Here is a 132,309-nt window from a genome sequence, read left to right as displayed (position 1 = left end):
ATTCCAGTGTCTGAAAACGTTGTCTTAACTTTTTTTTCAATATTTATTTTTCATTGACTGAAATTCTTATCTATGTACTGTCAATTATTCAAAGTTATTTTAAAATTCATCCTTTTTAGCACAAAAGCACATTAAACGTTTAATGAAAACACATTGAACGAATTATTAAACGCTTGATGACAACATATTAAACGTAATCAATATTATTCCTTCTTATTGATGCAATTGCTAAGTAACAAACTTTGATAAACCAAAAAGATTTCTTCGCTATTGGTATTTTATCCACTATTTTATCGATAATTTCATAAATTATTCGCATGCATATAAAACCATTTTAAGTAATTGGCTATTATTTAATAATTTCTAATACTTTATCGTAATGATAATAATCATATAATGATTAATCGTCATTATATAATACTATATAAAAATACCCACTGTATATTAAATTAGGTGGGGGAAAAAATCATCGATCTGACAGTCGGTACCCTTGAAATTTCAAACCCACGCCAAAACTAAGCGTTGGTCGCCAAAGAATGAACGAATGCTTTTCCCGTTTCTCTCTCACTGTGTGATGATGTTGATGCTTCTGTGACGTCACGCGTCCTTACTCTCCATCAAAGGAGAGTCCACTCCAGTAGAGGGGTTTTGGGGTGATTTAGGGATCAATGATCTTATTCTATGGGTTATATAAATGGGGAGGAGCTACTACGCTTGCGCTGAATTTGTTTATATTGTTCGAAAGTATTTCGAAAGCGGTCTATTGATTGATTTTTAAGATATTTAAATACAGTTCATTCGCGTGTACTTTTTTTTATAGCAAATTGAAAGAATTACTTTCAAATTTGAAAATTAAAAATTTCCGAACATACAGTGATAATTAAAGATATGAGTAGCTGAGAGAAAAAAAATGAGTACTAGGGTACAAAAATTCTCAAAATTTTTACATGTCCTGTCTGGCATGTAAGGCTATAAAATACATGCCCTATCATTTTTTTTTCCGATTGTCTTTTAATAAGAACATATGAATGAACCTATAATTAATCTACTAAAAAAATTATATCAACAACATTGTAATTTCTTAAGTATTCTAACTTAAAGAATGAATTAGAAGTAGTAATTAGAATTATATATTCTTAACAAGGAAGTATTAAGCACGAATAGGCACTTATGTTGTAAATATATATTCATATTAACATAAAATTAGGATTCCTATGTACTATAGGCTAGTACACGCCCTTCAACATATAAACGATGTTACAAACTTTCATATTAATCATTTTCTCACGTAGAGCAAACTTTATAAGCATGATGTATAAAATATTATAGAGTATTATAGAGTAAACTTTTTAAGCACGAAAAAGGAAATGGAAAAGAATTAAATATCTTTGTTTTATACCCGAGGCAAAATTCTTGATTTTCCCATCAAAACATTTGGATGGTTTATGTTGGTGTCAATGTGATTCATGATGGTCCAACGTCATTTAATGAAAACCATCATCCATCATTTTCCATTATGCGTTCAAAGTTTTTGATATGCCAACAAACTTCCATTATTCCATGATGGAAAATGCTACTTTAATGCTATAAGAGTTAACCATCAAGAAAAGTTTGATTCTCATGGACTAACAATCCATGATGGTTCCAGCTATATATTTCCATGATGGTTTAATGGTAAATCTTGATGGTTCTCAGGAATATACCCTCAAAACAATTTGGTATTTTTTTTATGTTGGATCATCATAAATAAGTTCGAAATCCTACATTCGGATGATGGTTGCTCATGATTGTTCCAACAATCAATCATGATTGTTTCATGATTGATTGTGCTCATGTTGTGATTTGATTTTCAGAAAGTATGATGGAAATTTCTGATGGTTCAACATAAACAAACCCTCAAAACAAGTCGCTATTCTTATGTTCGACCATCAAACATTAGTCCATATATCTAATTTGGGGTGATGATTACTTATGTTGGTTACCATCAAATATATAATGGTTCATGATGGATACCATTAAGATTATGTTGGTCCATCAATGGAAAACCATCAAAAATTTCGACTTAGGAAAATACTTAATTAAATAATAAATTTTGTTTTTCTTTCACCTCTATTGAGTTTGCTTCTCTTCGTAAATTTCAAAAAATTTAAAGGGTTCGAATATTTACCTGCCCCTTTTGAATATTTACATGTCACGTGTGAATATTTATATTTCCGACTAGGTAAGTAAATTTAAAAAATACATGCTCAATCAATATTATTTCACGTCTAAGCATGTCGGGTGATGTAGTTTTTTGATCTTTAGTGAGTATAGTGCAAAACATAAAAATAAAAAATTAAACACCCTGAATAACTTTTGATCTAATCATTGGATTTTTACATACTAACACTCACTCTTATTAGTTCGAGGGCCTGGTCTCAAATGTGCTAATTTTGATTTTGATTAAATGTACAAAATTCCTTAATACAAAAGATATGATAAGAAATATGATAGTTATTTGCCCATCTCTATAAAATTAATGTTCATTTTATATCAAATGAAGCGTTACGGAAATACATTTTACTAAAGTAAATGCATTGAAATCAAATCTTGAACTGTTTTGAATATTATACAATTTATAAAATCAGTAATTGAGAAATGATACAAAAAGGAATGAATAAAACTTTTTGAAAATTTAAACTTTTGAAGCTATTATTTTAAATCAAACAACAATAAAAACCTGTACTTTACGAATCCTTTATTTTTTTTAACTTTCCAAACTTTATTTCATAATCGTCACTGAACAGCTGATCCAATTTTGGGTTTACGACTACCATAGTTCATATCCGTAGCCTTTAATTTTCAAATTTCTATCCCCTGAGGCACCACGTTCTCTTTCAAACGTCATTAGCAATTTTTAATAAAAGCTGGTTAATGTGATTAATATACATAATTTGTAACGTTTTCCAAAGAAACATAGTTATTTTTAACAATCTTCTGTTATTATTACTAATAACCAAATTTATAAAAAGGGTTCTACAAAAATATAGAAGCACTTCTATACTCACACTTTTTTCCTTATTTCACGAGAAATTCCTGGAGATTTAATTTTATAGTTTAAGAAGTGTTTAGATCATGCAATTTTTCATACGTATTAATAAAGTTTGAAACTTCCAGAGGTTTTAGGGCCCTGCTATAAATTACGAGAGAGAAAGCTCTTGATCACCGTGTGCCAAAAATGATAGCAATAAGTTTGTAACTTTTATCATTTACTTTAATTGTCATATGCAATAACTGCATGAAATTTTGTAAAATGAGCTCAATCTTTTACGGAAATATGTATATTGATATGAAAAGAAACTAATTATTTTTCCATACGTTTTCTTACTATAATCGTAGAGATATTAAATAAAATTTAGCAAATTTTTCGGGGTAATTTTTAATTAATAACAAAAATATCGATTTAGAATTTGAAAAAAATTCATCAAGATTCAATTCAATAGATATGAGCATTTAAAGTACTCTTTTGAAACTGAGCATGAGCAGAAAAGTTATAGATTTTTTTTTCTTTTTTTTTTTTTTTACATAATTTTGCTTTGCATCGTATTCGGCAACTTATGACAAAAAGTCCAATTTGAAGGCAGAGAAAATTTAAAAAATAGCAATTCAATTTTCCGAGGAGTTTTGCAAATTTTGAAAGAAAAGGCAGTTAATGATGAGGGGTTTTCCACAAATTTATTTTTGTACTATACGACAATATTGATTGAAAATGACAACTGCATTACATTGGACCATTCCCTATTGAAATATGTTTTATTTCCCATGCTTCTTTTCTAATACTATCGCATTTTGTTTTCAGGATAATCATTGTAGGGTATAATTATTTGTTATTAAATTTTGTTACATGATACAAAATGATATTCGTGGAAAACCCCTTATTGTTTTAAACTTTCTTTTAAAAAATATTAAAGCTACTAAGGAAATTGCTCGAAACTTTTTACATTCTTAAGATGATCAAATCGGACTTTTTTCATAAGTTACCAAATACGATACGAATACGGCTCAAAACAAAATTATGAAGAAAAATAAATAAATGAGTCCCGAGCATGCGCAGTGTGAAAGGACTACTTTAAATTATCATATCTTGCGCAATAGGATATCCGCAGGTAACGTAGTTTGGGTATCTCGATTTTGATTGGTTGTTGAAACGTGGTATTTGCTTGCGTTAGCAACTTTTCTTTCCATTCTATTTCGAGTAAGCCAAACCCATCAAGTTTCAATTCTTAAGTGACTCATTCTGTATTCTTTCACAAATATTTCAATTCTATCACTAAATATTTCCTACTTAACACAAAGATGGACAAGAAATCCTGTAGAACATAAGCAAACTAATTATGCATGGAAGTTGCCAGGTACACAAAACAAAAATATCTCAAGCTTACTATAAAATACATAATTAAATGATAGATGTAAGTTAAGTAAAAGAGGTAGACGAGGAAGAATTATATTTCAACGAATTTGATGTTCGATTCAATTTAATTAAGTTCACGTTAATTAACATTCTATTTTGTCTGGAGAAACTTAGCACAACTTTGACACGAAATTTTGCTTATAAATGATCAGTTGGCGCTGACATCATAGGTCACATGTGTGGATATTTGTGATCTTCTTCTTCTTGAAGTGCAAGTACCCAATTCTCAATGAATTTTTTCAAATTCTAAAATAATATTTTTGTTATTAATTAAAAATTATTTCGAAAATTTTTCTTAATTTTACAGAATATTTCTACCGCTATAGTAACATAATGTAAGGCGAAAGAATTGTTTTTTACATAAATATCCATATCCTTATAAATATTGGAGCTAAGTTAACCAAATTTTGTACAGTTATTGCAGATGACAACCAAAGTATATGATAAAAATTACAAGCTTGTTGTAATACTTTTTGCTATAGAGTGATCAAAAATACTCTTTTTCGTTGGTAAATTATTGCCAGTTCCTCAAACCGCTGAAAGTTTCAAACTTTATTCATATATATATGAGAAATCGCAGGGCCTGAAACTATAAACTAAAACTATCACTTCTAAAATTATTAAATTAAATCTTTAAGTATTTCTTGAGAAATATGAAAAAAATGTTTTAGTATAGAAGTGTTTCCATATTTTTATCTAACCCCTGTATACAACGCCATTTTTATTTCCTATTTTGAAGTAAAAGCGTTATTTGTATTCACTTAGTTGCGACACTCAATCAATACTCTCTCTTGATGTGTAAGAATAGGATATTGACTTTCTATCCTATTCATATCTTTTTTACTTCATAGATACTAGAGTTGATACCATATATGCTTTGTATCCCGTTTTAGATATTTTATGGAGCAGAAATTAATCGACAGGCCTTTCGAATTCGGTATTATTGGTCATTCTGTCACAATTTCTTTATTTGTGCGGAAAAAAAAATTTCGATTTGATTTTTGGTAGTTTGCTTCTTGCTGATAAAATTGAAAACTACGAGTCTTAAAAATAAATTTTTCATAGGATCTCAATAAACTTATTTTTAACATTGACTTCATGCGAAGCAAGAAAGAAAAGTTCCAAACGTCGTTAAAATTATAAACAAATATGGCAACGAAAGTGAAGTTGAAGGAAGAACAAACTTATTATAATTTGACTATTGTTACAAATCGTTTGTGACTTTTTAAGTATGGACTCAGCAAAAAACGCTTGTTTACGAAAAACTGCCCGATTCGAAATGCGTGTTTACGAAAATGGACAAAGCTCAAATTTGGGAACACCATTTGGGAATACCATTTGGGAAACAATAAAGTGAGTTTTAAAATTCTAAACAGCTACAGCGTAAATTTACTACCATTGTTATAATTTTTTAGCACTCGTGTCTTTTTAAGAACAACTGTATGCTTTTGAAGATTTTTAAGAAATGGACTGTAATAAAATGTACCGTCCGTTAGTGGACTGATGGTTAAGACACAATTCCCAGCAGATCACAGAAGTAAGGCATCACTGGCTACGGATAGTGTGCGGTTAGATGACCACTTTAATCAGCTTGCGAAGGGACCGAGAGTGTGCAGTACAGGTCCTCGTTAAACTTTTCTACCGTAAAGTACTAGACTTCGCATGCAGGTCGTTGCGCTACCGAAGCAGGTGTTCTATCCCCTCTGCAAGGATCAAAATTACGATGGCGTGTCTTCGGGTCATTCTCGGGGATGTTCCCCAAGCCGTTGCCAATAACCGATTGCGAAACTCTAGCACGACGTAAATAAACTACTATTACTAAAACGTACCAAGAGATTTATGCAAATGAACGATATCAGATTACGAATTTATTAAGCATTTTAATAATTTATTACGCAGCTCAACAAAATCAAATAAAAAAAGCAGACGATAATTTTGGAACTTCTAAGAGTTGATTGTTTTCTAAACTGAATTTTTTCTTCTTATTTTCACTAGCGAGTATTTTTAATGTTTTTGCATAGTATTAATTCAAAGTATTTTTACGTTCTTTCTACACAACTTAAATTATTTATTCTTAGTGTCTGGGCGGTGATTTTAAAATAGATATGAATACTGAAGAAGGAAAATAATTTTGCGACTTCTTAAAAAAAACGTATATTGGCGCAAATTGAAATAAAGTCCATCCTGTTGTAAGATAAGAAGACAAACATCAATTTGTGCAGTTTTTGCAATTCCTAATCTGAAATGCTGTGGCGTTTATGTAAGTTCATCCAGAAAAAAAATGCTTTACTTGTGAGAAACTAGTTCTCAGTTTCGTATATTTTTTTGTTTGATTTTTTTAAGAAAACAAAAGGCAATGTTGGATTAACTTTTGAAATATGTATCACCAACTACTACTTTCATTTTCTCGAAATTGCAGCTTCTATCTGGATTGACATTTTTAATCATTTTCATTATCAAATGTAGGTTAAAAATAAAAGTAAATAAAAAAATAACTTATCCTAATAATCACGAATAACTGTTATAAAACACAACAGTTATAAAAATATCATATTTTCCTTAAAGAAAACGCTATTTTATATGATGATACAGAGTTTTTGAAGAAGGCCTGAGGGGAAATTACTCTGAAGTCTTAAAAATTTTATGGTTTTTCTTTCCTCTTTTTTTGGGCGTTTCCTTAAGACGTATAGTAAGTAAAATAGTGTATTAAGATTTTTTTTTCTGAAATTCCAGTTTATTGAATAGCACCAACCAATTTAGTGTGGTGTAAAACACACATAGAGCATTTTTTTTTTTTTTATTAGGGTTAAATATTTTTTATTCTGTAGGTCAGATTTTCATTTTCTTTTTTAAGATTTTCTATATTCAATTTCCTACAGAAACAAATGAGGTACCAAATAAGAATATTCGAATGTACAATGCGCAAAAATAGTGAATAAATAAATAAAAATAAGCACACCAGACCAACTTTTGGTTTATTTTTTAGATTTTTATGAAAGAGAACTCAATTTATTACAGTTTAGAGACTTAACCTTAAATATTCTAATTAAGTGATTAGTGAAGGTAATTCAGAAAATCAGAAAAATAAACATACTTTTTTACGTCGAATTTGAATTTTTGACTCTCAAAATATAATGAATATCTTAAAAATAGGGCCCCAATGGCTTCAGTAAGAGAGCAATCGAAAATTTGGAAAATTAATTTTTTTTTCTTTCTCTTTTCGTATTTCGTCATAACTAGAGACTAAACAAGCGAATAAAAAACATTTGCACATAAATATAAAGCCCGTTTATCCAAAAATAATTTAAGGTGAAAAATATTTTTAACACTAGAAGGACGAAAAATTAGTTACCTATATTGCCCAAAAGCAGTCAAAATTACTGGATTTTGAATGCGTAAATAAATTTGCTTAAAATTAATTTTTAACATTTTCAATATTATTTTCAGTTATATAACAAGTTATTAGTAAATATTAACAATAGAAGAAATTATGTTTTGTACAAAAAGTCACAAAATTCTAAGAAATCGTGTCATTATGTACATTATTGTTTTCTAATTGAAATTAAAAGCAGTCAAAATTACTTCCTTAGGCAATCTAGTGTTAAAGCAATCCATTATATCTTTATTATTCAATCTACTAAAGGTGATTTGAGTTGCATGGTATATAAAAAATTTTACATCAATTCAATCCACGTAGTTTTAAAGTATCTGACTAGTGCAAAAACATTATTTTAAGCAAAAATTTCGGAATTGAGTTTGCTATAAATTCAAAATCCCTGTACTCTTACAAAGACAAGGGCGGAAATTTTTGAAAATTTGCTTCCTAATAATTCCTGAGTTAGTGATAATGCAGTTGCATTGATCCCTAACTCAGCAAACTCAGTAGTTTATGCACTTGCTTTTAAAATAATTGTTCAAGACGTAGTTGAAAGCTTTGCAAATTATATTCTCAAGAGTTTTTTTTTTTTTTTACTTAATAGAAATTTTTTTCGGTTTTTATCATACATGCAAAAAAAAATTATTTCTTTTGCCGAAAATTGGCCATACAGAAATAAAATGTTAATAATCTTTGTTAGTTGGTAGCTCAGGAGAAAGAGCACTCGCCTTCCAATGAGGTGACAAGGGTTCGAAACCAGCGATAGCTAGTAGATAAAAATTCCGCAATCGTCTGGCACTTATCACAGTGCTGACGTAAAATATCTTCAGTGGTAGACAGATCATGGGGTAAAGTCCCCTTGCCACCCGGTTAACAGTGGGAGGTTTTCATGGTTTTCCTCTTCATGCACTGCAAGTGCGGATTAGTCCCCTCAAAGTCTTCCTCGAAGGCTAGTTTGTCCCAATGCTTAATTCGAGAGTTCCCTTGTCTTTTGAGATGGGTTAAAATTTGCAAGGCTAGCTACGGAGTTGAATATTGATAGTCGTAAGCTCAGCAGTGGGTCGGCTGTTCAACGGCAGAAAAATAAAAATAAAAAATGTTTATTCCAGGCTAGTTTGCTTCAATGATGCTTGATCCTGAAATTCCCTTGTCTTCCGGGTTGAGTGTGCCTTTGCGGGTCTTGTTTCCTAACTTAAAATAACATCCGCGATAATTAATTCGCATATTTAAGGTTAGATCCTCAAAGCGTACAGATTGAATTCTAGTCGGCGAAAAAAAGTTCATTAAATCAAAAAATATTCAAGGTGTTCACTTTTTAATTTTTAGCGCACTGTATACATAAATATTCACAGTAAAAACATTCCTTACGAATTCAAAATCTCATTTAAAAGGGTTTAAAAAGCTTTAAAAAATCTGAACAAAGAAAGTTGCAACCGTTTATTGATTCTTCCAGAACAGGCCTTTTAATAAGCTGTATATCAGAGATAGAAGGATAGTAATCAGTGGTTGGAGAGGCTTTTGTATGAAACTCTGGCCACGTGGCGGCCTTATTGGCAGGATTTGGAACAGTACATTTTGAGAACAATTGAGAAATCGTGCGTTATCATTGTATGTGATTTATGGTAGCGGACTTTGGATTGTTCCCACAATCCAGATAGGGGAAAAATTCGCTGAAAGGAAGTCTCTCTACGCTTAAATAATTATTTTCCCCCCTTTTCAATGAAGCCTCCGCAAATTGGAAACATACCGAGGTAATTTAATTTAGCTTTGAATTTTTCCTTTAAATAATTAAATCAAAACACCGCTTTTAAATAGAGTTTTTGTAACCTAATTATCAAAGTAAATTCAGTGTTGAAAATAAACGTAAACTATTTAAAAGAAAGAATGAGAAAAAAAAACAGCTTTTTGCGAACTGTTTATAGAGCAACCGTTAACCGGTTAAGTAAACTTTTAAATAGTTTTTCAATTAACCTGTAAGCATGTGGGCTGACGGTATTTAACCTAAAATACAACAGGCTGAATGTAAAGTACTGAAGATTTTAAAATAAAGGCTATGTTTGCAAACAGCAAGATTTTCTAACCAGCCTACAAAATACCGATCAAATAAAAATTCAAACTTGTTGCGGCGCTCTTTCAATGGATACGTACATTATTAAAACTTCTACTTCTTTATTAAAAGATCATTTTTTTAAAAATTTGAACACATCAAAATTATATAATAAATAAAAAAATATAATTGGGACTATATTAGCATTATTAACTGTGTTGATATAAGTTTCAATTTTGCACATGATTCCGTGGTGTAGTTCAGTACTAATTTTTTCTTTATTTATAATTTCTTTGTCGCCCTTTTAAATGACTGCATATTCAGCAAGTATAATATACTTTTTTCTAAACATCATATAGTATAGTTTTATCATTCTATTCACTTTTTTAAAACTTTATATTATTTTTATTTAGTCCATATGTATATATGTATATATATATATATATATATATATATATATATATATATATATATATATATATATATATATATATATATATATATATATTAGTGAGTTTTATTTACTGCTCATAAGCTGCATATAGAACTCATAATATAAGTTCAAAATATAGAGAAAGCATGAAAAAAATTACAAAATAATGAAAAGAAGAAAAGAAAATTATTAAAATAAAATTTAAGAAAAATTCAATACAAAACCGGGAGGATAAGGATATAATCTCTTCAGCAGCTCGCACGATTTTATCAGCAAAAAGAAGTGCTTTCTTATATCGTATCAATATACCCAAGGCAAAATATATCAATACAATAGATTTAAAAAATTGCAAAAAAAAATTTTTTTTTCAATTTTAGTTAATAACAGCTCAATTTGCGCTTTTGTTTTCATATTTTGTAATCTGCCAATCTTATTACGAAAGTATTTTAAATCATTCTTGAAAATTTTCCCATACATGTAAGTTTATTTGAATTGGCGACTCACTTTATAAATTTCGTTTTATGTTTTGTTCTGCGTTTTCTTTACATTTTACACTCTGTTTTTTACGTGATATTTATTACTTAATGTGTTCTATCTTGTTTCAAAATTTCTTGAGTGCTCCTCACACTATTGCATTGATATATTTTGCTTTGGCTATATTGATACAATATTAAAAAGCACTCCTTTTTGCTGATATGATCGTGTAAGATGAAGAAGAGATTGTATCTTCTTTTTTTCCCCGAATTTTTATTTAAAAAATTTTTAATTTTTTTTTTTTTTGTAAATGATTTTCTTTTTTTCTTTTTATTATTTTGTAATTTTTTCCATGTTTTCTCTATATTTTGAACGTACATATATGTATAGATAGATCTTAAGAGACAAAATGATACGCCCCATAAACTCAACTGAACAGGAAAATTTACTTATTCGCTGAGAATCATTCGAATGTAGAGTGATTCGGTTCCTTAAAATGCTTCGGGCGTACTTTCTACGCTCTACTTTTTCATAACTCAGCTCAAAGTCAGATTATTCGGCTACAAAATATATATTCTAAAATTGATTTCTACAAATATCAAATTTAAACTATATTTCACCTACATATAAATAACAACGCTTCCCTCCCAACACTTTCAATGTTACGCTCAAGATCCGAAGCCAAAATTTGATTAAAGAAATGGAAAAATAGGGCACACGCAAATAGAATAAAAAATATCAAAATACTTTTTACTCATCAACTACACATAGCATGAAGTTTAAAGCAAAAGCCTGTGAAAGTCTAATAGTTCAATGGATTAAAACACATTGTTTTATTTTTTTGCGTTTTTGATATTCATCCATTTTTTATCATCACATAAAAATAAAAGACATTAAATGTAAGACTTTTTTACAATTCGGTTCCTCAGGAACTATTTGACCGATATAGCTCAAATTTTGTATTCTGCTATTTAAAATTACATACTTTAAAATGATGTAAGAAAACTTATACCTTATTATTCAAAATTTCTTCGACTATTATGAAATGAAATAATAAATATTTATTAAAAACTTTTTTTGCATCGATCTTTGGACAAACGAACTTTATAACTGTGTGCAAAAATTTTTCGATTCGTTTAAGAAGTTCTCGAAATATGGCGAAATACGCCAAAAGTCAAATTATATTAAGGGATCCAAACTTTGAATCGAACTTCTGACCAAACAATGGGGACCCTATTTCGCTGATTGCGGCTACCACCTACATCTTGGGGGTCAAAAATTCGATTCTATTGAAAGAAAAAGGTATGTTTATTTAAATAAAATACATTTTTATGTCTCATTTATAACTTAAAATATCGTTTGCATTAATTAATTAACATATTTGAAATCATCCCCTCCAATGATTAAGTCCTAGAATATGAAGAACTTTGGATTAGCAAAGAGAAAAGGAAAAATTTAATTAAAATTATTTTTAAAACGTTTTTAATTTTTCGTTTCAGTGTAGAATTAAAATTTAAATCTTCATGAAAAATTTATTTATTCCTTTTCATATTAAATTTAAAATCATTCATGATATTTTCTCTTCATTCATAAAAACCTTCGATTGGAAAATCATATTTGTACTATAATTTTAAAATGAGTTTAGTAAGATTTTTAATAAAAATGGAAATAACCTTGTTCTTAGAAGTAGGAAAATATGGTCTTAATTTAGATCCTAAATACATAGGTTTTTATAAGTTAATCATGTAGCTACCAGAGATTTAGATATTATTAATAATGATAAAGGAAGATATCGAAAACTGAAGTGCTTTTATATTCATCCCCTTTATTATTTGTACCTAAATGCCTATAATTACAAATTGAATTTTCTTTAAATTTTTGTATACCTAAAAGTAGGTTTGTAATTTGGCTGAATAGGGAAAAGGTTTAATTTTTATAAAAGAATAATGTTCAAGTCAAGCTTATCAGAATTTTTATTTGTAAAATCTAAAACTATTCCGATTTAAGTGAATCTTTGCAACTATAATTATTTTATATCGATATTTTGCTAGTTGTTCAACTAAGTTTAAAAGTTTTGAGACATCCTGTTAGGAATTAAGCTTTAGTTTATCTAATTTCAAAAAATTTAAAAGCCTGTTACGAAATTTAAGTTTAATCCCTAAAATCTAGGTTTTAAGAGCTCAACTCGCATCGGGTTCATTATATCTATTGAAGCTTTCATTAGCAAAATCTTTTAAATCATAATTAATTTTATCTTTGCTTTTCCTCGGTCTCCCCCATTTTTATTGTTCTTTCTAAAAAAATTCAATATATCATACAAACATTCAAGGATAATTTACTACAATAATTATTCATGATTTAGTTTGTAAGGAATAAAAAAATAACGGAAAGTATATTTAAAAAAATTGAAAACTTAAACAAAAACATATCAATAATTTAAAAGAAAAATATTTCTAAAATACTTCTTTTTTAATACATTTCAATTGTAAAATTAAAATTTTCAGCTATATTCCGTCTACTACTGGATATATTGTGCACAGTGGTCAATGAAAACCAGGATTACGTATAGATCAGCCATCGATGGGCTTCGAACTTAGGTCACCTCATTGGGAAGCGAATGCTTTGTTCTATGTGCCACCTCAGCCCTAAAAGAAGCTATTTAATATTTTATAACTGATGTTGAACATTCATCCCATTTCTATGTGTCAATATTCAACTCCTTACCCTTGTGATTTTAAACCCAACTAAAAAAAAAAAAAATAGACTACGTTGACGACGTTTTGATGGAATTCATCCGCATTTGAAAACCACAAAAACCTGCCAAAGTTTGCTCGACAGTGAGGGAATTCTAACTTATGCACCGTCTACCACTTAAAACCATTTACGTAAGCACTGCGGTTGACGCAAACCGGAAGAAAAAAATTTAACAGCCAGCTATTGCCGGGATTCAAACTTGGGTCACTTCAATAGGAGGCATGCAGGAGAGGTTGACCGTATGACCGTATAAAAGATGGTGGTTAGATATCGCTGAGAAAGCTTTCAGAGATGTGGAAGTAGGGAGATGGCGATCTTGCTTTGAACTACTCTGCTTAGAGGAAACAAATTGAGAAAGTCTTTGGCCTGCACAAGGCTGTAGTGTGAACAAAGAAGAAGAAACAAGTCTCATGCCTTGTTACTTAAGCATCGGGACCATTTTATTTCGCAACAAGACAATCCCCTATATTCTAAGGTTGATAAAACCACATTCATCAAAAATAAAGTATATTTTTTTCTATAAAAGTAAATTTTGTGTCTTACTACATGTCTTAAGCATTAAGTAATGCAAGCACTTAACCTTTAAATTTTAAAACTTCCGAATTGAAAATAGAATTTCCATTACATTAGAATACTTCATTCGTAAAGTCCATAAAAACAATTTTAAAAAATCATAATAAATTAAAAATTAATTGGGAAAAAAAATGGTTAACTCCTTTTTCTTAATACTATGGACATTGACAAACCACCAATTTTCGTATAACTACAACATTATAAAAAAATTGGCATGAAGATTTAAATGTTTAAAAATTTCATTTCTATCAATTCATTTCATACACCTGAGATACACCTGAACTAAACATGTGTAACTTTATAAGCAACACATTGAACTTGTAATTCTAAAAATCACCTCAGCATCGGCATGTAGTAGAAAAAGAAGTTAAACAGTTAAGTATTAAGAGAATACATACCTTTACAAAAAAGTAAGGTGTTTTTGAGGTTTATGTGAAATTGGCTTCAAATACAACGTTACAAGATTAACCCCTCAAGGTTGCTTTATTTGAGGGAGTTTGAAGGTGTATGGAAATCTGCTTTAGAGCAACAAGCTTAGGGAGGTTGATTGTTAGGTGTACAGGTTATTTTTTCAACACTTCAAGCAATTATTTGCTCGAGGATTGAACAATTCACTCGAACAATTTCACTCGTGTAAATAGTTTCACTCGATCTCAACTAAAAGTATCGTTGAGCTATATATGAGGTCGAAATAGAGGTTTATTAATGAGGTTATTTTTTGGATCAAAACATAACCTCATTTTCTACCTCATGCTTGTTTTTACATCTGTCAACCTCAAAAAATACATTGGATATGCTCTTTGTGTTTATTGCAGGTATGTATTACACATCATCTTCACTTGAGTCTTTGTCCTGTACTCATCTGTTTGATCCCTTTGGGAGGCTAGATACAAATTAGATTCTACGGAATATACTGCAGGCTGACTTTGTTGTATTCATTCACTATTGTTTTGTTATTGCCTTTTCCCTTGCTTTGCCAACAGTTATCTTTGAAATAAGCCATTAAAAATACAAAAAACATTACAAATAAAAATTTCGTGCAAATAAGTCTTCAGACTATTCTAATAACTTAGATATTTGTTTTTAAACATTGTTTCACGTCTCATGACTTATATATATGTATATATTTGTTTGTTTTTTCCCCAAGTATCAAATAATCAATAAGCGATCAACTTTTCTTTTTTGTCTTAAAAATTTTTAAATATTTTCTAACTTTATGTTTTTATTGCTACTTCCTAAAAAGTAATTCTTACACGAACTGGCATTGTTTTGAAGGTAGAAAATCTCAAAAATCATATAAAATTTAGATTTATAGAACACAATGCCAATTCTATATACTACATGATGGCTTCTAGCTTTTGATAAGAATGATAGTGTAATTTAGAAGAAACCACAAAATAATAAAGAAGTAAGGGTGGAAAAAGGAAATTTCCTCGTTTTCCTTCTAACGGAAATTTTTGCAAAATAGGAAAAGTGAAACATCTTTTATTCTCCAGCTCACATTTCAAGAGGAGTTTCTTATTTTCAAGGATTCTCTGGCAATTTTCCAGAATTTTCCTCCCCAACTTTAGAAACGTTACTAAAGCAATAAAAAAAGATATGATCAGTTTTACGACTTATAAGTAATTCGATTTATTTCTACTTGCTTAAAATGGTCCGTTTTCATGACCCCAAATATGCATCGTCATTAAATATTATTTCGACTTGAGGCTGTAGCATTTAAATGTGCCATAAAAGTGTCAAATAATCTGTTGACGAAAACTGAAATTAATGTAACCCATTTTCTATACATTATAAACATTCTATCACTTGCAATCAATGTATTATAACCAGTGTCAAATATGCATAATATACACAATCGCGGAAAAGCTGTTACAGGGTTACCACAGAAAAAAATTAACAAAATAGTTACTTTTAGCAGCCTAAAGCGGGAAAATAGTTGCCGAAAACTATGAAAATAGTTACCTAAATAAGAACAAAAATATGTCATATGCCATGATCCATTTAGTCAAGCCGGTGGCAAATATGATAATTTTTACATAAACGTTTGTCTGCTAGCACTAAATTTCTATAACTTTTTCATAAAAAACACACTTTTTTTAAAAAATTTTCATTTTATGAATAATTGATTTAGCATATATATATATATATATATATATATATATATATATATATATATATATATATATATATATATATATATATATATATATATATATATATACATATATATATATATACATATATATATATATATACATATATATATATACATATATATATATACATATATATATATATATATATATATATATGTATATATATATATATGTATATATATATATCTATATATATATATCTATATATATATATCTATATATATATATATATATATATATATATATATGTATATATATATATGTATATATATATATGTATATATATATATGTATATATATATATGTATATATATATATGTATATATGTATATGTATATATGTATATCTATATATGTATATCTATATATGTATATATATATATGTATATATATATATATGTATATATATATATGTATATATATATATGTATATATATATATGTATATATATATATGTATATATATATATGTATATATATATATATATATATATATATATATATATATATATATATATATATATATATATATATATATATATATATATATATATATATATATATATATATATACTATATACAGACGCCCGGTGGCTGAGCGGTAAATAGACTTACTATGAAATCTGTGCAAATTGAGAGCATTAAAAAGTGATGACTCAAATTTGCAATTCAAAATGTTCCATATTTTTTATTTTTTAAGAAAAGAATTCATTGTGTTCAGGGTTTTCAACCAATTCCTGTTAAAAACAGTTGCATTTTAGTCGCCTGTGGCAACCCTGTGTTGTCATCAAATATTCTTCAGATTAAACGTAACGGAATAAACTGAAAAATGCGTTTTTCATAGCCATATATGTTAATTTTAATAATTCTTAAATATGATTTAATGCTGTATATAATGGTCCTTGTGATCTAGGCCAAAAATGCGAGGATGCTACTTCGTCAGAGCACAAAAATACCTTAAATATTAGCTAAAACAATACTTGAACCGAAACATGGTCATACTAAACGTTAATTAGAATTTGTTAACTAACGGAAAAGTTAATAATAATGTAACTTTTTTTTAATAATTCCATAATTCATGAAAATAACATTGCGTCTATGGAATAATAAGTAAACATAATGCTAACATAATTTATGATGGAAGGGTCGATGAAGAGTCGTGCTAAAGAGCTGTATTTAGCAACCAACTTCCGAAAGCAGGTGAATTGATAAGAAAATATAATTTGTGAATGAAAACCCTTTAACTCCAAACAACAATGTAGTAATTTTGAGTCTCTTGAGTTGTAGTCTCTTTTTAATGCTGAGAATACTTTTCAATTTGTCTAAAATCTCCACCAAAAAATATATATTTATCTTCAAATGCACGGTTGCAGTATTAAAAGTAGGGAGAAAAAATAAAAGTAGAATATTTAAGCAACTTCAGAAATCATAGATGCTTTATACCAGAATATAAGGTCAACATTTATTAAAATCTTGTTGGATATTTTATCTAAATGAAGTGTAGGTTCGATCTCTCCGTCCGTGCTCTGTGTGTTCACTTAACTACAGGGATGAGAGTAGTCAGAAAGTAAAAAAGAGGAAATCCAAGAATATATATATATAAACAAAAATTTGACAAAAAAAGTGCGATTTTTAAACTTGTAAACCATGTGATTATAAATCCCGATATGAGGCTTTTAAATCACGTGAATATGAAACTCTACATCGAATTTAAAAAATGCGAACATACAAATCATGATGTGTAATTTTTAGATCAAGATGCATAATTTTAAAATCGCGAGATATTACAACGGCAAAAACGAATCACGATATTGGATTTTAAGCTCGCGTAGCTACATAGGGTTTTAAAAGCTCGTAAATACAAATCGCGATATTGGTTTTTTAAATCTCGTAAATAAGAATCGCAACGTTCAACTTTTAAATCAGGTAAATACGAAAATCGATGATTGATAATAAAATCGCGATTTTAAAAATTCAAAAATACAAAACACGATATTAGATTTTTAAATCTCGTAAATACGAGTCATAATGTACGATATTTAAAAAGCGTAAGTCAGAATTGCAATGCGCAAATTTTAAATCAGGTAAATACGAAAATCGATGATTGATATTAAAATCGCGTGAATAAAAATCGAGATATTTGCAGAGTCTGGACTTGGAATTTCTGAAAAGCTTGTTTGAATTATTTTTTGTTTACACAATAAATAAAAATTTACAAGATTAATTGAATGAGCAAATAAATATTTTCACCGCAATTTCACCTCTATTTTTTTCGCTTTTTTTGTTTGCTTTCACTCCAGAACACAAGAAGCAGCGACGTCTAAATTACGAAAATACGAGCTATCCCGCTGACGGATAAAAAATACGGAAAATCTTATTTTCTGTGCGTGAAATCGGAGAAAATAGCTAATATAAGTAAACATTGCGGAAGGGTTAGCAGCTAGGACGTAGTTTGAATTTTCTGTTTTTCGTTGAAAATCGTAAATAAATATAATTATTTGACTTCAACGACTGAATTTTTTTTTAAAAAAAAAGGGGATATTTATAAATAAATAAAAAAAAAGAAACTTTTAGATAATCTGAGTTTTTGATAAAAAGGCTGAAATTCGAGAGACAAAAGCGAAAAAAATCTCATCCCTGTATAAAGGTCAACCAGTTTTATCCCAAGGAAATGATTTTTAGAGAAACTTCAGATGAAGGAATGAGGACTTCAATAATTTCGCTCCGCGGAAAATTAAATTCCTTATAAAATATTTTAACTTGTGCAAATAACAATTTCAGCGGAAATTAGCGGAAAAAATGGAAAAATCTGAGAAAAAGCGGAAACCCGCGAATCCGCGGAAGAATCTCATCCCTGTAACTATCTTGTAGGCAGCATGCCCGTTTGTTAACAGTATCGCAGTAATTCTAGTCCAAGCTACACATATAGTTTGTCTACGGTAAGAACTCCTCCCTTCACTAAGTCTGAGGCGGTTTCAAAAACATTTTAAGTCTGGTAATGAGATTATAAAAATTTATCTTTAAAACTTGTAACAACATCTTTAGCAATCGAGAAGTATTTATAGGATGAGAAGTCACCATTAGACAAAGAGAAAAAATTTGGTAAATTAAAGCAGACCTTGTCTAATAAAGTTTTATCCTCACTGCAAAGGCGCTGCTCAATATTCCCAAATGGTGCTGCGATGAACCTTAGGGTTCCACGGATAAACCACAAGGGTTCCGAAAGTTGAGACTTCTTTTAATGTGTTATGATTTTCGAAACCTTTAATAAAATTTTTATCAAACAAATTGTCCAATATTTTCGTTATTTTTATGAAATTATGTAAATAAAATGCTTGCGAAGAAAAACAGAATTTTAAAAAAAATTCTAATTACAATATAAAAAAATTAATTAAGAAAAGGGTATACAATTATTAAAAAATGCATTAGTATTATCACATCAAAAAAATAACCAACTTCAACAATGTAGAAGTGTTTCAATGTTCGTTTACTCAATGCTCATCAATTATTTTCATGATTTTTCGTTTTTTCATCAACGAAAACTATATTTTAGCCTATTAATTTTCAGTTTATGCATAGATTAAAATCAAATTAAGAGTTAAACTAGATGTCATTCCAAAGCTGTAAATTCAACTATCTGATGTAAAACCCTTTTTATTAAAACGGTAAGAGGAAAACAGTTTTCTTCATTCACTCCTTAATAATTAACGCAACTTCAATCATTAAATATTCTCAAAATAATTAATAGTCTTTCGTTGGTCAATATGTTCACAATTGCCAATGCAATTTCTCCAGGTCTCATAATTCCGATAAAGAAGGTTGATCATTCCATAACGAAAAAAAAGGGGGCATTAATTATAAAGTAATCCAGTAATATCACCTTATTATGCAAACATTTTATAAAAAAAAAAAAAAAAAAACATTGAATTAAATTTTATGAAACGGCATGTAACTTAATCATTTTGAACTTATTATCTTACAACAAAAGCGTTATATTTACTTTTTATAAAATTATTTCTGGTCAAACCTGTTATAAGGAATTATCTTTATACTATATTAAACAATGTGGCGAAAAACATTACCTAATTTCAAAGTAAACAAAAGTTAAATAAAATTCATAAAACAAAACAATATATTAAATTGCAATGTTAACTGATTAAAATAATTTAATAATAAAGTTCAAGTTTAAATGTCATTCTACTAAACTAGATTTTAAAAAAAAACAATTTGGGATCTTTTAATGGAGTAAATTAAATTTTTTATGTAACAATTTAACTGTCCTTAAGAAATAAAAATAATAGTTTAACAATCTAAACCTCCCAAAGAATTGTTACATTGCAACAAAACAAGTTATAAATAATTACCAAATATTTAACTTTTTTGTTAGAAGTAAATGTTGCTTTTTATTACATTGCTTCACATTGAAATAAACCGCCCAAAACAATTAAAGAAAATTGAGTTTGTCGGTTGATCGTGCACCTGGAGAATTGTTTGAATGATTGATACATTATCGACAGACATAGTAGGCTATATGAGATAATAATGACATTTGCTTGGCAGAAAAATAAATACGTTTTATTGAGCTTTTGGGTACAAAAAGAAACAAACACAATTTGAGCACATGAGAAAACAAATAAAAAAAGGTGTTTCCTTAAGAGAAAATCATTTTATGGTTTCCTCAGACGGACAGCAACATTGAACATCTTTGAGGCATTGAGTCAATGAGGTTATTAATAAGGTGTGCTGGGGTATTCTGTCCCACTCCTCCAGAAGAGCTCTTTCTAGTTCTTGGAGAGTTTGCGGTGTAGGTAAGCGTGTAGCAATTAGTCTACCTAGAATGTCTTAAACATGCTCGATAGGGTTAATGTCCGGAGAACACACTGGCCAAATCCATTCATATAATTTCTTCCTCAAAAATGAAATCATTCACCAAGTTAGCACGATGTGGTCTGCATTTGTCATCCATTAACATGAAGTCTTCTCCATTTGCTGCAGTATTGTTGTTGAGAACAATCCTAACAAAGTAAATATTTATAATAGTAATCAGAATTAAACCTATAAACACAGATAATCTCACTAGTGAATAACCATTATTTAAACCGTGAATACATTTTTTTAGAAATGAAATATGGATAAAAAGGCAATACTTTTAAGGGATCAATGCTTATTTGTACAAAAAGAGCAAGCAAGGCGAACCACCCTTCAAAAAACGCTTAGAGAGAACACTGATACTTTCTGAGTCTTTGAAACCTTTTGATCTTAAAACTTTAATAATAAAAAAACTTACAATTTTAATACATACAGTATTTTCTCGATATCATGAACTTCAACAGCTCGAAAACCTTGTTATGCCGAATTTTTTTTACGAAACAGAAAATGAATTTTTTCAGAAAAATCACAATTTAAGTTTATTGTAAACCAATTCTTTCCTATTTAATGCATAATTATTTCTGTCTTACTTTTAAAAATAAAATTATCATTGCTGTATTTACACTTATATTCAACTGTCATTACATACATATTAATTAGTAGTTATTCTTATGTTTCATGACTCAACTTTTTGGAGTAATATTTCAGCTATATTTTAGGTTTTTCTACTTTTTAGAACACATTTAGTTCTGCACTTCTTATCACAAAAACTCGCTATCTCGAAATTCTTTTAGGGTCCCTTCACCTTTGAGATTTTGAGAGTATACTCTGTGTGTGTGTGTGTGTATATATATATATATATATATATATACAGTCAAACCCCTCTATAGTGAACCTTCAAGGGACCGAAGTTTCGGTTCACTATAACCGGAAGTTCACTATATCCGTTACGTAGACAATTTAACTAATGGTTCCCAAACTCCTCCCTTTTATTACACATAATTCAAATAAATGACTGGAAAATATTATGTAGTAGCAAAAAATGTGTTATTTTTCATTACTCTTCGTCTTGCGTACAAAAAAAAATCAGTAACCTTTAGCTGATGAGCAATCTTCAACATCAGGTACGGAAACACTTCCCAACCCTCAGACAATTTTTCCTGAATTTCTGTTATTCCGCTTTTTAAACCTGTTTAACCTGCCATTCGAGCACATAAAAGTAGTCTCATAAAATCGCTTAGAAAATTCATCGACATTTGTCCAGATACTGGAAGATTGCGGCTTCTTCGATTGGTATAATGCTTCAGTAATGCTTGTTCAACATCCTTGTGATCTGCTTTTCTCAACTTCCTTCCGCCATCTAAATTTTTTTCATCAGCAGAAATTATTAATTGCCTGTTTTTCCATATGTTACAAACTGCAGATTTGGATAGTTTATATTCCCTGCAAATATCAGCCTGATTGCATCCATTTTCAATTTTTCGGATTATGCCTATTTTATCATCAATGGAGAACGTTTTGCGTTTACTGTTAGTCATAGTTAAATTTGAGACACTTGTTTGCAGAATTTTTTTAATTGAACTGACAGCAAAAAGGAGTTGAAATGAGGGGCCTTATCAACACAGATTAGCGTCCAACCCTTTGACCAATAATGAATAATTACTCATTCCCTCTGACAGAAAATGCATATTGATCCCACTGACACCTTAAAGGTGCATCATCTGCCAGAGTTGGAAACATCTGCTTGGTTTGTTTAGGGATGGAAAAGTGAGATAAAGGAAGCAAACAAGAAAAAATGCTTATCGCTACATTGCCCTCTATAGATGGTTTTGAAAATCGGTATATGTATTTAATTTGAAGTAGAAATTTCAAAATTATTTTTTAAAAAAATTTTTAAAAATCAATCGAAGACAGAAGAAAGTTCATTATATCCAACTTCCTCACTTTTTTGGTTCACTATATCCACAAAAAATAACATTATCCGTGTATAGCAAGGCACGGGACCGAACATTTCGTTCACTATATCCGGGAGTTCACTATAAACCGTGTTCACTATAGCGGGGTTTGACTGTATATATAAAGCTTTTATTTATAAAAATATTACTTAAAATTTTAACTTATAAAAATATTTCCTCACAAGAGGAGTTTATGGGAGATCGTAGAGTTCTATATAATTTCAGGGCTATAGATAAAATGTGTGAAGTTGCTGTGTTTTGTCATAATTTAGTATACAAGTAACCTTCTAGTTATTGCCGATAAAAATGTATGAAAGATACAAAGAATAATTTTTGAAAAGAAAAAAAATTTTGAAACTAAGAAAGAAGCCTTAAACATTTTAGAATATTAATTCCTACATTGGATTCTAAAAACGCAAGAATAAAATTCATATCGTATTTTAAAAATGAAAAAATAAAAATTGCAATGCTGAATCTGTAAATCGCATGAATACAAATTGGGTTGCATGATCTTTAGATACTGCGAATGCCGATCACGATATAAAATTTTAAAAAGGTGAAAGAGAAAAACGTGATGTTGGATTTTTAAATTGTGCGAAAAAGAATCAAGATAAGAGATTTTAAAATGCTAAGACAAAAATTGCACTGTTGGAGTTTTAAGTAACTCTAATACAAACCACTCTACTTGATATTATAGATAGCATTAAAATAAATATGTTTCATAATACTTAGGAAAAAAATGTTTTTCTTCATTTCAAAAGCAAAAAGCATAGTAAGAATTAAGAGTAATAATTTTTATACATTGTATGGCATTTGAAGATTTCATACAGTATTAAAAATTCAAATGAACATACCATGCGCTAAGCTACAAAAAGATGAGGGCATTTCATTTGATGAATATATACTATGCGTCTAGAAATTCCATTCTTTAACTTTAAAGCAAATTAGTGTTTATAAGTTAAAACTAATTGTGTAACATATTATTCTTCGCATTTTACAAAAAATCATTTCAGTAACTTCATTATCAATCAATTCATTGTATTTTTAGAAGGTAGAAAAATGAAATAGTTATGCTCAGTATTTTATTCTGATATTTACACATAAACATGTAAGTAGAACATATTTTATTTTATAACCACCGTTCAACAGTCGACCCAATTCTTGGGTTTACAACTACTAATGTTCAACACCATAGCCTTGAAAATTTGAACACAATCCAGAAAAGGGAACTCCCGGATCAAGTATTGGGAGACATTTGCCGTCGTGGAAAATTTTTTGATGGGACTAACCCACAATTGCATTACATGGAGAGGAGAGTCACGAAAACCTCTATGAATGGAGACTATTATTATCTTAGAGCCCTGATACATAAACATACATTGAAATAACAAAATTATATCTAAACTGTTTTATGCTCTACATAATAAAATATTAAGCCATAAAAAAGGAAATAACAGTGAATGAATAAGCAGATTTGACACGCTTAAAATATTGACAACTTGGATGCAAAAGTTCTAAATTAAATTAACAAAATGAATAATAGCACAAACAAATCTGTTGAAATTTAATTTTGTCAAGTGTTTTTATTTTAATTCAAATTTAAAATTTTACATTCATTAAACTAACTACAAGATTTCACAAACTTTCATTTTCTTCCAAAAATGTGATAAAAATTAGTTATATTTACAAAACATAGTACACAATTTCAAAAAAACAATATTTTTTTCGACTTTTCCCGAGGTTTCCTCCAGAAAATATTACAAAAATGGCATTAAGTGGAGGCATAATTGACAACTTGACTAAGTAACTCAGGGGAAAAGAAAATGTCTCCTAACAGCAATTAAAAAATTTAAATTATTAGAAACTGTCCAAATAACTGTAAAGAAACGTGTCATTTAGAGGTAAAAAGAAAAACAATACTTAAAAAGTTTTGATGTTATAATTACTTTTAAACTTTTGGTCATTTTTTGTTGCACATAGATCAAAACACATGAAGCTAACAGAATTTATTAATTAGATGAGATTATTAAACAAATCAATGTATTTGCATCAAAAATAATCATGTGGAAACTTTATCAACAATTTTCAAAAAAGTAATATAGTACAGTGAAAGCTCTCGAGAATGACCACTCTCCGTTCCACAATAAAGTAGTCATTAATGGATGTTGGTATAGAAGTAAATAAGAAATAAATAAAAAGCAAATAACAAGCATTAAAAAATTTAATATGATTTCAGTTATTTATTGCCGACTAAAAAATCATTTCTGGGTGTCAGACTAGTTACAGCTACACACAATTTTCAATATTTCAATATTTTACTTTAACATAAAATGTTGTTTAACACAAATAAGCACTATCTTCAGATTTTAATATGAATAGATAGCATTGATCTATACTTTTGTAACTATCTGTAAACTAAGTACTTTTGTGGTAATAAGATTCAGAGTTCATCCGAGGCGGGATTTGCAGATCAGGCTGCATGGCTTCCCCTTTGACCTATGAAGCTGATTATGCGGCCCGCCATATCAAAGGGAGGGATATGGTCAGGCCGATTTTTGGTAAATTAAGGTGGTTTTTTATCCTTTCTTTTGGGTAGTAATAATGTTTTGGCAATTATAAATCGTTTTTTCAACCGTTTCCCTGTGATCTTTCAAATTCTGATATCTTTAGCATATTATTACGACATGCACATTTCACACTTAATCTATCACTTCCTTGAATTGTTCGACTCGTAACAATTCCATCGCAATTTCACATTGTTTGATTATTATTTTTTCAGCCTTTGTTTTAACACACATTGTTTTAACACATGTTATTTTGATGAGCAAATTTCGAAGTTGCGTTATCACTTCTTAACGAGTGTGACTCATGACAATTCTATCACAGTCTTTGCTGATTGCTTTTTCAGAAGTTATTAATCACTTTCACGGCCCTTTTTTGTAGTTTTCTAAATATCTATATTTCTAATAGAATGTTTGGTATTCAAATTTCAGTTATCACTATTTGATGCGTTCGATTCGTGACAATTCTACTAGTCTGTGTTTTATGACAGATTTTTCGGAAGTTATTTATCACTTTATCAGGTATCCATAATTAAATCCATATAGCTTCCACTTGCTTTTTATAATAATTAATCGAATAATTTTTATACAATGTTATTACAACAAGCGAGTTTTTACATTTACAGAGTTACTATTTGACATCCTCAATTTAGATTGATTTTTTTTTTTAAATCCTGATATTTTTAATAAGTTATTATTATGGCATCCAAAATTTCAAGAATTACACTCATTTTAAAATTTATTTATAGAATGAGTGAATTTAACTAAGGAATTATTTTTTATTTAAACTAATTCTCTTAAAAAAGATTTTTTAACGATAAAATTAAATATTTTGAACGTCTTAAAAGTCATGCAAATATTTGTGATAGGTGCCCTTTTCAGTTTCTGGCACCCTGCCCTTTTTAAGGTCCAGAATGAACACTACACATACATCCTCTTTTAGACAATAATATTGATCAAAAGCCAAAGCAAATTCATTTAAGTGCTCCAAGAAGTATACTACAAAATTTCATATAAATGTAATTATTTATAAAATCGTAAGAAGAAAAAAAATTTCCAGGTTTTACACTTCTACACATTTGCACCATAACTTTAACTTGAAAGCATCGATCTGCTTGCATAAGTTGAAAACTATATTATTCTGGCCGAAGTTCATTCATAAGTGAAAATATGTCTGACAAGTTAGAAAGCTTGGTAATTCATTCCTTTTTACAAAAAGATCTACCTAATATAGATCCTTTCTGTGGGCCCATAAATAAGAATTTTCGGATCGGTGGTTGAGAAACAATGCGTTGAAAATATGACTGATAAAAATCTACGCTCTATATTTATCATAGATTAATTCACAGGATGGCGTCAGAAAAAATCGATGTTGGTTGCTCATCGGGAGTTGTAATGAACCACGCTCGTAAGACAATGTTTTTCTCACAGGAGAAACCAGTTACTACTCAACTCTTCACCTGCTTGTAGGATAAATTATACAAGATGCTCAGTAGCTGGTAAATGATTATAACTAGTAAGATACTTTGGAGGTAGAGTCTGGGTTATGCCACGGGACTAGATGTGTAGAATGTACCTTCCTTTTCATTTAATCATTTGTAAACATGCCTACATGTCAGGATCCTCCTCAAATAAATTTATATTTCTGGGGCTGCATGTTTTTTTTTCTCTTGAGTGTTCTCCCACTAAGCTAAAATCTACGCTGTTTTCTTAAATCGCATATTTTTTAATTATTTTACAAAATTTATAAAAAAATTGGTGAGTTTAAATTCCATTCAACACTTTGGCAGTTGCAGTTGGCAAACAGATCATGATACGTAAATACTCCCAACAAATCTAATTTTTCTTCATGCTTTACACTTGAAAAAAGAATGTTTTCTTATATAACTTTACTCATACTCACAAAGAAGCGAATTCGGAATATTTCTTTTTCTGTGCACCAATTTGCCACATAATAATGTAAGTTAAAAATATTCACATTAATAGCAAAAATATTTAATGAATAAGCTGAGCTCTACATGCAGGTTAATGTACAAATTTTAACACATAAAAAAAGTTATAAATGTTAAGTTATATTTGATAAGCTTAGTGGAAGAACCGGTTAAGCAAAACTTTAGTAAATTTGAGTAACTAGAGCAGCACAATGGGCTATTGGCAATAGCCTGGGAAACATCCCTGAGGATGATTCGAAGACATGCCATATAACAATTTTGATCCTCTGCAGAGGGGATGGCCCCCCTGCTTTGGTAGCTTCCGTGAACTGGGGAAAATGTGCACGAAGTCGAGCGCTAGGTTAACGAGTAACAATATCGCACATCCTCGGTCCATACACAGGCTAATCAAAGTGGTCACCCACCCGCTTGCTGACTGCAACCAGTGATGCTGGGAACCGTGTCTTGACAATCAGTCCAATACCAGACAAACCAGAAATAAAAAACTGTAGGATGAAGCTGTTTAAGGGGTTTTTTTTATGTCTTTTTCAATTACAGGAGTAATTGTCAGCCCAACTCAAAAATCCTGAAAATTTCGTGAGTAAAAAATATATGTCTTTATAAATTTGAATCACTGATATTTTCAAAACATGAAATTCTAAATCAATTAAATGCAGCATAATTTTAACGAATAATTATTTATAAGTTTACTTTTATCTCTAATAACATTTATTATGGAAACTTCCGTATCACGGTTTGCGAAAAATCCAAAAATCTGGATTTTTTGCGGAGCACAATCATCTCTGCAATTATTAATTCCTAAATAAACATGAATTCCTCCCGAATAAATGGAATCTGCTGCTTCAAGTTTTTCCTTTTAACCAATTTCTTTTCCCCTGTGCTTTAGCATTCGGTGCCTAACCAGAGATTTTCTAGGGTTTATTGACTATTTGTCGCCAAGATACCAAGCCAGCTCCTTCATCAGTTGAATACTCAAAAAATTTCGAATAGAAAGGTTCTTCCTCTAAAGTATCTTCGGAATGAATAGATTTAGCATTATAAATGAACGTTATACATTTAAATAAAGCTCAAATAAGAACTTTCCCTGAAAAATTTCTCTTTTTTTTAAAAAATGTCACTTAGCCGCAGTTCTTCCACTAAGCTGTTCATTTCTGAGGAAAAAAAGAAAAGGCATTTCTCACTTTTAGTAGATTCAAAGAACATGCAAGCACCACTTTGTAAATTTAGATGTCCACTAAATTCAACTGAAAGAAGAAAAAAAGGACATTTTAGATAAAGTAAAGTACTTATAGCAGGTTTGCAACAGCTACCCTTAATATTACATATTTTTAAAATGCTTGGCAAATATGAAGTTAAGAAAAATTTACACATTATAGGTTGCAAATTAATATTTAAGTCAGGTAAAAACTAAAATTCTCTGGCAATTAATGCTTAGCAATTAACTTGTTTAACACCTGAAGGAAACAAAGAGGAATTTATCAGAGCTTATTTAATAAAAAAAAACATCCAAGTTTTTTTTCTCCAGCAATTAAACAGATTTAATACTTTTGTGCTCCACTTTTGTCTAAGATAATTTGTAACATTAAAGAAGGTTTTTTATTTTTTCTTCTATTAAATAATAATTTGTGGCCATTAATAGGTACGCTTTTATAAACAAGGTTTCTAAATGTACACAGTGGGACACCCTAAATTTTTTTAAAAACTTATTTAAAAAATATAATTACATAAATATAATTATATGGTTTTAAAAAATATAATTATATGGTTTTTGGTATAATGTATGTTTAAGTTATAATTGTAAAGCTAGATTTGGAGAAAAATGATGAGTTTCTTACACAATATGATAATTACATAATTATCTATTAATTCACAAAAACATTCAAAGATTATATTGAATTAGGTCTCTTATTCATATAGGTTGAAAGCAGCAGTTAAGCAAATGACCACTGATTGCTCAGCTAAAAATAAAGCAAGATCATTTAGTGATAGCTTATCCGTATTTGTTAAATTGCTTATGTGTAATTAGGGGGGGGGGTTTACCAGGTAACCATGGGAATAACCTGGCAAATACTTTTAACTCATGATTATTTATTTACAAATATATAAGAGTTTGTTATTTATAACTGATAGTAATATATATTATTTTCATATTATAGGTAATAAGTATTATTAGATGATATATGTTTTATCAGCAAGTAACAAGCTATTGGACAATTGATATGATGTAAGGCAGTGGTCCCCAACACCCGGGACATGGACCAGTCCATAAATCAAATGGTACCGGGCTGCCCAGGGAGCATTAAATTATTTTCATTTTATTTACTGTGGTGTATTTCTCTCAGGTTTGTGAGACTTTCTATGAACCACAATCCTAATACCACAAATCCCTAATACCACAAATGTTATTGTATTTTGTTTAGAAGAGATGTTTAAATACAATTACATTAAAATAATTAAATCAAAACCATTAATTATTAAATCAACATCTGCCTCTCAATCATTAGGTCGCAGAAAAATTATCAAACATTGACCGTTCCGCATTTGTAAAATGGATGGGGAGGTAAGGTATCTCCTAAATTCTAACTCTTTTCACATAACCAAGTGAAACAAATCTTCTCACTTTTAAAAACTGACCAACTTGTAAGATTTTCAATATGAGCCAATAATGATTAATTAAAATCATAATTATAAATTACAATATTAAATATTATAACTTTATTACAGCTGCATTTATACCCAGAAAATAACCAAAAAGCTGAAATAAACAGGAATTTTGGAATTTTATAAAAAAAAAAAAAAAAAAAAAGAATCAAATGATAAAAACTTTTCTTTTTTTAAAAAGAATCGTTGGAACATTTAAAAATCTACAGTAGTAAAACAAGGAATTAGCTTATCAATCTTTTGTCATTTATTTTTATAAAATTAGATTGTGGAAAAAATTATTTTACTTATTTCACTTTGCATGTGCAATTTAAAAATCAAAATTTTCCAAAATTATCATATGTACATATGAGTTAAAAGAGAGAAAAAAAAAATTATGTATGAAGATTTCAAAAATCAGGGCCACAACAAAAAGGTATATGTATTCATTAGAAATTGAGATAAAAAAATTTTACTATGAAGTCATAAGACCAGACCACTGACAACATATTAATACATAAATGTTTCACTTTGTACAAAAGTTAGGTAAATTTATAAATCAATATATGATAAACATAATGCGAAAAACAGACCTCGTAATGGTTCAAATAGAAAATCAGAAGAAAATAATACCAAAAAAAAAAAAGACTAGATAAAATCAAGACAACAACTTTAGCGCAGAATATTCTTTTAAGAGAAAAATAGAGCAAGAAGAAAAAAAACAACTACGAAGTTATAATTTACAAAACTAAACACCTATCTGAAAAGTTATAATTTATAGTCTGCTATAAAGAAGCATTTTTTTTTCAACATTATCGTAACTGATAAACTAAAATTTTAGTTCAAAAATTTAATAAACTTATCATTTCAGGATGTCCTTATTCTATAAAAATATCTATGATAGTTCCTATAATAATTCTAATATTTAGAGAACTAATAAACTTAAATTATTTTGTAGTCACCAAACTTAAAATAATTTTTATAGAACTCAAAATGATTTTTATAATAAGAATTAATCCTTTAAATAGTTTAACTTGATATAATTTTAACATCTCATATTTAGGAATAAAAAATAAATAAAAATATATTTAGCTTTCTATTATTTTAGATCATAATATATTCATCAAGCATAAACACAATTTATTAATAAGTTTTAAGAGCTTGCCACATATACAATACAAGATTGAATTATGAAGAAAAAAAACAAGTCATAATATGCAAATACACATATTTAATGCTAAATGTTATTGTTTTTCATTAGTACTATACCCTATTCCACACTACATTTCAACTAGTATTAAATATCAATCACGCTAATTAACAACAAAAAGTTTTTGCAAGATGCGAGGAAGCTGAAGTACAATTACTTCACTGATAAAACTGAATGTTAAAGAACGTATGAATGTTTATGATGGAACATAGGTGGCATGATAGAGAGTGATCATCAAAAATTATGATGCATTATTTTGAAGAATGCAGCAGAAGTTCCAAAGTATTTTTCTTTTAGGAATTAGGACAACTTAGTTGGTGACTGCCAATAAGTTTGCAACATAAACATTTCAGCTTAAGATTGCAAGGGAAAACAAAGTGAAATTAAGTTTGTTTTTCACTTTTCTATATTGACACCAAAAATTAAAAATCTCGATGTATATCTCGATTTCGAGTATACATTGTTCACTTTAACATAACAAATACACATTGCTCACATTGTATATATTGCTCACTTAAGCATACAAAAAAAGAAATTGTTGCAAAAGCAGAAGGCTAGTAGTATTTAACCTGTTACAAGCATACCTTTTTGTAGATTTAATACTAGGTATTGTTCATAATAAATAATAATGTAATTTTTAAGATATGAGAACAAGGACAATTCTTTAGGGAGAGAAAATTTTAAAATCTAGAAAAAGCACTGAAAGACTTTCTAAAAATTGTGCATAATATTAAAGAATTTCATTTGAAAAAAAAATTATGCATTTTTAACATTTAATATATTTTACTAGTACTTGCACTTCATTGATAAAAAAAAAAATTGTGTTAATGTCAATCATTCTTTCAGCTTTATAATTATTTTCAATGTATGCCATGTTTTTTCCCAAGATAAGCTCAGTACATCTGAATTATAAGTAGGTTTGTGTCTTCACAATATAGCGACCAACATTTTAAGAACCATTTTTGTTTGGAAAACAGAAGTCATTATATTCAGATTCAACTGTAAAAATATATATGATATTTAGTATTTTTGGATTCTAAGTGACAACCATTCTAGAGAAAAAATTATCCTACTTACAAAGAAAAATTATAAATAATAATCTTAAAACAGGATTTAAATAAATCAAAAATAAGTTAAAAAGAATTATATAAGAATTATTAACATTTATTTGAGACAAAAATATTAAATTAAAAAGAATAAGTCTAAAATAAAATAATTACCTTGATTTCATCACCATCAACATTAAAAACGTTCTTGAAACTTCTAACAATGTTTTACAAATAGGAAGAAATTGAACACTGAAAAAGAACTAATTTTTAAAAAAAATTATGACTCAAAAATAAATCTTTTTTTAGCAAAACTGAACTTTTTAAGTCGCACTTTTTCAAAGTATACAATATTCGTAAACAGGAAACTGCTTACAATATATCTAAACAAGAAACTGCTTATAAATAACAAATAATATTGAATATCTGCAATAATTAACAAACAAAATTTATATATACATTACTGCTGGTATATAAACTTTAAAATCACATTTACAAATTAAAACCAGAACTTTGATTGGGCTAAATACAAACTTAATTTCAATCCATTAATACAGAGCAAAATTTGTTGATATTGAAATAGATAAATACATTTATTACTATAGAGATTACTAAATACACTTTAGTCAAAAATCTTAAAATACCGTATCATGCAACAAAACAATTTTGTCAAATATAAACTTGATTTCAAAATACGTCAAAAATAAACTTCATTAGTTTTATTCGGAGTGTAAACTTACTGACTTTAATTACAGTTACAGTTATTTTGTGATAAACTTGTCGTGATATTAATATTAATTGATCGTATAGTGCTGCTATCTTGTGACTAAAATAATAGAAATATGAAACTAATTTTTGTTTTTCAAATATAAAATCCTATATAGTATTAATCACTTCTAAAAATAATATCACTTAACATAATATCATTTAAAAATAACGAAATGCGCTTAATGAACCAGTTTTAATTTAATAAAAGAACGTATGAAAAAAAAAATGTTTGACCATTGGCGATAATGTTTGAAATCGAGCGAAATTGTTCCTCAATGCTAAATCAATGTGTAGCTGTCACTTAAAAAGTTTTATTATAGATAGTTATATCGGCAGAAGAGCTCTTATAATTTTTTAACTCTCTCCAAATAATAAATATTTTGTTATAGTTAGTATTTGAATAGATATTTTTAATGACACATTCCAAAGAACTATTAAGAATTTAAAGAGCAGTAATTTAAACATTGGTAAATGGCTTACTAATTTTGGCTACAGTGCTGCTATCTGATATCGAAAAATATAACAAAAGTATTAATCACTTTAATATTTATTTTTACGAAGAGATAAAGTACAAATATTTGTATGTTTTCGTTCTTACATAACAGAAAAAACTAAAACAATGTTAATTATTATATAAAGCGCAATGCTAAAAAAATCTATTATTTCTCTTTTTTCCATTCATTTAAAAGAATAACATGCGTTACAATTTTTTTTAGGATTAATTGCGCTGTCTTAAAATTTACATGTCAAATTTAAAATTTATAATTTATATATATATATATATATATATATATATATATATATATATATATATATATATATATATATATATATATATATATATATATATATATATATATATATATATATATATATATATATATATATATATATATATATATATATATATATATATATATATATATATATATATATATATATATATATATATATATATATATATATATATATATATATATATATATATATATATATATATATATATATATATATATATATATATATATATATATACCCTTTTTTGCAGATATAATCGTATGAGATGATGACGAAATTATATAGTATTTATATATAGATATTCTTTTTTTTCTTTTTTTTTTCAAAAAGTTTCGAGTCATTTTCTATGTAGATTTTGTACTTTTTAAGATAAAGTTCAAAATGATCAGGGGTCTTCCAAAAATTTTATATTGTTCTTGCAGTCTGGTTAATGGTTATAGGGCAGTAACATTTGCATCACTACAAAATAAAATTTGTGCAAACAACCCCTGATCATTTTGAGCTTTATTTTAAAAAGTACAAAAACTACATAGCCCGAAACTTTTTACTTTTTTAAGATATTCAAATAAGACTTTTTTCATTAGGTGCCAAATACAATTCAATACAAAATTATGAAAAAAATATAATTAATATTTTTCGAGTATACGCATTACAAAGGAACTGCTTTAAATACTCGTATCTTGCGAAGTTAGCAAACGAACTTTTTTCTAATTTTAAAACATAATTTTTGTATTTAATTTTAAGTTGTTCCAAAAAAGGTTGCTTGATTTCACAGGAAAATTTTTAAAATTACAGCATTAAAAAACATAAGACAAAAAAAATTTGTTTCGTAAAAAATTTTTAGTACATCTAGAAATATTTAAGCTATGTTTTCGAAATTTTATGCAGCATTTGCAAGTAAAATCCGAAATAATCGATACAAGTTACAAGCTTAATCATCTGCATTTCTACCATAGGGTATTTAAAAAAAACTTGTTTTCATTAATTACATATTGTCTGTCCCTCAAACCTCTGAAAGCTTTACATCTTATTGCTATGTTTGAAAAATCGCATAAACTAAACAACTCTAAAGTTACAAAATAATCATCTGAGTATTACTTCAGAAATTTTAAAAAAAAAAATCAAAAATTGAAAGTGTGTCTTCCATTATTGTAGGTTGAGGTACGTTTGAGGCATTTATCAGGTGTTGGTACCTAACCTCTCTTAAACTTATCGGTTACATATTTTATTTTATAACCGTCGTTGAGAAGCCAACCCAACTTTTTGGGTATACGACTACTAATGTTCAATTCTGTAACCTAGTAATTTTGAACACAACAGAAGACAATGGAACTCCTGTATCAAGTATTGGGAGAAGTTTGCCTTCGTGGAAGACTTTTTGATGGAACTAATCCGCATTTGCGTTACATGAAAACCAGAAGAAAACCACAAAACCTCCCTCGGTTAACCCGATGTCAAGGGGACTCTAACCTATGATCCGCCTACTACCGAGGATGCTTTACTTCAGCACTGTGGTTGGTGCAAGCCGGATGCGGAATTCGTATCGACGAGTCATCACCGGGATTCGAACCCTGTCGGTTATATAGTCCATGGGTTGGCGACTGCTTTTTCGAGTTGACACCCTCACAATCATTTACCCCCATGACTAAAGAATGCAAAATTTAATCTCGCTGGGCATGATCAAAAATATATCAAATTATCAAAAGTATATCGCCTTATCAAAAATCTATCGCAATATTTTCCCAATTAATCTGATTTCTACATTATGGTGTCTAAATTCTTTACCCATATAAAATTTAACAGCATTCACTTTAACATCGTATTCGAAAAATATTTCTTTATATAATATTCATGATATAATATAACATGATACCTATTTTTAAGACTTGCCAGACGTGACGTATTCACGACTAGTAAGTCTTAAAAATGGGAATCTGTTTTTGAGCGCTTGAAACATGTCGACTGTTATTTTCAATTTGCATATATTTGAAGCGAGTGAAGTTTTTAATCAAGTAATATCACGCCGCTTCAGTTTCTTATTAATAATCAGTTTCTTATTATCTTAATTAAAGAGTTTTAGTATCAGACAGTAACTTAATATTCAATTTCTTATTATCTTAAAAAAACACGTATTTTATTAAGAAAATGTGTGTTTATTAAGAAAAATAATATTAGTTTTTTTTTGTTTTCTTTCCTGCTTTTGCAATTTAGCTAACAGTTAGTACCAAAAATTAGCATATTAGTTGTTAATCCTTTAAACCATTAGGATCGGTTTTCAAAGCATTTAAAGATTCAGCACTGAAAGAAAAGTTATTTAAGCTTTCGTTAGTTTCCATCAAGTTACTCAGTTTTCAGTTAAAAGTTATTTAAAAATTTCATTGTTTTCCGAACTAAATCTAATTCCGAATACAATGTAATCGTTAAGAGTGTGTGATAGTTAAATTATTACATTAACTTTAAAAACCACGTGTAGGATAAAATTAAGAGTTCATCGCATAATAAATCCAGAGATACTAAAAAAAGGGAAAACAACTCTGAGCCCATTTTTCAAAAAAGCCTACTTTTCTTTGGTAATGACGAAACAATAATTAAAATGAAAAAATAAACATTTGTATATATTTATTTACTCGGTAATTTTTATATTAAAATAAAATCATATGTAAACTAAAATTTAAGTAGTTAAAAAATTTTGTTTTAAGAAATGCCATCTAAAATAGCAGTGTTATTATCCGTATTGGGCTAAAGAAAAAAACAGGACAATATTTAGCAAAAAAGAAAAATAAACATAAAAATCAGGACAATTTCTTGGGCGTGACAGCTTTCCTCCCAGTAAGAGGACCCAGGTTTGAATTTCAACGATGGCTGGTCGATATGAATTCTGCACCCGGCTCACACCGACCACAGTAATTGCATAAAATATCCTCATTGGTGGACGGATCATGAACTAAAGTTTCCTTACAGTCAATGCTTTTTGATGAAACTAACCCGCATTTGCGTCGCATTGAGAGGAAAACCAAGAGCACCTCCCATGGTTAGCATGACAGCAAGAAGATTCTAACCAAGTCAAGTGCTGACTGTGATGATGTTCAATTTGAGACTACGGAATCTGCGGTGTCCTTCGGGATTTAGATCGGGGATTAAGAACACCAGTCCAGTTTTGGAACATTCATTTTGTCAAACCACGGCTGCTCAAGTCTCAACGTATGAATGGAACAGTTATCCTGCTACACAATAAATGAGTCTTCCTCGAAATATTGTCAAGCGTTTGAGATGTCCACACCACTGTTAGAAATTTTTTGGAAAAAATTGTTAAATGACAATTTATTTAATTGTTATTTTACCATATTCAAATAAAACGGTCAAGTAACCATGAATAAGACTCAAAAGTTAAAATGTTAGCTTTAAAGAAAATCGTTTATTAACTACTTTCACTTAATACGGTTAAACAACCAAAATTTCATATCAACTAGGCCCACTTATTGAAGCCACTTTGTTCCTTGCAGTTGGCCTACAGAACAGGAGTTCGAATGCCAGCATCGTCATCGTAATATTTCCTCCATTTCCCTCAACACATGCAGATTTTCCAGTGCTCTGTAATCCCCAGATTTGTGACCCTGGGCTATTAGAATACGATACGCTTATCTCATTCAGGCATAGATGGCAACACCAAAGATTTCTGAATTATCTCTAATGTCCAGTAAAATTTCTTTTTTACGGTTTTAAAACCATGCTAGTCGTAAGTGGTTAAAAAAACGTAAATGGAAAAAAAAAATTTACCACAAATTTTACGGTTAATTGGATGGACAGACTGCTGCCGGTTATTTTACCATAATTTTAGAAGGAAAATTCGAACAGTGTATAGGTGCTCATGTTTCCAGCCTCAGGAACTTATAGATTCCAGCCGAACTATGAAAAACACCCCCATCCAACCAAACACCATGATGCTGCCACTTCTTTAGGTGGGTGTCCAGATACCTTTGTCCCGATGTTGAACATGTATAAATGTACGTAACAAAGACATGAAAAAAATTAATCTCAAAAAGTTTTTTTATTTTTATTTATAATAGGTCTGATATAAAACTATTACATTTTTAAAGACACATTCTACATTCTTTGATCATTTGTGATCAGTTCTGTTTTAAATAATTATTGAAAGATAAAATCAGATGATAAAATCGTAACATTGAAAACAAAATCAATAAACATTTCTATAAATAAATGCCGGCATTTTCGGTACATTCCGTTTTGTTAAAATAAATACATAGATACAATAAGAGTTGCATTGAAAAAATAAATAATGTAGACAGTTGCTAAAAATATTGCACTTTGCTTGTAATTTGGCATCAATTGATTATTGTTTTTATTTTGACATTTTTTATTGATTTTTCATACTAAATTTGACAAAAATCAATTTCAAATTAAAGAGACAATTGCAGCAGTTTTTTGCATTGGTGCACAACATGATCCTTCTGGGGTATAAATATTTTTCTTCAAATTATATAATTCATAAGCAATGTCAAACTCATGCTTTTTTTGTCATCTAAAATAAAGCAATCAACAAAATATTTTTGAAAAATCAAAAATTTCATTATCCAATCAACTGTCACATTGTTGATCTTCTGAGAAACTAAAAGAATCCTTAAGATTTGAGAAGTATTTGTAAAGAAATAATTTTCATTATTAGACATTTTATGACTTCATATTTTTACATAAATCTACGCAGTTTCTTTGGTAAAAAGTTTTTTAAATGTTCATAATTTTATTTATCCATAATCAAGTGGGTCTGTTATCTGTTGCCATGGAAACGGTTGTTATAAGATTATTTGCATTGGAGGTTATGCTTTCTACAATTAAAGATAGACAGTCCAAGCTTGAAACTGGTGACGAACCTTGTGTTTCGTTTGTTCCTGAAAGAAAAAATAAAGAAAATAATAATGAGAAAGAGAATGTATTCGAAAATAAAATTCAAAATTACAGAATATAAAAATTGTATAAAATATTTTTAGATTCTTAAAATCATTACTTTGGAAAACTAAATGATTTATATTGGCTATATAAATTCCAGTTGGCTATATAAATAGACACATAGAACAAATTCATACAAGATATAACACAATGAGGACAAAAACAACAAAAAAGAGAGATTAAGGAAGAAAATTTAAAAAAAATGTTATTTACTGCTCATAAGCTGCAAGTATAACTCATAAAATTATAAAATAAGTTGGGATCAAAATTACAAGGATAAGCACTTTGGTAGTCATAAGCCCAGAATTGAGTCGGCTGTTCAACGACGGTTATAAAATATAAATTTTATAAGGCTGAATTTAAATTATAAAATTTTAATATTAAAGAGGCTGAAATTTAATTATAATTTTTTTTCGTATATTGATGATTTTAGAAAAATTATAAGCATTTAAAAAAATTAAAAAATATTTATTAAATACGAGAAGATTTTTAACCATGTATTTGCACATGTAAAATATTAAAATTTAGTTAACAAAGAAAATTTTAATTATAACTATCAACTCTACTATTTTATATAGAATTTAACTACATTAATTGTATATCCATCGTTTTTTTTTTTTTTTTTTTTTTTTTTTTTATCAGCTTTGGAATAGCTTGTCTATTTGTTTTTTCGATAAATAAACATTGCTACAAGTTCTTTTAATTCTATCCACTTGATTAAAATTGTACTTAAATAAATGTTTTTAGAAACATTAGAATTCCATGTAGTTAGTTTATATATATATTAAGTTTAAAATCATTTCAATTATAGTATAAATCAGTAATGCAGATATTTTCTTCTTTTTTAATACTTAAATCCAAAAAATTTAAATGAATGTTGAGTCATAATTACGAAGCAAGACTTATTCCTCGGGATGATTATTATTTAACAAAATCATATAATTTTGAAAATTAAAGATAATTAAATCATCAATAATTATAAAAATAAATTTAATATTAAGAGAATAGTTTCTTTCAATAAAGTGTAAAAATAACTTAGTGAGGAATAATTAGACTCTAGTGGTATTCCATCAATTTGAACAAAAATATTTTTCCATTGTAGAGATAAATGTTAAAAAGACAAAAATTAATTAGAATTTTCCAATAATCACAATCGTAATCAGGGATATTTTAATAATCACAGTAATAACGTAAAGAACATCTTTTTGTTTAGAAAGGGGAATGCTATTTAAGCGATCTTGGAAATCAGAAGTCGCAATAGAATTAATTTTATTTTGCTTAATAAATTCCAAAATAAGTTGATTATTAGTGATAATGGAAGAAAAAACTTCTTTAATAATATTGCTAATAATTTTGCGTTAATAGTTAGATAATAGTTAGTTTAATAGTTAGAGAAAATAGTGCCAGGTTTAATTAGGTAAGTATAAGACCCACAAGTGATTGTTCTAAATTTAATAGGAATTTTATGAAATTTTGGACGGATTATTAAGAATAGAAATCGTATATTATTAGTTTTAATTTTTAACCACTTAAATAAAGATTAAACAAATTTTAATGATAATATTATTATTTAAATTACAAAGCATAAAATTGTTATAATTATTTAACTCCTTATTTAAAAATTCAACATAGAATTTTTTACAGAAAGAATGCATAATTATTGTTAACTTTGTCGATGGGGGGTAAATACACAATTTCCTCGCAACCCATGTTTTCTGAATTTTCTTAACTTCTAAAATTTTCTTTAAAAAATATTATTAAAAAAATTAAAAATATGTAATAAAAAGCGGGAAAACAAAAAATTAAAAGATATAACCTTTTCATCTGCTCACACGATTATATCCGGAAAATCAGTGCTTTCTAATCTTGTATCAATATAGCCAAAGCGTGAAATAATGTCAGGAGTACTCAAAGAAATTGAAATAGAAATTAAAATCGAACACATTAAGTAAAAAATATATCACTCAAAAAACAGAATATAAAATTTAAAGAAAATGCAGAAACAAAACATGTGTTGAACACTCTATTCGGGGAAATATAAAAATAAACTTATAACTTGCATGCAGTCCTTTTTGCGGATTTAATCGAATGAACTGATCATGAAATTATATCTTTTCATTATTTTGTTTTCTGGAATTTTAATAATATAATTTAATATTTTTATTTTTCATGTTTTCTCTCTCTCTCTCTGTATATATGTATAATATATATATATATATATATATATATATATATATATATATATATATATATATATATATATATATATATATATATATATATATATATATATATATATATATATATATATATATATATATATATATATATATATATATATATATATATATATATATATATATATATATTGTCCGTCACAAAAATAAATTTAAAGAAAATAAATATAAAATAATAAATTCTTTTTTTACATTTTTGTAAATTTAAATTTTGTTTGCATCAATTGATTGGCCTATTTAAAGTTAGGTCTTTGAAAATTAAGATATCATTTACATTAATTAGTTTATTTAAAGCTAAGTCCTCGAAAATTAAAATTTTGAAAAACATATCATGAGACCAAATGTTTAATTCTTGACTTAATGATCAAAATCTTTTATGTTTGCCATCTTAGTTTGCAAACTGTACGTAGCTTTACAAAATAATATTAACTTTATTTATTTACTGTTATTTGTGGGAAAATTTTGACTTCGGGTAACTATTAATACTCAGAAACATCCAGAAAAACTTTTTTAAAGTAACCATGTGCATTTTATCCTCGTGAATCTTATTAAAAAGTGACACAATTTTTGCAGCTATTGAAGTTGACGCGGAACTCGACATCATACTTTTTTAATTTATATCAACAATAACTTTCACGCCACAATGGAATGATTCTGAAACTCTTTCAGAAACTCAAAAAAAAAAAAAAAAAAAAAAAAACGGTTGCCCACAATTCAGCCCAACTTAATTCCCTGTGTGTCTCTCGACAGAAATAAACAAGGTTTAAGTTGTAAGGAATGCAAAAAATATCTTTTCTTCGCGAGACTTTGTAAATAACGCGACCGAATTTATGTCGCAGCGGTCGTTTTTGGCGACATCACCAACTAATCGCGCGATGAAAACTTCCACAATTAATGACGTACACCCCCCTCTCCCTCAAAATGGGGGTTTCGAAAGAATTAGGAGTTAATCGCTATTTCTGGGGAGGAGAAGGTCCATTAGTGTAATTTAGTGAGGTGACATTTTTCACACGCTGGAAATAAAATGTCCGTGAAAATGGTGTGCGGTTGAAACGTGAAATGTTCTAGAAAAAAAAAAGTTGAAAAAAAATTTTTTTTTTCCTCTCTCCTACTTCCTTTTCGTTTTGGTTTGTAACTCAAAACGTAAGATATCTTTTATGTAAAATTATTTCTTGCCACACAAAATGATAGTTTGGCTCACTAAAGAAACCTCCGCCCGTAATATGTGAGTACAGTAAAAAAGAAACCTGGCAATAAAATGACGGATATGACCGCTCATGAATCTTCACGCCAATTTGGCTTAATTCCACTGCATTTGCATGCCAAAGTGACATCAAGAAGTAATTAATGTAATACTATTTAAGTTGTGCATTCTTTTTTTTTTAAATGATAAGTAAGAAAGCCTTTTAAACGCATGTTTAATTGTATTATAAAAGATGTATAGTAATTAAGAAAAAGACATCAACCTGAATAACTTTTGGTCTAACGGTATAACTTTTGGAACGGTCTAAGGATAGGATTCCTTGTGTTAATAATTTAACGTTTTGGGTACGTCGCCATATCTCGACAGCTTTTTAAGTGAAACGAAAACCCTTTGTATGTAATTTTAAAAATCGAATAGAATCGAATTCGAAGATCCAAAGATACTTCCATGTAAAAAATAATTTTCATTTTTTTGTAACATCATTTTTACTGTTTTTTTTTAACAATAGTCGAAAAAATTTTGAATCGTAAGGCATAAAATGCTTTACGTCATTTTAAACTATGTAATTTTGAATAACAAAGTAAAAATTTAAATGAAATCAATCGAATAGTCTCTGAGTTATGAAAGTTTTAAAAAAAGTTGTATACTATAATTTTTACCTAAAATTAAAATAATTTTTAATTAAAAACATGTAATATCTTTAAAAAACAAAAAAATTATTATCCTCTGAAACCAAATTACCAATTAGTGTATCATGAAACAGTAAATTTTAGAATGTATTTTTATTATATTGAGTTTATAAACCAGTGTAACTAAAATTAACTAAAATTTCTTAAACTAAACTAAACTTAAAACTAAAACTAAAACGTTAAACTAAAATTTCACTACATGATAAATATACAGTGCACCAAAATAAAACGGGTCATCCTGAATAACTTATGATCTAATGATCGGATCTTCACGTTCTTGGATTCAATCTTAATGATTTGAGGGGGTAATCTTACATATGCTGATCAATAGGATCTGACAATATTTTGAGTTTCGAAATTAGATACAAAAACGTTCTTCCTCTAAATAAACATATCTAATTAATAGCTGTAGGCGATTATAGCTGAGATAGCTATTACTTAAGCTAATTAATGGCAGTAGACGATGTTTCTAGTTTCGAAATCGGCTACAAAAATGCTAATTCTCTGACGAGATATTTTTTTTTTTTTTTTGCAATGTAGAAAATAGAGTTTCAACAGATAAGAAGGAAATTAGAAACTATTAATGTTAATTTCCCTTTTTGCATATTTCATTACATCCAGAGGTTTTTTTTTTTTTTTTTTTTTTTTTTTTTTTTTGTTATGTGATTCAACATATTTTTGACCACAGTTATGAAATTCGATTATCCAAAAATAATTTCAGGTAAAAATTTGTTTTAAATATTTAAATGCTATGCTTTAGAACATGTAAATTAAAATAAATGTATTGTATAATTCACATCTTATAATGTGTTAGCATTCGTTTCGTATTTTGCAAGTGATAATTATCTCAATGTAATCCCTCCACTCTGACTTTTAATTTGAATGCAATGACAAATTTTCTGTGCTGTTAAAGCGATTAAATGATTATCTTTCCTAAATAATTATATATGAAATGCGATATAAATCTAAAAACACTAGAAAAGATTTAAAAGCAATTTTTACTATGATTTCAGTTTTCGATAATTGATAATGTATACATAAATATTATAACTGTACAACTTTAACACCCATAACCGCAGCTGTTTTGGGTGTTCAAGTTTACGTTGCTTTCTGTTTTGTTGCACAAAAACTTTAAGACTTATAAATTTGAAAATACTAAGTAACGTAAAAAAAACGCCATGAATACAGTAGAGTAAAAAAAATTAACATTCGATAATTAATTCGCGATTTATTAACTGTTTGGTTACAAAAATCATCATGTGCACTGCTCTCATTCAAAAAAATAAACTACAAACTCGAAATTCAGGTTGCAGAGAAAACTATTTTTTTATTTAAGAGCTTGACGTGCATTCGTTTTGAAATTTCAATTTGTTTGAACATTATTAGAATTTTATATGATTTTTTCCTCAAATTTTTTTTCTCTTTTATTTATTTCTTTTCCTGTTTATTTACTTATTTATTACTCATTGGCAAAATGGGTGTTGGTTTGGATTTGATGGCGTCCACACACTTTTCAACAGTGCTCAAGAGTAATAGTAAACAGTGCGCATGCGTCGTCATTGCATGCGTTGCTATGGCGACCGCTGCTGTTTTTCTTTTCATTTTCACTCTATCAGGCATTTTTACATAATAATAATTTAAAATATTTTTATATTCCTTTATTATTGACGTATAATGACTGGCTTGTCGGTGATTTCAATATAAATATGAATGCTGAAGAAGGAAAAGTATTTTGTGACGTCAAGAAACACGTGCATAGACAGGATACGAAAATCTGTCTGACGACAAATATCAATTGAGACAGTTTTTGCAACCCATGATTTGAAATGCTGTGGCGTTTAACGGAGTCAATCCAGAGAGAAAAAGCGTTTGACCAATGGGCAACCAGTGATCGTAATTAGGCGATCACAGCTTTTTTTATTTTTGTTTTATTTGATGTAAAAATAAATTAGGAAAATAGAGAAAAATACTGCCTATTTTTACTTATTTTATTTTTTTATTTATGTACTTATTTATGTATTTCTTATTTTATTTTGTTAAATTATTTAATTATTTATTTTTTGCTTTACGTTATAGTTTGTTTCGATGCATAGAAACTATAAGTCTAACAGACTTGAAATCGTGGAGATAAGTAGACAAATGTAGTAGGAGCACAAATGAAAAAGAAATATTTGGAATCCAATTATAAGTTCCTGAATTATCAACTGCCAAACTTGAAAGTGAAAAATACCATGCAACCCAATCTCCTCCCAGAGCGAGCAGGGATACTATGGAATGATACAATGGGAGTGATACCATGGAATAAATAAATACGATGGAATAAGTAAAGAAAAACTTTCGATACTTAATTCAAGAGTTACTAACTATTTACTTATTAAAAATCATCGAGCAGGCCGCTCTGCAGCATTCAAAAAAGCAACTATAAAGTCGAAATTCTGCATGCAGAGAAGACAATTATTATTTAAGAACTTAACGTGAGTTTGTTTTAAAATTTTAATTTGTTTGAAAATTAAAAGAATTTTATATTGAGTTTTTTTCACAATTTTGATTCATCTTTTTTTTATTTATTTACTTATTTATTGCTTTACGTTACAGTTTGTTTTGATCCGCTGAAACTATAAGACTTGCAAAGTTAAAATCGCACAGATAAGTAGACAAATGTACCAGGAATACTATGAAAAAAGAAATATTTGAAATCCAATTATTATGAGAATTATCAACTGTTAAACTTGTAAGTTAAAAATACCATACAGCCCAATCTCCACGCAGAGCGAGCAGGGGCGGAGCCTCCTAGTAACTCATAAAAATGATATGTTAGGAGTAAACTTTATTTCTGTTGTGACAAAATATGATTTTTCTCATAAATCTGTCCACAAATGTTTATGTTCACCTTTCCTCCACAAGTGTAAACAAAACAGTCGCATATCACCACACATTCAAGTAAAACAAGCGCGTCAGGCGACATAAAGCATTTAAAAACTGGCCATTTTGTGAAGTTAACGGTGTGGTAAACAGTGGCAATTCACCTAAAGACGGCACAAGTCAAACACGCTGAAAAATATGACGTTTCTTAGTTTTCTTCGCCAAGATGTCTTTTGATGTTTCCTCGCCAAGAAGTTTCTTTTATTAGTTTGTAGCCGATTCAGGCAAAAGACGTGTTGAGGATAAAGAATGTAGTTAATGCTCGAATCTAAGCCCCTTAAACCACAATCGTTAATTATTGCTATTGTTTCACGGTGTTCGTAAATCTGTCAAATGTGTTCTAAAAATTTAAGTATTTGATGCTCCAGATTCTTGTAGATTCAGAAAAAAACAGTTCTTAACTGCGTTTAGCAAGAATTTTAGAACCACAGAAATAGAAAAGTAATTGAGACTTATAGCTATTTTCGATGCTTGAAATCTTTACAGGCTTTTTACGAAATAAAATGTGTTTACCATAAATTATGCCTGAAAAGTCTATTGTGAGAAGTGTTTTCTTCAATTATTTTATTTGTATTATTATTACACAGCTCTAGTTTAAGAAATGAGCTATTTTTACTCAACATTAATAAAGAGATATTAGGGAGGAATTTTTTTCGAAATATCTTCTGGAGGAATAAAACACACAACAATATGACGCCTTTTTTATTATTTTGTCGTTTTTTAAAAACTGTACTATACGGGGAAAAAAACTAATAATACAGGAAAAAAAGTTCCGGTTACATATTTGTATATATATATATATATATTTATATATATATTATACTTTCTTTTGGAGACCTAGCTTGAAAGTCTGTTTACTACAGGAGTTTTTTGTTATTTTTCGATACTTTTTTTTTTCAATGGTAACATCTTTCAAAAAATATTCTGCATGAAAGCGAAATAGTTTTTTGGAATACGTTCGTTTTTGTAATGAGTACTTTCCGTTTCTGAACAGAAATTTATTAAATTGATAATCAGACGGCTAAGTTTTTCTTTTAAAAATGAGAAAAATTCAAAGGATTTAACAAAAAGCTTACTAACTGATTTTTAAAAATTTAACTGATTCTCTTAGATGAGGCTTAGATAGATATTATCCCCCTCATCTAACGAATGATGAGGATGTTAGACGGATGATGAGGTGGGTTTCGATAGGTAAGAGTTAGATCACCGCTAAAATACTAATAAAAAAATAGACAGTTTTTACAATATATGCTTAATTGTTTTTGAAAAACTTAACAAGAACTGGGTGAAAAACATTTATTTGAATCATTCAAAATCTTGTAATTTTTCTGATAAATAAATAAAATTAAAAAAATTCAAATCCATTTTTTTAAAATTAATCTTGCGTCCTTTAACGGAAATGCATAAGAGAGAGGTAGATATCCTAAATTACTTTCCATCTAAAGAGAGTATTCTTGGATACAATAATTTACATAAAAGAAATTTCTGTAAAATATATACCTCTACTTAAAATTCATTTCGAAAACAGTCTTGAAAAGCATTTTTTTAAAGTTTTAATGTCTCACACGTTTCTTAAAATAATACAAATTTATCGAAGAAGAAAATTATTATGTTTAGACCTACGAATGATCAAATTCTATAAAACATTACTTAACATTTAAATCACATTTTAAACGATTATCTTTAAGCCTTATTTATTAAACATTTATCTTTGATTATTTCAATTTAAGTACAAACAAGAATATTTATATGTATGGGAAGCTAACTTGTCCCCTGTAAAAATACTGAATACGTTGGCATGGACAATGAATTAATTGCACTAAAAAACGAAAATTTGAGTAAGTCATAAAATAAAAGTATTATATTACACGGCAACTGCTAAATGACGGAAGTTAAAAGATTAGGTCACGACATAGGCGTATAATCCAGTTTTAGTTGTTTTTTACCCCATTGAACAAAGAGACAAAATAGGTAGACGAATTTTTCAAACTTAAATATGTGCTTAATTATAAAACTTTTTTTTTCATTTAAAAACAACGATTCAAAATAAAGATGACCGTAATAAATGCCGATGACTGGCAATATTGATTTAAAACATTCGATATTTGAGTTTAAAAATTAAACAAAGAAACATATGCAGGTAATAAGGAATAGGGATGGTAATTCCCTTCGTAATTAATAGTTAAATTTATTAAATAACTGAAGTATTGTAAAAAAAAAAATTATTCAATTTAAGTTGATTTTTTTTCTTCCAAAAGTGGATTGTCGTATTTTTATTATTTTATTCATTCAAAAATAAATTTGAGAATGAAAGTTTTTGAAAATAAAAAGACTATGAGAATGGAAGAAAAGTTTTTACAAAATTCTTATGGGGAAATTTGGGCTATACTGATTTTCATGTAATTCTGTTTAAGGTATCTTCAGCCTTAGCTTACTTTTAGCAAAAGAAGATTTATTTTTACTTTTACAGTTCAAAACCTGTTATTTTAAATGTCTATCAAACTGCTCATTTATAGATAAATCTCTTTCAGATATTATTCAATATTTGTAGTTAAATGTTTAAAAATAAAAAATAAAAATATATAAAAATTGTTAGACGAACAAATTTTAAAAATTTCTATCTTAATTATATTATTTTTATTTCAGTCGCAATTTCCGTTAGCCGAATAAAATTAATCATCGATCACAATCATGCTGTATTTCATAACATTCGCGATATCTGTTGATCCGACGATTAACTGATGCCGTGAAATAAAAGGGGCGATAAAAGCGAATTCAGCTTCCTAAGTACAACATGTTGGTGAGGCGATAATCAGCTACTCGACTTTCCAATGAAAGCACGAAATAAAAGTTTTAATTGAAATAATATATTAGTATTTCTTCCCCTTAAGAGTTAGACTTACTAAAATAATGTTTAGTAAAAATAAACAGCGATATAACTCTTTCAGTTTCACAATCCAGCGTCACACTGTCTGTATCACAGTAATGAAATTGTATCTGAAACACTCATTACAAGTGATCTTAAAATACACACTTAACTGATGCCGCAAATGCTTTACGACGAGATAACTCGTCCAGTGCTATTTTTTGAAAGTACTTATCCGGTGATTAATTCTCCGAAAAAAAATTTCACAGCTACAAGAAGGAAAGATCGTAATGTCTGTTCCTTTCGCATTCTTTTTGTAGAACACAAAGCGAGGCTTGTAGAATCGAGTCCAAGTTATGGCTGAGATGATCATAATCTTTCCAACGATGAGCCCCGTGCTGCCCGTCACAGGGTTAATGAGGCGGTCGCGAAGGACAATCTCTCGGAATTAGAGATGTTGACAAGGCAGATTGGGTTGCGTTTTACTACCTGGCATAATGGCCGATGATGGAGGAGTTACGCCTGATACCGTCTGTCATAAGTTTCTTTTTTACTTCTTTTTAAATATTTTGAAACAGAAAAAATAATTGTGCATGCCTACATTGATCCTTTTCAGACTCATTTAAAAATAAACATTAATGCAGAAAACTATTTATTGGTACACTGTAAAAAATAAAAAAAACTTAAAAAATTCAGAATTTCTCCGTATATTTAACTGCTTAAAGCTTTGTGTTGACAGAATGGTTTTTCTCCGTTTTTCAGCCTCATCCCAAACGGATCAAAATCGTCAGTTAAAATTCTAGTTTTTGCCATGCAGTTTTTCGCGTTCTGTAATATAACTTATTAAGCTTTTTTTTTTCCAATTATTTGACGTTTTTTTTTCAATACATTTTCACTTACTTTTTAGCAATAGCTTTCTTTCAATAACTTTATAAATAAAACTACGATTTCACTTGTCAAATTAATATAATATTAAAGCGAAATTCTCACTACTATAATTTCTTCTTAATAAAGCTTTTGAGTCTCAGTGGCTGAGGGAGCGAGCCTTTCAATAAAGTGGCCCCTGGATCGAATCGCAGCAATAATATTTTACTTTTCCTTAAAGTCTTCTGAGACAACAGATTTATTTGTTAATTTTTCCATGTGCAAATCCATTTCGGACAAATCCGTGGTTAAAATTATTTGCAAAATAGGCAATTTATGTTTCGATTTTATATTTTTTCTTAAATAAACATCCATTTTCTAAAACTATTTATGGTCAACTTTTTTAAATTATCCAGTATAATATTACCTTGCTCACATCCATTTCGGGCCCATCCTTGGTAACTAACAAATCAATGCACAGAATAACAAATCACTTCAGCAATGCAGTATGAACGGCACTTTAAAACTTTCTAGTTACACTCAATTTGCGCTTTTGTTTTCATATTTTGTAATCTGGCAATCTTGTTGCGAAAACATTTTTAAATCATTCTTGAAAAATTTCCCGTTCATGTAGGTACATCTGATTTCGCTACTCGCTTTATAGTTTATGTTTTATACTGTTTTTTTCTTTTTATTTTATATGCGCAGGTCGTCGGGCTACCGAAGCGGGGGTGCCATCCCCTCCGCAGAGGATCAAAATTGTGATGGCATGTCTTCGAATCATCCTCCGGGATGTTTCCCAGACCGTCGCCAACAGCCCATTGTGCAGCTCTAGTGCGACTTAAATTAACAACAACAACAACAACAATCTTTTTATTTTATCTTATTTTCTGTTTTTACGCGTTATTTTTACTTATTGTGTTCTATTTTATTTGTTGTAATTTTTCTAAAAAAATTTTTTGAGTGCTCCTCACACTATTGTATTAATATATTTTGCTTTGGCTATATTGATACAATATCAGAAAGCACTCTTTTTTGCGGATATAATCGTGTGGGCTGATGAAAAGATTATCTATTTTTTAATTATTATTCCCCCCTTTTTTTCTTATGTCTATAATTTTTCTATTAAGACTACTTTTTTTTAATATGGCATTTTCATACTAAGCTGTGTGACGCAAATGTTTCATTACAGGAAATAATCACACAGGACAATTAGAGCTACAATTACAGGATTTTTATCAACAGAACTCCTTCATAGAAAATTTTAAAAATGTGGCTTAGCGCTGTATCCATAACCTTTGAGTTGTTAAAGAAAGTCTTTATCAATAATAGAGAAGCTTTTTAAAGCTTATAATGAATGTATTTAAAGCGTTCCTCGTCTGCCATATTGATTTTTTTTTTTTTCTTTTGCTTTCTCGCATACATAAATTTTTTGAGGTATATAATACGGGCGGGGAAAAAACACTTTAAGAAAATACGCGGAAAAATACACCTCATTCATTGTTATATAAAAAAAAATAACCGATTCTATTCGGGTCATTGAACCAGAATTTTATTTAATTTAATAATTATTCGAATATAATTAAATATTTAACTTCAATGAATAAGTATTAGTTTAAACTTTACGATAAAAGAACCTTCGCCACTTCATTCTATTTAACAAATTTATTAACTCTTCAATGACTTAGTGAGTACTCTTTTTATTTTAAGAATTACAAATAATACTTTTTCTAGGAATTATTTTGTAAAAACTCATCAAAACTCATCAATCATTCTTGAACTCATCAAAAGATTAATTCCCCGAAACCTGAGAGACTACTGTTACTTGATACACATTATTTATAACAATACTTTTACATATTATATAGTTACAATTAATAACATATAAACTACTAAAAGTTCTGTTCAGTTAAGTTTAAAATTAAACTTATTGCCTCATGAATATTTTCTTTTTAAAAGTATCTAATTATGATCAAATAATTGTTTTTTACATTAAATTTTGGTTCTATAGCCCGAATCAAATCGGACTTTTAATCAATAATAGTTTTTGAAGTGCTTTTTTCCGGTGCTCTTTTTTCGGGGCCTTTTATCCTGTGCTCTTTTTTTCCTGCTTTAATACCTAAGTTTGAGAGGGGTTTGCGAGGTATTTGAGAAAGTCTATACTTTTTTTTGCACAAATTTGTAGCATATTTTGTTTTGTTTAAATCGGTAACAATAGTTTTTCAAAGTAACGTCACAAAATCGGCTGCTTATATAGAATTTTTTTTTTTTTTTGAGTTCTTAGATCACAAAAAAAACAAAATAAATAAAAGATAAATTTACGTATGCATAGGTACTAAATTAAAAATTAAATTAAGAAATAACTAAATAAAATAATGAGTAAAGAAAAATAAAATAAAACATGAATAAAAAGAGTAAATGAATAAATTTGAATTTTATCATGATAATACAAGGTAGACAATTTAAATAACTTCTTTAAAAATTAAGTGCAACATCAATTTAAAACGATACAACTGATATACCGGAAATAAGTATGAACTAATAAATTAAAAAATAACTGAAAAAAATGGGTAACTAATAAGAAAATTGAGTAAAAACTCAAACAAATTAATAATGAATAAATATTTCAATTTTATTATGTTAAAACAAGGTAGAAAATATAATTAACATTCTTAAAAATAAAATGTGACACTAATTATAAACTCCCCATTATAAAACCGGGAATAAGTATGAACTAGTAAAATAAAAAAAGAAGGAAAGAAAAGGTGAATAATTAAAAAATTGAATAAAAGCAAGCACAAATTTATACTTGTAATATTGAATAAATATTTCAATTTTATTACATTAAAACAAGGAAGAAAATTTAAATATCCTCTTTAAAAATAAAATGTGTCAATAATTTTAAACTCTCCACCATAAAACCGGGAATAAATATATACTAATAAAAGAATAAAGAAAGAAAAAGGTAAATAATAAAAATAATTGAATAAAAACACAAACAAATTTATATTTATAATATTGAATAAATATTTCAATTTTATTGTGTTAAAACTAAGAAGAAAATTTAAATAACTTCGTTCAAAATGAAATGTAACATCAATTTTAAACTTTACCCTATTATACAGGGTATAAATATGAACTAATAAAATAAAGTAAGAAATTCTAAATGAAGATAAAAAGGTTAATAATCAAAAAAATGTCATAAAAACACGAACAAATAAATAGGTTTCAATTTTGTTTTGTTAAAGCAAGGAGGAAAATTTAAAGAATTCATTTTTTTAAAAATAAGTTGTGATAATTTTAAATTCACTATTAATATATCACGAATAAATGTGAACTAAATATATGTTATTTGAAAATGATGTTGAATTTTACATTTAATTGTAGGATTACACCAAATTAGACCAATGCACCTAACGTATTCTTTCAATAATTATAATTTTATTGCGAAAAATACGAATTTTTACGAATTTTATTACGAATTTTTTAATTCATTTTATTTTTGTCCCTAATTTTTTTTTTCTAATTTTATGCACTCTTTTTTTTATTACATATTTTGTTATATGTTTCATTTGTTTTTAATCGATTTTTTTATTTTGTTTCTTAATTTTTATTTATATATATTTTTGCTTTTCATATTTTTATTTTAATTATTTCTTAACTATATTGCTTTCAAATTTTTATTTTTTTCTTTATTTTCAATGTATTTTAATTATGTTTAGATTTATGCTTTTATTCTGTCTTTAATTATTTTTATCTTAAATAGATTTCTTCACTTTTTATTTTATTTTATTTCCGATTTGTTTTTTCTTATTTACTTTTTATTGATTTGTTTTATTTGCTTAGCTATTTATTTATTTAGCAATTCATTTTTTATTTATTTATCTTTTATAATTCTTAATCTCTTTTCCCTTTTTTAAGGTACCGAATTCTTTTGAAAGGCGACAAGCACAAATTCGTTTAATTCCATCTAAATTATCGCTGCTTTGGGAGAAAAAAAGGAATTTTAATTTCTAAAAATGTAAGGCTTTCAATATAGTAAAGCTTATAATAAGAAGAAACAAACATAAGCCTTCAACCATATTTGGCATACCATACTTAAAAACTCGATAACAAACTAATAAATACGGAAATTATTCTCTTTGGCGGTGACATAATAAGTGACAGAACGTTTCCACCTCCATTTGAAGAAGGGGTCTGAATCCCCCAAACGGCCCATACACCCCCACTCAATAAATCAGTCTTCTTTTTTTTTTATATGGTGTCCCAAGACAAATGTAAGGATTGAGAATAAGGTATTGAGTTACAAAGATCTTCCGGATTTTTTTTCGCAGCTTTTTCCCCAAAACGTTCAGAATTTTTGGGGTCACAGAGAATTAGTAGGAGACTAGTGAGGAAAGCCCCCTTTGGGTATAAAAAATAAGGGGGGAGTTATTAAGATTGGGGGGACTGTTAGGTAACTTCCTGTGAGCTGAAATCCCTCGGTGTCTTTGGAATAGACAATGTGATTGTTTATAAGAGAGATGAGATAGCATCAATTTAAAAAGAAAAAGAAGAAAACCACTCTCTAGGGGTGCATGTACTTTTTTTTTATTTGGGAATTATATTTCATTTTTTACTATTTTTTTTTTCTTTTTTTAGACTCCGTAAAAAAATTTGCTGCATAAAAATTTAAGGATTAGAAAATTCTAATTTCTATTCAGAGTCAAATTCGCAGAAAGAAAAAATCATGAAAATGAAGTAAAAAAAAAGTTTTGAATGAAATTTGAAAAATGGAACAACATTCAGTATTTTCTGCATATTTCCTTTAATTGTACCCAAAAATGAAAAATACAATCGGGGTCTCACGATAAACGAATACCCAAGAAGGAAGATATAATCTGCGTACACTGCGAAAATTTCGATCAAATTAAGGTAAAAAATACCGTTATTCATTTTACCGGTACATGTTACGCAACCAAAAATCTGATACACCGTAATTATTTTTACAGTAATAATTACTATAAAATCATTGAATTGCTCTCATTAAATAAATATTGCTGAAAAAAGTATTTAATATTTTGCTGTAAAAATGGATTTTACGGACGATGCACCAAAAAGTCAGGGTTTTATGCCGGAATTTTATCCAAATTTTTTTACAGTATACCCAGAAATGGTGATATTAGTCTGGATCTCGCATATTAGTGTACTCCACATATGTCTGCCTTAGTGACCCATTAAGAAAAATACAATCTGAATTTAGTGAATCTGCATTAGTGTACCCAGGAATAAGATTACTAATATTATGTTTCGCTATTGTTCAGATACTGATTATAAGAAATATTTGTGTTCATTAAAGTAATTTTAAGTTTTAACTTTAGGTTAACTTTTGTATTTTATTTTATAGCTCATCTAACAACTGAAAGATTACGTAAATCTTTTGAAATAGGACCATGAAAAGTTCAGGTAAAATTAAAAAAAACTTTTTAGTTTTATATTTCTGTCGCTTTGTGTGGAAAAAAAATATGAAGAATTTAAACTGAAAAATTAGTATCTGCATTAGTGTACCCAGGAAGGAAATTACTGCTTATTTTTCTGAATTTTTCACTAGCTAATTATAAGATATCTATGTGTTTATAAAAGTGATTTCAAGTCTTAACTTTTGGTTAACTTTTATATTTTATTTCATAGCACATTTAACGACTATAAAAATTACGTAGATCTTTAGAAAAGGGATCATGAAATTTTCAGGTAGAATTGAGACGAAAATTTTCATTTTTTTATTTCCATCGCTTTGAGGGAAAACATTTTATCAAAGTCTTTGAAATAAAGTTTTTTTTATGCCTCTTTGGATTGTTATAGATAAAAAAAAATGTTTTTCATCACTGTAAAAAATTCCGGATAAAATTACGGAATGAAGTTCCACCACTTTGGGTGTATCATCTATAAAATTCATTTTTACCTTAAAATATTATGCCATAATGTTTACAGCATTACTTATGTAATCAGATTGATTCAGTGATTTTACTGTAATTTTTTCTGTGAAAATTAAGGCATATGAGATTTTTTGCTCAGTAAAATGTTCTTGTTAAAATGAATTTAATTGATCCTAAATTAGTTACAGTGTCGAAACGTCATAGTGTTTATTAAAGTCAACATGTAATTAAAGTTAGGAGAACAAGGAAAAAATTAATTCCATTATTTCTTTTTTAAATATATATTATATACCATAATTCGTTCAGTATTAGTTATTTAATTAGAGTGATTCAGAGATTTTACTGTAATTATATCTGTAAAAATTATTGTATATCAGATTTTTTGTTCCGTAACATGTTCTGGTTAAAATGAATTTAGTTGATCCGAAATTCGTTATAGTGTAGAAACATCATTGTATGTATTAAAGTCAACATGTAATTAAAGTTAGGAGAACAGGGAAAAAATTAATTACATTATTTCCTTTTTAAATATATTAAACGTCCGCATATTGCAATTAATGTTATTCTTATTTACAATCATTTTTCAATATTTTTGTTTTGTTTTTTTGTATTCCTTTATACGTAAGCTTTTATCGTCAGTTAAATGTTCACCTTCATTTATTAGCTAAGACAATTAATTAGCTATTTATCTCTAACTTTCTGAAATAAGATTTAGGAATTCAGTTCATTTCGTTTTCACATTTCCGTATTTTCAAAGATAGTAGACACGACTTAATGGCATTAATAAATAAATCCAAATACACAGTGTCAAATGATAACATTTAAATTCGTATTCACAATATTATGTTAAAATATGCATTCATCTTAAAAGTTAATTAATTAAATCAAAGACAATATTTAGCAACATATTACTGTTATAATCTATTGCTTGATAAGCATACATTAACTTAAGAAATAAAAACTTTCCATCAGTTCCTAAATTGAAACAATGTAATTTATAAAAAAATTCGTATATCAATAAATTTGCAAAACTAATTCTATTTCTTTTCTATTTAGTATGTTTTAGAAGAGTACTTTAAAAGTAAAAACATTACATGATATTCTTTAAAGATTAACTATTGAAATCAAAGGAATACGATGATTATCAATGAATAAAAAGTCCTAGAATAATCAGTTCCCACTGTTTAAAATTAATTTGAAAGAGCTTTTCACTATTATTTTTATAAAAAGTTACGCTCAATTATAATAATCCCTTTTAGACATCGCATTGTTTTGAATGAAATGAGATTAATAAAAACGTTGAAATATGCAACGCTTATTTTGTTTTGCATGCATAATAAGTGCTGATTTCGAAATAGACAGAGCTATAGAGATTAGCTTGAGTTTAAATTAAATTAAAGAAAATTATTTTAAAATAACAGTGACTTCAAATAAATTTTAGAATTGCAGAAATTATTTTAATCTGTCGGAACATTTGTCAGTCTTTTTAATAAGATTTAATTCTAAATATTTGTTTAAATGTATTTTTTTTTCTTACACTTGAGAGTTTATTTAAAGTTAAATTTACATTTTTTCATTTGTTCTGAAAACAAATTTTAAAAAATAAGAGAAACGTGTTTCAATAATACTCACAAGAAAAAATAGCAAACAAAACGAAAGATCAATAACATTGAATACCTTAATCAGAAATAAGCAGTGCTCAAAAAAAATAATAAATAAACGAAACTCCCAGGATAACTTTTGATCTAATGATCGTAATTTTAAGTACTAGTACTTAACCTTCATGTTTTTATCCTAAAGGGGGTGACCTCAAATATGCTAATTAATGAGTGGAAGCAATATTTCAAGTTACGAAATTAGACTAAAAAACGTACTTTTTCCGAAGGAACATGCCTTTTTTTAAATGGATCATGATTACTGACCCCCAAAATATAATGGGTAGCAGTAATCTAGCAAATATGGTCACTATAGTTTGATCAGAAGATCTGTTGAAAGTTTGGAACCCATACTTTTGCCTGTTTCGACATATCTTGAGAACTTTTCAAACATATTAAAAAAATTTGTTCACAATTTGAAAATTCATTTCAACAAGAAATTTATACAAAAAAATAATTTTCAAAAACTGTTTATTATTTTTTGTAATATTATTTTTACTATGATGTTAAATAATAGCTTAAAAAGTTTTAAATATCAAGATATACAAATTTTTACATCATTTTGAAGAATGTAATTTTATATAGCAAAATTCAAAATTTGAGCGAAATCAGTCCAATGGTTTCAGAGTATTCGAATTTTTAAAAAAGTCATATTTAAAGATATTGTACAGACTTATTTAAAGAGCAAAAACTGGAGGACTGCTGTTGACAAAATATAAGTCTGAAAAGACCACGGAGAGCCCTCAAAGAAGAGCAAGGTACTACCTAAGGATTTTTCCTTTAGAATTTCTTAGGATTTTTCAACTACCTTCACTGTAGTATAAATTAAAGTAATTTATACTACGGAACCAATGTAATTTAAAAAATAAATTTCAATATAAATAAAATAAAAATATCGAATAAAAAAATTTGTTGTTCCGTACGAAAGAAAAAATATTTCTCTTGTGTAACAAAATAAACGTTTCTCTATCACAAAAATCTAACTATGTATGAAAATTTAATGATCGTGTGGCAGTTTTCCATTGCTGTCCGTGCATTTATATCGGCTTCACATGGTATGATCCAGTTTTCTTATATTAATTTTCATATTGGTTTGGTTGTCATCAGTATAAAATTGATATAAGTCATAAAGATATTGTTTTCCTATCATTATTTTTTCCTAATTTAATTCTTATTTCCCTAATTATCCCTAATTTAAAGGTATTTACCTGTACTGTTTATATTACGTTTTTGATTTTTTGTTTTTTTTTCTAAATTAAGAGTAGAGGATTGTTTCTATTATTATTATTATTAGAATAACATAATTTCACGTTACATTTTGAGATAAAGTTATTTAAATCGGCGTCTGATCTTATTAACCTTTTTGCAATTATTATTTTTTGTTGCAAAATACATTAATATACTGTTATGAATTACAGTTAAAGAGATTCGTTAAATGCTTTAGAACTTAACATTCAGCTTCATGCACAAAGTGATGAATCAATAAATTATATTTAAAATATACATCCATTTGTTTGGTAAGCAAAAATATTAAATTACAGTACTTTTAATTTTAAATATTATTTCAAAAAATGATTACTTAGAAAAATGATTTATGTTCATTAATAGATCTTAATGGTATTATAAAGGATATATTTGGGCGTGGGAAAAGGTGGGACAAATGTTCTTTTTAGTACATATATTTTTGGTAGAATAATTTCAACTTTCTTATGGCAAGAAACTGCAATTATTGCGGAGTAATCAACAGGGTTGGTGGCCGTCAGTGAACAGGGGGCTTAGCCACTTAGTAATTTTTAAAAAGAAGCACGAACATATTTTTAGGAATAAATAAAAGGAGAAGCAAATAATGTATAAAATTTCAACAACTATTTTTTAAGAACCAATTTTTAAATACCCGATCACACTATTTCATAAACCATCAGTAGAGATATATTGCTTTTAAGAGTGTCTCAAAATTAATTTGATTTTTGCTTTTTCGAAAGTAATTATTTATGTTTCGAATGCAAAAATACTTTTTAGAAAATAAAATGCACTCTTTTTTAGTTTACAATAGCGTTAATGAATAAATAAAGAACTATTTTGATATCTCTAGAAACTATCATTATTTTGATATCGCAGTATTAAATTTCAATACGTGCAGATAGTGAGTTGTATTTATCAAAAGTATCTTGCTGAAAAACTTGCATTGTTTGGATATAAAAAATTTGATTTAAATGAATTAGTGAAAAATATAATAATTTAAAAACGAACTTCGTAATTCTTATTATTATAAAAATAATAATAATAATAAATGCAGTTTTTTGATTGCACGCAAGTAATTCCTTTTTATTAATGAATTTTCCCATGGTAAGATTCCAACAAAAGGCTTATTTATTAACTAAAAAATAAAAGAATAAATAAATAAATATTATATTACTTTAAGTACCAGATAGAACAAAATAGTGAATTGAAATTTTTTTTACTCTGCAATTGTTTTGAGATAGACGAATTATACTGTTGCCATTTGTGAAATATTTAATTATATTAAAATCATAACGCAATTAATATAACTTTCTATGATTATATGCTATTTCGTAATTTTTTTGCTAAAAGATTGCATGATAAAAATAACATTAAAAATAAACGTATCACAGTTCGAAACGAATCTTTAAAATTTAACGGTTCTTACGCTAAAAAATGCAGACGATTAATACTGCTGGCATTAATGAAAAATGTAGTATGATAAGCTAGTTATGGCTATTTACTTCGATTCGATTTACTTGTTCCAAGAATACTTCTCTATAAAGCTTCTTTCTTTTTAAGAACAATTCCTTCTTTTAGCTTTAAGTAGATTTGAAAAAAGATCTCCATTAATGCAGTTAATGTGTATGAAAAACCATAAAATCCAAAGAAAAAGAGGATATCGTTTGCGATTTTTACTTTCCGTGCTTATTTGAAATATACTGGTGGGAAGCAGCGCTGTCTGGAGGGAGGAAGATGAGTTTATTTCTGGATAATAACTTTTATTATCGTCTCATAGGTGTCATGTTTAAAGTAACTTCTCTCGTCTTAGCTATTCTATTCTAAAAGTCTTGGCAGGAAACGAGTTACTTAAAAGTGACGAAAATAATTCCACCAATTTTTCAATTATAGATCAAGTATTCTGTCAGTACTTAAATTTATTTTTACTGTCTCTATACTATATAAAATGAAAGTAGATATGGATTCCACAGTGAAAAAAAATGGTTGTTGTAATTTTTATCTCAAACACTATTTCTATTTTAATTTAATTATCGTTTTACAGAAAACTGGCTGTTATCTAAACCTTTCTATGGTAACAGTAATAACATTAGCGAAATTCTACTCAACCGAAGAAAATTGAAAACTCTTTACTTTCTTAGTTTTGATTTTGACACTTGACTTGGTCAAGAATTTTTTTCCGGGGCTATTTTCAAAAATATTTCACGCAGCATTCGTTTAAAACTGTATTTGTGACCAAATTTGTTTTTAAAAACACTAAAAAAAAAATTTTTTTTTTCTTCTAAATTATAGCCTAAGTGGTATTTTTAATAAAATTTCATTACAAAAGTATTTTAACATAATTCTCAATTTAACATTTTAAAAAAACTTGACAACTTTAATATTTTGTGTAGGTATAGCTGGTATACAAAAAGTTTAGTTTCTAGTTCAAAAAAGTTTAGTTCTTTTAAGATCCACTGACTCCTTAAGTTTTAGTTTTGGTTTTTAGAGTAATTGTAGTTATGATGTATCGAAATTGTAATTCAATGTGTTACTATCTTTAGAGACTGAGCTTTAAATAACGGTAAAAAAAAGTTCGTTTTTTTTACTTAGAGCTATATGCTTAGAAAAAGAGAGCTATGTAGCTTAGAAAAATGTCAACTCATAAATGTAACAAAATAATTTTTTAAAAATTCAGCTATTTAAACTTAATTTACTCTTTTAGTTACTTTTGCTCCTTACATAAAATAATGATAAAGTTTAATACACATTCGTTTTTACACATTCGCGTTTTGAGTTTTTACATTTTTAGTAGTTGTTAATTGTTACTTGGCGTAAAAAAGCGAAAATATACGATATTTAAACCATTCATTTGGTAATTCTTCCTTTCGTATTTTAACGTTTACCAGAAGTTCTGACTTTAAAAATTTCTTTCCAAAATTCAGAAAATTAAAGTAAAATTATTTTATAATGAATATTTTTTTCCTAAAAGCAAGCTAAAGCACTCCAATCCCCCGTCATAAAATAACTACGCGGAGAAAAAAAAATCTGGTAAAATAGCTGTATGGCAATGACACATCGTAATGACATTTCTGGTAAAAAATAAGTATAAAAAATTTTAAAAAAACTTAGATCAGTTAATAAAAACCAAAATATACGGTATACAAACTATTCATTTGATAATTTTTTTCCTTCGTCATCTCATCAGAAATTCTGGTTTTCAAAATTATAGCTCTTATTACGACACATTTTGTAAAAAAGACAAAGCTGAAAAGCAAATTTAACCAAATAAATAGTCTTTATGCCATGCTGCAAATTACCAAAATTTACCACATTTAATCATATACTATAAATTTATATTTTACTGTTAATTTTATGAAAATCATTACCAAAGAGCTACTTTAAAAATTTCTGAGCTTTTTGGTGTTCACATAGAATAAGAAACATGGTAAAATGTATCATATTTTGGTCGTTTTGACCATACCTTTTTTTTCGCAATGTATAATCATCACATTTGAAATTTATCATTTTATTTTATTTCGTAACCATCGAGGAACAGCTGACTAAATTTCAGTTAATGACTACCAATGTTTACTTTTTTTATGTTTCCATAGAACCAGAAACACGGTAAATTTTACCATATTCTGGTAGTTTTGGACCATGTTTTTTCTCTTAAGAGTCCTTAAAGAACAAAAAATGCCGTGAGTGAGAATTTGTCTACAAATAATAAAAACAAACGAAGTCAGAGCAGTCTATTAAGTGTGTTTTGGGTTAGGATTATAAGGATGAATCTTTCACCAACAAAGGCTATTCCTGTCAGTTTACTTGTCAACATTTGAATGCGTAATAAAGGCCCGGAAAAAGTACTTGTTCGAGAAAGTACTTGTTGATATGTTTACGCGTGGGGGTCCGTTCCAGGAAAATAAATCGCAAAATAAATACTCCACTGTTTTCTGTTAAGAAGATTTTTCTTTTAAATTTATAACTTGTATAAAATGCATAATTAAAAGATCTAGTTTTGATTTAGTCAGTCTTAATTTTAGTTACTTCAATGAATGTGTCATAAAATTGGACTAGGAGTCTAGGTCAAGACTAGTAGAATCACCAATGAATAAATGAAAAGATATGATTTAGCGCTATTACAAATAAAAAGATATTTTTTAAAAAAGGGAATACTCATTTATTGGACTACATAGAGTAGAACCGAAAAAACAATTTTCAGCGTATTCGAAACAAAAACCAGTCTCGTTCTACTCTAAAAAATATTTTTTTAAATAAATGCATTTTTTTCAATGTATGATTTTTTTTTTTTTTTTTTTTTTTTTTGAAGTTATATTTCTTATGCGACTTCCAACAAGGTTGCGTTAAACGTTTAACGCTACATTTTTATTGGCCAGGAAATCACGTGGTAGGATCCAGTTTTCCCTCATTCATTTCCATATTGTTTTGGTTCTCACTAGCATAAAAACAACAAAAGTCATAAAAGCATTGTTTTTCTATAAATATTTTTTTTTAATTTGTTTTGATACACATATAATTTAATAGGGTAATATTTTTTATTTTCAAATTTAGTGGATAACAATTGTAAAAAATGAGTGAAAACAATCCCACGGACAATGCGACGGTTTTAAGGTTATGTCAAGGTACGTCTCTTGTGAATATCTATTGATTGTTAAGTTTTCTCTTCTGAAATTACATTATGACGCATTCACATACATTATTAATACATTTTCCTGGGCGAGACGATGAGGCAATCACAAGCACTTCCACTGGTTCAAGAGGTCCACGAGGGAAAAATGCACAATATTACCGTGATTACAGAGCACGGAAGCGAGCGGAGCAGGAAAAAGAGTCGTTGAATAGAACTAGTGATCCTTCTACGACTGCTGATTCTTCTACAATTAACGTCGCAGGTTGCGAAGTTTAACTTCTTCTGCGCGGAGGGACTCCACGCACTATTTTTTTCCGATATTTGCTTTACATCCTTTACTATTACATTTTTCTTCTTGCTGTTGGCAGACTCGTTAAATTTTATTTTTAAAAATCCAGACACAGTAATTTTGAAAAAATTATTGTCTTTTTAATCATTTGAACTCAATTATATTTTATTTTATAACCGGGGCTGAACAGCCTATCGAATACTGAGTTTACGATTACCAATGTCCAACTCCCTAGCATTGTAATTTTAAACCCAATTCAGAAGGCAAAGGAACTCCTGGATCAAAAATTGAGAGAAATTTGCCTTTGTGGAGGACTTAAAGACTTTTTGATGCGGAATTCGCATTTGCGGAATTCGTATCGATCAGCCATCGCTGGATTTCAAACCCGGGTTTGAGAGTCGAACAACATTTTGAGTCGAACGCTCTATCCCCTGAGCCACCATGGCTCTTTGATCTTAATTGAATTAATTCTTTGACGCAGATGACACACTGGTGTCTCTTTTATATATTTTTTCGGTCACACTAATTCCAAGTAAAAATGTATTTTGGTATTTTTTAAATATAAAAAACAATCAAATAGTTACTAAAAACAATCTGTTAGATTATCAGAATTATATTTGTACTAAAATATAAAGTTCAAGAAAAGTAAAAGTTCAAAGAAAAAAATTTTTAATTCATATTCAAAAAAATTATTAATATCTGATTTTGTAGATTAAAGAAATTTCTATGCTAAATAACTGTTTCTCTCAAGTCTAAATAACTGCAAATAAGGGCAAATTAGAAAAATTATTGTTTTCTAAGTGAGCCACGTTTCGAAGATTTTACCATTAACAGCAGGAACAGACGCCATTGTTTCATGCCGTATTTTGTAACCATAACTTATTAAAATGCTAAATATAATATTTTAAGACCTTTTTAATTTTTTCGATAAATTATTGCCTTTAATAGATTTTATTTTATTTTATAACCAGTGACGAAAAGCCGACCCGATTCTGAGTTTACGACTATTAATGCACAACTCCAAAGACTTGTAATTTTGAATCCAACCCAGAAGACGAGTGAAATTCTGGATCAAGTATTGAGACAAACCAGTCATGAAGGACATTTTTGACGGGACTAAACCGCAACTGCTTTTCCCTCTCCCGATTAACCTGAAAGCAATGGGATTCTAACCATTCATCCATATACCACTAAGTACATTTATGTGGTCGGTGCGAGACATGAGCAGGCCAGCCGTCACAGGGATTTGAGCGAGGCGAATACTTTACACCCGAGCTACTTCAATATTTTTATAGAATGTAGTTATTTTATTCTTATTATAAAATCGGGGTTAAATTAACTTCACAGACGTGGTCACTCCTGTGTTGCCTTTAGCAGTCGAGTGTATGCTGGCAGACGTTGTGTGTTTGTTCGAGACGAGACTGAGCAGCAACAGAGTGAGGAGGTGGATGATGCCGCTAACACAAGTCACCTGTTCAATGTGGATCATTCTTCGAAGTAAGACAGGCTGAAGTGGGCGTTACTGCTTGTTCAAATCACGTGTGGAGGTCACCAATGTGGGGGCGGAGTTATCGACCAAGCCAACCTTCATCTATCAAAAGGTACCTCTTGTGATTGAATCAAGTTAGCATGTCTTATATACCAGTGAATTGATGTTTAATATTCGTAGTGGTAGTTACGCCACCAGTCGATCCAATTTTTGAGTGGTTCAACTTTATAGCCTTGCAATTTTGAAAGCAAATCAGATAACAAGCGACATCCTTGATCAATCATCGGTACAAACCCACCTTTGCGGAGGAGTTTTTAAGGGAACTAAGCCGCAGTTGCGTTATGTGGAGACGAAAACCACGAAAACATCCCAGTTGTTTCTTCCGAAGGCAAGGGATTCTAATCCAATCCGTCTACCCTAAGGGCTGTTTTTCGTCAGCACTGTGATCGGTGCGATCCGGGAGCAGAATTCGTATCAACCAGCCATCGCTAGGATTCGAACCTGAACACCTCAATGAGAGGCGAACGATCTATTCTCTAAGCTACAGCGGCTCGCTTTTAAAAGATTGTACCTCTTAAGGAATATTTTCAGTAAAATAAAAAGCACACATTATTTCAATTTATATGTTTAACCGCCGTTTTCCTTCTTTCCGTCGGTTACAGATGAAATAAAATTAGCCATAGACCACATGTACACATACATTTTAAACTGAGTTAGAAAAGACAAATTTTATTACAAATTAACATATTCTTTTATCACCCAAAAACTAATTAACTCGTGATTTATTCATTATCTCTTTACGATGTAAAAATAGATGTCCATTATGAATACGAACAATAGCATATCTTACAATATTTTTATTAATTTAAAACTATATCTAGCCAAAATGATGCTCGTAACTTTTCTAGTCTTTCATGAAATACCTAGTTATTCTATTAAATAAGTAAATTATTACACTTCAACTGTGACGTATGTGTGTATATATGTATTTATCGACATATTATTATGCAACTAAGTATATTCTTTTATTACACAAAAACTATTTAACTCACGATTTATTTGTTATCTTTTTAAGATGCATCAATCGATGCACATTATTAATACAATCAATAGCATAGTACAAATGATAATGAAAGGGTGGAGTTCACTGTGACAATAGAACTTTTGATAGTTCTATTTTTAGCCTCGACATCCTCAGTAATTTACACCTTTATCCTAAGATATCCATTTCGAAGCTATTAAAAAGCCCTCGAGAGATCTCATTTTTCCATTTCTATTTCAACTTTGGTGTCAAAGAATAGATATTTCAAAACACAAAACGAGTTAATAGCACTGATTTTTGATAATTATATCACGTAAGTTAGTGTTCTTTCCAAAAGTCGTGAGGGTATTGAGCATTGTTAATAAAATTTGAATAAATTCTTTTGTAAAAGAATGTATTATCAATTTGTGATAGCAAAATGTGCTGTCATGCAAATGTTTTTATTTTCTGCAGTTATTCTCGAAATACTGTATTACTGCAATGAAAAAAGCCACATATTTTATCATCGCCACATTCTCTTTTTGAGAAAAGTGTATGGTTTACGAGAAACACTTTTAGAAAAATTAATTAATTAAAGTCAAATAATTAAAAACTTATGAATAAGGTTTTTTAACTGTTGGATGTTTGTAGAATTAACATCGCAGCTTTTGCTTTATTTTCGCATTTTTCATTGATTGCTATGAACATATTAAATCATATTGCTTTGCCAATAAATAATTAAATATATAAAAAAATTATAACTTAAGTGCATTCATACTAACTATTAACTTTATTTTATATACTATCTCCTTCACCTTTTGACTCAGAATTTTTATTAAACATATTTTTCATACTTTTTTCATTTTTTTGAATTTATTTAGGAGAAAATAAGTGAAAAATCTATTGTATCATTTAGCATTTTAATAATTTACGGTTATAAAATACGGCATGAAATACCGTTGTCTATTTCTGCGTCAAAGGTAAAATTTTCCAAACATGACTCACTTCAAAACAATAATTTTTCAAATTTGCACTTAGTTGCAGCTATTTAGATCTAAGAGAAACAGTTATTTATCATTGAAATTTCCTTAATTTACAAAATCAATTAATGATAAATTTTTAAATATAAATGAAAAAAAATTTCAAACTATTCTTTTTGGATTTTAATTTTTAATGTAAGTAATTCCGATAATCTAATGGACTTTTTATACTTAAAACAACTGTTAACAAACAATTACCAAAATGTACTTTTGCTTCAAATTGGAAAATCAAAAAAATATATATATAAAAGGGAATATGTCCTATTTGCTGCGAAAGGTGAACGTTTACTATCGATTACGAACAAGCATATTAAGAAACAAATGTTCTTTCATTATTAAATTGAAGATTTAGAAGAGATAAAGAGTAAGCATTAAGAAAACTACTTAAGAGGTAATTAATTTTTATATTCAAGAACAAGTGTTTAAAAACAACTTCTTAGTGCACTATTGCTTTCTACGTTTAAAAACGATAACGAACTAGTATTTTTTTTAAAAAATTCCATTCACTTTTGTTTTTTACGATTAGAACAATAACGCATTTTTAAACAACTTAATCGCATAAAATTACATTCTATGTCAACAAACGAAAACAGCAAGCATATTAAGCGAACCTTTTCGTACATGATCCCCATCTTACCCCAGTGAATTAGGGCAGTTTTTTTCGCTTACTATTACCTTCTATGTTAAGAAACGATCAAAAACGATAGTTTTCCTTCCTATTAGTTGGTTTCCTTTCTTAATTTACTTCCGGCACCTCAAACCTTTGAAAGCTTTAAACCTTATTGCAAAGTATGAAATATCACATTAACAAAACAACTCTAGAGTTACAAAATAATCCTCTGGTATTTCTTGGGAAACTTTAAAAAAATGCCAAAAAGTGAAAGTGTCATTTCCATTATTCTGAGGTAGTATATATATATGATGTATATAAAGAGAAAGAGAGATCACAATGCACCATGTTATACGTATCCAGATTTATGATGAAAACGAATAGTGCATTTTTAAAAATAAAAAATAAATAAAAAACAATTTAAAAGTTTTCTTCTTATACAGAGATTGTTGACGAAGCACTATAGTGAGCATATATCTTACCGCTTAATGGACTGAATCTCTGTGGCTCTGCGCTGTATGGTCTGTATCGTTCATCCAGATATTGAGGACTATGCACATTCTAGAAAACAAAAGAGAGATTATTTATTTCAATAAACACTACAGAACATATATATTATAATCATCAGTATGAATTTCAATATGAGATAAAATCATCTTAAAAAAATGTTTAAATCATGCAGTGAACTAGAATAAGATAAAAATTCAGTTTAGTTTTGTCTCCGGCCACCCTCCCAGATGTGATAAAATTATAAAATTATTCACCAAACAAATAAAATGTTTTTTTCTTTTTTCCCCATTTCTTTTCTCTCTCTCTCATTCTTTTTTTTCTTTTTTTTTGCGCAGTTTACCTGAGAAGTAAAAAATTCTAAATTACAAATCAAACTCTAATTCAGGCTATTGCCACAATTTTCTAAAAAAAAAATTAATAATAATTTGTCGTATAGAACGGATTCTGGGTCTGGGTCAATTCTCTTAAAGAGAAATTTGCTGTTTTACAATTTAATAGCTCTTTTACAATCAGCTTGAGAAAGGTGTTTTCAATAAAAGCGCATTTAAAATAAAAATAAAAGCGCGTTGTTAGTACTGTTGGCCTGGTCAGATTTGAAAACATTAACTTCATGTCACATTTGTTGACTTACACTTTCATCTTCAATTTATGCTACAAATGAAAAATTTATATTTTTAATAAATTGAATTATTTATGATTTAATTATTTAAAAGTTTATTTAAAATATTCTTTATAAATTCTTTATAAATAAATTATACATTCTTTTAAATAAAAAGACTATTTAAAAAAGTCATTTTATTTAATTTTACAAAAAAAGATAAACATGTTAAAAAGGAAAAAAGAAATCACCTTGAACAGTGATCCGATTTTATTTTTTCCTATTAAAAACTAAATGAAAACAAATTAAGTTCAACGATCTTGGAAGTTGTGGATAAAAAAAAAATAAGTGATCTTCACCTTCAGCGGAAGTCCATACATATGGCGCGGTTAAAGTGACAGAAAAATTATTGGCGATATTAAATATTAGTTAAAGTAATCTTATCGTTGAGAGATGTCAGCTCCCTCAGCGATTGCGATAGTCAACCAGAACCTCTCAACGCTCCAAAATACTAACGGAAGTACGGAGATAACAACAAATTTACTCCATTTTTTTTTTCTTCTTCTCTCTCTTGCTACTTCGTAGCAGTTACAGTTACTGAATGGTTGTGGGAAATTTAGTCGCGCAACTTAAACTCTTTCCGGAATTATTTTTTCCACCGGTCTTACTTTTATTTTTTTAAGGATACAAAACTCATTAAAAATGTTCGACACAGAATCCATATGTTTTTGTCTAAAATGAATTTGGCGAGAAAATAAACTGCATTGAAACGCATTGAGCCGCTTTTTAAAAACGACTCTAAATATACATTAGGAATGATTAATGATTAGGGAATGCATCAGGAATGGTTTTTTAATAGGGAATGCATTAGGAATGATTCACGATTAGGGAATGCATCAAGAATCATTCAAAGTAGGAGAAGCATCAGGAACGGGTTCTTGATCAGAAAAGCATCAAATATGATTCATAACCCATAAAAGAGTCATAAGACACAATGTATCATAAATGATTAAATGGGGCGCTAGGAATGATTCATGATTAGAAATTTCATCAGGAGCATTTCTAGAAACGCTTGTGAAATGCATACATTTGAAAGAAAGAATTTTTCAGCATAAATTTGACTTATACTAAATGGTACACGGTAAAAAATTTTGGATCAGATTATGGTAAAAAATACTGGCACCCTAAGTGCAGCATCCTTAAAATCCATTTTGTCGTAAACTCCATTTTTACCGCAAAAGTTAATGCCATAATTTGTTCAGTTATACTTATTTAATTAAAGTGATTCGGTGATTTTACAATAAATATTACTATAAAAATTACTGTATAAAAGATTTTTTGTGCCGCTCAATTTTACGGTTAAAAGAACTGGTACCCAAAACTCCTGTACTTTTTACCGTAATTTGATCCTGAGCTTTTTACATTGTCATACCCTCCAACTGCTACGGAATTTCCGTAGTTTTAGAAATCTTCTTTTCAGACGGTAGCAAAATTAATGTCTTAATATTTTAAAAAAATTAATTTTAGCGTAACTTGTCCACTATTACTTATAAAAGTGCAGGCCATATGGCTAGATTCTTAAGTTCTGATAAAAGTTTTATGAGAGATCCATTTGCTTTAAAAATTTCTACTTTGGTTCGCTACCACTAGAAAGAATTATTTTCAAAATCCTCATGAGTTGGAGGGTATGCATTGTATCTGTTAAAGGTAGTAATTATGCGGCTAAGAACATAAAAACCAGGGAAAACAGTAAAATGTCATGGCATTAAATTTAAACGCCTAAGAAGTCATAGAAAATAAATTAAGTTTGAGATATGGAAAACAGTATTTTTTTTAACAAAAAAAATGGTCTTAATGGATAGTTCTTAATGATGCTCATTTTATACTCTAATAGAAAATATTCATAAACGTTTTATGCTATATTTTATGTACAAGAATAAGGTATAGCAAAAAAATTAATGATAAAATTCATGCCATTTGTTACAAAAATTAGGAAAAAGCAATAAGATCATTCTGAAACAGGTAGAGATTTTTTTTTTCTGTTTGTTTGTAACTACCCTGAATCAAGTGCGTCTAAAAAAGTAATAAGTTTGTTTCATTATTTATTAATTAATTAGCTTAATTAGAGCAATATTTTCACGAAAATAACTGTGATAATACTTTTTTTAATGAAATCTCACATTTCCTTTTTTTTTTATTTTAAATTACTATTATTATTTTATTTATATACCGATTTTTTTTTTTTTTGGCATTCTGAATGGCGTTCTAAAATGATTTTCTTCGAATGAAACAAGATATTTTAAAGCAGGAATTTTGTAAATATTTTTCCTGTTCATTTCCCGACTTTTAATTTTCTTTCATGGAATATTATTATTGAAAAAATATGACCTGGGCATTAAGATGAATAAAAGGGGTTAGATCACTAACAGTATAACCCAACAATTTTACGGTATACATGCTCGAAAATAATTTTTCTAATGGTAAAGGGTGATTAAATAGGAGCTATATACAAAATGTGTCATAACTCACTCCGGGGTTTGGAAAACTTATAACAAACGAAATATTATCAATAGATTAAAAAATTTTATTTTACCTGATTAAGAAATATCGCAAGTTGTTTTTTTTCACAAATGTTCAATATGTGAATCTTTGGTGAAGTAAAAGACTTTAAGCCTAAAGTTAAATTGTCGCCACACTCACTGCAACATGCCACAATCTTTTGTTAAATAAAATTGCGATTCATAGGGGGCACGAAAACCTCTTTGATTTAATCTCTTAAAAAAAATCACAGGGAGTAAAGTCTGGAGAGGGTGGTGTTCATGGAAAAAGTCAAATGTCGTCGTCCAACCCGCGTCTAATCCAAACGATGTAACTACTCTCTATCCATTGAGCCACCACGACTCCATATTGAACGATAGTGATAAAATTGTTGTTTGACTGATGTTTTTTTTTATCAGGTAAAATAAAATTTGTTGATGCATTGGTAATTTTTTATTTGTTATAAACCTTCCAAATCGCGGAGAGAATTGTGACACGCCATGTATTTTCAATATGAAAAAGAAAACAGTGAATGATATTCATGTGATTTTTTTTCTATTTTAGTTATTGGCTTCTGGTATTTTTATTCGAAAATTATTTCATGCATCAGCCTCTAGATTTTTTTAACAAATTCAATCCTGAATCTTCAAATATTGGCCACTTTTCCACATAAATCTGCCCTTGTTAAACCAATTGCACAAAAAAAAAGTTTGTGTTTTAGGGTTTTTGTTCTTATTTCGGATTATTCAATAATACCATTAGAGTCAAATTTTTCAATTAAACTACGAGTTTTAGCTCTGTAAATCGATAACTTTGTCTATATGCGAAACAAAACACGAATAGATTCATTGTCTTTATAATAAATAATGATAAATTCTATATGCTGCTGTATTTCTTTCCATGGTGGTTTGACAAAGAACATTATACGCAAATGTTAAATTTTATTGAAATTAGAGAAACAACATGGTTCTAATAGCAATTAAAAAAATGCGAAGTGCTAAGTTGATCAAACTTTATTATAAATTTAGCGTGGCTATGCTTGTAGATTGAATAAAGTTTTTACAGAACTTTTTTTCTTATGCAAATCATATTTTTTATATTGGATTAATTATTTTAATATCGAATTATTGAATGGTAATAATATTTCTCTTTTGAATAGTGATAATAGTGTTTTTGAAAGAGAATTTGTTTCAAAGCAACGTAACGAGCATATTTTAATAAAACTGAGCTCAGAAAAGATTTTCTTAAAAAATATCTTGAGCTATAGTTAATTTCTTAATCGAGTTAAGCACGATTTATTTCCTTTTCTCTTCTGATTTTCTTTTTAATACGAAATAGTTTGTTTTTAATTTCTCATTTAAACATTTGTGTATTTGTGAATTAAGTTTTATAATATTCTTTATTTTCTGTTAATTATGACACTAAAATTGGTTTTTTGCTCTTCAAGAAGAAGATCACTGATACTCACACATGTGACCTAAGACGTCAGCGACAGCTGATCGTTTATCATCAAAATGGCTTGTTAAAGTTGAACTAAGTTTTTTCATTTTTCTAAGTTAGTTAGAATGTTAATTAACGTGTAGTTAATTAAATACAGAGCAGTCTCGTGCATTGAATTAGTTGAAATATTTCTCGTCGAAACTTTTACTAAATTTAAATTTATTATTTCTTTGTGTACTTTATTGTAACCGTGATATATTTTTATTTGTGCATAATTATTGATGCATAATTATTTTGTTGATGCTACACATGGCTTCTTCCCTCTCTTTGTGTTAAATAAGAAATATTTAGTGAAAGAATATGGAATGTGTCATTTAAGGGAATTGATAATTGACGGGCTTACTCGAAAAAGAATGGAAAGAACAGTTCCTAATGTAAATAAATATCGCATTTCAACAACCAATCAGGATCGAGATACCCATACTACTTCACTTGCAGGTCTCCCATTTCAAATTCAGTTCAACAACCTTTAATATTCTATTCATAACTCGCAATATTTTAAGGAATTACGTGAATTACACAAATCTTCTTGGAGAATTGATTAGTAAATAAAACTGCCGATTTATATGAAATAATTACATTTTTGTACATGATACTGTACTGTTGAACTAAGCGTTGTTAACACTGTTTTAGTTTTGTCGCAACAGAGCAAAGATTCATGAAATAATATTTTACTTAGTTTGGAGTTATTGGCACAAAAAGCAATTGTGACCGTATCGCACCTTGAACTTGGTTTATAAATATTTTGAAAATACATAAAAAGAAAACACCAGAGCAATTCCGTTTCATCATGAGTTTTTTATTGATTATTAAGTTTATAAAGTAGTTTAATATTTCAATTTTAAATCTTATATTGATGATTTCGTTTAAATGTCTTATTAATGTAAATACTATATTTAGATATCAGATTTTTCAATAACGATTCCCTTAAAACGTAATAAGTGACAAATTTCATTTAAATATTGCGTTTTATAATCTTTCGTATTTTTGATTTTGTTGTAAGATAAGAAAAAAAAATTTCATTAAAAATTTTATTAAAACTCGAGCCGATTGACGTCTTCAAATGCACAAACTAATATTTTGCATTTTTTAAAATACTACTAAAAACAACCATATCAAAGTTTTTTCTTCCAGATCAATATTTTGCACAAAAACAAAGAAAAATATATAAATGCTATAATTTTATGTAACAGCATTTTATTTATAATCGCAACAAAATAAACAATCAACTGGATTTGAGAAAAAATGAGCTGTACTTGAAAAAAATAACTTAGAAACAAATACGAATGACATAATGAGAAGTAATTTTGCTCGTCAACGAGACTTATATCATTTTAACAGCTCAAATAGAAAATAGTTTTTGTTCCACTTCAATTAAATTTTTTATATTTTTACAAATTTCAATAAAACTGCATTAATTTTTTTATAACTTTGAAATGGAAAATTTTATTTGTTCGTGTATAAATTTTTAAACGAAATTCATCTCTTTCATATCTACATTTTGATATCAAAAATCTAAAATGTCATGGTTTTAGAACGTTTGGTATAAAGATATAATTACTCTAGAGTCGAAAGCAATAAATAAATCCTTAGAGAACGACACATTTTTATTAATAAAATAATAAACAAATGCAGGTTGAACATCATTTTCATAATACAAATTTACATTTATTCAATTATAAGTTAAATGACGTATACAGCTATAACGTTCTTAAAATAAATAATTTGCTTTAAAAGTGCCACGCTTGACGTATTACTTTTAAAATATTTTGAGTTGAAGTGCATTTCAACTACTTAATTGCGTACGCCTACTTCTTTCTTTATTATTTTTATCTCTCTGAATTGGAGGCGAGAAAAGAGTTTTGAAAGTTTTTTTTTTTTAAGATTTTAAATTAATTTTTACACATATATCGTTTGGACAATAGTGGCATACTGTAAAACGTTACTATTTTAACATTTTCAGAATCTACATTTCTTTTTTTTTAATTTCTTATTCTTTCCGTCATCATGAATTCGTTAATTTGTCTTTTGTTACTCAGTGTAGGAATCTTAGGCATAAATTTACTTTCGATTACAACTAAATTCTTTCCACTGCTGATATGAGCGCCGAATCTTATTTAAGGACATAAGTTCCTCCCAACCTCTTTGAAATCCAATCCTACTCTGATTATCCTTATTCGGACACCACCGTTCCTCTCAGTTTTTTTGTTTTGTTTTTCCCCTTTACTTATTTATTTATTACTTTTTGTTAGAAACGTTGCGTTGTTCTTTTTCCGAGTTTGTATTGTTTCCCTCATTCACGTCTAGTAGCTCTTGAGAATGAGTGCCTTTGTTTTGAGTGCTTAAAACATCCCTAACGGTAATTTATTGTAATTTTGAGAATGTTTTGAGGTGACAAGGTTGATATGAGGTTCATTCGAAGTTGATTTCGAAAGCAACCGTAAAAGATCAGCCTCACAAGACTTATAATCAAGGTGTATGAAGTTTTTTTTATTCACATTTGAGGTTGTTTTGAGGTTGATGGAAATCTACTTCAGAGCAACTATCTTAGGGAGATTGTTTTTGAGGTGTGAGGATTATTTTTCCCACACTTCAAGCAATTTTGTATGTTTGAGGTGTAAATAATTTCACCCGATCTAAACTAAAAGTATTTCTAAGTTATATATGAGGTTTATTTTGTGAGGTGTAAGTGAGGTTGAAATCGACGCTTATTAATGAGGTTATTTCTAGTGCAAAACATAACTACATTTTCTACCGCATGTGTGTTTTACTGCTGTAAACCTCAAAACAACCTCAAAAACACCTTTCTTTGTAAAGGCATGTTTGCCCTTTGCAAACTTGAAACTTTTTATGCCTAATGAAGTTTTCACTTTATCAGAAATAGCTCATACTGCTTAACATGTTCGGTGCCGATCTGACGACTGCACTTAGCATTCCGTACTGTTCCAAGATCAGCAGTGTAAGTACTAATCAAGCCAGAAACAGCCCTATTTTAATGTGATAAAACTATTAATTATAATCATTGTAAATCTTACTGTTTGGTCTTAATACTATCTATTGAGTTTAACAAAACCAACAATCATTATTCAAATTATTGTTTCCTCCAAATCGAAACAACACTCGAATCAAACAAAATTTAAAAGAATTATTCTAATTCCAACTCGAATAAAACAGAACCATCATATAAGTCTAACAAAGCCAACAGCCATTGTTAAACTCATTGCTTGGTCTTAATGTAATCATCATTTGAGTTTAATAAAACATACTTCTCCTGAATTGCAAAACACTTCAAATCAATCTAAATTTAAAAACATGATTTTAATCCCATTTCGAATGAAAAAGAGCATCAATAATCATCGTCAAACTCATTGCTTGTTTTTAATAGAATCATCATTCGAGTTTAAAAAACAAGCAAACATTGCTCAATTGATTGTTTCGTCCAGAATTGAACAACACTCAATCACACTAAAAGTTTAAGAAAATAATAATGATTCTAATCTCTTCTAGAATGAAATAGAACCATCCTTTAAATCTAACACAACCAAAATTCATCGTTTAACTCGTTACTTAGTCTAGATGTAATCATCATTTGAGTCTAATAAAACAAGCAAACATTGCTCAATTGATTGTTTCGTCCAGAATTGAACAACACTCAATCACACTAAAAGTTTAAGAAAATAAAAATGATTCTAATCTCTTCTAGAATGAAATAGAACCATCCTTTAAATCTAACACAACCAAAATTCATCGTTTAACTCATTACTTAGTCTTGACTCGTTAATCATCATTTGAGTCTAATAAAACAAGCAGTGTTCAATTCATTGTTTGTTCTGAATTTAAACAACACTCGGCTGTGTGTGTTTAGAAATAAAATAATTATTCGAATCTTTTCTAGAATGAAATAGAGCCTTAAAGAATTCAACACAACCAAAAATCATTGCGAAACTCATTGATTCGTTTTGATAGAATCGTCATTTGAGTCTAATAAAACAAACAAACAATGCTCGATTCATTGTTTATCCTGAATTAACACTCAAATGTAATAAAACTTTAAAGAAAATAATAATTCTGACACTTTTCAGAACGAAATGGAACCCTCATTTCATGGATGGAATCATTATTTGATTGTAATAAAACAAACACGAATCAATTCTTTTTTTGTCCTGAATTTAAACAACATTCAAATAAAACAAGATTTAAAAATATAATTCTAATTCCTGCCTGAATGAAATAGAATCACCATATCAATCTAACACAAGCGATAACCATTCTTGGTCTAAATAGAATCATCAAAGTCAAAAAGAGTTCTATTCATTGCTTGTGCTGAATTGAAACAACTTTCGAATCCAACAAAACCAACAATCTTTCAGTTACTTTTACTACTAACAGCCAAATCATTGTTCACCGCTCCATAAATATTGTCGAAGAGAAAACACTTTAATTTGTTGGCGAGAAAATGAAAGCTCCACATTATTTCTGGCGCTGCAAAAATATTTCTTAAGGAAAAGGCCAAAGAGCAACTTCACCTGTTGCCTGTGGTGACAGACGTTGGTATTTTCGAAAGAAGACATCCAAAGCTTCCAATCTCTGTCTTCCAATCCCGTAAATACGACACACGCTTTTCATTTTGGAAACTTTTTTTTCCAACCTTTTCCCTCAGTTTTGTTTTAACAAATTCAGCAAGATTTTTTTTTTTTTAAAAAAAGGTGAAAGTTGAAGTCTAGGTTTATTTCTTGTCATTTTAGACGCGAAGAGTATTTACGTCGCATATCTCATTTTGTCTTCTAATGCAGTTAGAAAAAACTGCAAAAAAAAAAACAAAAGAAGAAGAAAAAAACATTTACGCGATGTCTTCTCCTAATGTTCAAGTTCATGTGAATTCTATAATAATTATTTTTAAACGGATATGTCAAAATTAATTTTCATATTCGACTGATAAGACAGATATAAATTAATTTATTCCTCAAACACAAAAAAAATTAATACTCTAATATCTCTCTTTGCTATTGACGAAACCATTTCCTGTAATATGCTCCGAGCAAAAATTTCGTCAAAATGATGAAATAACTATCACCTTTTCTTTAAGGAAATGAATTTCGTCAAAATTAAACAAAATATTTCATCAATCTATTTTTCCAAAAAAAAAAAAAAAATATTTGTAATATCTAATTTTTTTAATAATCTCTTTATTGTGGGCAATATACAGGTATATCAATGTCGAACCAACAACAAGAGAAGTATAGACAGAAGAGAGAGATAAATTATACCTATACCCAAGCGGGATTAGATTCCTCGATCTTCCTAGGAAGTGACTACCATACAAAACTGTCAACTTATCTCGCCAATTTACTTTTGTTCGTCCAGTCTTCATTGCAATTTCGTCATTCCAGTTAAAAATATCCCATAATGCACTACAATGAGGTTGTGAGTTGAGGAAACATTTTCGTCGTGTATTTGAGAGTTCGTGTTTCATCACAAATCAAGTGATTTCGCGACGAAATGATTTTCCAAATAAATGAAATACGGCTCAAGGATTGTTGAATCGTCAAAAATGAGAATTTTATTTCTGAGAATGATCAGATTCTCTTGATACATCATGTCACCTCAAAAGTAAAATGGTAAAAAAAGAAACGATTACGATACAAAATGCTAAAAGAATTAAGATAGAATCTACTTCAAAAACTTCTTTTTTCTAACTGAAATTACTTTCCTAGTAAAGTAATTTTAATTTTAAGAAAACCTATTTCCCAAAATTAGAATATAAAGTTCATCTGTACAAATTGGTGAAATGTTTTGAAAGTGTTGAACCGTAGCGTTGTTTGTATTTGTTTCAATCATATTATAGTGATAAGTCAAATAGACTTATGGTGATTAGTTGAATAGCTTTATTATAGTGATAAGTAGAATAATCCTATAATTGTGATTAGTTTAATAGCCTTATAGTAATAAATTTATTAGCCTTATTATTATGCTAAGTTATCTTACTTCTTTAAACTTGTTGACACGATATTATGAATCAAATTGGAAGGAAACAAGATTCAATTAAATACACATTAATAAGGTTTTATCGAATTTTCAGTGCAAAAAAAAATAACAGAATACCATAAACAACGTTTGATCTAGTTGTAGGATTTTATGCGATATTTACCTTTAACGCTAAAAAAGACACTCGTGTTTCATGTAGTATTTCATAATCATAACTTATTAAAATGCTAAATATAATATTTTCCACTTTTTATACTTAAATTAATACAAAATAATGAAAAAAGTATTCAAAGTATATTTAATAAAAATTCTGCGTCATAGAGTTAAGGGTACTATCAGTTAACTGTCTTATTTAGGCTTTATACTCTTATTTTACTAGTAAACATTTCGACACTATTAAAAAAAATTTGCGTTACACTGGCTCATGAATGCCAGTTTAACTGAAAACACCTGTACCGAAAACTTTTGCAATAATTTATTTTTATACCTATCACTTGACTGAATTATAAAATTTACTCTAAAGTTTTTACGGTGTATAAATTAAAACTTAATCGTAATCGGAACTTAAAGTTTTGATCTGTTATGTTCAAAGGGTTAAATGTTGAAAATTATCGGTTAGGTTTTAAATATTTAATAGCCGAAGGAAATTTCACACCATGCCCTGATTCAAATATTCAATCTTTCTCTTACTGTTCTATATTAAAACATTTATATCTCGTCTTTCTTTTATCACCATTTAATTTCTTAATTACACAATCATGACAAATGACTTTTTAAAATGTGAGAGCATGCGTGAAATTTTTAAACCTCTATAAAAGTAACTCGTGCTTCATTGTGAGTAGAATATTAAAAAAAGAAAAAGAAATAGTGCTTATGGTGCAGATTGGGATGTATCTTTCTCGAAAGCATTTAGCGATGGAGAATGTTCTTAAATGAGGCGGGGAGAGTTAGAAAAAGGCATCTAAAATTGTTCTTGACAAGATGGAATGCTTTGCCAGGGTGAGAAATCCGGTAGTTTTAAAAGAAGCTTTCCGCTACTGAAAAACCCCGACATTGATAACCGTTGAACCCAATGCTCATTCGCAACACAAAAAGAAGAAGAAAAAAAGCATTCCTAATGTGATGTGTGTAGGAAAGGTGTGTGTGTCTTTAATTGAGCATAGCGATCATTGAGTAAACTAAAAGCTTAGGGTTAAAAGAAAAAAAAATTTTCGGAGAGGTACCCCAATAACATAGAGAAAAAATTTTTTAGGAAAACTACCGTATTGTAAAGATATTTCAGGTTATAAAAAAAGTAATTCTGGTTATAAAACCTAAATATAAGGTATTTAAATCATTATTTCGGTAATTTTTTCACTGATATGGTAGCAGTTTTCCCTGATACGGTAACAGTAATTCTAATTTTTAAGGCTGAAGTTCTTACAATTTAAAAAACTTTACCTTGAAATGCAACGTAGAATTACCTGATTCTAATAATAATAAGAAACAATCCTCTTAAACTCTTAATTTAAAAAGCAAACAAAATTAAAAAAAGTAATAATAACAGTGTAGGTAAATACCTTTAAAATAGGGCCAAAAAAATTTTTATAGGAAAACTATTCGCGATCACAACGCTTGAACTCGCCCTCTAGCGGGTAGTATATTTTCAGGCTTTTATTTATTAAGTTTTCATTTAATTCAATCAAAAACATTGGCTGAGTAGGACGCCATTTTTAGCAGCAAATAAGAAGTAAAATTTCCCTCAGGAAAAAGCAGAAGAACTTGAAAAAAAAGCAACCGAGAACGGTAGTAAATCTTTCTGAAACAGAACGCACCCAACATTTGAAGAACACTTTCTCAATAATTTTTTCCTTTCTGTTATCAACAAACTTGCTACCGATAACTTCCGATTTCGTGAGCGCATACTGTTTCAGATGTGTGTAGTACGGTAAAATAATTTTTCTTTCTTTTTTTTTTTTTTTTTTGCTTCAATTCATTACAAATTAAAATAAAGTCAACATTGCTTACTTCATTTCAATGAATAAATGTGATTTCAGAACGTGCAGAACTGTAATAGTAATAGAATATTCTTCCTCCTTTTAAAATAGTATCTATTTCTCAATCTATATAATTTGGAAAACAACAATAAAGAATCATCCGAATTACTCAAAATAGTATCATTTGTGTTGATTATTAGTAATTTTTTATCGTTTTTCTTGGTAAGTATTTTTTTAACGATGAGCTTTCAGACGAAGAATATTTCATTTGGAATTCACCGGATTTATAAAGCAAGTAAGTGTTATGATTTTTATAATAAGAAATTTATTCGCAATTTTTTTTTTCTAATTTGATGATAGTTCTCAACAGTATGGTTTTCTATGTCTGATTAAGAATTTAAAGACTAGAAAAAATAAATAATATTAAAGTTTTTTATTTCAATACGAGGAATTTTTAGAATCGTTTTTTTTTATCGCTAGCATTCTTTATTTTTCGTTTTTTAGTTTATAAATAATGATTTTTATTGAAACTTTAAATTTTTTGACAAAAATTGTTGTCAATTAAATATAACATTATGCTCTTCTGTATACTTTTTGCGTGATTTTAATGTTTGAATTAATATGATACAGAAAAGTGTGGAATATAAAATTAAAATAGACCCTTCCCACTAGATCATTATAGTCGAACGATTTCTCCGACACTACGTTTTGACTCAAATTACAAGATTTTTTACAAATATTCTCCGATGTGTTTTGGATGTTCCTTCTTTAAAAAAAATGATATTTCACTTGAATGAGAAAGAATATCATATATTTTTCTGTTTTATATTCAATAAGCCACAATAAAGAAGGAACATTACCATACTATAATGGAAATCTCCAGTGCAACTGATGATCCTGCTGTTTTGCTTGCAGGAATTCATCTCAAATAAAAAATGCCCCCGACAGATCGTTGCGTTCGCGAATACCTTTATGACTTATATCAATGTTATGCTGATGACAACCAAACCAGTATGAAATTTAATGTGGAAAACTGGATCCTACCATGTGATTTTCCGGCCAATAAAAATGCACCGACAAAAATGGAAACCTGAGGCACCATCATTAGATCTTTATATATAGTTAGATACCCAGAAACAAATGATTAAGCAAATAATTGACAATGATGAGAAAAATGCTAAGAAATAAGTGACGAAAAATGAAAAGCAAAAAATGAGGAATGATCAGAAGCGATGGACTTCCATTATAACATTCCCCTTAAATAAAAAATGCTTTTTCTTTCAAAACATTTTTTAAAAAAATCACAATTGCGGAAGGCTAGGTATTTTTAATTCTTTATGTACATAATTTTTCAAAATCTTAACTATTCGTATTTCAACAGTTACTTGTAACATTGTCTCAATAGCGAACTTCTTGTAATAGGCCGTATTCGTTATAATAAGCTTAATGGGATACCTTTTAGTGACGTAGTGTGGGTATCTCGATCCTGATTGGTTGTTGAAGCATGGTATTTGTTTACGTTAGCAACTGCTCTTTCCATTCTATTTCGAGTAAGTCAATTCCGTCAAATATCAATTCTCTTGAGTGGCACAATCTATATTCTTACACAAAGATTCCATGAGGATTTCAATTATTTATGTTTCTTAACACAAAGACAATCAGAAAGCCATACAGAACATAAACAAACTAATTATGCATCGAAGTTGCCAGGTACACAAAACAAAAATATGTCACGGTTACAATAAAATACATAAACAGATAATAATTCTAAGTTAAGTAAAAGACATAGACTAGAAGGAACTACATTTCAGTAAATTCGATGCGTGATAAAGAGCTGTATTTAATTAATTTCAAGTTAATCAGTATTCTAACTTATATGGAGAAATTAAGTCCAACTTTAGCAAGCCATTTTGCAAATAAACTTATAGACGATCAGCTGCGCAGACGTGTGTGGCTATTATGATCTTCAATTACCCAATTGTTATTTTTTGCGCAAGTGATACAAACTTTAAGGAATCTAATCTGACAAATTAAGCGAAACGGGTTTGTTTTTAAGTGTCAGAATTAATAGATCAGTTCTAAATCAGCGATTAGAGTACTTGATTGTTTCGAGACTAAAAATATGTGCCATGATTGTGTCTTTTAAAGGAGGTGAGAAACACGGCAGAAAATAATTTTTCCGTTGCTCGTTTTCGTCGACCGCCTGAGGCATTGAGTAATTTGTTTTACAACTCGGATTGTTACTAAGGCGCTCGCCAGATTTCAGAGTTTTTATGTTCTTGACGAAAATTAAAACGACATTGTGCGGCTGTTCCGCCTGCACTGAGTTGATGAAAAAATGACTGAGACACATTAAAGGGTATTTCAGAATGCAGCGCATTCATTTTATGCAGTGACAACAATTAGTTACGTTTCTCAATTATCTTGAACTTTGTTTAAGTTTTGTTTTAAATAGAAGTATTCTCTGCACCTGTGGCGGTTGATAAATGTGTGCAATGGGGGTTGGTCGAAATATATTTCGATTGTTTTCACTACTGCTTTAGGGCGGAAAGCTTTATCATGCAAACGAATTAAAGTAACACCTAAACTTTTCAATTTCAAAAATTTTTCGTTTTTAATATCGTTTTTAAATCTTTGTCTTTGAAACTTTGTATCATGCATAACAATTAACAGTGAGGATGTACTTTTAATTTTTACTCAAAAGATAATAATTTTACATATAGAATAGAATGAGAAGAATAAACGAAAATGTTTTGGTATTAATCCGTTTCGAGATGCCGATAAAAAGTCGTCAGACTATTTTTGACACCATAGTGATAGGCAAAGATGCCACTAAAAAATCGTCAAACTATTAACACCATATTAATAAACAGAGATACCGATAAGAAATCATCACACTATTATTGACACTAAGGTGATAAACAGAGATGCCGTTAAAAAATCGTCAAAATATTATTGACACTAGCGAGAAGTCGTTGAAAATCGCAAAATTATTATTGACACTATAGAATAAGTAAAGATCCCGTTACAAAATTGTTAAATTACTATCGACGCCATAGTGATAAACAGATATGTGGTTAAAAATCGTCAAAATATTATTGACACTATAATAATAAACAGAGATGCCGTTAAAAAATCGTGAAATTATTATTGACACTATAGTGATAAACAGAAATACCGTTAAAAAATCGTCAAATTGTTATTGACACTATAATAATAAACAGAGATGCCGTTAAAAAAATCGTGAAATTATTATTGACACTATAGTGATAAATAGAAATACCGTTAAAAAATCGTCAAATTGTTATTGACACTATAGTATAAACAAAAATGCCGTTAATAATGATCAAACTGTTATTCATACTGCAGTGATAAAGAGAAATGCCGTTAAAAAATCGTCAAAATATGATTGACACTAGCGATAAGCCGTTGAAAATCGCAAAATTATTATTGACACTATAGTATAAGCAAAGATGCCGTTACAAAATTGTTAAATTACTATCGACACCATGGTGATAAACAGAGATGTGGTTAAAAGTCGTCAAATTATTATTGACACTATAATAATAAACAGAGATGCCGTTAATAAATCCTGAAATTATTATTGACACTATAGTGATAAACAGAAATACGGTTAAAAAAATCGTCAAATTGTTATTGACACTATAGTATAAACAAAAATGCCGTTAATAATGATAAGGAGAAATGCCCTTATAAAGTCGTCAAACTATTATTAACGTTATAATGATACAGAGTAAAAAAAATCACGAAAAATTTATGATTTTACCGTAGCAGCTGGGTTGGTTGTGCAAAACTATAAAACTTATAAAATAAATCCATAACCTTAAGGTTGTTTTTTTTATTATAACAGAGCAAGTTTTTCTCAGTTAAAGTCGCAAATTAAATCCTAGATCATAATGGTCATACAAGAATAATTTTCCTCCGCAAAAATTAGGAAGACGAATGGTCTTTTATCGTACCAAAAAAAGTATTTTCTGTTAAAGTTGCAAGTAAGTCTGTAATTAAAACGGTTTTTTTAATACATAAAAAAATTTTCTCAGTGTGAAAGTTACGAAGAAATCCGTATTCACACTATATTTTGCATTAATAAAGTGGTTGGTGCTCGCCGGGAGCAAAATTCGTGCTACCAGTCATCGCTGGGATTTGAACCTGGGTCACCTCACTTGTAGGCGAGCACTCTATTCCCTGAGCCTCCAGGACTAGTGCTCAAAGTTGTATAAACAATAGTAAATACCAATAATAACTTTTGATTCTTTACAACAAATTATAAATGAAGTACTCCTGCAACAGCCTATTATAAGATAGGTCGAAGTTGAAACTCCACAATTTCATGACCACAACTTTGCTACTAATTGCTGTTTAATATCTGTATACAGGGTGATTCTAAAAAGATGGGCAAAATTTTAGGAAGTGATAGTACACACCCAAGCAAACAATTTTTATCAAAGAATGCATGGTCGAAAACAAAACGCAAAGGTGCTGGAGCATTTGGAAAGTTGATGCAAACGTGAAAGCTCCATTCCTGTTGCGAGTTACTGAGCTGCGTTACTTGTCGCCAAGCTTTCGGCCGCTGCAGGGAACGTTCGTGATATGCCTGTGTGTTTCAGAATGTTCGCCTATCTTTTCTTCGCCGTTGTACTGCGTGGATAGCCTTTGCCGGCCACTGTTTTGAACACTTATTGTAATCACATTAAATTTGCCATTAAATTTGCTTTTATAACTTAACTTCATCGTTCTTTGTGTGTTTTTGCCTCATATAAGAACATAAACTTTGGCGCCCTCTAGCGGTATTGCGTTTTGTTTTCAACCATGCATTCTTTAATAAAAATTGTTTGCTTGGGTGTGTACTATCACTTCCTAAAATTTTGCCCATCTTTTTAGAATCACCCTGTATATTTATGACTTTCATGTTTATAACTCTCATTCAAAAAACCCGAAGTGATAATTTTTTGAAGAAATTTCTTATTTTACAATCATTTTTTAAATTCTAAAATGAAAAACTCCGCACGTAATTGACGATATTAGTGAAAGCGTAGGTTTTATTTTATTTTATAATCGTCGTTGAACAGCCGATCGAACTTTTCGGGTTTACAACTACTAATGTTCAACTCCGTACCCTTATAATTTTGAACCCAGTCCAGAAAACATGAGAACTCCTGGATCAAGTATTGGGAGATCTTTTGCCTTTCGTGGAGGGATTTTTGATGGAACTAACCCGCTTTTGCGTTAGATGGAGAGGAAAACCTCCTACGTTTAGCCTGACTGCAAGGAGACTCTAACCCATGATCCGTGTACTTCTGAGGATTTTTTTACGTCAGCACTGTGGTCGGTGCGAGTCGGTTGCGGAATTCGTATTAACCAACCATTGCTGGGATTCGAACCCGGTTCATCTCATTGGAAAGCGAACGTTCTATCCCCTGATCCACCACGGCTCGAAAACATATGTTAAATCATATCTTGAAAAATCCAAATTTTTCCGAGTTCATAACATGCGATGACCTTCCTCCACTGTAAGTATAAAATAATGTTCTGCTAAAATTTAAAAAAAGATAATTTTCAATAATATACAAAAAAAACTAAGACAGTTTCTATTTAGCCTCAAGATGATATTTTTAATATTATTTTAAATGCCACTAAACACATGTTTCACTAAAAAAATTAAAAAAAATTTCCACGATATCATTTTTTTCTTCATGATTAAATACCAAGTGGAAAAGAAATCAATCTAATAATTTCTGAGAAAGTTCTTTTGATTTTTTCTAGGACACCATACATTTTTATTATTTTCAAAACCTTAGAATATCTAGAGATATTTTCATCTAATTTCTTAAAGTATTTCTTTAAATTAAAGCCAAATTCAAAGGTAAAAAATCTTCCAAAGCATTTTAAATGAAGAAAAAAAACTTTCTGTTTACAAATTAATAAGCCGATGCGAGTTTACAAATATGCAAATCTATTTTTGGCATTATTTAATTGTAATTCATTCTGCTCATGAATTAAAATTTTCTTTTAAAAGATGAAAGATTGTACAACGAATTTTTTTTAAAAATTTATAAATTGTAATAAGTCACAGACATTCTTACCTACAAATCGGAAAAGCTGACAGGCATATTTAATCATCAAATTGTTTGCTTACATGTTTTATTCTTTAAAAAATGGCCTTATTGATTCCTTTGATGCTATGCCGTTAATCTCTTTGTCATTCTGAAGTTTAAAGCAAAAATGAACTTTGAATTTAAAAATAGTTTTCTAGAAAATAAAATTATTGATAAATAATCAAGAAACTCTTTGATGATATTTCATAAGTAGCCAGTTCATTTTAGTATTTTATACCATGCTGCAGAAGCTTTATAAATTTTCAGGCTATTTTTAGTATCTTTAATCCTTCCTGGAGAAATTTTGACTGTGTTTTGTTTTGAATTTATTTCGAAAATAAAATATCTGCCGTCTAAGTTATTAAAATGAATTTATATAACCTTTTTAAGCTAAATATTGTTGTACTCTAACATGATGCATTAATTCTTGTCTTAAAATAAATTTATTCTAATAAGTCATGTATATACAAAGCCATGTATATTGTATACAATGTCTTGCATTTCAGGCAACGTGCTAATCATTATACACTAAACTGATTTTTGTATATATATATTAATTTCAATATTCATCTGTAGTCGTAATTATTATAAAATTTGGTATGAATTAATGCATGTAAGTTATTTTAACCACGCTATTTAACCACGTGAGAAATAACTCCATTCTTTTCCCTTTCTTTAACAGCAGAAGCACCAGTGAACCTAAGTCTCGGTGGCGAGCAACATTACCCACGCCACACTGTCACAGATACCCGTTCATAGGGTGAGCCACATATTCACACAGTACACAACAGACAACAACACATACAGAGAGGGAAACATCTATGCCCTGTGCGGGATTCGATCTCGCAGTCACTGACTTCACAGTCAAGCACGCTGACCGCTACGCCACCTGGCCGGTAAACTCCATTTATTGATTCCATGTATTTTATATCATTTATTAAAAACAATTTTGTTCTTATATTCCAGTTCTCCCACAGTAATCAGATTCAGAACAAGTTCCCTTCAGAATGTGGTGCAAGCATATCTATATATATATATTTCTCTTACACGGCGACAAAAAAAGCCTCATTACAACTCCCCGAATGGCAACGCTAGAAAATCGACCAATGATTGCCGCTAAAAATGTCACATGTCAAATCTAGCTGAGGTGGCTCAACATGTAGCGCTTTTAAAAACCGGAGAGACCATTCTCACCAAATGTGATCTCTTCCGAAATTCACCCTATCAACTGCGGCAATCTCATGCTATTAGGCTAGGCAGAAGTGAGTAGTTTTTGTCGATAGATCTCTATTTTAGTATTTTGTCGAAAGCGCTTTTTTTCACGAATTTATATATTACGAATTAATTTGACGATTTTTGATTTATATCACGAATTTATTTGTTTTATTATTGTTATTAGTTATTCATTGAAAAATGAGTCTCAGTCGTGCTGTTACGCTTTAAGATTTTATACTATAGCACATTTCTAATAGGTTTAACGAATTACATGTCATTTATTTGAATTCAAATTTATTTTAATGACTTAGTATTTACTAAAAAGATGTAAATTTTTTTAAAAAAATTTTTTTTTTGTGTGGATTTGAATGACTGTTTTGAATTCTTAGAATTTTGTGCATATGCAATGTACCTAAGTTAGTAGCGAGCGAAGCGAGCTTGGTTTGCGAAGCAAAAACAAATAAGATTTCATAGCAATTTTCGGGGGTTGGCGAGCAGGGGGCGCAGCCCACTAGTTTAATAGATTTTCCTATTAATTATATAAAAAAAATTGTGGACAAAAGAAAAATAAAAAAGGGGCAAAATTGTAAATGCACCACTTCTCTAAGTTTTTAATAGTACAGTTATTTTGATTATTATTTCTATGCCTCTATTATCTCTCTATTTGACTCTATACATAGAACTGAAATATTTCGTGACTGAAGGATTACCACTGCGGTTAAATCATATGCTACATATGATTGAGACAACAAAGACTTCTTTTTTAAATTCATTTCGATAACTGAAAAAGGTTTTAAATTCAAGGCGAATCAAGAAAAAAAACCTGAATGTTGATAAAATTAATAATTACTTATATTTCGCAATGTTTTAAACAATTTCTTTTTCAAATTTTAAAACAAAAAAAATTTAAAACAATTTGTTTTAAAACAAATTTTTTTTAAATTTTATTGAATATTTTTAAAGTTAAAACTAAAAAAAGTAAGAAATTTTTCTTTCTACTGAGTCAAGTTTTTTGAAATGTGTGTATTTCAATGGCAGATTTTAATCTTTTTTCCTCTCTCAGGGACGGGGGGGGGCAGCGCAGTGAGTTAAACAGAAATAAATAAGTAAATAAATAATAGTGTGTTTTATATACTGAAGTGAAAAGATTAAATAATGTGATGTATATAAAATACATTTTTCTGACTTATTGTCTTGTTTGATTGTTGAGTTTTAATAATGATATAAATTTTATTTTATAATTTATTTTTTGAATAAAAGATCTATATATATATTTCTCTTACACGGCACCAAAAAAAAGCCTCATTACAACTCCCCGAATGGCAACGTTAGAAAATCACCCAATGATTGCTGCTAAAAATGTCACATGGCAAATGTCACATGAGGTGGCTCAACATATAGCGCTTTCAAAAACGGAAACAATAACCAGAGTGAGCATTATCAGGTTGTTCAATTCAGATTCATGCCCTTAAAACATGATAATATTTAATTTAAACTCAATTAGGAATTCATTAGGCTGGCCTTCTCCATGACTACAAATAAGTCACAAGGTCAGACTTTTGAGAAAATCAGTTTAGTATTGACTAAACAAGTTTTTAGTCATGGACAACTTTATGTTGGCCTGTCAAGAGTTAAGTCATTTGACAGCCTTTCAGTAATTGCTCCAAGATGCCAAATCTATAATTGTGTTTTCAAAGAAATTCTAAATGCTTAGTGTTAATTTCTTGGAGCTTTGCAGAAAAAAATGTTTTTTGAAAAAAATTTAATTGAAATTTCTATTGGCAGTAGGCAAGGGGAACTGCCAAAATCGAAACTCCCCGATTAGAAATGCAACATGGCGACCTCCAGGTGGTATTTCTCGGGTAATGCTAACAGTCATGCATTTTAATTTATTGTATGTAAAACATCCTTATTTTGTTCCAAAATGTTATGTACTTTATCACAAATGTTAATTAATATAAAAATTGATTTCAATAATGCTGATCACCAAAAAATATTTCATTTGGCGATAAAAAAAAATTTTGTGTTCTTGAAAATGAAAGACTTTTTGAGGGTTATTATCTCACAAGGAAAAGTTAAGGTTTAAAGTTTATATTTTTAAATAATAAAAAAAATTTCTAAAACTTTCAGAATTTCTAGCATTAACTAATTTATTATGCACATTTTGAGTAACTGCAATATTTGATAATTTATTTTGCTAATATGTTTCTCATTTAGCTAATGTTTTGATTTTTTCACCATGTACAATCTAAATAGCTATTATACTTTTTTAAAAGCCAATAAGAACATTGATAGAATTCTTCTACATAAGTACAATACTATGTCTTTGATGATAAAATACTATGTCTTTGATGATAATATGCTATGTCTTTGTGCTAGAACATTGTGTTCATTGGCGAGCGAGCGCAGCGAGCCATGGTTCACGGCGTGAACCACATAGGATTGCGTAGCAATTCTCGGGGGTTGGCGAGCGTTAGCGAGCAGGGGGCGGATCCTCCTAGTATGCTATAAAAGTCTTTTTCAAGTTTGCAAATATGATTAAGATTTTTAAAGTATTTCGAACTTTTAACTGAATCAGTTTGTATTTTACCAGTGCGAAAAGGGGAAAAAAGCAATTATTTGTCAGTTTATTAGAAAAAGAATGTATCAAAATTAGTATTTATGTTTTAAAAATTGTCTACTTAATGTAAAAATGCTTTTTTCCAGGAAAATGTGAATTTTGATTAGGAGCTAAATAAAATTGACTGCCCAGCTCATCTGTGAAATGGAGAAAAAAAACGGAGGATTTGAAATTTTTTCTTACATTGGATAAGGTGTTTGTAGATGTAGACACTTGCTCCATTATAGCAATTGACTTTTTGTTTAAGAATTTGAATAATTTTAAAGCTCAAACTATTAGCATCTTTCCTTTCGTAAAAAAAAGCTTTTGTTATAAAAACGTTTTCAAAGTTAAATAAGTATTGAATAAGTAAGATGAATAAGTATTACTCAATAATATACACAATTAAGGTAACTATTTTGTGTCATAAAAAAAAGGTTTTGTAAGTAAAACTTAATTGTAAGATGTGCAAGAATACCTAATATTGAATAAATTATAATCTATGCAAAATCATTAAAAGTTCAATTACATATCGAAAATTAACTGAAGTTAAAATTATCAGATAATTTGAGTTAAGAATTTTTAAAAGCTTAAGTTTTAAATTTATCTCCATTTCCCACACAAATTGATAAAATTAATCTAGTTTATTCCTACTTATAGTGCATTTTTTTGATAAAAACACTCAACGAGAACTTAGAAGAAATATTTACTCATTCATAATTAGAGGTTTTTAGAGTAATCAAAACATTGTTTTTGTGAAAGAAAAAAATTTTTAAAAAAAACCACAGAGGTGAAATTTAAATTAACTAATTTTACTTTTTTATCGTCTTTTTCTAAAATCGAAGAATATTTAAAGAGTATTTGTCGCTTCCGTTATTAAGAGCTCTCTTAAAAAAACGCTTAGCATTTTTTCTCCATATTGGTTACCGTTAGATGTTAATCTTTCCCAGTTGTTTTTCTACGCGTATTTCTTCAGCTGTATTGGCAACAGTTGAGGCGCGTCTGCTTATCGATCGTCATCTTGTTTTTTCTACTGCTCGATATTTTATTTAACATTTAGAGTGTTGATATTTCAGTGAAATGTTTGGGGAAGAACTCAAGGCGTTCTCTAACAGTCAATTTTTTTTTATTCACTATCTCAGGTTCGCAAATTAGCACTTTTTGAGACAAGGAATTCATTGACAAATTCCTGCATCTAGCTTTTTTTGTTTTATTCAACCATGCGGACATCCGAAAATATGTTTCGATTATTCAATCTAAAAGGGTTAAACTTCGCTTATTTTTTTCTTTCCTTCTCTTTTTTTACATTTTATTCATTTTTTTTTCTGTTGATGTCACGGAAATGGTATCGACAGAAAATTTTGTTAAGTTAGAAAAAAATATGAAAAATATTGTCAATAGAATGTCAGGAATGTTGAAAACAATTATTTTAAAAATTTTAAAAATAATTGTGATTTTGGTCATGGCATAATTTTAATAGTTAAACCCCACAGTATATTCCTACAAGTGTACATGTTTAACAATAGTATCGTACAAATTTCCGTGGTATTCAATTGAACCACGGTATCTTACATCTTTGCAAGGAGCTAAGTTAAGCCGTACTATTATGCAAACGTGCATTGTTCTATGTTAAACTATCATATCGTTCAAATTCACATGGCGCTTAGTTAAAACGCACCATTATACAAATTTGCATGATGCTAGTTTAAAACATAGTATCGCACAAATGTGCATGGTGCTAAGTTAAACCATATCGTAGAAATTGGCATGGTGCTAAGTTAAAGCATAGTATGGTGCAAATATTCATGGTGCTAAGTATAAACATAGCGTCATGCCTCTTAAACCTAATGACACGATATCATAGTTTAAATTTACAGGTGAAATAGTTCAATTGAGCGCATTATGTCGATTGAAGCAACTTTGGCATATTAATTGGCATATTTGGCTTAAAAATATTTCACTCAATAATAAAAATGTTCCAGTTTAATAAAGTAAATGAACTTAAAAGAAACAAAAAAAAAATAAAGCGTAAATTAAATTTAAAACGAAAATTTTTCTTATCCCGATGTATAAATCGACTTCATAAACCCCAAAAATTTAAAAAAATCAGGGGGTCAACTAATACACCGGTAATTAATTCGGACATTCCTTGATTTTTAAATATCGATAAATTATAAGCAATGATATGAATATGAATTGATTCGATCTATAGATTTATTCTCTTGAAATATCATATTTTCTTTTTAATGTGTTACATGCAATTAGTTCTGCATTTTCTCTCATCATGTTTCCTTTTCATTTAAAGGTTTACTTTTTTTTTTTTAACTATTCTTTAAATTGCTTTCAGAAAAAAAAATTAAGAATAAGAAGAGATAATTTACTCGAGAGTTTTAATATTTTTAACTTGAAAAAGCTAAGTAGACTTAATTATTTTTGTTAAATATCGGTTTTAGAAATTTTCATATTTAACTTTTTTATGGTTTTACTTATACACCGACATAACAGAAATTTGCTTTCTCGTATTCAGAAATTGTCGAAGGGATGGACTGACCAGATTAACTGAGGGGTGGACCTTTTTAAGCAGTTGGGACATCGGTGTCCGTTTTATACAATTTTTGTCTGACCCCCTAATTGCAAGCAAAAATTTTTTTTGGTATTTTTAATTACAAAAAACAGTCTAATACATAGTTACTAAAAAATTCTGTTAGAATATCGAAATTATATTTGTACTAAAATATAAAATCCAAAAATAGCAGTTTGAAATTTTTTCCATTCATATTCACAAATTTATCAATAATTAATTTTGTAAGTTAAAGAAATTTTAATAATGAATAACTGTTTCTCTCAGATCTAAATAACTTCAAATTTGAAAAATTATTGTTTGGAAGTGAGCCGTGTTTCGAAGATTTGCATGCAGAAAAAGACACGGGTGTAATATGTTGAATTTCTTAACCACAAATTATTAAAATTCTAAATATAATATTATTCACCTTTTTTTGGCCTAATTTAATGCAAGATAATGAAAAGAGTACGAAAAATATGTTTAATACAAACCCTGCGTCAAACGATTATACACAGGTATACTTCAGAAGGGTACGGTACATTTGCAAGAATAATTTCATCAATAATTTTAAAATATAAGATTCCAGCGTTTCTTTCAAATGTTTTTTTCAAAAATTTAAAGTTTAAAAAAACACAATGCCAACCCATATCGCCGCTTTGCAAGATATCGGTTTTGAAAATTGTTTGCGAAAAAGGTGCTTAAAATACAGCAAATTGAACACTTCTGTTAATTCATGTTAATCTGAATAAGTTAAAAAAAAAAGTCGAAGTAGAAGTTTTTTTCCGAGAATTCCGTTAAATTCTCACACAATTGTATTCTATTGGTATTACACTGTAAAAGAACTCAGTAAATCTTTAGCCAGTATTTGGTGCAAAGTTTCTCATTATCCTTAAGTTTAGTTAAAGGAATCATGAAACTTTTTTATTTTAGTTACACCATGAATTGTGAAATAAGATTGAGAAATACTTCCATGGTGCAATTTACTGCACCAAAATTTAATAAAAAGCGCAAAACTTTGACGCTGACTTTAAACTGAATTATATTCGCTTACGACGTCATGTTTACTTCACAACTCAATCTCGGTGTGTCGGGACTTATAATATTGTTTCAAGTTGAAACAATATTGCATATTGTTTCAAGTATCAACTTATTTAGATAGGTAAATGTTTTATTTACACTGATTAAAGTTCATTTCTTTTATGTTGCCTTTTTAAATATAGTTAACGGTATAAAATGATTACAGATATGTCATAAAATAACCTACTTACGGTAAATAGTTTTGTTACGGTAAACAGCAACCTTGTCCAGTATTTGAGCTCCTTAAAAACACATAATAATGGGCAATCATTCTGTGCTTTTATAAAAGAAAAAAGAAAATGGATGTTTTGTTTCTTCAAAACCACCTACTTTTGGTACTACCCTCTACTAATATAGAGTACCAAAATATGGTAAAATTGAGCTCCATTTTTTGTAGCCAGCAAATGAATACCAATTTTTGGTGCAATGTGGCTCGGAATTTTTAACAGTGTATTTACATATAGACAAAAACCTGAAACAAAGTTACAATTTCTAAATATGAATGATTTAGCATGTAAAGCTAAGCACAGATGGCAATAGGGGTTAAAATTCGTCGTAATATTTACTTGTTACTACTTTCGATTGATTTTTACGCCTATGCTTGAAAAGGGCGTCTTCCATTATTATTGCCTTGAGTTAACATTATGACGCGTTCTTTCAATTTAAATTTCAACTAAATGAGCAATAAATGAATTCGGAGACTCTACAAGCATACAATGATGCTATCTATACATAATAATAAACGCGGCTGTGTGTGTGTGTGTCTGTAATCACAATATATCGCCCCAGAAGCCTCGCCCAGGCACGAAACTCGGCACATAATTGTGTTTTGACATAATGAAGAAGTATTTTTTTTCTTTTTCAAAAATTTGGATTAGTTTTTTAGTTATCAGTCATTTTGTAAGAAAATCTATGCTTTTTCTTCTTCAAAGAGCCATATTCAGAAAACTATTAAAAAATGCATATACTTTTCTCCACTCTTATAAATGTATGCTAATGCGAACCTTACAATTGAAATATTAATTTTCGACAACTTAAACCAATAATGTACGAAGGAATTAATAATTTAATTGTAAGGTTCGCATTAGTTTAAATGGATAAAAGTTTAACTTTTGTATTAAAAATGTGGCAACATATTCGATACGTAAATAGAACGCTTCGCTTTGATTTATTTGTCGCTGTGCATAATTGTTATAATAAGTTTTTTTTCTTCTTTCCACGCTCTATTTTTTTTTCTTAAGCGAAGACGATAATTTTTGTAGCGATATAGAAATAGAAATTGATACCATAAAAATTATATAGAAATGGAAATTGATACCATAAAAAATTAATTCGTTTTCGTGTTCTTTTCATGTATTTAGCATTTTAGTTTTTTTCTTCTTAAGCGTTGTAGCTATATAAAATAGGAATTTAATTATTTTTTAAGGAACGATCACACTTACCTTGGATCTCTTTGGTTTTTCTATTCTTTGTTTTAACAGTTTTTATTAAATGTAATTAGTTATTTTCAGAAAAGTTTCAGTTTGCAGGTAAGCACTTAAATTTTAATATTGAAGTTTCATGATTTGCTTTCATAGTAATTGTTGTTCTAAAGTATTCGTTGACTTCTTAAAAACCCGATTACTGACATGGCAGAACCGCCTTCCAAAAAACTTTGTATTTTGTCAAAGAAAAAGATATTAAGAGATTCTCAAAGAAGAAGGGCCCAAGAAAGTCTGTGGAACGTGAAAGACGGATGGAACATGACCGAATTTTGACAAGCAATTCTAGAGCCCAAGAAGTATCAGAGAAACGTCAAAGAAGATTAGAAGAGAATCGTGTCTCAACTAGCAGTGCTAGGGCCCGGGAAACACCTGAGGAACGTCAATGAAAATTGGAAGAGGATCGTGTCTCTACTAGCAGTGCTAGGGCCCAAGGATATGAAGACAAAATTGCAAGACAAGACCACTTTAATTGTCCACTAATCTTCAGATTTCCTGCTATGTTTTAAAAAACTTTATTGTGAAAACCTTTAAACTGGCGGACAGCTGGCCGCCTTAGGCGGCTAGTCCAAAATAAAACAAACGGCGATTTCTTAAACTAATATAGCCAAATAAGGGATAAAATTCAAAACATGGCAAACCTTACACTTTATTGATGTTGTTAATTTTCTTATATATGTTTTACTCTAATGACCTGTTGGAATTTATAAATTACAGAAAACTCTTATGAATGGTAAAATTACGCTTAAATTTAAACACAAATGACAATAATAAAACTTCTTAGATTATTAAGCTGCTCACACATCGCCTCGTAAGGAAAACATAAGCGAACGGACACATCGGTAGTTTTCTAAATTTCTTCCAGTTTTTAAGAAGGTTGTTATTGTTTACATTCAGTCAACCATTCATAACCTTTTTTAAAAATAAAAAAAATTAGAAAAAAAAACAGAAATTATCTTACCCTGTAGTCATAAGTACTCATATCTCGAATAAGATTCCGTCTGTCGCCAATCAGCTGTCGAGTTCTAATTCCGTGTGTCCCTTGCAGAATTTCTTCTAAATGTTCGATGTAATCGATTGCATTTCGAAGTATTTCTACTTTTGGTAGCCTCTGGTTCGGATTCGGACTCGTTCTTCGTTTTAGTGTCTCGAAAGCTTCGTTCACCTGAAATACGAAATGATTTTATTATGATAAAGATATAATTTACTTCGTTTAAAAAAAATTCATGCATTAAAATTAAATAATAAAATAATAATTTGAATGTAATGTAAATTTTATGTTTACGCGATCATTTGTGATCGCGTAAACATAATCGTGATTTGTATAGACTTAATGATGCGTTGATTTAGTACCAATTTCACCCCCAGTATTTAGGTTCAAAATTATCAGCATTCACCTTTCTAAGTCTCCTTCACTCTCGAATTGTAACTCAAATGTAAAGTAAATTTAACGTTTATGCGATCATTTGTGCTGCGTAGATTTAGTACCAATTTCACCCCCGGAATTTAGGTTCAAAATTATCAGCATTCATCTTTAAGTCTCCTTTGCTCTCGAATTGTAACTCAAATGTAATGTAATCTATCTTTTATGCGATCATTTGTGCTGCGTAGATTTAGTACCAATTTTTACCCCCGGAATTTAGGTTCAAAATTATCAGTATTCATCTTTCTAAGTCTCCTTCGCTCTCAAATTGCAACTCAAATGTAATGTAATCTATCTTTTATGCGATCATTTGTGCTGCGTAGATTTAGTATCAAATTTTACCCCCGGAATTTAGGTTCAAAATTATCAGTATTCATCTTTCTAAGTCTCCTTCGCTCTCAAATTGTAACTCAAATGTAATGTAAATTTTATGTTTAAGCGATCATTTGTGCTACGTAGAGTTAGTACCAATTTCACCCCCAGAACTCGTATAGACTTAGCTGTATAGACTTAGTACGAGTTCTACCAACAAATTTAGGTTTAAAACTATCAGTATTCACCTTATTTGAATCTCCTTCGTTCTCGAATTGTAACTCAAATGTGATGTAATTTAACGTTTATGCGTTATGCATGTGCAGTATAGACTTAGTATCAATTTCACCCTACAAATTTAGGCTCAAAACTTTAAATAATCACCTTTCTGAGCCTCCTGCGTTCTCTCATTGTAGCTGCTTTTCTTCTGTCTACAGTCGGATTCTTTCTTTTACAGGCTTTGCATGCCCACAGTAAGCATCGGCGACCAGTGTCTGTAACGTGACCTTCCATGGAGTTTGACCCCCTGTGCAGGGGAGGGGGAGCTAGGACATGCTGCTCCTCTTCATCTTCTTCCTCCTCATCTTCATCCTCACTACCTGATGCCGGATTTTTTGAGCGAGATGTTGAACTTTGTTGTTGGGGCGACATAAAGGCACAATGATTGGATAGATAATCTTCATGGCGGTAACTGCAAAGAAAGGGAATGTCATTGAACGAAATCGGTAAAATAGTTTCTGAGTTGGAAAAAAAATTCGGAAACATAATGCAGTTGAAAAATAGTGGTTAATTTGATCTTATTATGTTTTTTCTTATCTATTTTTTATCTTTTATAATTTATTATCTTTATATTTTTAACTATCGACTTTTGATCTACTTTCTTCAACATTTTTATAAGAAATTATTGCAACAAAAATTAAGAAGAACTTCATATAAAATGATACTTGAAAAATTAACTGAGACTAACTGTAAATCGATTCTAAATAAATTATACTCAATATTTTATTTTTTACGAAACCATGGAAGCAGTACGGAGAAAAAAATTCTGGTAAAATTACAGTTCTGTATGATAATGACATTTCTAGTTTAAAAAAAAAATTGGTTATAAAACCAAATTATAAGTCATTTTAAACCATTCATTTGGCAATATTTCTATTTCTATGTTAACGGTTTTTCGGAGAAAAACACTCCAGGCTACTCAAGGTATCTGACTAAGAGAAAATCAGCAATTTTAACAAAAATTTCGATTTTTTTTTTTTTTTTTTATATTTATTATTATCTATATTATAACTTTAGTTCATTAGCTCGCCAAACCCTTTTGAATTTTTTACCTCCAAATTTTAGAAATGACGGTAGAGTTGTTTTGTCGTATACTAACAGATAAAACCGAACCTGGAAATAAACTCACGAAAACGAAAATAAAATATTTTTTGTTTTAATTTGAGTATTTGAAAACTTATTTATTTGAATTTTTAAAACAGATAAAATTCCTTTTCAGAAATTACTTTTCGAATTATTAGTTTTTTGACGTCAGAATTTTCGTACATTTCAGAATCTTCTTGCATTTCAAATGCACTTTCTGAAAGACACTGATTCTGATAAAAAATTTCGTTAGGCTAACGAGCTTTACAAAAAACGTTTCTTATAGAATTCCTTGAAATTTTGTATGTAGACTTTTTATAATATCAGCAATGTGTTGAATTAAAAGCTAAGGTCTAAGTTAATTTTTTACTTTTATCAAGTTTTAAGTAAGAATATTTATAATTTTTCTTTAAAAAATTGAATATTAAACAAGATAGTTAGTTTCGTTTCATTGTATGTTTTAGATTATTTAGGATTTCAACTCAAAACACAGGTGAACACAAGGGAATTCTTTGATATTTAGTGTGTAACTTCATAATATTAGCAAAATTTGAATTAGAGATGTTTAGAACTAAATGCTATTTAAGATTTAAGTGGATATTCGTAATTTTTATTAAAATTTAAGTAAGAATAGAAATTTTTCTTTAAAAATTCAATATTAAATTATATATTAAGTTTTCGTTCATTTTTTTGTTGAGATCTTAAGTTTTAGTTCAAAACAAAAGTAATCTTAGGTGATTTGTTCAAATCTCAGGTTATCGAATTATTTAAAATTTAGTATGTAGAATTTCAATAATGTTAATGATGTTTTGAACCAAAATCTAAGATCTAATTTTTAATTTGTTATTTTTATCACGTTTTAAATACGAATATTTCGTATTTTTCTTTAAAAATTCAATATTAAACAATAAATTTAGTTTTATTTCATTTATTGTTTTCTGATTTCTAAGATTTTAGTTTTACACACAGAGAACATAAGCATTTTTCAGACTTTTACGCATTACAATTTTGTTGTAAAGTTAATAGAGTAACATGAAAAATCTGTAGTTATTGAGCTCAAATTTGCCCTTACTTCAAAAAATGCTTGATAAACTTTGAAATTTTACTTTAAATTAAGAACTTTAGGAGCCCTGCTTAGCAAATATAAAATTTAACTTTAAATCAAGCTTTTAAAAAAAAAATATGAGTCAAAACCAGTCGGATACCTTAACTGTTACAAACCAAATATATCACGAGTATATATACCAAGTATAACAGAATCGAGTATATCACGCTTGTAGATAATTAACTCAGCAATCTCTTACGAACCGAGTATGTCACTAGTATATAAACGGAGTATAACGGAATCGAGTATTTCACATATTGAGATGATATACTCACCAATCTCTTTCTGAGTGCGAATATTGGGAGGGTGTTCCGGGCGATGTGGAAGCGGAAGAACTGGATGTGAAGGACGGTTGATACTGAACTGGTTCTGCAGTCGAAGGAAGTCTTGTATCTTTCATCTCCATACAAATTCTAAAGGATAATTTCTTCTTTTAATTTGCAAATTTGAATTTTTCTTGAGATAAAATAATGATAAACCACATTTCAATGGTTCAAGAGAGAGTTTTCAAGGAAGTATTCCTCTGCTATATAGAGTAAATTCATGGAAATGGTAAGTCAACAATGCGAAAAGAATTTGATGTGACGATGGAAAAAGTGTGGCTTATCACTATTATCCCAAAATATCTATATATTTATAAAGTATTTTATTTGTAAAAAATGTTTAAAAAAATAAAAAAGTAGATAATTTTAAAAATTTTATTATGCAACCATAAATCTAAAATGATATATTTTACAGATATTTATATATATTTTTCAGATATTTTAAATAAAATATTTTGTGAATTGTTTGTTTTGCCGGTAAAATACTTTGTGTAGGGTCCGTTAGTAGACCCGACTTTTTCTAAAATTGGCCCTGAGTATATTTCTTAATATTTTCTACACTGGAAAAACTTTTCACGTATCTGAACATCAAAAGTGGTGGCAATAACTTTACATCAAAGAAGGGTTCTACTGTATCAAGAACCAAGGATAGTTCTTGGTACCGTGCTTTCTTACACTGTAGAATAAACATAACGTAGGAATCCTAAATTAAAGAATTCGTCTAGTTTCGATGTTTTTCTTTTAAATATTAATATGAAACTTTCAAAAACTAGTTTATTTGTTTTATTATGTGTGAAAAATTATGAAATTAGTAAAGCAAATTATCATTATTATTTTTTTTACAGAACCATTTTTAGGTAAAAATAAGGCTTTTTTGCACATAGTCTAAGCATTGTAAAAAATTTCTAAAGTTTAAAACAAACAAAAAACCTTCGTGGAATTTATTTAGGAGGCTATCAACTATGTTTTGCACTATTATCTTAAAAGCAAGTGCATATACTGCTGAGTTAGGAATCAATATAGTTAAAAAAAAGTAAATTTTTAGAAATTTCCACACTTGTGTTAGCTAAAAAACATGCATAAAAATTAAATTCTACTTTTACTCTTAGTCTGTAGTTCAAAACATGTGTGCTATAATCATGAACATACATGAAAAATTGTAGACAATTATTTCAAAAACAACATGAGATATTGTCTTTAAGGTTATTTAAAATGTGAAGAAAAAAAATCTTATTTTGAGATAAACACATTTAAAGACTTAAAATCATTACGCTATCCACTGTTATCACCTTGCACAAAAACTGCTATAACTTGGTAAAATGAAACAAAAGTAAAGTATTTAGAAAACTAAGATTAGAGGAATTCTGAATTTATAATGAACTCAATTTCGAAAGTTTAGTCCAAAATAATATTTTTTTCACTAGTCGCCTTAAAGATGTATGCATACGATATTTCTTAAAGTAAAATTAGTTTCTTAATCAGACATGCACACAGCACAGAAAGAATATTAATATGAATATGAATTAGGCTTAACAAAGGCGGAACGGGTAGAAATTAAGTATTAAAAAATTATTTAACACAGTTCACAGATATTTTAAAATCAATTTATATAATAAATTAATTGATATGATATTTTTAATTAATTTTTAAAATCATTATAATACATCTAAAATCATACATATTTTACCGGTGAAGTTTTGTCTCAGTAGATATTGCATAGTGGCCTGGAAGAAAACCAACTCACTCCAACTCTTATTAGATGTAAACAAACTACTGGTGATATCTAATTTGCGACAACTTTGGTGTTTTCGGAATCGGAAATAATTCAATGCACCTGATCTCGGTCTGAGCTTTCTCCCTTGTTTGAGATTGGATATTTTTTATATATTTTATTAATGAATGAGTGTAGTGTATGAATGTTTTATTCGGGATTAACTTGAAATAACACACAATTTTTAGATTTTTTTAACACCAAAGTTATTACGGATTAGGTACTACACCACAGTTTTCATAGGGTATAATTAGCAAAGGAAAAAACGGATCACCCAGAATAACTTTTGATCGAATGATTAGATCTTGACTCTCTAGGACTCAATAATTAAGTTAAATAATTAAGTAGGCGATATTTTAAGTGAGGAAGACAGAGTCAAAAGCGTACTTACTCTGAATATGGATACTTTTTTGAAATTCGACTTCTCAGGAACTGCTCAACCGATTTCGCTCAAATTTTGTAATTTGTCATGTAAAACAACATTCATTAAAAGATAAATCTGCATGTAAACTATACCTTACAATTTAAAAAATTTTTGACTATTATTAAATAAAATTCTAAAAATAATAAATCTTTACCAAAATCTATTTTTCTGCAAGGAATTATCTTTGGATAAACAAATTTTATTATTGCGTGCAAAAGTTATGAGCAAGATATGGCGAAATACGCAAAAAGTAAAATTAACAGTAAGAGGTCCAAACTTTCGACTGCTCTCTTTTTCCAACTATTGTAACCATATTTCCCAGATTGCGGCAATCCGTAATTTTTTAGAGGTCAGAAATCCGAATCCGTCTAAAAAGATGTTTGTTTATTCAAAGAAAGTACTTTTTTATGTCTGATTTCGTAACTAGAAATATCGTCTGTACTAATTAATTAGCATATTTGCAGTCCCCCTTGAGCCACTAAGATTGAGTCCTAAAACTTGAATATCCGATCACTAGATAAAAAATTATTCAGGGTGATCCGTATTTTTTTTCACGCACTCTACGTACATTATTTACAAACATTTCCATAGCATCAGCATTGTTCACCTATTAATAATGTCTTTTTAACTCCCTATAACTTCACAGAAAAATTTCTGGCTTCAAAATTAATCAAGATATGAAAGATGTTTATGAAAGTTCGCAAAGTTTTTTTTATTTTTAATACAAAATTCTTGTTATCTCTAAATTAATGCTCCAACCTGTATCAGAAAATACAAGCTTGATATTGTTTTATATATCGGAAAATTATCGCTTTTTTATCGGATAAAGCATGCGTTCAACATTGCGTGGACTTAGGTTTTTTTATAGCAACAGCCACGTTTAATACTTTTTCGGACTATGTAACTTTAAACGATGGAAATCAAAATTTGAGCAAAGTTTGTTGAGTAGTTTCTGAGCAATAAATTTTTTTTTAATTTTTCAAAAAAGTGTTCCTTTTTTTTATGTTTGAATTTTGAGCATTTAAAATGACACAGTTTAAAATTATGCAAAATTTGTAAACCTTACAATTCAAAAGTCTTTTTTATTAAATTAAATTATTAAAAAAATACTTTTAAAATTCTAAAATTTGCTTGAAGTTATCTTTTGCAGAAACAACTTTTTTTAATTAAATTTAGTAGGTGTTGAACAGTAATAACGTTCAAGTTTGTTGTGAACTTAATATGGCAATAAGTTGAACCGTAGTATAGCACTTCTTAAAGCTTGATTCACACCTGATTGATTTAACTTAAGCAGAAACATGGTACAACTTTACACATTATTAAAACTGAATAAAAGAATTTGACAGCATGTTAAACCGGGATATTTTTCAAATTCAATGTAACTCTATTACTTTACTTAGTTAGTTGAACCATATTATCGTGCTTCGTAAACTTGATGGCACAAAAATACTATGGTCCAACCTGAACGAAAACATTAAATTTAACTCCTTATTAAGAGCGCATAAAAAAAATTCAAAGTTTTTGAACCATAATATTTTTCAAACTTTCAGCAACACCAGCATACTTTATAGTTGAACAACATAATCCTCCTTTTTAACACATGACAACAAGACACTATAGAATAACTTGAATAGGAACCTAGTTCAATTAAATACTATGAAGGTTGAAGAACACTTACAGTATTATGATTCAATGTATGATTTAGCATTGAACTGATTTTTCTACGAGTTTAACTTAATAGATCAATTTGGTTCGATTCCGTTTTTGGGGACCTTTTAAAAACTGTTACACTGTTATTATTTTCATTCTAAAATTATGGTAAAAAAACCGGCAGCAATCTGTCCATCCGATTAACCATACAGTTTACGGTAAAGAATATTTTTCACCTTTACTGTTTTGAAACCGTTTACAACTAGTATGGTTATAAAATAATGAATGCAAAACTATGCTGGTTTTTTTAACCATTTACAGCTACCATGGTTTAAACACCGTAAAAAAAGACATTTTATTGGACACATGAGCTAGGCGTCTGGTTAGATAATGGGCATTGGAGATATCACACTGAAAATTCAGGACACTGAAAATTCTTCATGAGTGTTTAAGGGAAGTTAAGTGTCCATGCTGGGATTCGAACCCCCGTTCTGTCGGTCATGAGATTGACAGTTTAGCTCTCTCGGCTATAATATGCACACAGTTGCAAGGAACTAAGTTGCTCCATTAGGTGGGTCTAAATGGTGCAATAAAATTCTTGTTATTTATCCGTTTTAGGTAAAAATAGTTAATAAACGATTTTTCTGACTGTTAATAGTTTCATAATCATCTTATTTATGGTTAATTTACTCTTTTGTTTAAATATGGTAAAATATCAATGAAATAGATTGTCATTTAGCTATTGTTTCTGAGAAATTTCTAACAGTGCACTGCATTACCTTCAATAGAAACCTATATTAGAATAATAAATACTCAAAATCACAGTACCTATAACTAGATTAACAGTAGTACCTATTACCAGAATTAATTAAGCATCACTGGCTTTAATAAATAGCTTGGTGATTTTTAGAATATTTAGGCCGAAATGGAATATGAAATCTTACCTTGTATCATCTGAAGAAGTGGATACTTCTGATGATTGGCATCGTTGAATCTTTTCTGCGTTCTTTTCGTAGCCAAAGTTCTCGTTCAAATGATCTTCTGGTATGACTTCCATAGTGTATGGATGCTGCTGCTTCTGTTGGTGGCAAGGTCTGTTGGCTGATGCATCCTCTTGACTACAGAAATATCTGTTGTTGTACTGTTGTGTGGACCTGTGATAGTCAAAGTGCTGGGGAGGTCCGTAGGTCATGTCGTAATGTGACTGTTGAGTGGTACTACTGACGAAAGGAGGTGTTGAAGTGAGAGGGGGTGAAGACTTCTGGTAACGGCAACTCCGCATTTCCGGAACCATCATCACTTACAGGTGTGAACGACTGTTATAGAAGATTCTGAGAAAAAAAAACACATTGGGGTCAACAACAGACAAAAAAAATTAAACTAATTTAAGAAGGCATGAAATTTTTTTTTGCAAAACTAATTTTATTGTAAACGTAAGAGAGAGAAATGTGGATCAGTGGTTACCCATTGGTCAATTTTTTTCTGGATGGACTTTCATAAACGCCACAACATTTCAAGTAATGGATTTGAAAAACTGCATTACATTGATACTTGGTCTTGGCGTCCAATTGGCTGGATTGGCTTTTTATTCCAGCCAATATACGTTTCTTAAAACGTCATAAAAAAATTTCTTTCTTCAATGCATTGATATATATATTAAAATAACCACTACGACAGTAACTATGAATAAGTTAATCATAAAAAGAGTATGAAAAATAATTTTTATGAATAACATGTTGAAGCTTAAGAAATGCAAGCTGGGGAAAATAAAAAGAAGAAACTGAAAACACTCAACTTCAAAAAGTTTCAAAATGGGATGCTTGCAAGTGACGTATGTGGGTATCGCGATTCTGATTGGATGTTGAAACGCGGCATTTGCTTACGTTAGTAACTGTTCTTTACAATCTATTTGGAATAGGCAAAGCCCATCAAGTATCAATTCTCTTAAATGACACATTATCGATTCTTTCATAAAGATTTCAATTTTTCTCTACGTATTTCTTACTTAACACAAAGACAGTGACGAAGTCAACTCAGAACATAAACAACCTAATTATGCATTGAAGTTTCCAGGTACACGAGACAAATATATATCATGGTTACAATAAAATACACAAAAAATAATAAATCTAAGTTAAGTAAAAGACGAATATGAGAAAGAATTAATTTTCAACAAATTTAACGGAGCTGTATCTAATTAACTTCGCGTTAATTAACATTCTAACTTATGTGGAGAAACTTAGCTCAACTTAAACACTCTATTTACATACATACTGATTAAAAATAAGAATTTGAAAGTTTTTCTTTTGATTGATTGGTAACAATAGCTTATTGCCAAACAATAGGAAGTCATGGTCAAATAGACTTCACTGGAAAAATTTTTGAATTTGTTATTATCTCTGCAACACCTTGTTTCTTTGAAAAAAATTATAAGGTGAGTGTTTGTATTTATATGTTTGAAGTGGAATTAATCTCATGTAATAGTTGTATTTTTCTCACTGTGAAAAAGAGAATTCAAAATATAGTTATTGAAGTTAAGTTTTATTTTCTTAAGCATCATAGCATAATAAAGTACTGAGATAAGGGGGTGTTTATTCACTGGATCACCAAACGATGAAAAACCAGTGAAGGAACAAGTGTTCTTTTACTGAGTTTTTTTCTAAGTTAATGAAAATAAAAGATAAACTTTAATTTTCTTGTACCTCTAGCGATGTTCCGCATCAAAAGTATGTTAAAAATACGAAAAACAACTTCTAACCAGTGAGGGAACAGGCATGTTCCTTTACTGGGCATAGATTTCCCAGTGAATGAACAGTAATATGTTGACACTTTAATTTTCAATTCATGATTACCAAAAAACATTTAACATTTTCCAAGTATTTATATGTTATAATTTCAAGAATAGGCTTGTTTTTAAATATTTGTATGGCTTATAAATTCATAAAGAGCATTAAGAAATAACCAAAATTAAGTGTTCTTTTACTGGGTGTTCATTCACTGGTAAGAGCTGTTCCTTCACTTGGTCTTCTTACTACTTGTTACTTGAACCTCCAAAACTTTAAAACAATATTATGTAAGTTCTCTACAATTTTCTTACATAATTTGCAATTAGTAACAAATATGTTGACACTGTCATTTAATTAAAATTACGAATTTTGAAATTAATATGATTTTTTAAAAGGCAAGCAAAGCTTAAGTGTTCCTTCATTGGTTAGCTTATTACAACAATTATTAACAATTTCTGAAAATTTATCAGGAACATTTGTCAAAAATTTATCTCTGAAATTTATGTACTCTATACTGTAAAAACAGTGGTTAAAAGCCTCTCCGAATTTAGTATTGAAAAACTCCAAACGTGAGTGTATAAGTACTTTATTTCAATGTAATACTGAATCAAACGTTCATTTACACTTTAAAGGATGCATTTAAATCCATACACCAAGAATTGTGAATGCTTACACTAAGCTCATACGCGTTTATAATATTCATGAATTGTTTTTGACTCCAAAAACGCCAATTTTAGCTACGTTTGAAAATCACCAGAGAACAACGTTAGATTGTTTACAATCGAGTTAGAGGAGGAGTTCTTGTGGCCTCGCAAGCTACTAAACATTCTATAAAAACAAAATAACTGTTATAACAAGCATGCATGTTTATAGTTTTTCAATAAAGTTAATTATGTACTTATAATAATACTTACATGAATTTGTCGATCATATTAAATAGTTTAATTATATTTAATTTCTATCCATTTCTGTTCTCTTAAGCCTAATTCCAATTTGTTTTAATGTTCTCTTTGCAAGATTGATAATTAACTCATTTTATTTAAAGAATTGTTGAGTGTAGATGCTTTAAATTAATAATTCTTGGTGTAAATTGTATCATAAAAATAACTTTACTGATTTTTATGTGAATTACATCTGAATGTCAATTTCTGCTATTACTAAATAGTTGCAACTACGTTACATCAAACGATGTGTGATAGAACATTTGTGATATTTACCGCACGTTGGTGTTTCATTACATCATTTTCGGTGTTAAGAGGCACTAAACACTTTTAATTTTTCATTTTAAAGATCAAACACCTATATCCATTCAAAAGAGATATGTTTACGCATAAAAATTACATTCCTCTGTCTGCTTTCGGTACCTAATACAGAGGTGTGTTTAATTAATAAACATGTTCAAAGTGTATATCAAGCATATTTCTTAGTACATAAAACCCAATACTCATATGAAAAGTCACTAAATAATTACCACTTAAATAGAGCACTTTGAATTTTTTTTTAAAAATTTAATACTGATCTTTTTATATGGAAATGTCAAGGCAATCAATTTAAAAATAAGAAAAAACAATTCGAAGTGAAAGTACGAGAAGCCCTGCACTGACGTTTTTATAAATCCAATAAAAAAAATATGACACTTCGTAGGTGAGGATTTAAAAAAATCTACTATGTTTTTGAATTTATTAGAAGCTAAAAATAACTAAAAACAGCCTTAATAAAAGTATTCAGCGTAAAACGTATTCCCATCTGTTTTGAGTTCGTAAAAAACTGTTTGAGAGTGTTAAAGTTCGCAGTGAAAATGACTCTTTTAGATTATTCTAGAAATGCATAATATAAAAAATGGAGTTTAGCAAAGCATATCTGTGAAAGAATACATTTTTCAAAGTCAAACATTGTATCGAAATATTTTTCAAAATATCTTTTCAAGCAATTTACTTAGAAAGAAAAAAATATTGGCAAAAAGGTAAAAAAAAATGTATCTATATAGGAATGCAGAGTTATAAACGAGTGTCTTGGTTCGGAAACAAAACTTTTTCGACTGGGAATTCTATTTTATAGCCTGTTTTAAAATTTAGTTTATATTTTATTCTTAACACTAAAGTAAACTTACTATTTTAAAGGTACGGAAAAGTGAATATAAAAAAAAAATCTCTTGCACTTTTTAAAAAAAAGACTAATATTTAACGTCAATTATGTTTGATGTTAACTAGATATTTAAGTTAATACCAAATTTTCTAGAATGTAACTTAAAATATAAAAATTTATATCATTCGAAGCATAACCAATAAAATATAGACACACTTGAAATTCTAACTATATATATAAAGCAGAGCGTGTGTGTATATATGTGTATGCGTATGTGTATATGTACCTTATACAAATCAACAATTTGTACCAAATTTAGTGTATATGTCATAGTGATAGACCAAAATTGGTAGTTGTTGACTTCCGCGGCTGAATGTTGGCAATCACATAGACGCTTTGGTAAATGTGCAAAATATATGCTAGGTTAAATATATAACATTTAACCTAGGTATATTTAAATATTATATATTTAACCTAGGTTAAATATATAATATTTAAATATATACTAGCTTAGTGCCACTGTCCGGTATACATTTGCCCAGTATATTCTACACCAGTGTTTCCCAAAGTTGTCCATATGGACCCCCAGGGGTCTGTGGTGTCATTCAGGGGGTCCGTGAAAGATAAAAACTGATTTAGGGGTCCCTGAAGAACGTCAGGGGGTCCGCGTGAGGTTTAATGTAAAATAATAAAATTGAGGTTGGTTTTTAAGATTATGGAATTTAAAATAAATAAAATAGTAGAGATTTTTACGTCCTAAGTAAACTATAAATAAAGGTGGGTGCTTACAATTATTAGCAGTGGTTTGTTACAAATTAAACAGTTGATTTACAAATTTTCTTATATCTTTTGTTCCCTTTTTAAGAGATAACAGTATGAATGAATCGAGGAAAATACGCCGAAAATATAGTGTTGAATATTTGAAGTATGTCTTTATTTCTTCACCAGGAAATAGTACTTTACCTATGTGTCTTCTATGTAATAAAACTATAACAAGTGATTCAATGAAACATTCCAAGCTTAACAACAATTGATAAAAATCCATAGTGACAAAAAAGATAAAGATTCAACTATTCTTCAAACAGTTACAGAAAAATATCTGAAAACACCGTCACTGCAACAACTTAAAGGGACAACATCAAAGCGAGGTGACGATGGATTTAACGTTTTCTCTTAGTTTCGCATTATATTGCATGATTGCAATGTCCGGAAAGCCTCACACAATTGAAGAGCTTATTTTACTAGCTGTAAGTGAGATAATACTCACCGGGTTGAACAAATCAGCTTTCAACATTGTAAAAAGAATTCCATGGAGTAATAATAATGTACAAAAAAGGATTGACAAAATATCTCAGTGGGTAGAGAATTCTTAATGTGAGTACTTAAAAATATCTGAATTTTCTATACACCTTGACGAATCCACTTATCCAGGAAACGAAGCATTTACTTTTAGCTTACGTAAGATTTGTAAAAGAATAAAAAAAATTTCAAGGAATTTTTATTTGCTAAATGTTTGGAAAGCGATACGAATATATATATACTGATACGAAAGGTGAAACGCTATTGACTGAATTAAAAGCTATACCCTTGACTGATATCATTTCTGTAGCTACTGACGGTGCTCCGGCAATGGTAGGAAGATACCGAGATGTTCTGGTTAACTTAAAACAAGCTGCAGCGAATGTGTTTTCAGTACATTTGCTTAACTTAACGAAACTAATTTGAAACTACAAGCTGAACAATTAAATTTAATCAAAACTAAAATCGTAAAGCTGCGTTTGTTGCAAACCTTTTCCTGTGTAAACAAAACTTGGGAAGAGGATATTGTTGTCTCAGTTTCAGTGCCGTAATGAACCTCATCATAAGAAAAAAATAAATATATAAATTATTAGAAATTAGTGCTCACAGACATTGATCCCGACATAATTACACTCTTAAAATCTCATCGCGTTCAACCAAATCATTAATTTTTTTTTTATTTTAAACAAAAGGTATAATTTCAACAAATAGTTTCTCAACAAAATGTTTGTTTTTTTAATTTGTTATTTTTATATCCGTACATAAGTGCAGTTTTTCACTTAGGGGTCCGTGGGCAATTTTGGACTATAAAAAGGGGTCCATGGGTCAAAAAAGTTTGGGAACCACTGCTCTACACGATGCTTTTTTAAGGTCAAGTGCCCCTGCCCTGAATGCATTTAAAAGGTACTCCGAACACTGATGTTTCTCCTAATCTATCCTCCACAGATATTTAAATATGGAATAAATATACTGATATCAACGAATAAATTAATATCAAATAGATTTTTTTTTAAATTTTATTTTATAACCGTTGTTGAACAGCTGACCCAATTTTTGGGATTACGACTAAGAATGTTCAACTGCCTAGTCTTGTAATTTTGAATCTTATCTGGAAGACAAGGGAACTCCTGGATCCGGTATTGTGAGAAATTTGCCTTCGAAGAGGACTTTTTGATGGAATTAACCCACATTCGCGTTGGAAGACCACGAGAACCACCCATGGTTAGCCTGACGGCAAAGGGACTCTATCCCATGATCCGTCGACCACTAAGGATAATCAAATTGAATATAACAGATTTCAGTCATCCACGGTAACATATACACCGAAGATTCATTACATTATGACCACCCTCCATCTATAACAATGGTCTCGCCCAGATTTTCATGGTTTCTCGCCCAGGAACAATGTTTTCATCGGGCACATTGGGACCCATAATCCTCATAGAACAATCCCTGACGTCTGTAAGCTGCTTGAACATAGTTGCAGACCAGGTTCACCCATTCATGGCAACAGTTTTTCCTGCGGGAGATGGTGTTTACCAACCATGCACCATGTCATAAGGGTCGAATCGTCATGGATTGGTTCGAGGAACATTGCAGTGACTTTCAAGTCATGTCTTGTCCCCCAAATTCACCTGACCTTAATCCAATAGAGCATTTGTGGTCCTACTTGGAAAATCAAATTCGTGCTGCCACGCTACCCCCTCGCAATGTGAGGGAATTGCAGGACCAGTTGGTGAGCGCTTGGTACCAGATACCTCAGACTACCTATCAGCACCTTGTGGAATCAATGCCACGCGGGTGCTAGCAGTTTTGAGGGCTAAAGGTGGTCCTACATGTCATTAGCAGGGTGATCATAATGCAATGGCTCTTCGGTGTATACATTCAAACGCACATCGGACTTTATTGTCTACTTCAAAACCCTTTTAGTTCTCGTGCTACATTTCAAGGAAAAAATATTCTCTAAGATTTACTATATGTTTTATAATATAAATGATTTACTAGCTAGCAGTTCTAATCAATCAAAAATCAGATTTTATCTTGCGTTTTATTATCTTTTGTTTCCTATGTTATCACAAGTAAAATCAGCGTTTATAATTCGTTTTTTTAAAAGGTGTATGAAACCAAGAGGTTCTTATATTAATGCCCTTTTATAGCGGATTTCTACAAACTTAATTAGTGGAAACTCTGGAAAAAATAATTAAATAAAATTGTAGTTATAATTGGAAAAGTTTTAGTAAATTTTGAATATCACATTTTAAGTGATGCTATGTGAATAAATATTATTTTTTTTTAGTGTGTTGAATTTCTAATTCGGATTATAGTAAATCTAATAGCATAAAGCTGCACCGAAACATGTAAAAAATATTTTTTTAAAAATAAAGTATGTTTATTAAGTACCTTGAATGTGTAGGATGGTGATATTTTGGATATTTATCCGTTCTGAAGGGTGGTAAAAAATCTATATCCACAGTACCCATATTTTTCATTTTGGTGAAACAGGTCCTCATTATCACAGTACTTAAATCGTCAATACCAGAAGTATTTAATACAACATTTAACTAAACATAACTGAAATCCATAATAGTTTGGTGATTTCTTACGGTATTTAAAATAAGTGCCAATATTAGTTGTTCGCCAAAAATATTAGTGTCGTTACTTATTATTTTCGAGAATAATAATTAGCTAATTTTTGTAATAAAAACTTAAATTGAAATAATAAAAAAATTTAATAAAATCTTAAATTAATGAAGAATATGTACATTTTCATCTAGAAAAACCATAACAAATATTCCCATTATAGTTCACGCCAATGATGCTTAATTAATTTTTGTAATCGGTACTACTGCTATTATGTGAATTAGTGTTTTACAGTAAGTAATAAGTATAATAAAATTCAGTAAGTAAATATAATAACACTGGTATTAAGATACCTCTGTGAAAAAAGGCTTTTACGGCCCAAGTAAGTGGATATGGGTAGAAAAAAATCTTTGATTTTGAAAATTTTTTAATATCAGGAGTTGAACTCAAAAAATAGAATTATGTCAAATGATACCATATATAATCACCATTCTTTTAAAGAAATGAACTTCTAAACACATGATTTGTTTAATCTAATAACATGACGCCACCAGGAATTGCTGATTGTGATATTTTGTTGTTGTTGTTGTTTCTAATGGCACTTGCCAATACTAGCCAGCTTGTTTGGGGAAACCAACCGATTTAAGGCAGAGAGTGCACTGCTTATTTTTCAGTGGCACCATCTATGGTCGAGAATACTACTTCAGTCACACACACGTCACAGCCCATTTTTAGGGCGGATCCATTCATACATCCAATCAGTCATCCCCAAATCATAATTTTGACCTGAACCAGAGAACGATTAATCTCCAATTCAGTACCCCCAAAGGTATGATTAGTTATGGGGCTATCCCGGCCATGTTAATTTTTAACTATTAGGAATTAACTTCAATAAACAGCATTATGTGAAATGATGCTGTATATAGTTAATATTTATTTTGAACGAATGAACTTTTAAAAACATGATTGGCTTAATCAAATCACATAAACACACCAAAACAGGCAACAAATAAAGAAAATTACAAAAAAATTAAAATTGTTTTAGTTTAATTAATTGTGTTGATATATGTCTTTCAGATTTGTGCATGATTTCTTAGTTTTCACTGATATTGATTTATTGATCTTTATTTTTTTCATCCCGTACGAAGAAGGGGTGATCAGCAAATGCATAAAAATAATAAGAAATCACTGAAAATATTAGTTTTTGCGAAATACATCCCAATCAATAGGCATGAAAATACCATTCGTAAACTTAGTTCTCAAATTTACAAATATTATCATACACTATAATAGAAGAAACACTTTCAGCTTTTATTATTATTTTAAATTTCTCACGAAATACTTGGAGGGTTATTTTGTTACTTTAGAGATTTCGAGTTTAAAGGCTTAGAGTTACTTTTTGTTACTTTAGGTTCATGCGATTTTCTTTCCATACTTAGCCATAAAATTTAAATTGAAACAAGTAAAATACAATAACAAAATTTTTTTTTAAAAATTAGGAAAAAATTCCTTACAAATTGCGCAAAATATGATTATTTAAAGTAGTTCTTTTATACTGCACATGCCTGAAAAAAAATTTTAAAAAATCTTTTTTAAAATGAATCATATTTAGCAACGAATGAGAAAGTCTGTCTAATATCTTAAAAATTTGAGGAAATTCACGCAATTTCCTAAGTATTTTTTTAATTTTTCAAAAGAAAGCTCAAAATTATAAAGATTCTGCAAATTTCATTTTGCACTATTAATCATTTAAAATTACATCGGAATTGTAGAGGATCATCCCCAAAAAAGAATGTTTTGTTTCATAATTTTTCTTTCCTTATATCTTCACAGTTTGGGGTCCAGACGATTATTTTAAGGTAGTATCATTAGTTATTAAATTTTGTCTTATGATACAAAATAATATTTAAGGAAAACCGCTTATTATTTCGAGCTTTTTTAAAGGAAGTGCAAAATCTTCTTAAAAAATTGCATGAGCCTCTTTAAATTTTTAGGATATTCAAATCAGACTTTTTTCATTTGTTACGAAATACGATTCACAACAAAATTGTGAGGAAAAAATTTTTTAAACTTTCCGTACATGTGCAGTCTAAAAGAATTACTTTAACTAGTCCTTATAACTATTACTATTTAACTATTACTTTTGCGCAGTTTTTAACGATTTTTTTTTCAAATTTTAAATCAATAATATTTTAATTAATTTTTATTTGCTCCAAAATCCTTGTTTCCTTTTTTGAAAAATATTTTTAAAGTTATAAGCAAAAAACGTAACACACAAAAAATAATTTCCATAATTATCTATACATCCATAATATACATCCATACATAATATACATCCATAAATTTCAAAGTTAGGTTTATGAAATTTAATGCAGTCTTTATAAGTAACAGCTAAAGTAATCGGTAAAAGTGACAAGCTCTATGCGTGATTTTATGACATAGGGTGTTCAAAAAACCTTGTTTTCTTTCATTATTTACTGTCCATCCCTCAAACCTCAGAAAACTTTAAATCCTATTCCTAAGTTTGACAAATCTCATGAACAAAACAACTCTAAAGTTACAAAATAATCCTCTGAGTATTTCTTGAGAAATTTAAAATAAAAATATCTGAAAATGAAAGTGTCTCTTTCAGTATTTTAGGGTAGTGTATACTTAGATTTTGCATTATAAATATAGGTTTTTCAAAATTGAGCATAAATAGCTTTGAAGCAAATATAATAGATTTTGAAATTACCATGTACTCATTTCGTGTAATTTGTTGTTTAAACGAGAAAGAGCATAGTTTTAAAAATAAATTTATGTTTTGAGCCTGGAACTATACTCAATAATGAATACTCGGGATGCTCAAATTCGATTATGTTTGTTTCAGAGCTATTTTCACACGTTTTTTTGCTTGATTCAAAAAAACTCATTTTTACAGAGTAGTTATATGGATCATTAGATTTATAAAGTGAGTGATTTAAAAGTCTATTTCTAAAAAGCTTACATTTTGTCTTAGGATAGTAATTAAAAAAACTAGAAAAATCTCAAAATTTTTACATAGCCGAAGGAAAAAAAATTTTCGATTGCATATTAATAAGAACACATGAATGTACCTATCATTAATTTTTCAAAAAATATGACATTAACAACATATCAACACTTATTTGAAGCATGAATCAAAACTTTTAAATATTATTAACTGAAGAATATTAGGTTTTATTAACAAGGAAGTATTAAGTACTCTATAAAAAATAAACAATTAATGGATATTAAAATAATAGACAATTTAAAATAAATTTTAAATATGCAAAAACAGATGTAAAAAAATTATCAGTATAATTTGTAGTAAAGGGTAAATATTTTTTAAAGCTCTATCTTTTTTTAACATTAAAATAATAAACAATTCAGAATAAATTTTAAATATGTGCTGATAGACGTAAGAAAATTATCATTGCGATTTGTAATAAAGGATATATAGTATTTATAAAACATTTTTTTAAAGAATCTTTAATAGTTGACAATTTTAAAAAAATATTTAAACATGAGAAAATAGGTTTGTAATATGTAATCCTTGTGGAAGAAAAGACATAATTAAAACATATTTCTTCTCTTTTTTTTTATTAAATTAATAAGCAATTCAATAAAATGTTAAGTATGTGAAGTTAGATAAAAAAAAAGTTTCAATTATCTGTATGATTTTTAGTAAAGTCCAAATATTTTTAAAGCATCTTTCTACTTCTTGTTCATCTTAAATGCTAAATTTATAGATGCATTAAATTAAATGATAAATATATAAGGATAAATAACAATAAAAAGTATTACTTAGATTTTCAAGAAAAGAGAAAATATTTTTAAACCATCTTTAATTGATATTTTTTAGTAAAATTAATAAATAAATCACTATGTAAAGATAGATAAACCGAACAATCAATGCTGTGAACAGTAAAATACAAATATTTTTAAATCATCTTTTTAATACTCTTTCTTTCATTTTTAGACATTAAAATAATGGATACTGTTCGTTAGATGTATGATATATGATTATAAATAAAAATAAAACTAACAGTTTACTTTTTACTGAGGAACAAATACATTTAACACATCTTTTTATTGCTCTTTTTTCTAAATTAATAAAAGGTTTTGTATGTGAAGATAGATAAAAAAATATTAATACAAAAAATAAGTTGGGAAGAAAAAGTACTGCTACAAAATGTCTGAAATCTGTAAGGTAGTGTCTAATAAATTAATGGCAGAAATTATGAGAGAGAAAAAAATTTCAAGAAGAACAAATATATTTTTAAGATTCATTTCCGTGATGTTTTACTTACTAATTTATAAAAGTTTAACGAATTGGAAATTTTGTATACTAATAAATTACAAAGGCCCCAAAATTTGAGGTGGTCTATTTATTGCTCTGATTAGATAAATTGGAAGATGATTTTTCAAGTTTTTAAATATCGATGCAGAATCGGGTATACAATAAGTTAAAAGAATAAAAATAATTGCAAAAGATTCTTAACGTGAATATTTGATTAATAACTCTATCATTAAATACTGTAATTGATACTTGAAAATTTTAATCGAATTTTTCATTTTCAAAAAAGACAAATCTATTTTTTTTCCTTACATTATTTCAATAATACTTAAAAAATTGCTTTCAAATTTCTGGTAAAACAATTATAACTTTCATATATTGTCAAACATATAATAATAACTTTAATAAATAAGATAGAAAAGAAAAGAATAATATTTAAGTAACATATGTAAACAATATTTCTCTATGCTGTTTTCTACTTATCATAAATATTTTTATATAAAAATTAAATAGTTCTTAATAAACAAAAAATTCAATCTTGAGACCTGTATTTTCTGCTTTTTTAAATTAAAATATTGTAAAATTTAAAAACATAATACTTAAAATGAAATTAAGTAAATACGTAACTAACCCCAAAGTATTAAAAATTATCTTTATTTTAAAATTTTAACTTTAAAAAGTGTCAGCCTGCTAAAATCAGAAAACGAAAAAATTTTAATATCCTTATGTAAAACAAAATGGTCATATATAAATAGAATATATTGCGTTTATTGTAATATGGAATTAAATCCAGAACGTTTATTATAAATATTTTTTTCTAGATTTATTTGCTGATTTTTTTATTAGAATCTCTAATTTTATGCGTTACTTAAATTTTATTTAAATATACTAGTTTTTTCTCATTGCTCGCATCCCCTATTATCCCTTTAGCTTTTTTGAATAAATGGTTACATCAAAATTAAACATTATTCATTTGAAAGATATCAAAATATTTTATTAACAAAGCTTTAGTTTTTGACTCTATGGGAATAAAAAGTAAAATTAATAATTTTGCTCGGTTACCATAGCAACTTCATCTACAATTGTGTTTCTTAAATTTCTATTTACTGTCTTGTTACTATAAAAGCCAGTTAAAAATTTTTCGTCAAAGAGATTATTTAGGAATAATGCAAAAAAATATGTCTTATTATTGTTCTAGAATTTTAAATCTACTTTTACTTTTATTAATTTTACCGCAAACTTTAACTGAACACAGTTTTACGTAAAATTTATCATAAAAATAAAAAATAAAACTTATTTACAGTTTCAGAATTGTAAAATGGTAAATGTTTCACAATAAAGTAATATTATACGGTTACTTCTTAATGTACAAATGAAAAAAAAATTCTTACTTTCAATCCTTTGATTTATAAAAGATCTATGTAATCGACAAAGAACAAGGTAAATATATTTTTTTATACGAAAAAATTAATAGACAAGTCTCCATTAAAAAAATTTAAGTTAATTAAGATTTTATGAATTTTAAACTGATAACAACCAAAAAATTTTCGGAACTGCGTTCATTAATCATATTTTATTGAAAAAGCTTGGTTTTAGGCCATGTGATTAATTAATTATTATTTAATTTTTCTGGACTATAAAAATTCACCGACAACAATAAGAAACAATTTTAGACCATTTAATCTTTCTGTCATTTTTTTTTTTTTTTTTACTATTTAGAAATATTACACTTATTTCTTCAAAAAGTGTTGTTACAAACAATTTATTTTTCATCAATGGAAATATAAATTACAAAAACTGACTACTAGTGAAATTATTGAAAAAATTAAATATTGCTATACCTGACTCAGAGTCTAAATCAATTGATTTTAATCCAATCTATTGCTTCTGAAGTTCTCCTACAATGACGTTTTCATTTGAAAGAAAAACTTAAAAATTATCGGAGTTTCAAAATAATTTAGATTACGTAAACATACGTAAAACAGGTAATACGTACTATAAAATTTAGATTTTTTTTCAATTATTGTTTAACATAATTTTGAACTAATATTTCCACGTGCATTTTCTTATATAATGTTCATTAGCACTCGCAGGAAAATAAGTAAATAAACTTTTCGAATGAAAGATTCGAGAAATAAAAACTTTTATTTTTCTCCTTCCGTCGGTAGATCTTAGAAAAGTTTTTTGGCCCCTCCCCCTTAACCAATGAGGATTTGCAAAAAGCATCAAGAGTAAGACTCGGGGGAAGGTAAATTTCGGCACCCCACTGCGCATGCTCTAAAGATGTTGGTGAACCACATCAGAAAATCCCACTAAGAATTGGGAGCCAAGTACGGATACAGTTACACTGAGAAGGGGAGACGATTTATTGTACGAGTTGGGGAGTGTGCACATTTTTATTTAAGGTCAGAAGATAACATATGAACTGTAACCGTATGAATGCTATGTGTTATAGCGCTAAATGCTGTTTGCAAGTAGACGTCGGGCCCTTAATAAAGATGTTCAAGATCTGATACGGGTGATAGAAGATAAAAATAAATAAAAAAGTTAAAAATATTCGGTCATTTAAGTCAAAAATCTGCCTAGAAGCTTAAACAAAATGTCATTATCTCAATTTTTTTTTTAAATTGTTGAATTGAATTGAATTGATTGATTAAAAGTTGAATTGAATTGATTAAAAGTTGAATTGATTGTTAAAAATTTAGATTTAGAATAATTTAAGGAAAAAAAACACACTTTCTTCTTAGAAAAGATTTGTTACTTTATTTTATAACCGGCGTTCCACAGCTGACCTATTTTTTATAAGGGGGAGGTTAGAACTATCAATTGCTATCTCCACAACCTTGTAGTTTTAGATCCAACCCAGAAGCCGGGAACTCATGGATCAAGCGTTGGGATAAACTAACTTTCGTAAAGAACTTTTTAATAGAACTAAGTCACATTTACGTGTAGAGGATAGCCACGAAAACTTTCTACTGTTTGCCCGATGGTAAGAACATGCAATTTTCAAGGAGAGCAAGGAGGTAAACCGTTGAGGATATTTTATGTCAGCACTGCGGTTAGGGATAGAGCCGGGAGCAGAATTTGAATCAACTAGCCAGGGCTAAAATTCAAACTTGTATGTGCTCATTGGGGGTCTCCTCTATACCCTGACCCCCCGATTACTTTTAATTCAGTTCCTTAAGCAAAATACTAGCCATAAATTTTTTATATCCTTCTTTCTAAAAAAAATTGAATGCCTGCTATCAGATTTTTTTTTTTTTTTTCAATTTTAAAAATCATAAAAACATTTTTATTCTATACAACTAACTTTTCGACTTCAATGAAAAATAATAATGTATAAAAAAAATTATTTCTCATATTTAGTAAATCTATATAAACAGTCGTGTTACAAATTAGTAAAAATAAAAGATTATTTTAAACTATTTTGACTGCTTTCTCAGTTGTGTTCCGGCATAGTCTCACCGGTCGGGTGTTGGGCCCATATCCAAGCGGTCGTCAGTTCGATTCCCGCCGGCCAAAGACTGGTGTAGTAAATGGTGATTGGTGCACGTTAAATCTGTCGGGTCACAAAGTCCTCCATGTTTCCATTTAAAAACCTATATCTTTGGAGGTACTGAAAGGAAATTGATCGTTCACTGGTTTGGGGTCAAAATTACGATCTGTGGATGAATAAATGGATGTATGCATGGGTCCGTCCCATAAAACGGGCTGCGACGAGTGTGTGACTGAAGTCTTATTCTTGGCCATAGATGACGTCACTGATAAGCAAGAAATGCACTCTCTGCCTTAAATTCGCTTGGTTTCACCAAGTAAGCTTGTTGCAAGTAGCATTAGAAACAACATAATCAGTTTTAATACGGTGAAGAAAAGAAAATTTTTATATCAGTCTTGTTATATCAACAACAATTTTTTAGGCAAAATATCAGTAATTCGTCATTTTGGTCAATATTTAGAGAAGATAAAATATTTAAAAACATTTTTTCATTGGAAAGATATTTAAATTATCTCGATTATTATATGTCAATGACGAATGGGATAACATTAATAAAATTTCTCGTATTGGGACAAAGAAAATTTAAACTACGCGTTACTGTAATCAGAGTTGTTTCACGCGAAGGGAAGATTTACCCCGTCCCCTAACCATTCCCTTTTTTACGGGCTTGGGACCAGCTGCAGTAAGACCAGGATCTCAACACCAGAGGAACCATGCAGAAGAGCTAATCTCACTAAATCATTAATAAGACTACATAGACTGCATAGTTCAGACTGCATAGTTCAGAAACATTGAAACTGGCTGCAACACAAGATAAAAAAAAATTAAATTTTTTTTTCAAAATAAATTTGCGAAGTTTGCGAATTATTTTGTATATTATATGGCCTAACACTATTTATCAATGAAATGCTATTACAGAAAGTAAAAATAAAATCCATACATGAAGAAAATTAAAATTAGAAAATGACACTTTACCGGCCATGGATGAAATTCCTAGCGTCGCCCTGAACTGTGCTCCAGATGGAAAAAGGAGGAGAGGACGCCTAAAAATAAGGTAGTACAATAAAATGGAAAGAGAGAGGACACATAAGACAGAGATCCTTATGTATCATTGGGCATGAAAAGATATGATAATGATGATAATTTAAAAAAAACAATTATTACTTAGATTATCATTATCTTAGTCAAAATATCAATCTTTGTAAATTATTATGTATAATAATTTGAAAAATAATTATTATGCATAATAATTTACAATGATTACAAAGTATAAGTTTGTAAATTAGTATTGAATAAAAATATTTCCTTTTATTAAATTCCTTTGGGATTACTGTTAAGTGAAATTCCAAGAATATTGTTTTTGTAAGAAAAATATACACATAAATACACAGTGTTGTCGCCTTTAAGAAATAAAGCAAGGCAACTTTAGAAAAAATCTTTGTAAGAAAAAACACGCTTTTTATTAGAATATATAAGGTCATTATTTTATCATAAAAAGAAATTAAATTGAATAATTTCTCTAGACTTGATTCTAAATCCCTTGACATTCCTCAACCCATTAAGAAAATTTAAAAGTATAGTTTTTTTCTACATAAAACTATCACGTATTGTTTGTCAGGCATGCATTGTTTGCCAATGCAGGTAAAAATTTTAATTGCATTATATTCCCTCTAATTAAAATTGTATTAAAAGTCTACTTTAAATTAAACATTAACCTCTTAAATATTACAAAGGTAAAATATTTTAAAATAGAAAAGAATGAGTTTTATGTTAAATACAGTGTGAAACAAGATTTTCTTTTAAATCTCCTTTTAAAATATTTTTTTTTATCTCTGTCTAAAATTATATCCGAAAATTGCACACAATTGCGAGGTACAAAATTGCTGTCATCTGACAAATCATTATTAAGGAAAGTGAGGCAGAAGACATCAATGCATCTGTGATAGTTAGGAGATGGAACTAATAAGTTACTTTCAGTACTTCTTTTTCTCTCTTGGTCAATCAAACAGGTTTTACTGTTTTTGTCCTGTCTTCCTCACTATTGATTCGTCAGCTTTCTCGTTTAAATATTCAACTTCTGAATGTACATAGAGTTTTTCGATTTCATTCTTGTCCAGTATACTGCAACTATAAATATGAATTCTGTGACAAACTATTCAATTTTGTCGCAGAACTCCCTACACGTATCTAATTGATATACGTCACTGTTAGGATTTTCATTCTAAAATTACATTAAACAATCAGCAGCAGACTGTCTAACCGCACAACAATAGAATTTAAGATTGGAAGTATTTCTTTACCTTTCAGTTTTGAAACCGTATGCAACTAAAACGACTAAAAAAACATGAATACAGAATTATCTTTATTAGTAACCATTTACAGCGAATATGGTTTCAAAATCGTAAAAATGAAATCTAATTGGACATTGGAGTTAGGCATTTCGTTTATATGATGGACATTGGTGTTGTGTAGAGATAGAGTTGAGTTTTGCCAAATGAACAGTGGAATATGGATTGACTAGATTATCTGATGGTGCCATTGATCATGAGAGATGGGAAATACTAAACTTTTTTCCCATTAGAGATGGGAAATATTAAATATTATTTTTAAACTGATCTGCGGTGCTGCCATATATCCTTGAAAAAAAGTTTCGTATTCTAAAAGACTAGAGCCAATTAGAAAATAATAAAGAAAACGTAATAATAGCAAAACGGAATTAGTAAAATAAATATTATAGGTACCTTAATATTACCTTACCATACAAAACAACTTAACCTTAATATTACCTTACCATACCTAATTACCTTTTTAATAAACAATACAAGTATTCTTTTTAGTTTTAAACTCTTAATTTAGAAAAGAATCAAAATCAAGCGCGTAATAATAGCAAAGTGGAATAAGTAAAATAAATATTACAGGTACCTTGATATTACCTTACCTTACCAGGTATAACTTAACCTTAATATTGCTAGATAATTAAAAGGTATTTGTAATAAATATTATATGTATCTTTTAATTGGGAGTAAAAATAAATATTTTATACGAATGCAATATTATTCTATCTTATTGGTTAAATTCTAAATCATTTAAATAATTTCTATAACGATAATTTATAATATCATATTAATATAATTTACATCAAAAAAAGTTATAAATTGTAAAACGTTTGCAAGTTTAGATACCGATTCAAACAAATTCATTTTAAAATATAGCTTAATAAGGTAACATCATAAAATAGCATTATAACTACTGTAGAAAATTATCAAAGTTAAAAACAACCTAATGATAGCAGTAAGTATGAAAAATGGATATTACAAGAAAATAATTTTAAATTAGGAATACAAAAATATTTTATGGGAAAACAATATTTTAATGACTTTTATTAACTTTGTGTGGAGGACCACTAAAAATTTATAGGAGTTAGTGAAGGAAAACAAGATCTAACCATGGGATTTTCTAGCCAATAAGAACGTCTATAAAATGGCCTTACTTCAAAATGAGACAACTTTACTTTTATTATATTTAGAGACTTTATTAAAATGATTTTTTTCTTTTAATTTTATTAAGTTTTTTCGCTCTCTCCTGAGACAACGTTCATTTCTCAAAGACAACTCATCGAGTAGTTCGCACCTCGTGTCTACTCACCTCTACAGTACACAGAAATTCTTGGTGTTTTTTTTTTTTTACCAAAAATTTCTTCAGATTAATTTAAAAAGGCAACCCATCATTGGTTTACGTCAACACCATCAATTATAAACATAACCTCTCAGTACGTCAGAAGCAAAATTGCACCTTAATGTAATTCTTTAATATCACCTCATTTATAATACCACAAAACTCATAATTTCAATTCTGTCTGAAGTCATGTCAATATCTTCATTCAAGGGTTGAGCGTTCGTCTCTTAATGAGGAGACCATGGTTCGAAACCCTGTGATGGCATGCCTGCTCTTGTCTCGCATCAACCACAGTGCTCGTATAAAGTATCCTCAGTGTTGCATGGATCATGGATTAGAATCTCCCTGCCATCGGTCTAACCATGACAGGTTTTTGTGGTTTTTCTCTCTATGTAACGCAGATGTGGAATAGTTCTATCAAAAATGTCCCCTACGAAGACTGGTTTGTCAAGATGCTTGATCCAGGAGTTATTTTTTCATGAACAGCCAACCCATTTCTGAGTTTACGACTATCAATGTTCACCTCCGTAGCGTTGTATTTTTGAACCCTACCTAGATGACGAGTGGACTTCTGGAACAAGTATTGGGCGAAATTTTCCTTCGTGGTGGACTTTTTAATAGCACTTGCCCACATTTGCGTTACATGCAGAAGAAAACCACAAAAACCTCCCAAGGATAGCCGTACGGCAAGGGTATTCTAAATCATGATATCTCTACTCCTTAAGATATTTCACCTCATCACTGTAGTCAGTGCAAGCCGGGAGCAGAATTCGTTTCGATCAAGAACCACTCGGATTTGAACTTGTGTCACGATATTGAAAGGACCAATGTTCAATCCCCTGAGTCACCGCAGCTTCGAAGAGCCCGTCTACTGTGCTATTTTCAAAACTACGGAGTTGAGGCATTGATAGTGTCATGAACTCAAAATAGGATAGACTGTTCAACGCCAGTTATGAAACAAAATAAAATATCTTCATTCAAAACCGTGACGATTTAGGGAATAAAGCGCCTATCTTCCTACAAGGCAACTCATTTTCCTATCCCAGCGATGACTGATCAATTCGAATACTAAATACAATGCTAACTTAAAATATTATCAGTGGTAGATGGATCAAGGGTTAAACTCCCCTGGCTCTCCAGCAAACCATGGGAGGTTTTCGAGATTTTCTTCTTCATGCCACAAAAAATAAAGGCTAATTTGTCTCAATGAGTGATCCAAAAGTTCCTCTGTTTTCTGGGTCGGATTCAGTATTACGAGGCTAAGAAGTTGAACATTGTTAGCCGTAAAACCAAAAATGGGTCAGCTATTCAACGTCGGGTATTAAGTAATATATCTTCATTCAATACACGGTAAAAACAACTATGTCTTGAAAAGCAATAGAAACAATTACATTATAACGCCCACTATCGCATTGCTTCCTAAAAGACAAAAATTAAAACCCACCTATTAATGTCATGATTACTTGAACCACAATATGGATACTTTGAACCTCAAAACTGTATGAATTTGCTGCAACCTGAATAAGAGGTTATATTGTGTCATAATAATTACAGAGTTTAAGAACCACGATGAAATTGTTAAACTAAACTTCATAGTATTAAGGTTACAAAAAAACTGATCGATATTATGAATTCAAAAAGTTCTAATAATTTGAACAGTGTGGTAAACAACAGCACTTTTCACCACACGAAAAAATCAGATTATCTTTTTCAGCTTATCTATTTTTCAAAATATTCTATCGATGAAATCGTGTCAGATTTAGTCCAAAAAAAGTTATAAAAACAAAACTTTTTTTACCGCAAAGTCAAATTATTTATTTTAAATTATCTTATTTTTCAGATTATCTATTCTTCAGATTATTCTATATCTCTATATAAAAAAAATCGTAGTCACAGCCTCTGTTTTGGGTGATAAATTTTAAATTTACTTTTTGTGTGGCTTTGCTGCAAGGTCTAAAAATTTGAAATTACATAGTTGTGTAGAAAATTTATGGGAAGTAGGAAAATATTAATAATCGATTATTATTCCAAGAGCTTTTAACTGTTAAACTTATTGTAAGTGTCACACGAATGCAACTCAGAAATGAAATTTGCTGTAATTTGAAAGGAATTCTTAAGAATTATTAGGAACTTCACACGAGCTTTTTTTCTTTTTTTTTGAAATTCCAATTTGTTCGAAAGCTATTGAAATTTTAAGTGCTTAAGATATTACAATTTTAAGTGCTATTTTTTGCTTTACTTTAAATACTGACTATTTATCCATTGTTAAAGAAACTTTAAGCTCTCTCTCAAGATTTTCATTTTATAAGCTCGTGCTAGACTTGATATCAAACTTAACAGAAAAATAAGTAAAATAAAAAATAAGAGAGAGAGAGATTCGATGTTGTCAGATATAAATCGACATTTATATCGCAATGTTAAAAATATAGGCAAATGAGGTGAAGAAAAACCCTTTTCTATTTGTATGGATAAATGAAAATAAAATTACTTTTTCATTTATCACTCTTTATTTTGTCATACACTCTGTATCTTGTCATTCTCTCTGTATTCACTGAACGATTGAAATCTTAAAAAAAAAAAGCTTTTCAATTATAAACCTTCGAACTCGAGGCCAAGAGAAAGACTGAAAAACAGATGGTTGGACGAAACCACCAAAGATCTCACCACCTTGAAGGTGAAAAACTGGAAGTTGAAAGATAAAAATAGGAAATCTTGGAACGACATTATTCGGCAGACCAAGACTCACAGTGGGCTGTAGTTCTGCATAAGTAAATAAATAACTAACATATTAATAAAATATTCCTACATAAAATTATAATAATTATAAAAATTAAAAAAAATTAAACTATTGACTTCTCAGAAAGGAAAAAAAAGGACTGTGGGTTTAGTGGGAAGAGCAACGCTTCCTAGAAGTGAGACGCACTCCAGAATTTAGTAGTTCGATGTTAGGAAGATAAACTACGCAGCGGGGGAAAAATAAAAAAGATGTCGCAATGTTCGCACTCATCAACTACGCATTAAGCGGAAATAAGAAAGTTGTCATACGTATGCAAGGATTCTAACTAGCTCCGCCTTGTGGGCTAAATTTTCCTAATGGTACTAAAATATTCTTAGAAATGTTTTCTTGATTTAGAAAATTAATTCGAATTACAATTTATTTGCTTACCACTATGTATAAATAGTTCAAAAATTCTTATAAATGCCACTTTATTATAGTTGTTACTGAGGTAATTAAAATTATCTAAGTTTTAGTTTTGATGTCTCTGCCACTTTATAAAATCCTTTAAAGACTGAAAAGTGGATCAGTTGGTATCTCTGCTTTCGGACAACTAAAGGATCAGATTTTTCGTTCAAGGTGACCTGTGCAGAGGTCTTCTCTCTTCCAAGAGGTGTTGAACAGAATGTGTCACGTAAGAAAATTCATATTTAATGGACTAGGCTTGCTCGAAATAGAATGGAAAGAACAGTTGCTAACGTAAGCAAATGCCCCTTTTGTAACAACCAATCAGGATCGAGATACCACGTCACTTGTAGGTATCTCTTTATTAAACAGTAGCTAAATTTGTATTTACTTCAATTCTAAGCTTTGTCAAAAACTGTGACCAGTCAAGCATGCAATAAAATTAAAAAATACATAAATTTGTAAGAAAATTATTAGGAGTTAATTTTTTGCATTATTAATAAATAATTTCTTAAGCGAAAAACATTTACCAATTTTTTGTAACCGAAAATGAAATAAAAATTTAGAAAAAGAAGTTAGTGGATGAAGAGGCAATGTTAACCGAATAAAACTATTAATTTTTTTTGTGATTGTAACAAAAACTAAATTTGTGTTAATACAATAAAACTTTTCGTAATCTTTTAATTCAATACTTTTCAATTTAGATGTATTACAATCTGTTTATCGTCAAGAAACAAAGACAATGATTGTAGCAATCATGTGGGTAGTGAGCACAGACCACAAAGCCCCCTAGTCAATTATAAAATATATTTAAAATGTAAATGAGGTATTTTGTGCCATGTGGGAATTTATGCTCCAATTATAAGTCTGTTTAAACATTTATTACTAAATATTAATACATTTATTACTAATGTTTAACTATTATAAGTAATGAAAGGAATTGTTTCCTTAAATAACTGTTTAGTATTTATAAATCTGAACTTTTAAATAAACGCTTCATGAAAAAGTATATGTTAATTTTTTTCACTTAAATAGTTATTCATTTCATTTAAATCGATTAAAATAAGTTAAACCTATTCAAAATACTGATTCACGGTTTTATTCATTGTTTTATTTCATTTTAAAATATATATTTTCTCTTGCGCGATCCCAAAGGTAGTTTCAGGTTTGTCTTCACACCTAAAAAAAAGTCGTATTTTTACGCTTTTAGAACGTTATTGATTCGTTTGGAATGGAAAATGGTTGGTTTTGTGTGGAATTCATTCTTTAAAATTTAGAATCTTTTTCTTGGGTCCTTAGAATCACCTTTTCATAAGTACTGCGAGAAGCAATGATCTATGCTTTTTTAAACACTTATTTTTAAAGATATGTATGCTACAAGATATCATGCATCAGTTATGGTGAAAATGTGGTTTTTATGATGTTCGATTTTCAATTTATTACATAATAATTTTCTTTTCAATTTCTTGATATATTTGTCTTTTAAATAGCTTAGAGAAATCAAAGCCTGAAAATACTTTATATGTAAAGATTTCTTAGTCCCGCAGTGGACTGATGGTTAAGACACGGTTCCCAGCAGATCACGGAAATCAAGCATCACTGGCTACAGTCAGTGTGCGGGTGGGTGACCACTTGGATCAGTCTGCGTAGGGACCGAGGGTGTGCGGTATTGGTCCTCGTTAAACTGTGCTGCCGTAAAGTGCTCGACTTCGCACGCAGGTCGTCGGGCTACCGAAGCGGGGATGCCACCCCCTCCGCAGAGGATCAAAATTGTGATGGCATGTCTTCGGATCATCCTCCGGGATGTTTCCCAGACCGTCGCCAATAGCCCATCGTGCAGCTCTAGCGCGACGTAGATTAACAACAACAAAGATTTCTTAAGCTATTTGTAACCAAAAACCAGTTTTTTGCGAAAAAAGATTTCGTTTCATTTTCTTTGCTTTTTTATTATCTTTTTTTTTTAAATAAAACACTTTTTCAAACCTAATAAAACGCTAATAAATCATAGTATATACCTTCATTATATAAATATCATATACGTATGTACAAAGGGTGAACAAAATAATAGAAACACTTCTATACTAGAACATTTTTTCATGTTTCTGTAGAAATAATTAAAGAATCATTTTATAACTTCAGAAGTGCTTAGATCATGTGATTTTTCAACAATGAAGCTTAAGGCTTTAAGAGGTTTTAGGGGCCGACAGTAAAATACAAACGAAAAATAGTGTTTTTGAACATCCTATGATAAAAAATGAGGAATAAGTTTGTAACTTTTAACAATTATTTTGGTTATTTTATTCAATAATTACACACAATTTCGTATCTTGAAAAGTCGTCGACCGATTTCGCTCAAAATTTGTATTTTTTCATTTAATTTGCATTTTTTTTCTTAAATTATGTAAAAATTTGTGTACCTTGTAATTCGAAATTTTCTCGAATATTATTAAATAAAATAATAAAAAGTAATAAATATTTACTAAAAGTTATATTTTGCCGGAAATCATCTTTGGATAAAGGAATTTATAACGGTATGCAAAAAGTTTTCAATTCGCTTAAAGAGTTCGTGAATATGGTGAATTACGCAAAAAGTAAAATTAACATTAAGGGGTCTAAACTTCGGACTGCTCTCCTGACCAAACTATTGGTCCCATATTTCCCAGATTGCAGCTACCCTATATTTTGGGGACCAGAAATCCGAATTCGTCAAAAAAAAAGAAGGCATTCAGAGAAAGAACGTTTTTGTGTTTGGTTTCATAATTTAAAATATCGTCTACACTAATTAATTAGCATATTTGAGATCACCTCCTTAAATCATTAAAATTGAGTATTAGAACATGAAGATACGATCATTAGATCAATGATTATTTAGGAAGATCCGGTTTTTATTTTGAGTACAGTACTTTCGTTTGTGCATTATTCACGTCGCTTTTTGCCTTTTGTAATATTTTGTTTTTTGTAATACTTGTAGTCTACGTAGTCTACAAGTATTACCTTTTCCTTTGATGGATATTTTGATGTTTATCTAATATATATTATTCTCTTACGTGACTCCCAAATTCTGGCTGCATTTCTTTTCCGCCGGTGGCAACATTTGCTTTGTTTTGTTTACGTTACTATTTCTCTTACACGGCGAATCGACCAATGATTGCAGCTAAAAATGTCACATGCCAAATCTAGATGAGGTGGCTCAACATATAGCGCTTTTAAAAACGGAAACTGAAATAACCAGAGAGCATCAGCTGTGGCAATCTCATACTATTAAGCTAGGCAGAAATGAGTAGTCTTTGTCGATGGATCTCTATTTTAGTATTTTGTCGAAAGCGCTTTTTTTCACGAATTTATATATTACGAATTTATTTGACGATTTTCGATTTAGATCACGAATTATACTATAGCACATTTCTAATAGGTTTAACGAATTATATGTCATTTATTTGAATTCAAATTTATTTTAATGACTTAGTATTTACTAAAAAGATGTAATTTTTTTTAAAAAAAAAAGTTTTTATATGGATTTGAATGATTGTTTTGAATTCTTAGAATTTATCGGGGGTTGGCGAGCGTTAGCGAGCAGGGGGCGCAGCCCACTAGTTAATTATAAAAAAAAGAGTCTAATAGCTACTAAAAAAATTTGTTAGATTATCAAATTGTGCTAAAATATAAAATTACAATACGAAGTTTAATATTTTTTCCTGTGCAAAAATTTATCCATAATTGATATTGTAAATTATGAATAACTGTTTCTCTTACATCTGCAAATAAGAACAAATTTGAAAAACTATTGTTCGGAAGTGAAGCATGTTTGAAAAAATTTTACGAACTCAAAAAAAAAGAAAAGAAAGAAAAAAAAAAAGAACACCGGTGTCTGATGAAGTATTTCATAACTATAAATTATAAGCAGGCTAAATATAATATATTTCACGTATCTTGACAATTAATACAACATAATAAAAAAAAAGCATGAAAAATATGTATCAGTAAAAGTTCTGCGTCAAAGAATGAATGGTTAGAGGGCTTAAATATGTTAATTAATTTGTGCAGATGATATTTTCATTTACAAAATCAGGCACACTTTAATCATAATCGTTTGGTTTGTAGTCTTTGGTCATTAGACATTGAGCTTTTCAGAACGTTCCTTTTATTAGGACACTGTTCTCCCTCATTTTGGGGTTGCTTTAACGATAAAAGGACACCTGGTTGGCTGGACACCACACAAAAGTTACAAAAAAAGGACACCTGGAACAACTTTTGATCTAATTATCGGATCTTCACTTTCTAGGACTCAATCTTAATGGCTCAAGGGTGTGTCCTGTAAATTTGCTAATTAATTATTGCAAACGATATTTTAAGTTGCGGAATCAGACACAAAAGCGTATTTTCTCTGAATAAACATACCTGTTTTTTTGTCAGACTTGGATTTTGGACCCCCAAAATATGGAGGGTAGCCGCAGTCTAAGAAATATGAATCCCATAATTTGGTCAAGAGAGTGATCCAAAGTTTGAACCCCATAATGTTAGTTTCAATTTTTGCGTATTTCTCCGCAATCTCGAGAACGAATATGCAAATTGAAAAATGTTCACACTCAATTATAAAGTTCGCTGAGCCATTATCTATCCCCTGAGCTAGGATGGCACTTAAAACCGAATTTAGAGACAATCCATATTCTCAGAATATAAAAAA

General features: G+C 29.0%; 1 protein-coding gene and 1 long non-coding RNA gene across 4 annotated transcripts; both read right to left on the bottom strand.

Annotated features, from left to right (window-relative positions):
- Positions 1-20,812: 20,812 nt before the first annotated feature.
- On the bottom strand, positions 20,813-33,260 carry LOC122270891 (uncharacterized). 2 transcript variants are annotated; one of them, XR_015429448.1, is made up of 4 exons: positions 33,142-33,260; positions 32,672-32,749; positions 28,783-28,845; positions 20,813-21,279 (listed from the first exon to the last, which is right to left on the bottom strand). It is a non-coding gene; the product is annotated as an uncharacterized LOC122270891 (long non-coding RNA). The 2 variants fall into 2 exon arrangements; XR_015429447.1 differs by lacking the exon at positions 28,783-28,845 and having other exon boundaries at positions 33,142-33,256.
- Positions 33,261-38,095: 4,835 nt separating this feature from the next.
- Positions 38,096-119,415, bottom strand: nau (myogenic-determination protein nautilus). Of its 2 annotated transcripts, XM_016072711.4 has the most exons (7): positions 119,115-119,415; positions 105,171-105,557; positions 100,334-100,471; positions 97,976-98,282; positions 96,818-97,021; positions 68,181-68,259; positions 38,096-38,970 (listed from the first exon to the last, which is right to left on the bottom strand). In XM_016072711.4, exons 2-7 carry the CDS (start codon positions 105,521-105,523, stop codon positions 38,837-38,839), a joined length of 1,215 nt encoding a protein of 404 aa, XP_015928197.2. In that variant the 5' UTR covers positions 105,524-105,557; positions 119,115-119,415; the 3' UTR covers positions 38,096-38,836. The 2 variants fall into 2 exon arrangements, with proteins under 2 accessions (XP_015928197.2, XP_015928199.2); XM_016072713.4 differs by lacking the exon at positions 100,334-100,471 and having other exon boundaries at positions 38,111-38,970; positions 119,115-119,354.
- Between the last annotated feature and the right edge of the window lie 12,894 nt (positions 119,416-132,309).

This window comes from Parasteatoda tepidariorum, chromosome 9 (assembly GCF_982258835.1).
Source record: "Parasteatoda tepidariorum strain Cologne lab strain chromosome 9, Ptep-v5.0, whole genome shotgun sequence".
In the NCBI taxonomy this organism is placed as follows: domain Eukaryota; kingdom Metazoa; phylum Arthropoda; class Arachnida; order Araneae; family Theridiidae; genus Parasteatoda; species Parasteatoda tepidariorum.
The sequence above is the reverse complement of the archived record's forward strand: the minus strand, read 5'-3'. Positions and strand labels throughout refer to the sequence as shown.

What these genes read in the sequence shown, in the direction of transcription:
- nau (XM_016072711.4), bottom strand. Translation starts at nt 105,523, where the DNA reads ATGATGGTTCCGGAAATGCGGAGTTGCCGTTACCAGAAGTCTTCACCC. An exon ending in ACTTCTTCAGATGATACAAG is followed by an intron (nt 100,472 to 105,170) that starts GTAAGATTTCAT and finishes ATTATCCTTTAG; the next exon opens with AATTTGTATGGAGATGAAAG. An exon ending in AACGCAGGAGGCTCAGAAAG is followed by an intron (nt 97,022 to 97,975) that starts GTGATTATTTAA and finishes TTCGTATTTCAG; the next exon opens with GTGAACGAAGCTTTCGAGAC.